A 123,908-nucleotide genomic window follows, 5' to 3' on the forward strand; every position below is an offset into this window, starting at 1 on the left:
TTTCCTTTGCCTGATGGCAGTTTTCACAAAACAAAGACCACGCGAGGTGAAGGAGGCTGAACGAAGCCTTTCCTGTTGGGGGGCCTCCAGGGGTGACACCCAGGTGAATGGAGGGGAGGGGCTCAGGGGCCCAGGAATCTCAGCCCCCAAAACACCCCCAGAAGGAACATGGTAGGGGTATCATACACTTCTATCGGGATCTGCCTGCCATACTGCAGGCCTGCACCCTCCCCAGCAGAACCCCTGGCAGCCACAAACACAGGCCCCCATGAGGGGTGGGGGAAGCTGTCAGGTGGTGGGCTTCCTGGAGGAGGCGAGCCTCCTGATGATCCGGCACCAGCAGGCTGAAGCCTCCTGGGAACAAGCCTGGGAGGGACGATCAGGGAGGGGCCAGAAAGCCTGCCCAGGGGCTCAGGCCTGGGGGTCCCACTGTCCCCCTTTCAGGCCAGGAGCAGCAGGAAGGAGAAAACTCAGAGACCCTACCTAGTCTCTGGGCCAGTGATGGCTCTCCAGGCGGAGGGGCTGGGGTCCTGGGAAAGAGCCCTGGGAGGGCTGGTGGGGTTGCAAGTGGGGTCTCAAAGGACCACAGAAGGGTTTAAAACCGGTCCATAATGGGAACTAGCCTATAGCTTCTTTGATCCTTTTTGAGTTTGTTTTTTTTTTTCTGTTTATAAAAGTAATTTATACTTGATTTGGAAAACATTACACAACGTCTGAGAGTGAAAATCAGTTGCAACTGGGTCCCCAGCAGAAGTCACAGCCAAGTTCACTGACCCAGTAAGGGCATACCCGTGTTTGTCAGAGTTACAGGAGCGTGTTGGGCATGACGGCATCTGCGGTGGGCTCCTCCCCCACCACCTCGGTCCTGGGGGCAGACTGCCCTGCCAACTTTCCATCTTCTTTTCCATCTGGAAGAGAAGGGAGTGGGTCAGTCTGGTGTCCAAGGAAAAGGGCAGCGGGGGTGGGGGGCAACCCAGGGCCTGAAGCTCTCAGCTCAGCTGGGGGATGTTGTGGGATGCTACCGGCTGACTTTCAGAAATCAGAGCTGATTTCAGAGACATGCTCCCCATGGCCACCAGCCCAGGGACAAAGAGGCTGTTAAAGTCATTTCCAGGGAACTTTGGGCCAGATCTGGGCTGAGAACAAGAAAGCCACTGCTACCCCCACCACCCGGCCTGGAATGGTGTAAGAGGTGGGAAGTCTGGGGACCAGGCCTGGAGGTAGACGCAAGGCGACAGGCTGACAGGGCTGTTCACTGCCCAAGAGCACCTGCCTAGGGGAGTCAGTGGGGCTGAAACATAGTCCTAGCTCTGCCCTCCAGCCCTCTAGCTGCGGACGGGTGGTAATTCCTGCCAAGGGGCCATGGCGGGTGGGTGGGGCCCACGTGGTCCAAGAGCCCAGGCAGGTCTGAGACGGGGTGGAAGGGACCAGGGTATGGCCCACCCCCCAGCTCCGGGAGGAGAAGAACAGACTCTGGCCTGACGTTCCCTGCTCCACCCTCTGCGGTGACCAGCTGGTGGCCTCAGAGAGGTGACTTAGCTCCGTGAGCCCCGCCTCCCCACAGATCATGGGTCCCGCTCCCTCCACCCCTAGGACTGGTGGGAGGCAGCAGGCGGACTCGAGGGCGCACTGGGAGCAGGACTGGCCAGCAGGAACACTGAAGGGTGAGCTGGATGGGCTGTGGCGGGGCCTCCAGCTCTGGGGGGATGGGGTCCCCCGACTCCTTGAGCGTGGCTCCCGTCTAGCAGTTGAGGGAAGCTGAGGGCTCCCTTGGGTCCCCCGAAACTCCAGGGGAAGCCATGGTGCTCCCTCCCCTAGGACTTCAGACCACTCACTCCTACCCTTCCATCAGCGCGTGGGGCCCCCTGCACTGCCCCGGCTGAGTGCCCTGGCTGGCTCCAAGGGGGCCACCTGTTCACAGGCAGCAAATGGTGGTTTTATGATCCCCGTCTCCTCAGGGCCCAGCAGACCCCACTTCCAGCTGGGAAGAAACCCAGCTCATCTCTTCCCCAGCCACTGGGCATCCCCTCCCTTGAGCACCCCTCAGGACCCCACGCTCAAAGAATGAATCCATGTTCCAGGGTCACCTGCAGCAAGCCGCGTGGGGCGTGGGGGGCCCGCCTGGGGCCTCAGAGACACAAAAACACATAGACACATAAGAGCAGAATGGACAGAAATAGGCCAAGGACCTACACAGACACACCTGGAGGGACACACAAGCTCACCCTCCCAGGCCAATCCACACACAGACACACGTGTGTGGAGGCCTACAGACACACAGACCAGAGCCTACAGACACGCAGGCCAGAGCCAGCCCAGCCTCCAGATCCCAGGCTCCCAGGTGTCAGGGGACTTCCGGCCCCAGAAAGGTCTTCCTCACACCGTGCACGCTATGACCTCCCGGGGCCTCACCTATGTCCGGCTTGCTGCGTTTCTGCTCAGGCTCCTGGGGGGGCGCCTCGATGGCCCTCTGAGCCTCAGGATGGATCTTGAGGAGGGCTCTGGCGAGGGTGGCAGGGGCAGGCACCCCCAGGGACATGACGCAGTGCACTCCTTTGCGCTTGGCCCCTGCCACCTTGGCACTGTCCTTAGAGGCTGTCAGCAGGACCAGTTTGGAGAACTTTCTGGGCTTCCTGGGTGCAGCAGGGACGACATCTGTGCTTGGCTGAGAGGACTCTGGGGACGTCTCCTGGCCAGACTTCACACTCTCGCCCTCCTGCTCGCTGGGCTCTGGCAGGGGCATTCTGGGATGATGGGTTGTCCCTGCGACCACGCTCAGGACCCAGCAAGTGGAGTTCTCGTCCTCCTCCTCCTCCTCCCTGCTCGGGAAGCTGGCAGTCCAGGGGCTCCGTCCTAAGGAAGGAGGCAAAATCCATGAAGTGCAGAGCCAGGAGTTGGGTCGAGGGGGTTCCAGAGCCCAACCCCACACAGGACCTGGTGTGCCTCATCCAGGATGACAGTAACTGGCCTTCCTGAGCACCAAGCTTCATAGACCAGCACGCGGGTCATGGGCTCAGGTCCCACCCACACCCTCCCAGGATACCCGATGACCCTCCTCCTGACACTGTGTCACAGGGAGACCGAGCTGGGCACCCGCGGGCACTCTGCAGACCACAAAGGGGACGCCTGGCTCTGAGAGGCAGGACTGTCTGGACTCACAACCTGATCTGTCCCCCAGCCTGGGCTGGAGGCCCCAGACCACACAGCACTCGAGAGATGCCGGGACGCCCAGAGGGCAGTGACCTTGTACCTGAGCCGGGGCTGGCACTGCCTCAGCTGGGAGGAGACGGGACGGTAGAGGTGTGCAGAGAATCCACAGTCACTCCAGGATCCCTGACTTCTGGGCTGGAGAAGCAGAAAGGATGTATTACAGGGGCCCCTGGCAGGGCAGTGTGGAGTGGACTTCTGTCTGGTGGGGGCACCTGAGTGGTGGGCAGATGGCAGGGTCTTTCTCAGCGTACAGTGTTAGCCCAGAAACAAGACCTCATCCTTAGCAGGCATCTCCCCTGCCCTTCTTGGCACCCTGGCAACGGCAAGGCTCACAGATACCTACCTACCCCCGACCCAGTTTATCAACCCGGTTTACGGTCCTCACTGTTTCCTGGAACCCTTCCCAACACACATGGCCTGAGGGGGCCATGCCCTGATTTCCAAAGTTTTCCAAGACCCCATCCGTGAGAGGAGTCAGGGGTGTGATTAGGGTGCCTTGTCCCCTGCAAGCGCTCATCTCCAGTCCCTTGGCCACTAGACATAAAAGCAGAGATCTCTTGGGCTGTGACAGATATGGAGACCCACCCCAGGAAGTGGGTGAGCCCTCAAGGAAATCCACCTGGTAACGGGTCACCTGACCAAGGTACCCCTGGGATCAGTGTCTCTGTATCCCTCTTGTCCCCAGCCCCCGAGTTCAACCCTGGGACAAGCCAACCTCTGCTTCCCCAGCATAGTCCTTCCCTGCCCTGCCCATCCTGTCCCCCAGTGTGACATAGCAGTCCTGGAGGAACGTGGGGACCAGCCGCAGAAAAGACACAGCCAAAGCCTCCCCTGCTAGAGCCGCTCTGGGCAGAAAAGTTGATGGCAGAAGCCCCAGCCCAGGCTGTCCGACCCAACCCACACACAGATCGGCTTCAGTGCACATCTTCTGGAGCCAGCCCACTCTTCCGGCTTGCAGGCTCCCCCTGGACCTGGGGATGCAAGCCCGTAGTGTTGGACCCCTTCTTCACACCGTATACAAACATTAACTTTAAAATACTCTTAAGGAAAAAAAGGAGAGAGAGGAGTAAATCTTCATTACATTAAAGCAGGCAAAGCTTTCTCCAACATGACATGAAAAGTACATGCCAAAGAAAAAGAGATAAACCGCACCCTACCAAACTTTAACACTTTTGTGGGAGGACACCAGAGGACACCATCCAGAGGCTCAAGACAGCCCACAGAGTGGGAAAGAATTTTTGCAACTCCTATTTCTGATGAGGGAATTGTATGTGGAATTTATGAAGAACTCTTACAACTCAGTAACAAAAAGATCAATAACCCAATTTAAAAATGGGCAAAAGCTCTGAATAAGCCTTTCTCTGAAGAAGAAATACAAAGGGCCAGTAAGCATATGCAATGCTCAATGTCGTTAGTCATGAGAGGAACACCGGGTAAAACCACTATGACATACAGCTTCACACCACCAGGATGAACATAATAAAACGAACACACACACACACCCGACAAAACAAGTGTTGGTTTGGATGAGGAGAAACTAGAAGCCTCTTACACTAATGATAGGGATGTCAGCGGCTTCTCGAAACACTGAGCACAAAGTTAGCATGTGACCCAGCAATTCCATTCCAAGTACGTGAGTAAGGGAACCAGAATCAAGTGTCCACATAAGCGGCGCCTGGGTGGCTCAGTGGGTTAAAGCCTCTGCCTTCGGCTCAGGTCATGATCCCAGGGTCCTGGGATCGAGCCCCGCATCGGGCTTTCTGTTCAGCAGAGAGCCTGCTTCCCTTCCTCTCTCTCTGCCTGCCTCTCTGCCTACTTGTGATCTCTGTGTGTCAAATAAATAAATAAAATCTTAAAAAAAAAAAAGTGTCCACATAAACACCTGTCCACGAGGGACCCCTGGGTGGTGCAGTCATTTAAGCATCTGACTCCTGGTTTGGGCTGCAGTTATGATCTCGGGATCGTGAGATTGAGCCCCATTTTGGGCTCTGTGCTCAGAGCAGAGTCTGCTTGGAATTCCCTCTCATTCTCCTTCTGCCCCTCTCCCCTGCACTCCCCCCCCCCGAAATAAATAAAATCTTAAAAAAAAGTTTGTTAGGGGTACCTGGGTGGCTCAGTCAGTTAAGTGTCTACCTTTGGCTCAGGTCATGATCCCAGGACTCTGGGATCAAGTCCCGCATTAAGTCCCTGCTGAGCAGGGAGCCCTTCTTCCTCTCCCACTCCCCCTGCTTGTGCTCTCTCTCTCTCTCTCTCTCTAATAAATAAATAAATAATCTTTTAAAAAGTTGTACATGAATGTTCACAGCAGTATTAGTCACTGTCACCAGAAAGTGGAAACAATTCAATTACCCATCAACACCTGAGTGGATAAAAGATGGTCTATCCATACAATCGAATATTGTTTGGCAATTAAAAAAAAGTATGCTACAACATGGGTGAACCTTTAAAAGATTACGCTGAGTCAAAGAGGACAGTCATTAAAGACCATGTAGCATAGGATTCCATGTACATAAAATGACCTAGAGACCAGACAATCCGTAGAGTGGAACTATCCGTCCTTGGAGACAGTAGCTGTGTGGTGGGCTGGGGGCGGGGGGATGGGGGAGCAGGAGAATGAGGAGTGGCTGCCAGCAGGGAGAGCTTCTTCTCAAACTGACCGTGGCGATGGTTGCGCAATTTTATGAATACATCAAAAGCGGCTGAATTGTACCTGGTGAGAGAGGGAGCTCCACGGGATGGGAATTAGCTCCATAAAACTGTTAGATATTAGGAAAAAGGGAAATGAAGTCTACAACCAGTGGTCTCCCAACTTCACCATACCTAAGGATCACTGGGGTTCTTGGGACAAATGCACACTCTGGAACCACTCCCCCTACCACCCCAACTCGAGGTGTCTGGAGATGGGCTTGAGAACCCATTTTTTTTTTTTTAAACCAATACCCCATTTGGCTCTGATACTTCGAGAACCATAGGCCCTTCCCGTGGGAAGTCTGTAATTGCTAGTTCATGGGTTGAACTTTTGTCCATCTCTCCATGAACAGGAGTAGACATGTTCTTCTGGCTGGATCAGCCTCTTTTCTGGAGTCATCCTTCTAGCAATTTTCTAGGTGTGGAGGGAAGACCTGAAAGGTATCTATTTTAAACCTAATATATGTATTTTTGAAAGCTAAATTTCACTCAGTGAAAGCTCCCTGAAGGAACAGAATTTTTATTCTTTAGTAAGAAAATAAAATAAAAATAAAACCCAGGGGTCACAACCCTGAGATCATGACCTGAGCTGAGATCCAGAGTTGGACACTTAACCAACTGAGCCACCCAGGCACCCCGAATTAACAGAGTTTTTTTTAAAAGCGATGTAGAAATGAATTAAAAAGAGCAAAGGTATTAATAGTACACTCCCCTCACTTGACACCCTCCAACTGTGAAATTCCATGGTTTGAAATCACCATTGACCTCCAGTCACCCACTCATCCTAACCTGATGTCATGACATGGGTCTGCACAAAGCCGACCCAGAAGTGTCAAGATGGCTCAGTGTGAACATCAAATCATACAACGTTAGGAACTGGCAGGAGGCCCTGAGACACTGTGAAGCAGAATCATGGCTTAATGGTCCTAATCCCTGGAACCTACAGGGCAAAGTCTTCAGATGGCGTGAAAGTTACTGAAGCAGGAGAGCAGCTTGGATGACCCTGGTGGGTCCAATTGCAAGGGTCCTAAAAAATACAAGAGGAAGGCAGAAGACGGAAGGAGAAAGCAGGATGGAAGCAGGGTCAGAGAGCCTGGATGGTGCAGTCTTTGAAGGAGGAGGGAGGGGGGAGTGGCAGGCTTCCTCCTGAGGCATCCAGGAGGAAGAAGACTAAGGAGCACATTGTCTCTCCTGGAGCTTCCGGGAAGGAACACAGCTCAATGGGTACCTGGTTTTGACCCCATGAGACTCACGTCAGACTTCAGACTTCCAGAACTATAAGACTGTTACAAAGCTGTGTCACTTAAGGCCACTATATCTGAGATTATTTGTTACAGCAGCAATAGGTAACTAATACAAAGTCCGATCCCTTGTTCCTGAGGCTCTGGAAGGCGTGAACCCTGCCTGGCCACTGACGAGGGCTCAAGAGAAGTACCTCCACACATATGGGAGGAAAATGCCACCTACATCCACCAGCATCTGTGTCCTCACCACGACCACAAACCTCTTACCCTCTCCTGGCTGGTTCCCCATGTATCATGGGAACAGTGGCGAATTTGGCAAGGGTTCTGAATAGCAGGTAGGCAAGGGGATGCTGTTAGCCAACTCCTGGGGGTGCCGGCAGCTGTGCCCCAGATCATCGCTGTCCCACGCGGCTCCAGAGGACTGTCTGTGACTGGGCTGCTGGTGGGATGATGGGACCACTCAGGTGCTTCAGTACACATCCTTACAGGGAGAGTCTCAAGGCAGCAGTGATCCAAAAAAGGTCAAGGGCTGCTAGTCTGTGGTACACAGGGGAGACCCTGCCCACCGTGGGAATTTCAGGTAATGCCCCCTCCTTCCCCTCAGCGCCCTGGCCCTTGGGCAGCTGTACTCCTCACACATTGTAATTTGTCATCAGACCTGTCCATGCGGCACCCAAATGGCCCCTCCCCCACGGTTAGTACCACCACCTCGTCAGCAAGCCTCGGGGGGGTCCCCCCCGCCCCAATATCTCACAACTCCAACTGCCAGAGTGGGACGAAGCTGAGGGTGGCTGCTGGGAGGGGGGCAGTACTGGGTGTGGTCAAGGAAAGGCAGACCAGTGCTGGCACCCTTGACTGGGGGCGTCAGGGCTCAGTCCCGAGTGGGGTGGGATGGGGGAAGGAAGAGCCAGGAAGAAGGAGGAGGCCTGAGCTCCCGGACGCAGAGCCGGGTGACCCCCCTCCCAGCATCAGCAGCCCTCGGGACCCCCGGGAGGGCCGGGCAGGCCGTGGGACCCGGGACCCTCCCTGGCCCGCTGGGGCCCGTCTCACCGGGCACGGCTGGGCGGCGGCGGCAGCAAAGCCCTCCCTCTCCGGCGACCGAACCGCAGCAGGTCCCGCAGCCTCCGGCTTGGGGACACGCCTCGGTTCGGGCCGTCACCTCAAGCTGGGGTCACCGAGCGAGCATGCGCAGCAGGGCTGGGCGGGGGCATTCCTTGGGCGAATTTCGATGCTCCGGGTCTTCGCCGCGAGGAGCCGAACTGGCGCCCGGACCAATCCGCGTGCGGGGGCGGGGTCACAGCTCGCATAGGGGGCGGGAGCAACCCGGGATTGGACGGCAGCGCCCGGGGGCGGAGCGCCAGCGAGCTGCCGGCCAGGAATCCAGCGCTGGGCGGGGCTCTCCCAGCATCAGAGGGTGGCTTTGACTGAGACCCCGGGATTCTCCCGGGGTTTGACGCCTGCTAGCGGCGAAGGAAATCAGAGCTTTCTTTCTTTTTTTTTTTTTTTAAAGATTTTTTATTTATTTATTTGACAGAGAGAGATCACAAGCAGGCAGAGAGGCAGGCAGAGAGAGAGGAGGAAGCAGGTTCTCTGCTGAGCAGAGAGCCCGATGCGGGGCTCGATCCCAGGACCCTGAGATCATGACCTGAGCCGAAGGCAGCGGCTTAACCCACTGAGCCACCCAGGCGCCCCAGAGCTTTCGTTTAAAGGCCTCGATCGCGCCTGTCACTTGACTGAGCGAGCGCAGGCGGTCATGCTCAGTGAAACTACTGGCTCCTCTCAGTCCAACATCCTTGACTCAGCATCCTCACCACCGGTCCCTCCCTCGCCCACCAGCCCCTCCCTTGCCCTTCGGTCCAGCCCCTCCTCCCTGGCCTACCCGTCCCTCCTCCCTGGCCCACTGTTCCCTCCCTCGCCCACCAGCCCCTCCTCCCTGGTCCACCGGTCCCTCCCTCGCCCACCGGTCCAGCCCCACCCACAGCTCCCAGGCGCCGGACGCTTGTCGTTCTCCGACCACCTAGTGCGGTGGGGACCCAGACTACAGCGCGGAGCTGTTTTCCTGGACGCTCGGCGGGAGGCGGCCTGAGCGGCCCCAGCATCAGCTCAACTACCGCCAGGTGGCTCCTGGCCGGCCCCAGGTGCGGGGACGGCCCCGCCTCCATTCCGCACGGCTCCCGGCCCCTCCGCTCACCGCGACCCTCCCCAGCCCCGCGGGGACCCCTCGATCCGTCCGCTCCCCTTCGCCGGGCCGGAGCCCGCCGCCTTCCGGCTGCGCGACCTCAGCCTTTGCGGAGCGAAGACGCTGCCCCTCTCCAGAAACCCCGCTGCCCTGACACCCCGGTCCCTGCGCCTCCCTGCTGTTGCCCTACAGCTGCTACTGGAAGGACCCCAGCCCCCGGCTCCGGGCAGGTGCAGGTGCGGGTCCCGTGGGGCCGGCCGGTCCTCCGACTCCTGGCCCCTCTCTGTTCTCCACCAGCTCCAGATACACAGGGACGTCTCAGGGACCCAAATTCACAGAGACCCCTGATCGGGTGCGCTAGAGCTTCTGTCGGGGGAGCGGGCGAGCAGCAGTGGGAACTAACAGTGACGGGAGGGCTGTTGCGTGGGTGGAGCGTGCGACGGGGAGATGCGACCCGGGGGAGGGGGCGCTGCAGGTGGTTACGCTGGAACCCTCGCGGCTCGAGCGCCTACGCCCAGGAGGCTGGGGGACAGCGGCCTGCGGGCCGTGCGCGCCCCCTGCCGGCCTCGGGCCTCCGTGGCAGGGGTGTCTTAGGTCGCGTGCACAGGGGCCCGGGGCTATTCTGTTCGTCCGGTCGTCACCGGAATAATTGAATAATTAAAGGGCCTCCTGTTTATTTTTTCTTTTTAAAAGATTTTATTTATTTATTTGACAAACAGAGATCACAAGGAGACAGAGAGGTAGAGGAGGAAGCAGGCTCCCCAGCGAGCAGAGAGCCGGATGCGGGGCTCGACCCCAAGACTCTGGGATCATGACCTGAGCCGGAGGCAGAGGCTTTAACCCACTGAACCACCCAGGCGCCCCAAAGGGCCTCCTGTTTAGACGTCCAACTTCGTTTCATCGCAGTGTCGCTCCTTCACCTACTCCGAAGTGACACGGATTTAGCCACCAGGCTTTTTTGAATTATTTATAAATAACAGTGAAGCAAATGTGAAGTGAGTCGAGTGTTCATCGAGTGATGAATGATAAACAGATGTCTGTGCCCACAGTGCAGTGTCATTCAGCCAAAGGGCAAATCTTGCCTGATTCCACTGACATGAAATGTCCACAATCGGTAACTCCATCTAGGCACGAAGTGTATTAGTGGTTGCCTGGGGCTGGGGCCGGTTGAAGGGACTCAGGGACTATTAATGGATGTGGACTTCCATTCGTGTGATGAAAATGTTTTGGAATTAAATAATGGTGACGGCCGCACAGCCTTGAGAATACACGGAAAATCACTGAATTGGGGGTACCTGGCTGGCTAAGTGGAGGGACCTGTGACTGCATTTCAGTGTCCTGAGAGCTGCGTGGTTGGGGGTAGAGATTACTTATATAAGTAAACTTTAAAAACCAAACAAAACAAAATTTTGGAGGGGTACCTGGGTGGCCCAGTAAGTTGGGGACTACCTTGGGCCCAGGTCATGATCCCGGAGTCTCAGGATCAGTCTGCACTGGCCGGGGGGGGGGGGGGGGGGGGGGGGGCTCCCTGCTCAGTGGGGGGTCGGCTTCTCCTTCTGACCTTCCCCCATCTCGTGCTTTCTCTCCCTTTCTCAAATAAATAAATAAAATCCCTTTTAAAAAGACTTTATTTATTTGACAGAGAGAGACACAGCGAGAGAGGGAACACAAGCAGGGGAAGTGGGAGAGGAAGAAGCAGGCTCCCCAGTGAGCAGGGAGCCCCGCAAGGGGCTTGATCCCAGGAACCTGAGACCTTGACCCAAGCGAAAGGCAGATGCCAACCAACTGAGCCGCCCAGGCGCCCCTAAATAAATAAAATATTTTTTAAAAGGGACGCCTGGGTGGCTCAGTCAGTTAAGTTTCTTTGGTTCAAGTCATGATCCCAGCGTCCTGGGATCAAGCGCCCTGTGGGGCTCCCGGCTCACTGGGGAGCCTGCTTCTCCCTCTCCCTCTGCCTGCCACACCTCCTGCTTATGCTCTCTCTGTGTGTCAAATACATAAAATCTTTAAAAGAAAAAAACCCCGGGGCGCCTGGGTGGCCCAGTGGGTTAAAGCCTCTGCCTTCAGCTCAGGTCATGATCCCAGGATCCTGGATTAAGCTGCGCATCGTCTCTCTGCTCAGCGGGGAGCCTGCTTCCTCCCTTCTCTTATCTGCCTGCCTCTCTGCCTACTTGTGATCTGTCTGTCAAATAAATAAATAAAATCTTTAAAAAATAAATAAATAAAAGAAAAAAAAACCCCACTGAATTGTATACTCTAAAATGGTGAATTTATGGGACGCCTGGGTGGCTCAGTTGGTTAAGCAGCTGCCTTCGGCTCAGGTCATGATCCCAGTGTCCTGGGATCGAGTCCCACATCGGGCTCCTTGCTCAGCAGGGAGCCTGCTTCTCCCTCTGCCTCTGCCTGCCATTCTTGCTCTGTCTGCCTGTGCTTGCTCTCTCTCCCCCTCTCTCTCTCTCTCTGACAAATAAATAAATAAAATCTTTAAAAAAAATAAATAAATAAAATAAAATAAAATGGTGAATTTAAAGCATGTGATTTAAATCTCTATTTTTTATCTAAATTCAATTTATTAACATATATTATTAGTTTCAGAGGTAGAGTTTAGTAACTCATCAGCTGCATATAACACCCAGGGCTCCTTCCATCACCCAGTTACCCCATCCCCCCACGCCCCTCCCCTCCAGCAACCCTCAGGTTGTTTCCCAGACTTTCCTAGTCTTTCACAGCTTGTCTCCCTCTCTGATTTCATCTTCTTTTTCCCTCTCTCCCCCTATAATCCTGTTTTGTTTCTAAAATTCCACATGAGTGAAATCACTGGTATTTGTCTTTGACTGACTAATCTCACTTAGCATAATACCCTCTAGATCCATCCAGAGCATTGGAAATGGCAAGATTTTTTTGATGGCTGAGTAATATTCCATTGTATACATACACCACACCTTCTTTATCCATTCATCTATCGATGGACATCTGGGCTCTTTCCATATTTTGGCTACTGTGGACATTGCTGCTATAAACATTGGGGTGCAGGTGCCCCTTTGGATCCCTACATTTGCATCTTTGGAATAAATACCTAAGACTGCAATTGCTTGGTCATAGGGTAGCACCATTTTCAACTTTTCAAAGTTAAATCTCAGTTTAAACAGAAGAAATGGGGGCGCCTGGGTGGCTCAGTGGATTAAGCCGCTGCCTTCGGCTCAGGTCATGATCTCAGTGTCCTAGGATCAAGCCCAGCATCGGGCTCTCTGCTCAGCAGGGAGCCTGCTTCCCCTTCTCTCTCTGCCTGACTCTCTGCCTACTTGTGATCTCTCTCTCTCTGTCAAATAAATAAATAAAATCTTAAAAAAAATAAACAGAAGAAATGAACAATCAAAATGGCACCTTCATTAAAACTGCTCCCTCAAAAATGGGTTTTTACTGGGTAGGTGGATGGGAGAACGGATGAAGGAAATAAAAGATCAGAGGCACAAACTTGTGTTTGTAAGTGCTGAGCACGAGAAACACAGTCAATAATGTCATAAGAATGTTGCTTTTTGCTTGTTGGGGCACCTGGGTGGCTCAGTCAGTTGGGCGTCTGCCTTCAGCTCAGGTTGTGATCCCGAGGTCGTGGGATCGAGTCCCCTCCCTGCTAGAGCAGGGAGGCTGCTTCTCCCTCTCTCTCCCTGCTTGTGCTCATGTTCTCTGTTGAATGGGTAAATAAAATCTTTTTAAAAATAAATAATAAAAAAAAAAAGAAAGAAAGCTGCTTGGTGACACAGAGCATAGGTATCCTGGTGAACACTAATGGATGGAATTGTTGAACCAATACAGTGGACATGTAAACTAATATAACATTGTGTGTTAATTATATTTCAATTTAAAAAAAAGAACACAGGATGTAGAGTAAATAAGTTGGACTTGGGATGCCAACCACAACACTTAGTTGTATGACCTTGGGCAACAACTAATCTTTATGAGCCTTAATTTCTTTAAAAGAAACTGGAATTTTTACTTTAAGAGAGGATGTCATGAGGATTCAGTAAGATTCGTACAAATCGTTTAGCACATGTCTGGCACAAAACAGGGCTCAATAAGCGTTAACATCTAATATGCCATATGTAAATACATCTCTTTTTTAATCTTGAGTATCCTGTGAGGTTGTTATTATTAGCCCATTTTATGTGTGAGCAGATGGAGTCTAAGAGAATTTGAATTAAGCTGATCATGGTAAGAGAGCTAATGATAGGCAGAGTCAGAAAATAAACCTAGGGGGAAAACCTAGGTTTATCTAGCTAAAAAAATGTTTTGCACATCCACAATTTCATTTATATATTATTTTTTAAAGATTTTTTTTTAAGATTTGGGGCGCCTGGGTGGCTCAGTGGTTAAAGCCTCTGCCTTCGGCTCAGGTCATGATCTCAGGGTCCTGGGATCGAGTCCCGCATCGGGCTCTCTGCTCAGCAGGGAGCCTGCCTCCTCCTGTCTCTCTCTGCCTGCCTCTCTGCCTACTTGTGATCTGCCTGTCAAATAAATTAAAAAAAAAAAATCTTAAAAAAAAAAAAGATTTTTTTTTAAAGATTTTTATTTTCCAGGGCGCCTGGTTGGCTCAGTAGGTTGGCCTCTGCCTTAGGCTCAGGTCATGATCTCAGGGTCCTGGGATGGAGCCCCGCACTGGGCTCTCTGTTCAGCAGGGAGCCTGCTTACCCTCCCCCCTCTCTGCCTGCCTCTCTGCCTACTTGTGATCTCTCTCTCTCTCTGTCAAATAAATAAATAAAGTCTTCAAAAAAAAAATTTATTTTTCAGGGGCACCTGGGTGGCTCAGTCCTTAAGCATCTGCCTTTCGCTCAGGTCATGATCCCAGGGTTCTAGGATCAAGCCACAGGTTGGGCTCCCTGCCTGGCAGGAAGCCTGCTTCTCCTTTTCCTACTCCCCCTGCTTGTGTTCCCTCTCTCGCTGTATCTCTCTCAGTCAAATAAATAAAATCTTTAAAAAAAAAAGATTTTATTTTTCAGTTATCTGTATACCCAACATGGGGCTTGAACCCACAACCTGGAGATGAAGAGTTGTCTGCTCTACAGACTGAGCCACCCAGGCACCCATCAATTATTTTACATAATTACATTTTTTTAAAAGACTTTATTTATTTATTTGACACAGAGAGAGAGAGATCACAAGTAGGCCGAGAGGCAGGCAGAGAGATGGGGGGGAAGCAGGCTCCCCACTGAGCAGAGAGCCCGATGTGGGGCTTGATCCCAGGACCCTGAGATCATGACCTGAGCTGAAGGCAGAGACTCAACCCACTGAGCCACCCAGGCACCCGTATAATTGCATTTTAAATACTGGACAGTGAAATTAAATATCTTTTGTTCTTTGATTTTAGATGTGCATTTTCTGCATATTTTCATTATCCATTCACACTGAAATCACTAATTGTTTAAACAAAACTTAAAACGGTCACTGATTTATTTTGTGTTGATCCTGACCTTATTGGACTCAGTGGCCACTGGCTGCGCTGTGTGCAGTTTTCAGTCAGATGTTACATGTGTTGAAAAAGTCATCCTCAGGGTGCCTGGGTGGCTCAGTGGGTCATGATCTCAGGGTCCTGGAATCGAGCCCCACATCCAGCTCTCTGCTCAGCAGAGAGCCTGCTTCCTCCACTCTCTCTGCCTGCCTCTCTGCCTACTTGTGATCTCTGTCTGTCAAATAAATAAATAAAATCTTAAAAAAAAAAAGGAAAGAAAAGTCATCCTCTTTCCATAGACAAAGAAGAAATGTGAACTCCAGCTGGTGGGCTGACGGAATCAAATTACCAATGTGCCTTAAGTTCAGGCACTCGTATCCACATGAGACGGTTCTCATTCCTAATGCATTTAGTTTCAATCTGGGGATAAATATAGCTTGAATGTTTTTTGTTGTTGTTGTTTTAATAGCTTGAAATTTAAGCCAAGCTATTGTTGATGTGCAAGCTAGCAGATGAAGCCGCACACCATTCAATTTCCTGGTTGATATTTTTCAAATCATGCAGGACGGATGAAAATTTGGGGTCATGTGATTTAATGCATATATGATTTAAATTGCTAATGTTTGTAAACATATTCTCATTGCTGTGATTGATTAGTGGAGGCTAAGGAGACCGGACATGTAAATGCCTTGTAAACACAGGTTAGATCCTGGACCAGAGAAGGACGTTAGTGGAAAACCTGGCAAAATTTCAGTGAAGTTTAGTTAAAGAGTGGTGCCTGGGTGGCTCAGTGGGTTAAAGCCTCTGCCTTCGGCTCAGGTCACGATCCCAGAGTCCTGGGATCAAGCCCCCCTGCTCTGCGGGGAGCCTGCTTCCTCCTCTCTCTCTGCCTGCCTCTCTGCGTACTTGTGATCTCTGTCTGTCAAATAAATAAATAAAATCTTAAAAAAAAAAAAAAAAGAGTGGCTCAGTAATTAAGCATCTGCCTTGGGCTTGGGCGATGATCTTGGGGTCCTGGGATCAAGCCCCCCGTTGGGCTCCCCACTCCGCAGGGAGTCTGCTTCTCTGTCGCCCTCTGCCCCTCCCCCACTCACATGCACACTCGCCCTCTCTCTCTCTCTCAATAAGTAAACCTTTAAAAAAGTTTAGTTAAAGGGACTGTATCACTGTTCATTCCTGTGGTTAATTACACTGCTCTGTTAGACTGTAACGTTAGGAAAAACGGGGTGAAGGATGGAAGTCACGTGCACCCCACCCTACCCCAGCCAGCTGCGGGCCACTCCCGAGCTACTCCCAGGCCTGCTCTGACCTACTGCAGGAGCCCGTGGTCTCTGCAGCAGTGGGGCCCACGCCAGGAAACACACAGAGGGCTGCAGTGCAGACCCTGCGGCGGGGGCGGGGGGGGGGGGGCACAGTGACGCCAGGGTGACCACACGATGGAGACGGGGAGGGGGCTGTGGGGCTGAGTCCCAGGCTGATGGCGGTAGGAAGCAGAGAAAAGACAGGGACCCTTGAGAGAGCCTGTCCCTCCAGCTCAGCAGGAAGAACGGGCTCTAAGGCAGATGCCGGAACTGCTGCACCCTCCTCGGTGACCAGCTGGTGGCCTCAGGGTGGGGATTGGCTGCTTCAAACCCAACTTTCCGCAGGTCCTGGGGACCGCAGCTCCACCCCAAGGCTGGTGGCCCGCAACAGGTGGCCCGCCTGGTGGAAAGACTCACAAGGTAAGCGGGGCTGCTGCAGAGGGGACACCAGGCTCTGTCACAGGGTCCCTCAGGCTCCCCTAGCATGGCTCTGGCCAGGCCTGGGCCCCCCCCCCAGCAGGGCTTGGGAGCCAAGGGGTCCCTTGGGTCACCCAAGAGCGCCTGGCCTGTCGCTGTGAATGCCCCATCCTGGGGGTCCCGGGGTCTCAGCCCAGGGGGACGTGATGCCCCTCCCCACAGGCCCCCGGGGCCTTCGGTCATCCCAGGTGCACCTGGGCAACAGGGGAAATGACCAGGGCTCTGGTCATCCCCCGAGCTAGGCACTGGGCGTGGCCAGGCCTGACTTAGCGTGGGGGCCTCTTGGGTCACACCATGGTGACAGCCACCTTGGGGACTCCTCCTGCCTCCATCATCCCAACATGTCAGAGCTCAGCCCTGTGGGAGGACACCCCACACTGTCTTCCTTCCTACATACTCCGATCTCCTAGACCCTGGATGTTCCCCAAAGGCCAAGGCCAGGTGTCAGCCTTTTAGCCTTCATGAAGGGCGCACCTGGACAAGAGATCAGGGTGCTGGCAGTCCTGGAGCCTGGGCTGCTGCCCCAGGCCCATTCTGGAGTGTGGGGGGGATGTGCTGTAGAGGTCCCATGACCTGCTGGGCCTCTGATTGCAGGCCTGGGGGTACTCAGATGTCCCTCAGGACTCTTTGCTGGGGGACCCACTGCCTCATAGCCCTCAGGCCCAAGTACACAGGAGCTCTCTACCCACCCCACATCCTGTTCTGGGGCCCCAGGAGAGGGGTAGGGGAGCAGTGGTGGCAGAAGGCAGGAGCCTGAGAGAAGGGAGGTCTGCCTGTCCTGCCTAGGGATGGTGACCACTTCTCTTGGGGTCAGCTCCCTGTCCCCTGACCTATCTGGGGAAACTGGCCTCTGGGAAATTCCAGTGGTTGCCAGCTTGTTCCCCTCCCTTCTACAGCCCCCCACTGCCCCCCACAGTGTGTAGCCTGAGGCTTGGCCCGTGGGCCCCTCTCCTCTGCTCCCTGGGTCATCTGGGGACATCCGCCAGTGGCGGTGTGTCCCTGCTCACTAGGCAGTTTCATCTAGCTGCTTGTAACCCTGAATCCTCCCAACTCACCCCTCCCAGCAGGTATGGGGGGAGGCAGCCTCAAGGGGATGGTCTTGATGAGGAAGCAGAAGGCCAGCGGAGCACAAAGTGGGAGCTGATACCCTGCAAACCCGCCCCCCCACCTCCCAGGTTGGATACTTGTGACATCCCTCAGGTGCTGCCCTAAGCCGCCCTATAGCTAAGAGAAAGAGAAACCAACAGTTACGTTGTAGACATTACAGTCCAACCAAGACCGGAGTCTCCCTCAATTTCCAAATGTCTTAGTGATTTACAAGAAAAAAGCTTTCTTATCAGTAACCTGACTTCCAGAAGGAAAACTCCCAACTGTTTCAATGTTCTTATTGCCATGCTAGAGGGAAAAAACCACTTTTAACTTTGACAATGGCCAGGCCTCCAGTATCTTGTGGGTCCTCTTTAGCAGAAAAGTTCTTTCTTTTTTTTTTTTTAAAGATTTTATTTATCTATTTGTCAGAGAGCGAGAGAGCGTGCACAAGCAGGCAGAGTCGGAGACAGAAGCAGGCTCCCCGCCGAGCAAGGAGCCCGACGTGGGACTCAATCCCAAAACCCTGGGATCATGATCTGTGCTGAAGGCAGCGGCCCAACCAACCGAGCCACTCAGGCATCCCAGGAAAGTTCTTTTTGAGAACCTCCCTTTTCCTTACATCCCCCAACTCCCAAGTACATAACAGTCACCCCTCGCAACCCCGCAGCTCTTTCTGACCACGAGTCCTGTCCCTTACTTTAATAAAACGAGCTTTTTGCACCAAAGTCGTCTCAAGAACTCTTTCTTGGCTGTAGGCTCCGGACCTCACCCCACCAGCCTCACCTACCTCAGTGGGTGAGTAGGTGAGGTGGGTGGCGTGGGGGGCTGGGCACAGAAAGGACCACCTCAGGCCCTCCCCTCTGCTGACACTCACTGCCCAACTCAGCCCCCCACCAGCCAATTCCAAGGCACACAATCCAAGGCCAGGATGTCCCAGCTGACCACGGTCTTCACCCTGGTGTCCCCTCACCCCTTCTCTCTTCCACCTAGGCCTCCCTTGGCTGAACACCCCCTCCAGACTCCACCTCCCTCCCCGCACAGACCCTGCTCATTCCCTGCCTGACAACAGGCCCCCCGTGGGACCCCCCCTCCCCATCTTGATGGAGCAGCTCTCCTGCCCTGGTGCCCTGCCAGGCCGCCTGCGTCACCTTGAGAAGGGTGCCGAGCTCCCTCCCCACAAGTTCCCTCAGACTCTGGCTGGGCCAGACCCAGAAAGGGACTTGTGAGTGGCATTTCCTGGCTCCTCCCTCCCGGAGCTCAAAGCAGGGGTTTTGCTGAACCCATGTCACTGTTTTCTGGGGTCCGGGCAGTCCCGGTTTCATTTCGTGTCCTTTCTCGTGCTCTGAAATGAAAGCAGCTGGAATGTCCCCAGTGTGTCAGACAACCAAGAACTCCATGTGTGAGTGAGGGAGAGAGTGACAGCTGGCTCCTGGGCGGGCTCACCAGCACGGCTGCAAGCGGAGCCCAGGTGAAGGCACAGGCAGCGGGGCAGGTGCTGGAGATGGTGTAATACTGGCCATCTCAAAAGTTCTCTGAGCTCGTTGTGCAAACCCGGCTTCAGGTCCGGCCCGTGTGTCTAATCCCTGTCTCAGTCTACAGCCCCGGCCCAGTATTCAGTATAATCCTTGGAGCCAAAGTTTTTAACTAAAGACCCTTTCCTTGGGAGTTTGCGACCTAGAGCCTTCAGTCCTGGGAGACTTCCTGGAGGAGGTGACCTTGGGCCTGGGAGGGCAATGACTGACATGCCCTTTAGCAATGACCATCAGGAAATTTTAAGGAAGAAAAAGTGTCCTTACTTTCTGGACCTGGAGGTTCCTTAGCACACCTGGGGGCCACGGAGTGAGGTAGCTGGGAAGGAGGCAGAGGGAGGAGGGACAGGAGAGAAAGAGTATGAGAGTGAGAGAGACAGCGCGAGAGAGGGTGCTCATAGACAGGCCTGGGGTTCTGGTTTTATTGGGATGGGGAGTAAGGGCCAAGGATTTTGCAGACTCCCTCTATTGCTGAATTTATAACATAAGGGCAAGAATTTAAAGTCAAGGGACGCCTGGGTGGCTCAGTTGGTTAAGCAGCTGCCTTCGGCTCAGGTCATGATCCCAGCGTCCTGGGATCGAGTCCCACATCGGGCTCCTTGCTCAGCAGGGAGCCTGCTTCTCCCTCTGCCTCTGCCTGCCATTCTGTCTGCCTGTGCTCGCTCTCTCTCCCTCTCTCTCTCTCTCTCTGACAAATAAATAAAATCTTAAAAAAAAAAAAAAAGAATTTAAAGTCAAGTGAGGGGTGAACAGGTGGCCCAAATGGTGGGCTACTGAAGCCAAACTCTGAAACAGAAGCCCAAATGGGGGGCCGAGCGGGGGCCTTTTCTAAGGTGGCCTGCAACATGTGTATTTGAGATGGTCTTTGAGGTCGCGCCTCTTTGAAAGCAATCAAAGTTTCAGTCAGGCACTTGCATCACAACAGAGGAAAAAGGCCATCAGGGCTCATCACACTCTATCGCCCCCAACTCGGTGGGACGCTACCGGGGTGGCTGGCTAGCTGGGAGCAGGGTCGGGCACGCTGCCACGCAGAAAGTGCATTTCCACATAGGTTTATGGTAGCAAATCCTATAAAAATTATAGGGGCAGTAGTCCGGAATGTAGTCTGTAGCCATTGTCCCAAACTTGGGAGGGCCTGGGGCTAGAAAACAGGTCGGTCAGGTCGTCCTGGGTGGGGGGGGTCGTCCTCAGGGGATCTGTTCAGGGATTTGGATAACACTACGAGATATTTTATTTTAAAGATTTTATTTATTTATTTGACAGAGATCACAAGTAGGCAGAGAGGCAGGCAGAGAGAGAGGGAGAGAGAGAGAGAGAGAGAGAGGAGGAAGCAGGCTCCCTGCTGAGCAGATAGCCCAACATGGGCATGGGGCTCAATCCCAGGACCCTGGGATCATGACCTGAGCCAAAGGCAGAGGCTTAACCCACTGAGCCACCCAGGTGCTCCCATTGCTCTTTTAAGTCAGCCTTGCTGGAACCTTTCATATGAAATCTCAGATTGAACTTGGAAAAACCTTTCCAGGCTAAGAAGCCAAGCCAAGAACTTTCTGTCCGACTTCACCTGGAATGCCTACAGATCTGAGTGAGTTCCTTTCCTCTTGAGGTTCCTGGGCCTGTCAGGAGGCCGCCTTCCTTACTCACATGATACGGCTACTGGGAATTCCCTTAGCAAGGTTATCAGGCTGATTTTCCCAAGGGGCTTTATTGGTTCCATAAAATCAACCTTAAGTTCCTAAAGCTATCTGTTCATATCTGAGTCTACGCACATCTTTCTCAAATATGACATTCCAGTCAAAGCCTTAGTGATATGACCAGTGTTTCCAGTAGTGTCCTATAACAGGGGGAACAGATTATTATTGGACTTACACAAATGAATAGGTTGTTATGAAAATATAGGAATACTTGGAGTTTCCAAATTCTGGAGGGATCAGGTAGGGAGAAAAAGTAATTGTTTCATCTTTGTTTACAAAGGTAGACTTTATAAATTGCTGTAGGTCATAGCTAGTTTTTTTTTTTTAACCTTTGTTTTTTTAAGATTTTATTTATTTATTTGACAGAGAGAGAGATCACAAGTAGGCAGAGAGGCAGGCAGAGAGAGAGAGAGAGAAGGAAACAGGCTCCCTGCTGAGCAGAGAGCCCCATGCAGGGCTCGATCCCAGGACCCCGAGATCATGACCTGAGCCGAAGGCAGAGGCTTTAACCCACTGAGCCACCCAGGCGCCCGGTCATAGCTAGTTTAAGAGAAAGTTTCCTTAAATCTGGAAAACAAAAGATTAAAGAACCAGCAATGTTTCAAACAAAAGCATAAAAATTTATAATCATCCCCATCAGTCCCGTCAGTCCCCTGAAATTAATTCCTGTTGATCTTGATCGTTTGCTGATGGTGTTAGGAACCTAGGTTTCCTTTCGAGTTGTGTTAATTCTTTCACAGGTGAGTGATGTGATCTGAATTATCAGAAACCTGTATTCTAGAGAGCTGGTCAGTCCTTTCCAGGAATTTCTCTGAAGATGAAACAGTTTTGCAAAAGCATCCGAGGACAACAATAACTTTCTGTTTATGACAAAAGACTTAAAAACTGCATGTTTGAAGATCTGATGAGAGTTTGTTACAAGGCAATTGACAAGGAAATTTGGTTATTTTTGTGACATACAACATTTTAAGATGATAACTGGAATAAAGACTGATAATATACATCAGATTTTTAGGAGTTTCATATAATTTCTGGAAAACTTATATTAATAACATATCCATATAAGGATATTAGTAAAGAACTTATAGCACAATTTCTTATAAAATCTTTATAAGCCACCCAGGCATTCCTAAAGCCTATTTTTAAAGATTAAAAAAATTGGGGGGGGGGTGCCTGGGTGGTTCAGTTGGTTAAGCATCTGCCTTTGGCTCAGGTCATGATCTCAGGGTCCTGGGAGGGAGCCCCATACCGGGCTGTCTGCTCAGCAGGGAGCCTGCTTCTCTTTCTCTCTGCTCATGCTTTCTCAAATAAATAAATAAAATCTTAATTTTTAAAAAATTAATCTTTACACCCAACCTGGAGATCAAGAGTGGTAGTCTCCAGAGACTGAGCCAGTCAGGCGCCCCAAGCCTATTTTTAAAACCCTTATAATAGCCATTCCATTTTTAGCCAACTGGACCATACAAGATCTCCTGCCCCCCAATTTCTCTTTCTCTTCTCAACTTTCTTTTTTTTTTTTTCTAAAGATTTTATTTATTTATTTGTCAGAGAGAGAGAGGGAGAGAGAGCGAGCACAGGCAGACAGAATGGCAGGCAGAGGCAGAGGGAGAAGCAGGCTCCCTGCAGAGCAAGGAGCCCGATGTGGGACTCGATCCCAGGACGCTGGGATCATGACCTGAGCCGAAGGCAGCTGCTTAACCAACTGAGCCACCCAGGCGTCCCTCTCTTCTCAACTTTCTATGTGCATAGTTTGTTCTTTATTTTCCCCTTTCTCATTCTGAAATAATCAGCTTTACTTTAGGACAAAATTACTCTTGGGACACCTGGCTGGCTAAGTCGGTGAAGATTGTGACTCTTGATCTTTGGCTCAGGTCATGATCGTGGGGTCCTATCTCACTGTCAAGTAAATAAATTTTAAAAATTAAATTAAAAAAATTAATTAAATAAATTTTTAAAAAGTCAAAATTACTTTCTTTTTCCTTATTATTTCCAGTAGTTTAAATGGCATACAGTAATTAAGTTCTTAATCCTTAGAAAACTTAATTTCTACTGCAAACTAAGAAGTATGCAATTGTGAACTGCTACACAGTATCTCTTTTTTTTTTTTTTTTAAAATTTTTTTTTTTTTTTTTTAAAAGAGAGAGATCAAAAGTAGAGAGGCAGGCAGAGAGAGAGAGAGAGAGAGAGGGAAGCAGGCTCCCTGCTGAGCAGAGAGCCCGATGCGGGACTCGATCCCAGGACCCTGAGATCATGACCTGAGCCGAAGGCAGCGGCTTAACCCACTGAGCCACCCAGGCGCCCCACAGTATCTCTTATTTATTTATTTATATGTATTTTAAAAGATTTTATTTATATAACACAGAGAGAGATCACAAGTAGGCAGAGAGGCAGGCAGAGAGACAGGGCAAGCAGGCTCCCCACTGAGCAGAAAGCCTGATGCGGGGCTCGATCCCAGGACCCTGAGATCATGACCTGAGCTGAAGGCAGAGGCTTAACCCACTGAGCCCCCCAGGCACCCCATACACAGTATCTTTTAGATTGTCAAATTTATGAATACATCTCTTAATTCCTAGAAACTTAACATTTCCTCATAGTGCATTTTTTCCTAATTAAAATGTAGCCGTGTCACCCTATAATTAAGAGGAATGCCCTGTAAAGAATAATTCTCTGGACTCAGGGTCAAATGGGGCCTCTTGAGGGTTGGAAATAGAGGATCACTTGGGCCACTCACTGGGGTCACAGGTATGAGCAGCCCATCGGACCACACCAAATTCGCACAGGAGATGGGCCTCGTCTTAACGTTTGCTGTTCCCCGTGAGCCCTGGCAGCGATCACAGTGTGGGCACGGAACCAGGCAATAAATATCCAAGTGGAGAGAGGGAATGAGTATTTGTGGCGCTGGGGGGCCTTTGCCTTCCCATTTCCCTTGGCCCTCTCACTAGAGACTTTGGTAACCCTGTCAGTTTTCCCCTTGGTAGCAGGGACGCCGGAAAAATCTGGATGATGTCCCTGTGGGCACTCTCTGTAGGTGGCCGGTTTCTTTTCCAGGGTGTTCCAAGCAACCAACCTGGAGTGAGGGTAGGCCTCCACTGGCGTGCTACATGCCGGGCCTTGGGAAAAGCCCCGGGCCTCTGGAATGGTGTACGAGTCTTAGCATGTTGGTATGCAGGGCACTGAGCAATAGCCCAGAAGCTTCTATGGGGTTTGCATTGCTCAAGGAGCGGGTACACCTCCTCAGTCTTCTTAGGAAGGGCTGGCACCAGCTTCTAAGGACATTTATAGTTGTCCGTTCATATTTTTGCAGTGTCACACCAGGAATAGGACCCATATCAGGAGCTGAAGAACAGCGCCGAGTGAGGTGGTGGCCCAGAGACCATGGCTTATGTCATGTTTTCCCTTTGGTGCGGCCACTGGTTTCCAGGTGCAAGGCTGCACGACTCTTCCGGTTAAGGACACGTAGTCCGGGCGTGGCCCACAGACTCGTCTCCTGTCCTGCTCACAGAGGGGAATCTCTTCCTTGCTCCTTCAGCCCTAGCCTCCCCTTGGGCAGGGCCCCAGCCTTGTGATCCCGCCCACCCTCCTGAGCTCTCCTCGGCCTTGAGATGTGGAGCACCGTCACGCACATTAAGTCAATTAAGGCCTTTATAATTAGTGGTCTCATCATCTCGGCAGACCACAGGGCCTTGATCACGATCATTGGATAATTATGGCAGCTGTGACCTTTTGGGGTTGGATCCCGCAGGCAAAACATGACAGAGGCAATTTGCAAACACGCAAAACAGCACGAGCAACTGCCTGCACGTGGTGAGTTTTCCAGATGGTGCTCCCCACCTGAGCGAGCGAGGAGGCCAGGCGGCTGCAGGTGAAGACATTCCCCTCAGCTGAGTGCAAAGGCCATCACGCAGTCTGCCAGCTTCCGCCCGGTGTTCCGGTTGCTCTGTGTGTGTGGGTCGGAGCTTATCAATGCCCAGTGTTGTGGCTGGACCAGCCCTTCAGGTTCTTACTGTGATTGCAAGATAGTCTCCAGCAATCACCGTCAGGAACCTGCGAGGGTTGGGGGAGGTTTATTACCTCAGGACCAGGAAATCATATAACACCCCTGGGGCCATGCAGCGTGGTCTCTAGGCTCACAGGCCCGGGGTTCTGCTTTAGTTGGGTCCATGGTGCAGGGGTACAGGCCTCAGGGCTTTGAGCTCTCTTTATTGCTAAATCTAAAACACAGCCGCAGGAATTTAAAGCCAGGGGGCGGGAGGCATGGAGAAGTGGTCGAAGGGTCAGTTATCGAGATCAACCAAACTCTAGGATAAAAGAAGCCTCAGCTGGGGGAGGTGGCCTGGCTCATTAATACGGCTGGAACCGTGTTTGAGATAACGGGCTTTTTTTTATTTTCCCAAGTGATGCCACTTTGAAATGGATGCTTTGGCTATCAAAGCTTAAGTCAGGCACCTGCATTACCAAACCAAACCAAACCAAAGCAGGCTATCCCCGCTGACACTACAGAAGCATGTAGGTTTTCCCCATCTTTTTGTATTAGAAATTGTGCCGACAGTGTACTTGGAAGCTCTCCTCAGCTGGACCTTTAGCTGCAGGCAACTCTGCGGCCCCTCCAGCAAGTGGTTCCCTAGTGGCTCTGGGGGGGCTCTGCAGGGCGGGGCTGACGTGTTGCCAGGTGGTGGGAGGCCACTTTGTATTTTCTAATTTTATAAGTGATGGGATTTGGCTGATCTTTCACCTTTCAGTGTTTTTTTGTTTTTGTTTTTTTTTAAAGATTTTATTTATTTATGAGAAGGAACACAAGCATGGCGGGGGGCAGCCGGAGAGGGAGAAGCAGGCTCCTCGCTGAGCTTGATATGGGGCTGGATTCCAGGACACAGGAATCAGGACCTGAGCCACCCACTCGCCCTCCCAGTATTTTTAAATACAAAAGTGCCATGCCTGATAGTCATAATTCACCTGAATTTTCATAAAATAATCCTAAGAAAATAAAGTTATTGCTTTTATTTCATTTTTTTAAAAGATTTTATTTAGTTGACAGAGAAATCACAAGTAGGCAGAGAGGCAGGCAGAGAGAGAGGGGGAAGCAGGCCTTCCTGATGCAGGGCTCGATCCCACAACCGTGAGATCATGACCTGAGCCGAAGGCAGAGACTTAACCCATTGAGCCGCCCAGGCGCCCCTTCATTTTATTTTTTAAGTTTATTTTATTTTAGTGATCTCTCTACCCAACATGGGACTCAAACTCACCACCTGGAAATCAAGAGGTGCCTATGCTTCCAACCGAGCCAGCCAGGCACTCTTAAAGTTATTGCTTTGATTTGATTTATGTATTTTTAATTTTTTTAAAGGATTTGAGAGAGAGCAAGCACACAGTCACACTTGAGCAGGGGGAGGGGAAGAGAGAGAATAATCCTCTAGCAGACTCCCCAGGTAAGCGTGGACACCCATGCAGGGCTCGACCCCAGGACCCTGAGATCACAACCTGAACAGAAACCAAAAGCCAGACGATCAACCTACAGAGCCACCCAGGTGTCTGAAGTTATTGCTTTTATTTCTTTATTTTTTTAAAGTTTTTATTTATTTATTTGACAGAGAGAGAGGATCACAAGTAGGCAGAGCAGCAGGCAGAGAGAGGGGGGGAAGCAGGCTCCCTGCCGAGCAGAGTCCGATGTGGGGCTCGATCCCAGGACCCTGAAATCATGACCTGAGCCGAAGGCAGAGGCTTAACCCACTCAGCCACCCAGGCACCCCTGAAGTTATTGCTTTTAAAGCTGTAGAAACTCTCAAAGTTTAGACAGTGTCCATTTGAAGGAGTGGTGGGGGGACAGTACTGACCCGGGCCAGGGTATGCTGCACAAAGGCTGCCACGTGCAGCAAAGGAGGCAATGCCCCAGATGCTGCAGACTGGGACTGTCCCTGTGGCCTGTGCTGGGACTTCCCCGTTCGGGCTCCATTAAAATTAAAAACCTTTGTGCATGAAAGGATACTATCAAAACAGGAGAAACAACCCACAGAATGGGAGGAAACAGTCACAAATCAGAAATCTGATGAGGAATTAATAGCCATGAAATATAAAGGACTCTTCTAACTCAATAGTAAAAACAAAAACAAGCCTCCCCGCAAAAACAAAAAACCCATTTAAAAAAATGGATGAAGGACGAACAGACATTTCTCCAAGGGAGATATTCAAATGAACAAAAAGCACAGGCAAAATGGCCCTGAGTCCACAGAGAAATGCAAATCAAAGCCACAAGGACACCCACTGGCATGGCTGGAGGGATAGCAAGTGTCACGAGGGTGTGCAGCCTGGAACCCTCGTCTGCTACTGGCGGGGGTGTGAAATGGTGCAGCCCCAGGGGAAACCAGTGTGGTAGTCTCTCAGCAAGTTCAATGTAGAGTTCTGTATTGCTGGGTCACCTAATCCTAGGTGTGCGCCCGAAAAGTAAAAACACGTGTCCACACAAAAAGTTGTACGCCGACATGCATAGAATTATTCACGATAGCCACGGTGTGGACACCCAAATGCCCATCAGTGAATGAACGGACGAACAGTGTGGTCGGCCCGTGCAACGGGACGTGTCGGGCCGTGAGAAAGAATGAGATTCCTGACACCCGCCGCAGCGTGGACGACCCTTGAGAACATGATGCTAAATGCAATACGCCGGACACAAAAGGAGAAACACGGTGTGCTTCCATCCATGGGGTACCTAGACAGGCACACTTATAGGACAGAAAATAGAAGAGAGGTTATGGGGGTTGGGGGAAGGAGGAAGAAAGGAGTTATTGTTAACACGGTCAGAGTTTCAGTTTGGATGTTGAAAAAATTCTGGAAACAGATGGTGATGGCTGCAAAACACTGTGACTGGCTTAAAGGCACTGAACTGGATACTAATGGTTAAAATGGTATATTTCATTTTATGTACATTTTACCAATATACTGAACTACGGTTTCTCACATCACGGTAGCAGAATTTGGAAAGTACAGCAACCTATTTTGCTGGCGAGGCTGTGGGCGAGCAGGCCTTCTCATATTTTGCTACTGGAAGGAAGCTGTCATTACCAAAAAAACACAAGTGTCCTTACCTTTTCTTTTTTTTCTCCCCCCCCCCTTTTTTTTAAGATTTTATTTATTTATTTGACAGAGAGAGATCACAAGTAGGCAGAGGCAGGCAGATGTGGGGGCGGAGCAGGCTCCCCGCTGAGCAGAGAGCCCGACATGGGGACTGGATCCCAGGACCCTGAGATCATGACCTGAGCCGAAGGCAGAGGCTTTAACCCATTGAACCACCCAGGCGCCCCAACCTTTTCTTTTTTTTTTTAAGATTTATTTATTCTACCACCCAGGTCTACTCACCCACTGTTCCTTTCACTGGCTGAGTGACACAGAGAGAGAGGTTGTGTGCGTGGATAGTTGGCGGACAGAGGAACAGGGAGAGAAGCAGACCTGCCACTGGTGGGGGTGGGGAGGAGCCTGCCTGGGGCATAACCCTGAGATCAGGAATCAAGCCAAAATCATGAGTTGAATGCCCAACCCACTGAGCCACCTAGACACCCCCTGTGTCTTTACCATTAGCCTTAGCAATGCTAATTCCAGGAATTTACCTTGAAAGGTACATCCTCAACAATATGAAAATACCTCTGACCTGGTTACTCACGGCAGCTTGTAATCACAATATCCTGGAAACAATTTAGATGTTTGTAGAGAGAACTGCAGTTGAATGACAAATCCATCCACACAGCTCTGTGAACTGATGTGGAATGATTTCCAGGCTCTGTTGCTAAGCGAGGAAAGGGACGTGTGAAGGAGTATCTATAACGTGCTACCTTTGTGTACAAAAGAAGGGGAATTAAGAAAATAAACATTTGCCTCCTCACTGCAGTATAGAGAAACTTAGGAAAGAAAACCCAAAGAGGACAGAGATTGATTTCAGAAGGCAGTTGGCAGGACTTGAATGGAGAGAGAGAATTCGGGAGAAGCCATTTCTCTGAATAGACCTTTTTGTCCAGACCTGACTTTCGGAACTATGTTATCATTTTATGTATTTGAAAAAATAAAATAAAATCTTCAAGGATGGGAGAAAAATAAATCCCCAAATTTAATACAAACAGAAACAAATAAACCAAAGCATTCTTTCAAATGAATAACATAAACATACTCAAGGCTGAGAAAGAACAAAACCAGTAACTCAAGTAACTTTTGAACATAGTAGCGTAGGCCACGGGGCTAAAGAAAAAAAGAATCTAAACAAATATTTAGTTCTAATTGGAACTGGTAGGCTTCTCCCCCACCCCCCAAATACAGATGAAAAATTTTGAAGCTACTTTTTGGAATTCTGGCAAACTGAACCCACAGATAAAGGAAACCAAGTCCCTCCGGACTGGAGAATGGGGTTACAAATACTGAGTGGGAGAACAAAGAATGAACCAGCAGGACTGGGTCGGGATTAAAGATGGTGTAAACTGGTGCATGTGCGCATCCCATCTGTTTCCCAGCTCCGCTCTGCAGGAGGTAACGATGCCACAGCTACTGAGTGCACAGCGGAGAAACCACACCGACCACCCTTCCTAAACACCTGAACACCGGAAGGCGGGTACCTTTTCACGCTATGCAGAGAACAGAGCATCACTTCCGTGGTCCCTCCTGCCCAAAGCGTGGAACCTGACATCAGGCTAAACATCAGACAGATCCACCTTGAGGGACAACAGTTAAATAAGGTCTGCGGGTTACTGCACTGTTTCAGTCTTATTTTCCTTATACTGGAAACTGGGCTGCGGACGTGTTAGGGAATTCACCGCTCTCGCCATAAAAAAGGTTGACCGCTTATCCAAGGGGGTGGTCCGGAGCAGCCAATCAAACGCGCTGATGGACCCAATTCAGGACAGAACAACGCTTGAATACTGGCAAGGGTCATCCTTGAGAAGAGATCTCACTGGACAGGGTGGGTTCTAAGAAACCGCCAGCTCGGGTGCAGAACTAGGCTCTGCCAGGGTCCCCTGGGTCACTGGGAGGGGTTCCGCTCATGCCGGCGGGATCCGCAGGTGCCCAGGTTGCAGGAGGGCGGGTTCTAACAAGGCCCGGCGCTCCCACACGGACCGGCGGGGCTTCCTGTTCCAGCTCCCGAGATCGGGCAGGTTAAAAAAGGAAATTTGCTAACAGCCAACACAGAGCCCCAAACCCAAAGGGACTGCTGCCCACCGGGTCCCCGAGAGGGTGCCAGACCCCGCCACCATGACCGGCACCGCCAGGGGCGAGCCCAAGGTCGGCAGGCAGGCGGCGGGGTCTCAGCCCGGCTGGTTTCGGCTCTGCTTTGAGACAGCACAGCTGGTTCTCAGGCTAAAAAAACCCAGTCTCTAAAAAGGTCACGGGGGACATACCGCATGGGGTGAAAAATTAAGGTGTTTGTGATGTTTCTGCCCTGACATGTTGAGCCCAATGCGGGTTCTGTAGGAGAACATGGCGTCGCGGCCCGGCCGCCTTACCCCGAGGTACTAGTACGAAAATCAAGGGCAGCCAGCGCGGTCCGGCACCGTCTGCAGCGTGGAAGCTGCCGACACCTCGGCCAGCTGCTGTGGCCTTCGCCTCAGGCCCTGGCCCTGAACCTGGGCTCTGAAGTTAGGTGTCGGCCCAATGCTTGGGGTCTGCGGGGGCTTCTCCCGGGTGCGGAAGGCCGGGTGCGACGCGGCCGCGGGGGTGCGGTGCTCACACCTAAACAGCTCTGTTTCTGGCCTCAGACCATCAACTCCAAACATGGGGAAACAAAATGGCGGCCGTGCCCCGGGCCGAAGCCACATACGGGTTCCGCGGCACGCAGGACCTACAACTCCCAGAGTGCTCTGGGTCGAAAGTGAGGGGGCTGGGAGCGCGCTAGCGTCCCTCGATGTGGCGCGAGGTTCTGTGCCCCGCCCCCTCCCGGCGGAAACCCTCTGGAATACGTGGCCTGCTCGGCCGCTCACCCGCCCTTCTTCGCACTGGCCGAAGGGATTCGTAGTTCATTGGCAGCGGCGTTGACCCTCCCTCGGGTCTTAAGAAACTACAGTTCCCGATGTGACTTCGGCGCTTGCGCACAACGCCGCAGGGCGTACTATGGTTCCCGGCGGGCCCTGCGACGCGCGCGGGTGCGTGCTGACGCGCTTAGCTGGTCGTGCTGACGTGCAGCGTGGCCCAGGCGGGGTGCGAGTGGCGCAGTCGGAGCCCGCTGCGGCCCTTGAGGAAGCGAGGAGGCGTCGGTGTCGGCTGAGGCGGGCGGACCGGCGAGGCGGCAGCTCCAGGCCCTGAGGGACTCGAGAGCTTGAGCAGCGGCAGCACCTCTCCCCCTCAGAGGCGGCGGGCGGAGGCGGCGGCGGCGGCGGGTGAGAGGGTGAGGGAGCGCGCGGCTGAGCCGGGTGGGGGAGGGGCGGCGGCCCCCGGCGCGAGGCCAAAGCGCGCGGAGAACGGTCCAGGCCGCTGCGCGCACGCGCGCTCGCCGCCCCTGGTTCACGCGGACGCCCTCGCCTGCCTGCCTCCCCTCCCCCTCTCGCCTTCCTTCGGTTCCTGTCGCGCGCGGGCTTTTACTGCTCTGCCCCTCCCCCATGGCAACGGCTCGCGCCGCCGACTGCTCTCGGGTTCGCGCGCGCTCGCGACGAGGAGGGGGGAGCGCGCGCCTCGGCTTCTCGCCTCCCCCACGCGTGCGGCCGAGGAGGCTCTCCCGCGGCTGCCCCTTCCGACATTTTCTCGGCGGGGAGGCGGCGGCGGGGGGAGGGACTCTGTTCCTGGATCTCTTCCCCCAAGTCTCGCCGGCCTCTGGCTTCCCCGTCCCTCCCGCGGGCTTGCGGTCCGGCGCGGAGCCTCCCAGACTCCTGGGCGCCACGCAGCCCCCTCCCCCATGCCTGAAGGCCGAAAATAGGCCTTGGCGGCCCCGCCGCTGCAAGGAGGCCTCGACTCGGTGCCCCGCGTATGCGAGCCCTTCAGACTCGTTACTGTTTGTCTCGAACCGGTAGGGCGAGGGGAGCTCCAAACCTTGGTTTGGTTTGGTTTGGTTTTCTTTTTTTTTTGAAACACGTTCGGCTCAGGTACGTAAAGGCAGACTATGTGCTTTTCTTCTTAATTTTTAAAAAAATTTTCCACTTTTTATCGTCGTCTTGGAAGTTGTGCTAAAGCCGGGGAGGCCGTTGGAGCCCTTCTTTGGGGAAGAAAGCGCTGGGCGCCGGGGTAGGCATTACTTGGCACCCAGCTCTCCGGAGCCTTCGTCCGCACTCGCGGCTATCTAAGATGTCGTCTGTGCCAGAGATCGGGAAGAGCGGCTCGTTGCCTTTTCAGTGTGTGGTTTTAGGTCTCGTCTTGAGCTACTATTTCAGATTTGTGGGGTTCCCCCAGCGTCTGCCCAGCTACCGAAATGCCCTCTTAGGAGCTTCCGTATTAGGTCCATTTTCCCGCACACCCACGTCCTTGTTTCTGGTGCGTTTCTGGAGGGTCTATTGAATTTCCAGGTTGCCGTCTATCTCTTTGTTAGTTTGGCGTCGTGATTTTAACTTCCCAACAAAAGAAATCCTGTTGTCTTGCTTTGCAGCTTCTTTTTATTTTCTGACTTCAGCCTGGGTGACTTGGATGCTCACAGTGAGGCACCCGGTTAGGAATGCCTGTTTTATAAACTTAATTGGTTTGGGTGATTTCTGCGTGTGGGGGTGTTCCCCTTTGGTCTTTTAGTGTTTTGAGGACTGCATCGCAAGCTCTGGGCTGTTTTGGGGGGGGTTCCCTAAAAGTTCTCTAGTTCCTTGTGTTTTAATACCCTTTTAGCAGCTACTGGTTTTCCCTTCTAAGGGAGTGGGAGGATTTTTGTGTGAGGTATGGAAGTGTGGGTGAATGGTTAGGCTGTCAGAGCATTCTGTAAGGGAGGCAGAAATTAGGTGGGCTTTAGAGAGGCAAAGAAGGACCTAGGTTTAGGGTAGGGAGGATTGGTAGTTGAGAAAGCAAAAGGGAAAGTTGGAAGGTACAGAAACTGATTTTTTTTGTGTTGTAAAGAGATTTTTCTTATTTTGTGCATTTCCATTTTCTTTTCCTAGATTAAGCCTTATTTGTGACTCCTTTACCTTAGTGTAGTTTTCTCTTTGTTTTCAGCCCTCTTGAGTGCTACTGGGGTTGGGCAAGGACCCAGCCTTTAGCGTTTGGGGATAGAGGTACAAGTAGTTCTGGAATTGGGCAATTTTCCTTCCATTCAGTGTCTCCCCGTACTTAAATTTTTGTTGTTGTTTGTTTTAGTATGTTTTTCCAGGTATTTGTATGGTGTTTATTCTGGGATTTTCAAAACATACCGTGTCTTTTTTATCCAATTTTATTTCTTTTAATCTTTCCACTTGTTCCTTGGGCTAGTTTCCCCTCATATTTATGCTTCGTGAAGCTGTCTACAACAGGATGAGATTGGAGAAGAAACAAAGTGTATACAGTAGGGAAAAGGAATAGAGTATGTGTGAGTAAGAAATGTAACCAGAAGAATGGGGGCTTGAGGCCTCATTCTGAGCCATGCTGGAGGTTGGGACAGGTTGAGAGGAGAGAACGTGGTAGAAGGTGTGGAGATGAGTTGAGACGGATAAGGCAGGGCTGGAAGAGAAACTCTAGGAAGTGAGTGAGATACAGGGGTTGATAGGGAAAGCTAACATTTGTTAGTGAAGGGGGAGTATAAAGAGTGGGGAGCGGCTTCTGAGTAAGTTTAGGGCAAGGAATGTAGACAGTATGGGAACAGTTGGAGCAGAGAAGGCTGATTTGATGTATTCAGAGCATTGAGTTAAAAACAGGTGATGTTTAAGAGGAGCTAATGAGACTTGGGTGAGCTGCAAATCATGTAAGAAATCCTGTTGGGAATTAAATCAAAGGAATAAGATACAGGTGGGTTAGTTGATAGGCGCTTGTAAATAGTTGGAATCCAAGAAATGGCCCCTTCCTTCTGGGATGTAAAGTACAAGAGGATTATGTATCCAAGGTTCATGTGTTTCTGATACGCATACTGGCCTTTATTCTTCAGTGTGAGGCCGTACAGGACACTTGGCTTATATGAGGAGCCAGTCGGTCCCCCTGGTCAGGTACATAGAGGTCGTTCAGTCTGTTTTGTTTTCATAACGGGGTAGTCTGAAATTCTCAGGTCTGCTCTTAGAAGAATCTTTGAACTTGGACCATGGGCCTTAGTTGCCACAGATCTGTGGTGGTGGTGGTTCCCTGTTTGGAGGCCTCAGTCAGACACCAGATGTTAGGGATTAGATTAGTTGGTGGAGACATCTCTTGTGTTTATTGGGGCTGGAAAATAAAGAGGCAATGTGGAGAAATTTGAGAGAAACAAGTTTCTTGTTTCCTTAGTGTGGAAAAGAAGAACATTTAGGTGCAAATAGAAATGGAAATATAGCTCTTGCCCTTTGGGGGAAAAGGCTATAAGAGCTGGGCTGTGATTTTAATGCAGAGTATGGGAAGGGTGAGGAAGCGTTTTTGTTAGACCAGGAGGATTATGCAGCTAAAGGAGGTTTAGCGTGGAGATTCATGCTGAAATAGGGATGAAGGAGAACAAGGATTTGGGTGGTGGTAAGTGGTTAGTTTGGGGTCAGGGGCCTGACCCGTGTTTCCCCGCTCCCCCTCAGGAGCGGTGGTGCCCCCCCGGGCACGGGGCCATGTACAACGGGATCGGGCTGCCGACGCCCCGGGGCAGCGGCACCAACGGCTACGTCCAGCGCAACCTGTCCCTGGTGCGGGGCCGCCGGGGTGAGCGGCCTGACTACAAGGGAGAGGAGGAACTGCGGCGCCTGGAGGCTGCCCTGGTGAAGCGGCCTAATCCTGACATCCTGGACCACGAGCGCAAGCGGCGCGTGGAGCTGCGATGCCTCGAGCTGGAGGAGATGATGGAAGAGCAGGGGTGAGGGGAGGGCTGGGGGAGAGCCAAGCACTGAGTGAGTGCAGAGCTGGGGTAAATTAGGTGGGATGTAGGGCGTTTAGGGCTGATTGAAAAGAGGCCTGGAGAGGAGTTGAAGGGAGGGGAGGAGATAGAGGAGCTAGTGAATGGGAAGGAGTTAAGGGACAGCTCAAGGTGGGAGATGAGGAAACTGACAAGAGGAAGCCTCAGGGAGTTTGAATTATTTAGGTGGAGGCACATGGGGAAAGAGGGGAATTGGAGAGAAACATAAATGTGCTTTAAGGGGAGAGGTGGGGAAGCAGGTACCAGGGAGAAGAGTTGAGGTATAAGCTGACAGGTGTTGTCATTGGTAGAGAAGAGGAAGGTAAAGGTAAATGGACTTAAGGATTGAGGCCTTGGAACGTACTGAAGGCAGGAAAACAGGAACTGGAATAATACCTGGATAAGAGGAGATCATGGGTTGAGTAGGGAAGTGAAATTTTGGAAAGGGGGTGCAGTCAGGCAGAAGACCTTTTAGAGCAGTGGTTTTCAAACTTGAGCAGTGGCACCCTTTTTACACAATGTACTTTTGGAATCTCAGGAAATACCTGTTGTTGAAGTTGGGGAGGAGCACCTAGAACTTGCTTAACTTTCCTCTTTTGGCCCCTGGAGTGTGGCATGTTTAAAATCCACTGTTCTAGAGGCTACAGTCAGTGGACAGAAGAAAGATACCAGGAAAAGATCAGAAAGATTTAAGAGAAAGGCCCTTTGGGTGACAGTGAGTGAAAAGTTTTATGTGTGCATGGAAAGGGAAGGGACCCTCCTGGGAATGTGGAAGCTGTAAACCTGGGACTGGGGAAAGTGCTTAGTCTAGCTTTAACCCTGAAGGGATTTGTTCTTTAGGTACGAGGAACAGCAAATTCAGGAAAAAGTGGCTACTTTTCGACTCATGTTGCTGGAGAAGGATGTGAACCCTGGGGGCAAGGAAGAGACCCCAGGACAGAGGCCAGCGTGAGTGTTTTCACTGTCACTTATTTCCTCTGGACGCCAAGTAGTTGTTTATATTCTCCTCCTTATCTTGTACTTTTTCCCTGCCCTCATCTTCTTTTCCCAGTCTCATTGGACTGCCTACAGTTGTGTGAATATCACTCTGCTCTTGCTGACTCGTTCTGACCTTGGCCTTATTTTTCCCACAGGGTAACTGAGACTCACCAGTTGGCAGAACTGAATGAGAAGAAAAACGAGCGACTCCGCGCTGCCTTTGGCATCAGCGATTCCTATGTGGACGGCAGCTCTTTTGATCCTCAGCGCCGTGCTCGAGAAGCTAAACAACCAGCTCCAGAGCCCCCTAAACCTTACAGGTACTTAAGGCCAAGACAGCCATGCCAGCTCCTTTTCTTGATTCTGAGTACTCTGGTTTTGGTTTTTTTAGGGTTTTTTGGACTGTTTATTATCAAACTGTTGAGATTCTGTCATTTTGAAGTTGAAATGTTTAAAATTTGTCGTAGCACTTAACCCTGCTTCATTTCATCTTTCCCCAAGTCTTGTCCGGGAGTCCAGCAGTTCCCGCTCACCAACCCCAAAGCAAAAGAAGAAAAAAAAGAAGAAAGATAGAGGACGGTGAGTTAGTTGGGAAGTTACTCTAATAGCGAGAGAACCAATCCTGTCGTTTTCTTTCTCTTTCTGGAAATGGAGAGTTCTTGGAAGCAGGTGAGAGTTGTCACATAAATCAGGGAAGATGGGGGGCGCCCGGGTGGCTCAGTGGGTTAAGCCTCTGCCTTTGGCTCAGGTCATGATCTCAGGGTCCTGGGATCAAGCCCCGCATTAGGCTCTCTGTTCAATGGGTAGCCTGTTTCTCCCTCTCTCTCTGCCTGCCTCTCTGCCTACTTGTGATCTCTCTCTCTCTGTCAAATAATATCTTTAAAAAGAATCGGGGAAGATGGAGTTTCCATTCTGATTTCAGTTGGGGAATGAATATGTATGTTTCTTCAGTGCGGAAAGGTTGATTCTGCATTTTTGTCAACTAAGAGTTAACCAGCAATATCTTAAATTGTATTTTCTTTCTCATTTTGAGATTTGTTGCTTTATGCTAGAGATATGCTTCTTGGAGAGTAAATAAGTCTGAGAAACTGGTGTGCTTTTTTTTTTAAAGATTTTATTTATTTATTAGACAGTGAGAGAGAGCATGAGCAAGGAGAAGGTCAGAGGGAGAAGCAGACTCCCCATGGAGCTGGGAGCCTGATGCAGGACTCGATCCCGGGACTCCGGGATCATGACCCGAGCCAAAGGCAGTCGTCCAACCAACTGAGCCACCCAGGCTCCCTTTTTTTTTTTTTTTTTTTTTTTTTTTTTAAAGAAGCCTCCTGGCTTCTTTTGGGGGTAATTGTAAGTGGGAGGGTGAGGGAAGGAGCTGAGCAGAATGACTTTGTTTTTAAACCCATCTTTAGCAGGTCAGAGAGCAGCTCTCCTCGACGGGAGAGGAAGAAGAGCTCTAAGAAGAAGAAGCACAGGTAGGAGGTGGGAGTATGTGGAGTGATTGGAGAGGCTTGATGAGTCCAGACAGAGGTATTGGTTCATTTTTTTTTTTTTTTTCCCTCTTTTCTTCCCCTTCTAACAGGTCAGAGTCTGAATCCAAAAAACGGAAGCATAGGTAAGAGTTTTTTGGGGCATATGGGGCATAGTGGCGTATGGAATGGTGAGCCCCATTGGCCTTGCCTGTTCTCCAGGGGGTTTCTTGGAATTTAGCTCAATTTTTTGATCTTGCACTGTTAAAAATTTCCCTGATTCTTCCCATTTCGATTTTGGTTTTATTTTTAAATGATTATTTTTAATAATCTCACTTATATTGTCAGGTCTCCCACTCCAAAGAGCAAACGTAAATCTAAGGACAAGAAGAGGAAGCGGTGAGTGAATTTGTGTGGATTGGAGGGTAATTAATTGGCCTGTCAAATAGGTAAAGGCTACCTGGTGGGGGATAGAGAAGAATTAATTATGTCCTTGACTGATGGTGGAGGGTTGAGAGATGGATGAGGAGGATCCAGTACAAGTGTGACAGTGCGTTGTGGTGACCTTCCTTCAGGTCTCGAAGTACAACACCAGCCCCCAAGAGCCGCCGGGCCCACCGTTCAACATCTGCTGACTCTGCTTCCTCTTCTGATACTTCCCGTAGTCGGTAAGGGGTGGTCCAGGAGGAAGGGAGGGAGAGGGACTTGTGGGTTAATCAATTTAATATTTATTGAGCGCCCACGGTGTGCTAGGCGCTGCACAGACCATTCGGAAGACACGGTCCCTGCCCTCTAGGAGCTGACAGGCTAAAGCAACAGGATGGACAGACATATACATTTCCCCTTCTCTTTTTTTTTTTTGTTTTTGTTTTTGTTTATTTTGTTATTTTTTGTTTTGTTCTGATGTATATGGACTGCCAGAATAGGGGGGGGGTGGTCTGTTCGTGGTGTCTGGGGGAGGAAGGAATCCTTACCCTGGCTTCCTTAATCGGGGAAGGCTTCCTGAAGGAGGTGGGCTCAGAGGTGAGTTGTGAATGAAGTGGGTAGGGAATGGGCAGGGTGGAGGGCTTGGGGAGGTTGGGGGAGGTGAATGAAGGGGTAGAGGGAGAATGTTTTTTTGGGGACTGTTTTGGGAAGAAAAAGACCAAAGTGAATTGGACTTGAATTTCCATATGAGTGATTTGAGTGATGTGTGTAAGAGAAGGCTTTTTGGAAGAGGGTTTGTACAGTCAGGAAAGGTGGGTGGGAGCTGGGGAGGGGGTATTTTGTTCTTCCCTGAGCTGATTTCCTTCCTCTTCCCTGCCCTCAATTACCTTCCTCAGGTCTCGAAGTGCAGCAGCAAAAACCCATACAACTGCCTTGACTGGGCGAAGTCCTTCCCCCGTTTCAGGGCGGCGAGGGGAGGGAGATGCACCTTCTAAGGAACCAGGTACCACCAACACAGGGCAGCCTAGCAGCCCGGAGCCCTCTACAAAGCAGCCTAGCAGTCCGCATGAAGACAAAGACAAGGATACGGTATGTTAGTGAGTTGATGGAGGTTTATTGGTTTGCGGGTTTAGGATGGGTGTGTGAAGTGAAGTTTTTGAAAATGAATTTAGTTCTCTCTTTTTTTTTTTTTTTTTAAGATTTTATTTATTTATTTGACAGAGAGAGAGAGATCACAAGCAGGCAGGGAGGCAGGCAGAGAGAGGAGGAAGCAGGCTCTCCGCAGAGCAGAGAGCCCGATGCGGGGCTCGATCCCAGGACGCTGGGATCATGACCTGAGCCGAAGGCAGAGGCTTTAACCCACTGAGCCACCCAGGCGCCCCGAATTTAGTTCTCTTTTGTGCATTTCTCATCAAGTTCTTTTTTGCATCTGCACATTCTTTAAAATTATGTCTTTCAAACCTGAGTAGTTATTAATAGGTTTTACGTCAGCATTCTTTTATAATTTATGTACAGTTTGGGCAAATTTATTTTATTTTTTTTTTAATTTAGCTTTACTCCTTGAGATCTCTCCAGTTTTTTATTTTGCTAAATGCTGGTTGTAGCTAATTAAGAGTTTTCAACCTACTGGGTTGCTGCCTGCAGTTTGAAAACACTACTACATTTGTCTTTTCAGTACCTGTCATTCTGTGGTTATTCTCATTGAGCCTTAGTCATGATGTTTTTTTGCTATTACATAAATTGCTCTTTGCTAAATTCTTTTTTGTCCATTTTCCATGTCATCCACATTTAGGTTTCTAAACAAGGTGGATCACTAGAAAAATTTGTTTTATATTTAAAAGTTTTCTGTTTTCTGTAGTTCACCGTCGTCTTATTTACATAAATCTTGTTCTCAAATCTTTGCCTTTGTTCTTTATTTTAGCATTCTTTTTCAAGGGTGAAATCAGGTGCCTCCCACTTTGGGAAACCGCTTTGTTTCTCCATTTTAAAAAAGTGCCCTTTTTTTTTTCTTTTAAGTGTTTCCATAGCATTTTGTTATGGTTGTTACACAGTGTCATGCATTAGTTGTTTGTGTTGCGTTTTTTCGTAGATAATAAGACTTAAAGTGACAGCTTGTCCATATTTTTGTGTTATCTCCACTGTCTTTTTTTATGATCTTCTGTTAATGAATGATGGCCTGTGATGAGGAAAGGGACCAGTTGGTGTAATAAGGATGTGTAGAGAAAAATTTCAGTGGGAAGGACATGCGCTTTTACAGGTGATAAGAAGTTTTGGTGCTTACATTCCTATCCGTACTTTTTTTCCCACTCTTAGAAATCTGCAGGTCGACTTAGCCCCTCTCCGGAAAGGAGCAGCACAGGCCCAGAACCACCTGCTCCCACTCTGCTCCTTGCTGAGCAACATGGCGGCTCCCCACAACCCCTTGAAACAACCACCTTAAGTCAGGAGCCAGTGAACCCCCCATCTGAGGCTTCCCCACCCAGGGGCCGTTCACTACCTAAGTCTCCTGAGAAACCAGCCCAGTCTTCTTCAGAGAGCTGTCCACCATCCCCTCAACCCACCAAAGTTTCTCGACATGCGAGCTCTTCCCCTGAAAGTCCTAAACCTGCACCAGCTCCTGGGTCCCGCCGAGAGATTTCTTCTTCTCCCGCATCCAAGAGTCGTTCACATGGCCGGGCAAAGCGGGATAAGTCACATTCTCATACCCCTTCTCGAAGGGTAGGAAGGTCCCGTAGCCCTACCACTACTAAGAGGGGACGCTCTCGGTCTCGAACCCCTACCAAGAGAGGTCATTCTCGGTCCCGGTCCCCTCAGTGGCGTAGGTCCCGGTCTGCACAGAGGTGGGGACGATCCAGAAGCCCCCAGCGACGTGGGCGCTCTAGGTCTCCTCAGCGACTAGGCTGGTCTAGAAGCAGAAATACCCAGAGAAGAGGCAGGTCTAGATCTGCGAGGCGAGGCAGGTCACACTCTAGATCCCCAGCCACTAGGGGCAGATCTCGTTCTAGAACACCAGCCCGTCGGGCCAGGTCTCGCTCTAGAACACCCGCCAGGCGGAGATCACGATCCAGAACACCCGTCAGGCGTAGGTCTCGCTCTAGAACACCAGCCCGGCGGGGCAGATCTCGCTCTAGAACACCTGCTAGGCGCAGATCTAGGACCCGATCACCAGTACGACGGAGGTCTCGTAGCAGATCACCAGCCAGGAGAAGTGGCAGGTCACGTTCTAGAACCCCAGCAAGACGTGGTCGGTCACGCTCTAGAACCCCAGCCAGAAGAGGGAGATCTCGGTCTAGAACACCTGCAAGACGGGGACGGTCTCGGTCTAGGACACCTGCAAGACGAGGACGGTCTCGGTCTAGGACACCTGCAAGACGAAGATCTCATAGTAGAAGTGTAGTTAGACGGGGAAGATCTCACTCTAGAACGCCACAAAGAAGAGGCAGATCTGGTTCATCTTCAGAGCGGAAGAACAAATCCAGAACGTCACAGAGAAGGAGCAGGTCTAACTCAAGCCCAGAAATGAAAAAATCTCGCATTTCTTCAAGGCGGAGTAGGTCTCTCTCTTCACCACGGTCCAAAGCAAAATCTCGCTTGTCTTTGAGGCGAAGCCTTTCAGGGTCCTCTCCGTGTCCTAAACAGAAGTCTCGGACACCACCAAGGCGCAGTCGCTCTGGATCATCCCAACCAAAAGCTAAATCTAGAACGCCACCAAGGCGAAGTCGTTCTGGTTCTTCTCCTCCTAATCAGAAATCTAAAACACCATCAAGACAAAGTTGTTCCAGTTCATCTCCTCAACCTAAAGTGAAGTCTGGAACACCACCAAGGCAAGGGTCTGTAACAAGTTCCCAGGCAAATGAACAATCTGTAACACCACAGATACAGAGCCGTTCAGAATCATCACCTGACCCTGAGGTGAAATCTGCAACCCCTTCGAGACATAGCTGCTCTGGGTCCTCTCCTCCTAGAGTGAAATCTAGCACATCTCCGAGACGGAGCCGATCTGGGTCATCATCTCCACAACCCAAAGTGAAGGCAGTCATGTCACCTGTCCAAAGCCATTCTGGCTCCTCTTCTCCAAGTCCTAGCAGGGTGACATCTAAAACACCTCCAAGGCAAAGCAGATCAGAGTCTCCTTGCTCCAAGGTGGAAGCTAGATTGTTGCAAAGACACAGCCGTTCTAGGTCCTCCTCACCAGATACCAAAGTGAAACCTGGAACACCATCAAGACAAAGTCACTCAGGGTCTACTTCGCCATACCCTAAGGCCAAGCCCCAAACTCCATCGGGGCACAATATTTGTGGATCAAAGTCACCATGTTCCCAAGAGAAATTGAAAGACTTAACAGCACAAAGTTCTGGATCCTTCTCTCTGTGTCCAGGAGTAAAGGCTAACACATCACCAGGAGAGCTGTATTTTGCTGCCGCCTCTTTGCAACAGAAAGGACAATCTCAAACTTCACCAGACCCTAGGTCTGATACTTCAAGTCCCGAAATGAAACAGAGTCACTCTGAGTCTCCATCTGTGCAGAACAAATCTCAGACACCTCTTAAAGGTGGCCAGTCCAGGTCCTCATCTCCAATCACTGAGTCGGCCCCCAGATCTCTGGCAAAACAAGAAAGTGAATTGTCAAGTCCTAGGCTAAAATCTGGAATGTCTCCTGAGCAGAGCAAGTCTCAGTCTGACTCTTCCCCATATCCTACAGTGGACTCTAAATCTCTTATGGGGCAGAGTAGATTGGAGCCTTCTGAATTGAAAGAGAAAACAGTCTTACTCCTTCAGGAGGAGATGACTGTGTCCTCTCCTAGACCAAGAGACAAATCGAGTCCTCTTCCAGTGCAGGACAAGCCTGATTCCTCACCAGTACTCAGAGAGATGCCTAAAACCCCATCAAGGGAAAGAGGTGGTGGTGTTGGATCATCTCCAGATCCAAAAGACCAAAGTGTGTTAGCTAAGCCAAGCCAAGATGAAGAATTAATGGAGGTGGTAGAGAAATCAGAAGAATCCTCAAAGCAGGTCCTCTCCCATTTGTCTCCAGAACTTAAAGAAGTGGCTGGGAGTAACTTTGAATCATCTCCTGAAATAGAAGAAAGACCCACTGTGTCTCTGACTCTTGACCAAAGCCAGTCGCAGACTTCCTTGGAAGTAGAAGGCCCTGCAGTGCCGTCAACTTGGAGTGGGCCACATTTTTCTCCAGAACATAAAGAACTCTCTGACTCTCCCCCAAGGGAGAATAGTTTTGGATCACCTTTAGAATTTAGAAACTCAAGTGCTGTTGCAGAAATGAGTACTGGGTTTTCTCCTGAAGTCAAAGAAGATTTGAATGGATCTTTTCCTAATCAGCTGGAGACAGATCCATTTGTAGATCTTAAAGAACAATCTACAAGGTCTTCTAGACGCAGCAGTTCTGAGTTATCCCCAGATGCAGTGGAAAAAGCGGGAATGTCTTCGAATCAGAGTGTTTCCTCACCAGTACTTGATGCAGTACCCAGAACACCGTCACGGGAAAGAAGTAGCTCTGCCTCTCCTGAGCTGAAAGATGGCTTACCCAGAACCCCTTCACGGAGAAGCAGGTCTGGGTCTTCTCCAGGACTTAGAGATGGGTCTGGGACTCCCTCAAGACACAGTTTGTCTGGGTCCTCTCCTGGAATGAAAGATATACCTAGAACACCATCCAGGGGGAGAAGCGAATGTGATTCTTCTCCAGAACCAAAAGCTTTGCCTCAGACTCCTAGACCAAGAAGTCGTTCACCATCGTCCCCGGAGCTCAACAACAAGTGTCTCACCCCCCAGAGAGAGAGAAGTGGATCAGAATCCTCAGTTGAACAGAAGACTGTAGCTAGGACTCCGCTTGGTCAGAGAAGTCGATCTGGATCTTCTCAAGAACTTGATGGGAAACCAAGTGCATCCCCTCAAGAAAGAAGCGAGTCAGACTCCTCTCCAGATTCTAAAGCTAAGATACGAGTGCCGCTCAGAGAGAGGAGTCGCTCTGGATCATCTCCAGAGGTCGAGAGCAAATCGCGCCCTTCTCCTCGGCGCAGTAGATCTGGCTCATCTCCTGAAGTTAAAGATAAGCCAAGAGCAGCACCCAGGGCACAGAGTGGTTCTGATTCCTCTCCTGAACCCAAGACTCCTGCCCTTCGGGCTCTTCCCAGACGAAGCAGATCAGGTTCATCAAGCAAAGGCAGAGGCCCTTCTCCTGAAGGAAGCAGCAGTTCAGAGTCATCTCCAGAACACCCACCCAAATCCAGAACTGCTAGGAGAAGCTCTAGGTCCTCACCAGAGCCCAAGACCAAGTCCCGTACTCCACCTCGCCGTCGCAGCTCTCGATCGTCTCCTGAGCTGACCAGGAAGGCCAGACTTTCTCGTAGAAGCCGCTCTGCGTCGTCCTCACCAGAGACCCGTTCTAGAACTCCCCCAAGACGCCGAAGAAGTCCTTCAGTGTCTTCCCCAGAGCCAGCTGAAAAGTCGAGATCCTCACGCCGCCGGCGCTCAGCTTCATCCCCACGTGCTAAGACAACCTCAAGGAGAGGCCGTTCTCCTTCGCCAAAGCCTCGTGGCCTCCAGAGGTCCCGTTCCCGCTCAAGGAGGGAGAAAACCAGAACGACTCGACGTCGAGATAGATCTGGATCTTCTCAGTCAACCTCTCGGAGAAGACAGAGGAGCCGGTCAAGGTCTCGGGTCACTCGTCGGAGGAGGGGAGGCTCTGGTTACCACTCAAGGTCTCCTGCCCGGCAGGAGAGTTCCCGAACTTCTTCCCGGCGCCGAAGAGGCCGTTCTCGGACACCCCCAACCAGTCGGAAGCGGTCCCGCTCACGCACTTCACCAGCCCCGTGGAAACGTTCAAGGTCTCGGGCCTCTCCTGCCACTCACCGGCGATCCCGCTCCAGAACACCTCTGGTCAGCCGCCGTCGGTCCAGGTCTCGGACCTCACCAGTCAGTCGGAGACGATCAAGGTCCAGGACATCAGTGACTCGACGAAGATCTCGATCCAGAGCATCCCCAGTGAGTCGAAGGCGATCCAGGTCTAGAACGCCACCAGTAACCCGCCGTCGTTCGAGGTCCAGAACACCAACACGCCGGCGCTCCCGTTCTAGAACTCCACCAGTGACCCGAAGAAGGTCTAGATCTAGGACTCCACCAGTAACCAGGAGGCGATCACGAAGCAGAACATCTATTACTCGCAGAAGATCGAGATCCAGAACATCCCCAGTTACTCGTAGGAGATCTAGATCCCGCACGTCTCCAGTAAATCGCAGGAGGTCCCGCTCTCGAACCTCTCCAGTGACACGCCGCCGATCTCGATCCCGAACACCTCCAGCTATTCGGCGCCGCTCTAGGTCTCGGACCCCACTGTTGCCACGCAAACGTTCTCGAAGTCGCTCTCCACTTGCCATCCGTCGCCGTTCTAGGTCCCGTACTCCGCGAACAACTCGGGGCAAACGGTCCTTAACAAGATCTCCTCCTGCCATCCGAAGGCGTTCTGCATCTGGAAGTAGTTCTGACCGTTCACGTTCTGCTAGTCCTCCAGCAACAAGGAATCATTCTGGTTCTCGGACACCTCCAGTAGCACTCAATAGCTCCAGAATGAGCTGCTTTAGTCGTCCTAGCATGTCACCAACACCTCTGGACCGCTGTCGATCACCTGGAATGCTCGAACCCCTTGGTAGCTCTAGAACACCCATGTCTGTCCTGCAGCAGGCTGGTGGCTCTATGATGGATGGTCCAGGTCCTCGAATTCCTGATCACCCAAGAACATCTGTGCCAGAAAATCATGCACAGTCAAGAATTGCACTTGCCCTGACAGCCATCAGTCTTGGCACTGCTCGGCCGCCTCCATCCATGTCTGCCGCTGGCCTTGCTGCAAGAATGTCCCAGGTTCCAGCTCCAGTGCCTCTTATGAGTCTCAGAACGGCCCCAGCTGCTAGCCTTGCCAGTAGGATTCCTGCAGCCTCTGCAGCAGCCATGAACCTGGCCAGCGCCAGGACACCTGCCATACCAGCAGCAGTGAATCTGGCTGACTCGAGAACACCAGCTGCAGCAGCAGCCATGAACTTGGCCAGTCCCAGAACAGCTGTGGCACCTTCTGCTGTGAACCTTGCTGACCCTCGCACCCCTACAGCCCCAGCTGTGAATCTAGCAGGAGCCAGAACCCCAGCTGCCTTGGCGGCTTTGAGTCTCACCAGTTCTGGCACATCCCCAGCTGCTGCAAACTATCCCTCCAGCTCCAGAACACCCCAGGCCGCAGCCCCTGCAAACCTGGTGGGTCCTAGATCTGCACATGCCACAGCTCCTGTGAATATTGCCAGCTCAAGAACCCCTCCTGCCTTGGCACCTGCAAGCCTCACCAGTGCTAGAATGGCTCCAGCCTTGTCTGGTGCAAACCTTACCAGCCCCAGGGTGCCCCTGTCTGCCTACGAGCGTGTTAGTGGCAGAACCTCACCACCGCTTCTCGACAGAGCGAGATCCAGAACCCCGCCGGGAGGCCCAGGCTCCAGAACCCCACCATCTGCCCTGAGCCAGTCTAGAATGACCTCTGAGCGGGCTCCCTCTCCTGCCTCTAGAATGGTCCAGGCTCCCTCACAGTGTGTTCTTCCTCCAGCTCAGGATAGACCTAGGTCCCCTGTGCCATCTGCTTTTTCTGACCAGTCCCGAGCTATGCTTGCCCAGACCACCCCTGTAGCAGGGTCTCAGTCCCTTTCCTCTGGGACAGTGGCCAAGACCACGTCCTCTGCTGGTGACCACAACGGCATGCTCTCTGGCCCTGTCCCTGGGATGTCCCATCCTGAGGGTGGGGAACCACCTGCTTCCACTGGGGCCCAGCAGCCTTCTGCACTGGCCGCCCTGCAGCCGGCAAAGGAGCGGCGGAGTTCCTCCTCCTCCTCCTCCTCCAGTTCCTCTTCGTCGTCGTCGTCTTCATCGTCCTCTTCCTCCTCCTCCTCTTCTGGTTCCAGTTCCAGCGATTCAGAGGGCTCTAGCCTTCCTGCTCAACCTGAGGTAGCACTGAAGAGGTGAGGGGCTGGGCTCTCAGAACGGTTTCTACGGGACAGGTTTTGGGGGTGCTTGGTTGGGGGGAGGGAGAAGCCCCATCCAGAGATTCTGCTCTTTGAAGGAGGTGTGGGGACCTTGACCCTTAAGCCGGGGGTAGAAGAGAATGCTGGGGTGGGGGCAGTGGGAGGGGGAGGAGGAGCGGGTCTCCAAAGGTTCATTCTCTAGAGGATAATGATGAGTTTTCCGTCTCTACAGAGGACAGAACTAGAGGAAATGGACTTAATTTTACAGCAGGAGGGATGGCAGTTAGACCTCAAGAGGAACTCCCTGGGCTGGAAGGATCTTCAGAGGTCATCCCGTCCCTCTCCCTGCCTCCAGGCAGGACGGCCCCTCCCCAGCCAACCCGCGCACACGCAGGGGCCTCCCCAGACTGTGGCTCTCCATGGAAGGAGACCACCCTGCTCGCCTTCCACACCTGAGCCCAGGGGCCTTATTCCTCCATCAGGGACATTCTTGAGGTTTAGCCTTGATCCCTTGTGCTGCGGGCCCCAGCCTGTTGCTTGTGTTAGCAGAGGTTGGGTCAGCTCGGGGCCACTGCTCTCCAGAGAACGCACTCACTGGCTCTCAGCTTGGACAGCGCGCAGGGCCTCTCTGCGGCACCCCTCCCCCACTGCCGTTCCTCCAGGCCAAGGAAGGTAGGGTTGGGGCTGGGGCAGCTTGTCTCCTTGTGACACTCTGCTTCTCCCGCAGGGTGCCCAGCCCCGCCCCAGCCCCAAAGGAGGCTGCTCGAGAGGGACGTCCTCAGGAGCCGACCCCAGCCAAGCGGAAGAGGCGCTCTAGTAGCTCCAGTTCCAGCTCCTCCTCCTCTTCGTCCTCCTCCTCCTCCTCTTCGTCCTCCTCCTCCTCCTCTTCATCGTCCTCCTCCTCCTCTTCCTCCTCTTCCTCTTCTACTTCCTCCCCCTCCCCTGCTAAGCCTGGCCCTCAGGTCTTGCCCAAACCTGCAAGCCCCAAGAAGCCGCCCCCTGGCGAGCGGAGGTGAGTGCTGCCCGGCTTGAGATGGAAGGGGTGGGGTGAGACCCTGGGTGTGCAGTCCCTGCCGGGAGTCTCAGGCGGACTGTGGTGTCTGGTTCTGTGGGAGGAGTTGGGCTCTCCTCTCCCTGCCACCTTCGTGGTGCCCTGCTGTGGCGAAAGGCTGCACCATCCGAGTGGGTGCTCTGGTCCAAATCGTGGAGTCCTAGGTTCCGTCCTCTCCCTGCCCCTGACATGCCGCCTGCTCCCTGCTCCGAGGTCCCAGGGATACTAGCTTTTAAATCTCCCCGTTGCTACTGCCAGGGCTCCGGTCTGGCCACCGTCATCTTCTCCCGACTCTGTCCACAGCCTCTTCCCTGTCTCCCTGCCTCCACGCCATTCTCTTCCACACGTAGCCAGAGGGATCTTTCTAAAACGCACATCTGGTTACTTCCCTCCACTCCACAAATCCTTCCGGGACGCCCTGTGGCCTGCAGGATAAAGCCCCACCTCTGCGGGAATGGCGTGTGAGGCTCTTCACCAACTGGCCTTGCCTGCCCTGTGTTCTCCTCTCCTGCCCGCCCCCACACATGCCCTGTGCTCCAGCCACACCCAGCGCCTTGCAGTCTAAGGAGAACCCCATGCCTTTGGACATGCTGTTCCTTCTGCCTGGAATTCCCTTGTCCGCCTGGTGAACTCCTCGTTCTGCAAGACTCCGCTCAAACAGCACCTTCGAGAAGACTACCCTGCCCCACATCCCCTTCCCCCGGGTCCCCAGCCCCATGTACATCGGTCCTTGTGGGGCTGCTTCCCATACACCGGGCCAAGTGGGCCTCCCTTGGCCTTCCTCCACCACCAGACCGAGCCCCTCCAAGGGCAGGGACTCTCTTTATCTGTGCCTCCCCCGCTGCACCCCCGTGCCCTGCCCACTGGGGCACTCGGTGGATGGTGTGCGGGCGGATGGGTGAGTGAGCAGACAAAGGTGGGTCTGAGGCTGGCCCTGTGTGGTATGAGGTTTGGTGGTCAGGACCTGGGGGGTGGTCCTGAGTGCCGGCTGGTGGCTTTGGAAGACTGTGGTGCTATGGGGACTTACTCTGCTCCCCAGGTCCCGTAGCCCCCGGAAGCCAATAGACTCCCTCCGAGACTCTCGGTCCCTCAGCTACTCACCTGCGGAGCGCCGCCGCCCCTCACCCCAGCCCTCGCCACGGGACCAGCAGAGGTAAGGCCTCCCGTTGGACCAGCGTGGCCCCATGAAGAGTTTCGAGGCCCAAAGGTGCCAGAGGTTGGTGTTGCCTCGCGCATGATCTGATGTCATTCCTGTGTTGCAGCAGCAGCGAACGGGGTTCCCGCAGAGGCCAGCGTGGGGACAGCCGCTCCCCGGGCCACAAGCGCAGGAGGGAGACACCCAGCCCCCGTCCCGTGCGGCACCGCTCCTCCAGGTGGGTCCTCCTGGCGCTCCAGCGCCAGGTCCCCTTCTGTGTGCCCCCGCGCTGGCTGGTCTCGGCACTGACTGTCCTTTTTTCTGTTGCAGGTCTCCTTGAATCTTTCTGGGGGGGATTCCACCACACCCTAAGTTCTGGAGCTGCAGGGAGTGTCCCCTTTCCCCAGCAGAGCCATGGGGAGGGGTCCTTGTCTGCCCCCCTTTGAACCCTGGCAGCATCTTGGGGGAGGGTGCTCTCTTCCCTCCCCTCTTTTTTCTTTGTTCCTGTGAAATGTTAATCTCTGTGAGTTTTTCCTGGTTCACGTTTTGGGGGGTTTGGGGGTGGGTGGGAATGAGAATGGGAGTTGTGGGAGGGGAGGATACAGTTGGGGACACCCTGGTCTTGAGTTAGAAAGGGCCTGGGAGGCAGTGATGCCCCCTTTTAACCCTAAATTCCTGGGGGGCAGTGCTTTGGAATTTGGGAACTTGCGTGAGGTATTCCTGGAAGGAAGGGGCAGGAGTGGAAATGAGTTGGCCCCTGCTGCCCCCCCAGTGACGTCGTGGCCCCTCCCCCAACTTTTCTTCACGTTTCTTAAAGGCATTTTGGTTTTTTAAAATCTGTACAGCAAGAGCAACTTTTTCTGTCAAATAAAAATGAGAAATGCAGGAATTGGGTCTATAGATGGTTTATTAGGGGTGAGAGCTGTTCTACTGACCCCCCCCCCAATGCTTTCTTACGGCCTCCGAGGACCTGTGTTGGGCAGCTCTAGGCTTTGGGTCCTCTGTGGAGCCCAGTCTAAAGCCAGCGCACTGGCTCCAGCTTCCTTTGGCTCCTGGCTTGTCCTTACCTCTCAGAAGCTGCCGTGAGCCTGCCTACTGGCGGGAACTCACGAAAGGAACAAGGCCTCAAAGCTTGGGTCTCCAGGCTGAGCAGAAGGCTGGCCTGCGGGCTCTGGGTTCCTCCCGGGCCCCTGTGGTGGCCTCAGAGGGGCAGGCTGGGGTGGGGGCGGATGGCTGGGACCACAGAGCTTGTGGTCTCTGAAGGTGGCCTTAGCAGCGAGGGGCTGAGGTTGGGTCTCGCAGGGGTGCGGACCCATCCCAGGGAAGGCGATGCCTGCAGCGGGAGAAGGTGCGCAGAAAAAGGCAGCAACCAGGCAGACACCCGAATCTCTTTTTTATTGGGGGGGGCACTGGGGCGGGCCCGGGGCCCTCTCACTGCACCGCTTGTTCATTGGCGCTGCTTCCTGAGTCCTGTGGCTTCATCACATCGGGCAGCTCAGGTGGGCTGGAGAAGGGCTCGATGCGCAGAGCCTCAAAAGCTTCATCTGGTGGACAGGGGGGTTGAGAGAGCTGGAGGGAGCGGTTAGCACCAGCTTCTGGGGTCCTCTGACTTCCCCACCTCTGCAAAGTGCGTCCCCCCCTACATGCCCAGCCCGGACTGCCCACCCGCCATCCCCATGGTCAAGTCCTCTGCCTCACCCTTTATACCCACTAGGGACGCTGTGGGGACCCCTGCCCATTTGTCTCCCCCACCCAGAAGCTCCACCATCTCCTTGCCCCTTTCACGCCTCTCTACCAAGTACGGATTTTTAGGTTCAAACCAGACTGTTCTTGTGTAAAGCCTTGCAGTGGCTTCCCATCACGCTCTGAATAAAATATCTCAAGTCCATTGCCCTCTGTCCACCTGTCTCCTGTGTTCCCTGTGTTCCCACATCAAGCTCTCTCCTGCCTCGGGGACTTTGTATTTGCTGGGCCCAAGCCTGTCACTCTGGCTGGTTGGGGGGATTCAAAGGGACAACCCAAACGTCACTGTAAGAGAAGCCCTCCCCAGCCTCTCTACGTAGATCGTCACTGCATCCCAACACGTGTGTCGCTTCAGCAGCACTTACCTACCGCTTCGCCAAAATGGCCTTGACCGACCAAGCTGCTTCCCCCACTGGAACAGTAGCTCCAGAAAGCCCCCTCTGGTTTCTGTCACCTCAGCAGAGCAGATAAGCCCCACTTCCAACCCCTCCTGCACTTTCTTCCAACAGGGAGACTTCTCTCCCCCTGGCTCAGGGTTCTCAACCAGTTAGGCTGCCCAGGACAGCTGCCCACGTCTGGCAGTTCTGGTTGCGACACCTTGGCCGAGTGGGCAGAAGGCCATCTCTCCTAGTGGCCATCGGAGATGCACACCCAATGGCCTGACCCTCAGAGGTCAGCAGTGCCTAAATGGACCCTGGCTCAGCTTAACTAGTTCATCTTCCAAGCCGCAAATCTGCAGTGACCATTCTCGCCTTCGTTCACACTTCCATTTTTGATTAGCTAAAACTAGAAACCGCCCTTTAACACTTGGTTTGAGCAGCCATTTGCGCAGGAAAGTTCTGTCTTGCCCTTCCAAAAACCCTAAGGAAAACAGTTAACCCCGCAAAGGGCATTTTTGCAACAAAAGTAGCCCAAAGGAGGAACGAAGAACATCTAGTCCAGTCCACACTGTGTCCTCTATCAAGACAACAATCACCTGTCCCAGTGGTGACAATGCCTAGGGGCTAGTCACCCCCATATACAATGCCTTAACTGGGGTCATGGGAAAAACAAATGCCCTCCCTCTGTTCTGAGCTCTTGGCGGACAAAACAGACCCACGACATCTCCCCAAGAGTCCCCACAAGCCTGCAGGAGATGCCTGCCCTCGAGAGGCTGGGGAACCCCGGGGGGGGATGCAGCCGAGCCCACGCTTAGGAAGCAGAACGGGAGATGCGCCGTCCCCTCACCTCACCCCCTCCCAAGCGCACCCCTGTACCAAGTCTGCACCAGCTGTGCGCCTGCCTTCACGTCACCGAGAGGGTCAGAGGGGACCCACGGGAGAGGCCCCTTGGATACGCATCTGCTGAGCACCCTCAGGCCAAGGCCCGGGGTGTGTGGGGGCTCGCACCACCCGCGAGGCTGGCCTGAGTGCCGCACGCCGCTCTGGAGTCGGGAACTCCGGCTAGGAGGGCGGCAGGCATGAAGCAAGCGCCCAAGGACGGAGCTGCTGAGGCCCGGCAGTGACCGTCATGAAATCCGACAGTGGCTAAGGTGGTACGCGCCTTCCTCAGGCCTCACTACAGAAGCCAGAAAAATCACTACTTATCTTGAGTCTACGCAGCCATGCACACAAGGCCAAGTCCACGGCTGTGAGAACAACCCCCGTTCAAGTTTCTAGAGACACAAAAATTCAAACCTCTCTTTCTTCGGAGAAGACGGTGTACTGGAGGGCAGTGACCCACCCCCACCCTTGAGTTTCTAAACACTGGGCAAGGGGCATGTGGGGTTCATGAGAACACAGTCCCTGGGGCAGGCAGAGACATGAATTCCAGAGGTGACCTCACTTCCTCAGGCTCAGTTACTCCTCCTTAAAATGGGCACAACACAAGCGTGCGGGCGGAGGTGCTGGAGGGCTGTGATGGCTGCAAACATGCCTGGCGTGGTGCTCGGCTCAGGCCAGGTCCCCGCGGTCTGCATCTGGACCGCAGCGCCCCAGGGGACTGCCTCCGTTTCCAGTCTCCAAAGTGGGGACTGAGTATTAAACGGAAAAATGGAAACAGAACGCAGAGCACGGGACCCGGTACTCGCTAAGACCTCTGCACACACAGGCTGGCGGCGCGGCTCGGGCTGTGGGAATCCCTCATGAGATAAGCTTCCACTTCCACAAACGTCTCCTCTGCCTTTTTTTTTTTTTTTTTTTTTTTTTAAATAATCTTGCCAAGAAACAAATACTCGGTCACAAGATACTGACTGCGCTTTGTGGCCTAGGAAGACACTGCCCTTGAGGCTGGGAGGAGCGACAGCGGGCTCCCCGGTGACCCCTTCCTTTGGCTGTCCTCGCCCGGCCTGGCGGCCCCGCTCACCTGCTCGGAAGGCCAGCCCTACAGTGGCCGGGGCCTGCGGCCGGGCCGTCTGACTGGTGAAGCCGCACTCTCCCAGCGTCTTGCCGTCATCCAGAAGCTGGTCATCCTGAGGAGAGAGGCAGGGTGTTGGGAGAGGCCCCAGGAGGGATGGGTCCCAAAGACTTCCCTGGTCAGCAAATACCCTGAAAGTCAGAAGAGGGAAGATAAATGGCCCCAAGTGGGGCCCAGGACCACCCCCAGAACATAGCAAACACAATTCACAGGGCCACACACAACACCTTCCAATCAGAACCTTCCAGGCTACCACTAGGGAATCTCTTTTTCCCTCCCGAGTCTCCAGGTGATTCTAATCCAAGGCTCCAGGTGATCCTAATTTCAAGAGTCCGCGACCCAGACTGTCCATGCGCAGACCTCATTCGAATCCCAGCTCTGCGACCGTGGACAAAGCGGTCGAGCTTTTTGATGTTCAGTTTCTTTATTGGTAAGGTGGGAATTCCCGGAATTCCCAACTTGTCGGGCACCCCCGGGGTTCCAGCGAGTGAGGCACCCCCAAAAAACACGGAAGGCAGCACAGGCGGCAGGGAAGCGTCCCTGGACGCCCGGCAAAAGGGGCTTTCAGAGACGAACCCAGGCTCGGTCTGGAATCAAAGGCCAGTTTCCCACTTCCCACGCTCCAGCGAGAGTCAGACCAGGGCCCCCAGGTGAGGGGCGCCATGCTGCTGGACGCCCAAATCGGGCCAAGAGGACGGACTGCCCCATGCAAACCCGAAGCCCCAAGCCATCTTCGCTACTTAACTGCAGTGGGTTTGAGGGGGGAAGGACGGGCTTTCAGAGCACCGGCAGGAGCGTGGGGACAATGCGCTCGTTGGCGGAAGCCTGCTGGGCCGCTACTCACTCCGACCCCCTGTGCTTGTCAGCAGTCAGGAGTGGAGCTGAAGGGATGCGCTTCCGACGGGCCCATGGGGCCCTAAAGCCAACGGGGTTCAAACACAGGCTCTGCCGCTGACCTTGGGCTGAGCGGCCGCCTCGCGCAGCCTCAGTTTCCCCAGCCCTCCGCCGCCGGGATGAGACGCGCCGCCGGGCCCCCGCGCGACCCCCGGGGCCGCCCCTCCACCGAGCGCCGGCGCCGCCTCGCCTCCACGCGGGGGAGTTCCGGCCACTGTTTACACCAACGACGCGGCAGCCCCGCAGCGTCCGCCCCCGCCTGCCCGGGGCTGCACCTTGTACAGCCGCTGCTCGTCGGGCGGCCGCTTGAGGATGCCCTCGACGATGCGCTTCAGCTCGAACACGGTACTCGACTCCTTGGCGTCCGTGAAGATGGTGGTCTTGTGGCGCCGGATCATGAGGAACACGTCCTGGGGGCGGCGGGCCGGCGTGAGCGCTGAGCCCGGCCCCCCCGCTCCCCCGCCGCTGGCCGTCCCCACCCCCACCCCGCGCGGCCCACCGCCCCCCGTCGACCCCCGCCGGCCCCGGCCCGCCGCCCCTCCCCCCGCACCCGCTCACCATCGCGGCGGCTGCCTGTACCCCCTCGACGCGCCGGCGCGGCCGCGCTCCGCCCCGTTCCCGGCAGCCCGCGCGGCTCGCCCCAGCGTGCCTCGCGCCCTGCGGCCCCGCCGCCTCCGCCGCCGCCGCCGCCGTCGCCACCGCCGCCATTTTAAGTGATGCGAGCCAGCCGCTCGATCCGACTGCATGTCGGGCCGCCATCTCGGCGCCGTGGCCTGGTGGGCGTGCGGCCGGGGTCCCGCGCGGCCGGTGGCGGCGCCATCTTGGGAGTGGCAAAGCTGAGCCCCACCCCCACCCCTCCGTAGCAGTGAGGGGGTGGTCTGGACGCAGCATCGGCCGGATGGCGGGGAACGTTGGGGACTGACGTGGCGAGTGTATAGTAGCCCCACATCCCAGGGAGGGTCAGTGAATGCTGTGCATCTTGGTCATCGGGGCGCAGGACTTTCGCGTCTCAACGACGCCTGGGCTGGTGTGTGTGGGGAGGGAAGTCTCATAATTGAGGGGCTCCCTGGCCGCCATTTTGAGGGGGTGATAATTCCGGCTCTTCCGGCAGCCCTCATGGGTGGGCTGTCCCCATTTCCACCGCCAGCCTTGCCTGGGCTTTGTGGCCGGGAAGGACCCTAGGAAGCTGCCCGTGGGCTGGGGGAACTCCCAGGGAAAATGTCCTAAGGCTCCGGGGGACTGCGTGGCTCAGTAAGTTAAGGTCTGTTTTCTGCTCGGGTCATGATCCCAGGGTCCTGGGATCCAGACCCCCCACTGGGCTCTTTGCTCAGCGGGGAGTCTGCTGCCTCCGCAGTCTCCCCCTGCTTGTGATCTCTCGCTTGCTCGCTCGCTCTTTGACAAATAAAATCTTTTTTTAAAAAATGCCCTAAGCCTTTGCCAAAGTTGGTGCTCGCTCCCCAGGGGAGGAGGAAGGAGGAGCCCCCCAGCCCAGGGGCCTTGGCTGGCTCCGTGCACTGGGGTTCTGGAAGGACCCCTCCCGTAGACTTGGTTTCCCTGGCTGGCTGTCCTTGCAGGGGGCTTCCCTACCAACAGCGCAGGCCTTGTCCTTGGGTCACTGTCCTGCCTTGCCCCAGGTAGCACTTACACTAGAGCAAGGGCAAGAGGTGTTGTCTCTCCCGTAGCCAGTACTGGGAGGGACAGAGCCTCAGCTGGGTCGCTCACGGCTCGTGTCCCCCATGCCGGGGCACCCAGGGAGCCGGTGGGTGGCCCTGCATGCCAAACAGCGCTGCCGATGTTGGGGGCTGCGATGTGATGATTCTCAAGAGTGGTTAGAAGCCGAAGCTGCTGCTGCCTTGGCCGGGAATCAAGCTGGTGACTAACAACCATTACCCTGAAGAAAATAAAGCTGCCGGTTATTTTACCAGTGAAACTGGGCTTACCTGGGGAAAGCGGAGAATTACAAGCCAGGACGAGCAAGCTGCAGCAAAGCCGTAGGCAGGTCGGCAGAGCGAGGGAGAGAAACTCTGGTAACAGGAAAGGCGAAACCGGGAGGGCTGTTGCAAACGAAAAAGTTTACTGGAATAAAGTGAGTTCTAGTAGTGGCTTCTCATTGGCTGGGCTGTTGCCTTCCTCCAGCTGGGGTAGTCAGGTAGCGTGCACCTGCCCGGGGGTGCGACTCTCCCCGTGGGGGCCTGGGGGCCGCAGTTGATGAGCGAGAAAGCTGACAGCGCCCCCTGCTGGCCTCCCGACTGCGTTCTAAACGAGGTTTCCTTTGACTAATTTTCCCCGGGCTGGGCTTGGTGTTCAGACCACCGGGGGATTCAAATCCTCCGTCCCGGTGCAGCCTGTGCCGCTTTGGACAGTTAAGGTCATGAAAGCCCAGTTTCCTCGTCTTTAAGAGGAGAGAACAGTTGTTTATAAAGTTCATGGATTTTCATCAAGAATCGGTAACTGGGGGTACCTGGGAGGCTCGGTTGAGCGCCTGCCTTTGGCTGGGGTGGTGATCCCCGGGGTCCTGGGACGGAGCCCCACACTGGGCTCCCTGCTCATTGGGCTCTCTGCTCAGCGGGCAGCCTGCTTCTCCTTCTGCCCCTCCCCCCTGCTCATATTCTCTAATAAAATCTTTTTTAAAATAAAGAATTGGTACTCAGTAGGTGTTTCTAAAACTATAACCAAAATGGTTATTTTTTACTTCTAGCCTCCGCCTCCTCCAGAGCCCCCTGAAGTCCTTTCCCCTCCTGTGACTCTTCCCTCCCTGATCCAGTGGCCGTGGCTCCCCGCTAACTCCCCCATCCCTGGGTGACCTCAGGAGGCTGTGGCGCGTCCTTGGCTGAGGCCAAAGATTTCCATCTTCATCTCAGCCTCTCTGTGTATAGAGATTTGGGGGCTTTAAATCCTGTACTGCTGAGGAAGGAGAGCGTGCGGCAGGGGAGGCGTGGGGACTGTGGGGACCGTGGGGGCCAAGGAGGTTCTCAGATGGGAGCTCAGGGGTGTGGGGAAAGGAGGGGCCTCCTCTCCGCCCACCATGTTCTGTCCCAGCTGCACCCTGGCCCATTGTCCCTAACGTGTGCACTCCTGCCACCTAGACACCTGCCTTATTAGGTTTGTCCTGGCCGGTGTCACAGCTCAGGATGCCTACCAGGAGTCACCCTGAGTGGGCCCACGCTCCATCCCTCCAAAGATCATGTCTGTCTCCGCCCACCCTCCAGCAGCCCGTCTGGGGTCAAACGTCAGCTTGGTAACTGTGATCTCCAGCAAGGCCCTGAGCCTTAACCTGCTTTCCCATCCACGAAGGGGATACACAGTTGGACTCTGCAGGGCACGTAGGGGTGTTACGGAACTAACACACAGCCCAGTGCCGGGGTTTGGGTGATGACTGGTGTCTGATTACAGCGGTCCCCGCTGGGAGAGGTCACCCAGCCTAGGGGAGGTGGCAAGGAGGGTGGGGGACCTGCCCAACATGCCCCTTAACCTCTCTGGGCCTGTCCCCACGTTGGCGAAAGTGAACAGGAGGAGGCCCCGTGGGTGTTCTTAGCGCAGCCAGGACATGCCTCGCAGGTGAGGGCCTTAGCCATCTTCTCCGCCCTCCCGGCCGCCACGAGAGGGCGAGCAGTGTCAAGTCAGAAGACAGAGGGAAACCGAGGCCACGTCAGCGGTCTTGGGAGGGCCTCAGGAGGCCATCTGGCTGCAGCGTCACCGGCTGGAGCAGCAGGGCAGCTGCGAAATGCCTGCCTTACAGGGGAGCCCAGCGTCCCCCTTGCCCGGGACTCCCCAGGACCACCCTGGGCGACCTGGTGCTCCCCTCCCCGGGGGCACAGCCCCCCGGCCTGTCACCTAGCAGATCACATCACTCCCCACGCCCCCCAGCACCCCCACTGACCTTGCGGACCGACGCACAGCAGGAAGGAGCAGAGAGAAAGGGGGCCCGGAGCCCCTGCGCTGTGGGGAAGCAAGCGGAGAGAGTAAAGGGGACCGGAACCTCCGCCCTCCCACCCCCAGCTGCCCACAGAGTCAGACCGCCTGGGCCAATCCCAGCCTACCATCTACCCGTTGCATGGCGTGGGGCCTCAGTTTCCTCGTCTGACTGATGGGTATCAGGTGATTTCCCACGCGGCGGTGCAGCAAAGCCCTCCGCGTGGCATCTGGTAAGGGCTTCATGAGAAGCAGCTGATGTGTTGGCATGTGCGGACCCCTCCCCTCCAGCCCAGCTCCCGCCCCTCCAACTCCGGACTCTCCGGTTGAGCTCCTAGGTTACCCTTCCGAAACACGGGGCCCTCTGAATGCGGACCCACTCCTCCAATCGCAGCAGGCCCGCGGCTGAGGCAGGCCCGCTCCCAGCCCCTGGCTTGTGCCCATCTCGGCGCTTCGGGAGGCATCCTGGGGAAGGTCCCTTAGCTGGCTACAGGCTGAGGGAGGGAGCGAGGATGGCCAGCATCACCCAGTAGGGGCCACCGGGTTCCCCTTGCGGACGTGCCCATAGCCATGCCCCATTCTGGACACCCTGCTCCCCAATAACCATCCCCCAAGGACAGTGGAGCGCTTCCCTGGACGGAAGGCCCTCGGCCGCGGGGAGAATGCAGTCTGGAGCCCTCTTGTGGCCCAAGTCTGTGGGCCCACCCTGCCCGCCCGGCCTGGTGCACCTACCTTCCTTCTCTCCTCGGAGGGAAAGGAGGAGGCAAGAATCAGGCCTGCACCCCCACCCCGCCCCCGCCACCCCTGGGGCCGCATCTTTGATGATGGCCTCCTCCAGGTCTCCTGGCCCCACTGACCCTGTTAGCCCCAAAGATTAGGCTTTGGGGTTCCCAGGTTTTGCTCAGTTTCTTGATCTTTCTGCAAACACGGAGCTGTATCTACTGGGATGGTCGGTCTTCCACCTGCCAATGAGCAGACGGCAGGGAGGGCACAGGAACCAGGTCCCAGTCACACAAGGGCGGGCGGGGAGCTGCAAGGGGCCTCACCTGGTTTCCAGATGCAGGTGGCAGGGGGTGGTCCTGGGCGTGGGGGTCTTCGCCACAGCCGGGACACAGCCCCAGACTCTCCCCAGCAAGGGGCCCCGCCACAGAAACTAGCACGGCCGAAGCTCTGGCCAGGCCTGTCTAGGGGCTCCCAGCTCTCCCTGGATAGAGGGCATGGGGCTAGGTATCCCAGGCTCCTGAGCCTTTTAGAGCCTAGGGCTGGCCCACCCAGACCTCGGGGGCACCTCTCCTGCAGGGGGGCGAGGTCTCTACTCGTTTTCTATTGCTCTGTCGGAAATGACCACCACTCACGGAGCAGCCTGCAACACCCACATTTATTAAGTCACAGCTCTGGGGGCCACGAGTCTGGGAGGGCTCCACTGGGTTCAAGGGCTTGGCCTGTGGGGTGGCCTGATGGGCTCTCAGCTGGAGGCCTAGGGGGAGTGGGGGGGCACTGCGTCCCAGGTTCATTCAGCTCCTTGTGGTTGTGGCAGGGAGGAGCTTCCCTGCCGGCTGTCAACTGGGGCTCCCCCGCAGCCATGGAGAAGCATCTCCTGGGCCTGAATCCCTCTCATACTTTGACTGTCCCCAACTTCCTCCAGACAAACAGACAAATGGGGCCCAGAAGCCAGACGGCGCACCAGCTGACTTGCCTGTCTCTGGGCACCCAGGGGCTGCAGCTGAGAAGGGTAATATGAGCGGGAAGGGGAGGGAAAGGGAGGGATTGTGACACAGCCCCCCTCCCCCCCCCCGCCCCACGGGAGGCTCCTGGAGGAGGGCTGGTGGCTAGGGCTTGGTGGGCCCTACAGAGGAGACAGGGATGGACAGGTGGATGATACCACCCGTGAGCCTCAAGTCGGAGGTGCAAGGCGGGGGGACTGCGCAGGTCCTCAGAGGGACCCCAGCCTCTGGCTCCAGGTCAGTGTGACTGCATTAGAGGCTAAGGCGAGCCTGAATCCAGGGGCTGTAAGTGGCCACATTGGTGTAGACCCCTGGACGGTTGGGCAGGGCACAGCCCTTGCCCCAGCTCACCACGCCCACCAGAACCCAGCGCCCAGATCTCATGCAGGTCAGGGGTCCCCCAGAGTCACCCTGCAGGAGAAAGGCAAGCTTAGGTCTCAGCCCTTTGAAGATGTGGGAGGGCAGTCCCAGGGCTCCAGTCCCCGAGGTGCTGCCTCCGGGTTAGGGGCCAGGATGGATGGCCCCTCGGTCTTGGGTTCCAGGGAAGGAGGGAGGGTGCTAGGCACAGGACCTAGACTCCAGGGCTCCAGGCAGCTTTGCGCACCTGACAGGCGTCTTTGTGGCCCTGGACGTAGCCTGCACACAGGTTTCCTGGCAGCACGATGTGCTCAGTGCCGGGCACGTCGGTGCCCACGTGGTACAGATGGTCACAGGTGCGCCTGTCCAGCAGTGGTACCCTCACTCCCTGCAGAGGTCGCCAGTCTGGAAGTGGCACTGGGGTCGGGGCAGGGGGTGGGAGGAGGACTTCTGAGAGCTGGGAGAGACCAGGGCTGACGAGCCTGACCCGGCGGGCCAGGCACGACTCGCCGTCTGACTGGGAGGAGGACAAACAGGGAGCACCTCCCCAGAGGTCGCGCCAAGTCCCAGACAGGGACAGCGCGGGGCTGGGGTTCCCGGTCAGAGGGTGATGGAGAGGAGTCCCCGCCCCCGGCCTCACCTCCCGGGTGCAGGCTGCCCCAGCCGGTGACCCAGCACGGTGTGCCGGTGGGCGGGCGGGCCCCGGGCTCGGGCAGGCACACGGGCTGGACGCGGGCGCTCAGGGGCACCGGGCGGCGTAGCTGCAGCAGCGCCAGGTCGCCGCGGGCGCCGTCCTCGGAGAAGTCGGGGGGCAGGAGCACCCTGCGCACGGGCGCCGAGAGCGCGCGGGGCGAGGCAGGGACCAGGCGCAGCGCCCCCAGAAGCACGCGGTACTCGGACAGCAGCGTAGGCCTGCACGACCCGGCCAAGCTGGCGAGGGAGCCCCGGGCCCCGCCCCCCCGCCCAAGGCCCCGCCCCCCGGGGCCCCGCTGCCCGCCCCTACCCGGGGCCCAGCAGCCCGCCGCCCGCCGACCTGGGCAAGCAGTGCGCCGCGGTCAGCACCCACTGCGGGGCGATGAGCGAACCCCCGCACACGTGCGCCCCGCGGTGCTGGATGCTCGCCTGCCACGGCCACTGTCCGACCCGGGCGTCCCGGCCTCCCACGATCCGACTCGACACCTGGGGCTGCCCGCAGTCTGCCGGGGACAAGGGGGACTCGAGGGAGGGCAGAAGACGGGGGTGGGGGGTAGGCTGCGAGGTGGGTGGGGTCGGGGAGACGCCGGGCCGAGAGCGCAGGGACCCTGAGGCGTCCTCACCTGCGGACTCCCGCGTCGCTGTCCCAGCAGCTCCTGGAGGAGGAAGCAGCAAAGGGAAAGGCCTGGATTAGGAATTTGGTGTCAGATAACGGGGCTCGGGGGAGGGATGTCGGAGATTAGGAAGGAGGGTGGAACATACTTGTCACACGGATCAGGTGCCAGGCTTTTGTGCAATCACCACACTGGCCTGGTTACCTGATTTAACCCTCCCAGGGCAGCCTGATGGGCGGGGGTGGGGGGTGTCTCACACCCCTACACACATGAGCACATAGGAGCTTGGAGAGCCCACGGTCAACAACAGGGAGAATGGAACCAGTGAAGCCAAGATTAGGGTGTCCCCGAGTGCTCTAGGGGAACCAGGCCAGACAGGGGTGTGATGGGACATCAGGGACCCCCCCCCCCAGCCCTTGACCCCCACTCACCCAGCAGCAGTAGGACCAAGACCCCGAGGCAGGAAGTCCCACTCATGGTGTCTTCAGGGCTGGGCCTGGTAAGGGTGGCACAGCTTAGGGTGGGGGACTCTGGTCAGAGCCTGCAAAGAGATGGAAGGAGGGTCCTAGCCCAGGCCCCAGAGGCCCTCTGTCTTCCCTCAGCCCCTGGTTGGTCCTGGATCTATCCTGGCTCCTGGGGCTGGGGGACGGGGGCAGGTCCTATGCACGGCCCTCTGCCCACGCCCCAGAGACCACACCTGTCCCCCCAGCTCCCACAAGATTTGAACCCCCTTGGCCTCCCCAGGCCCCCACCCCACCACCTTAGCCCCTCTGCCTGCCGGCCGCCGTCACCTGCCCCAGCAGTCCCCGAAGCCTGCTCTCACCCTCTGGCCGGTGCCCTCCCTGCTGACTGCGCAGGGGAGGACCTGGGGGCTTAAAGGGCCAGAGGGGGTGGGGGCCTGGCCAGGGGGTGATTAAGGAGCCAGGGCGGGGCTGTGGCTTCACCAGTGGAGCCTCAAACAAAGATGCTTTGAGCAGCACTTTCGAGGTGGCAGGAAAGGGACTCCTGGGTTTGTCAAAGGACACCTGGCTTGGGCTACGGTCCTGGGAGCTGGGGGTAGGGGCCTGGGCTCAGGCGACCAAGGATAGGGGTGGAGGGCTGCGGTCAGGCCAGGAAGCGCTAGAGAATCCCTGGCAGCTCATCTCTGAACCTGATCCCAGCTCCTGGCTGCTGTTCGTGCCGGTCACGGAGCCTGTGAACACTACCATTCTGTCCAGAAATCCCGGCGCGGCCGCCCGCACCGAGCTCTACCCAGCTCCCCGCCCTGCACTAATTCAACGCGAGGGACGGCTGGTTCAAAGCCGCCAGCACTCCTTGCTTGACCAGAAGCAGACTTGACCCTGAGGAACAGTCCATTCTTGAATTTGGTGTGGCCGGAACAGCGAGGCTGCTGGCCTCCGTGAACCTGGTCGATGCTGGGAACCAGGGTCGGGGGGTCGGGCCTGGACTGTGTCTACCACCCAGAAGTCTCTGGAGCTCTTTTCTGCCGGCTCACCTCCTCCTCATCCCGCAGCTGTCCACTCCGCCCCGGCCTCTTGGGGTGCCTTCCTGCCCAGCCCTAACGCTGTCCCAGGCACGTCACTGTGTGCGTTGACATGTGATGGAGGAGGCCTGATTCACGGCTGTTCATCTCCTCCCTGGGAGGTGAGGTCTGGGTGTCTGTCTCCGCTCCGCAGAAAGGCACAGTGAGCCCTGAAACAAGTGTGTCTCACCGTCTGGGAGGCTGCCAAGCCCAAGGACGTGGTGCCGGCAAGGGGGGGTCCCATCCTGACACCTCTGTTCCTGGCGCCTAGGCCACGGCTGTCTCTCAGCGCCCGCCCGCCGGCTCTTCCTGCCTCCGGGAGGAGAGGTGTTGGGACGCGGCGGGCGCTCTCGGACGTCTCTTATAAGAAGGAGCCTAGGGGACCAGAGCCCCGCTCTCAGGACCCAGCTTAACCCTGGCTACTTCCATAAAGGGCCGGTCTCTAAATACAGTCATGCGGGACGGTGGGCTTCAAAACGTGAATTTTGGAGGGGACAGAGACGTTCCGTCCACAGCGGTCCTCGAGGGCCAGAGCAATGTCCCGCGTGGAGCACAGCCGATGAGCCGGTGAGCACGGTGAGCGGGGCTGCGGGCCGGCAGTGAGCGCGGGGGCCACGGGAGAGGGAACCCGGTGCCCGCCTTGGATGTGGACGGACGGAGGGAGGGCAGCCGCAGGACTGACCCCGGCAGCCCGTGCTCCAGCCCGAGGTGTCCGACACTGGGCTGTGGCCCGCTCTCCCTGCAGTCCCCCAGCGTCGCAATCTCCTCTCCTGTGAGAGGCCGTTGTGAAGAGCGGGGTCAGCCCAGGCGCCACCAGGGAGCCTGGCTCACTCAAACGCAGTAAAAGGGCGAGGAGAATAAAAGCAGCTCCCTCCTGTCCTCCCCGGGCTCCTGACCTTTTATGACCTGGGGTTCAGTGGCCTCCCGAGGGCTTGGCGGCAGTGGGGCCGGAGGTGGTCCCTGTGGGGCAGCTGGAGAGCCCAGTGGGAGAGTGACAAGGGACCCTGGGGACACAGCCGCCTCTGAGGGCGTGGAGTGAACTCGAGGTGGGAGCTGGCCGGCTCTAGTGTCCTCCCGGCAATTACCTTTCTGACTGATCTAACCAGAGGCGGTCCTATGATTTGCCCCCCAAACTTTTCAGATAGCACGGAGGAGGCTGAGAGGCAAAGGGACGACCTATTCCGAGCGGCAAAAGAACAGAACCATCAACCGACAATTCTGTGTTGGGCAAAACTACCCTTCAGGAAGCGAGGGAGAGTTTAAGAGATTCTCCGATAACCAGATGCCAAGGGGGGCGTCGCGGGCAGACCCACCGTGACACGGAGCGCGAAAGGGATCTGTTCTCTGCAACGGACACTGCATCCTTTCACGGGAGGAGAGATGGCACGGGAAGTGTTCTTACAGTCTGGGTTTGTCACTTCTCTTTTCTCCTTGCATAATTGAAGACACATGCATAAAGCAATCGGACGTCTCTGCTCACGGTTGCACGACATGGAAACGGGACACTAACAGCTTAACAGGGAGGAACAGAGCTGTACAGGGGCAGAATTTCTCTATACTACTGAAGCTGAACCAGTATTGATTCAAAATAAATTGCTATAAGGGCGCTCGGCAGGCTCAGTCAGTGGAGAATATGGCTCTTGACCTCAGGGTTATGAGTTCAAGGCCCACATCAGGTGTAGAGAGTACTTAAAAATTAAAAAAAAAGAAAATCTTGAATAAAACAAAATGAAGTAAGTTTAAGTTGTTGATTGTCACCCCCGGGACAACCTCTACAAAAACAGAACAGGAAATGGGAAGGGAATCAACACAGGACAGTAATAAAACTCAGTGAAACAGGAATGCCTGGGTGGCTCAGTGAGTTAAGCCTCTGCCTTCGGCTCAGGTCATGATCCCAGGGTCCTGGGATGGAGCCCCATGACGGGCTCTCTGCTCAGCGGGGAGCCTGCTTCCCCCTCTCCCTGCCTCTCTGCCTGCTTGTAATCTCTCTGTCAAATAAATAAATAAAATATTTTTTAAAAAAATCAATGAAACGCAAAGGGAGGAAATAAAAAATATCCAGGACATAGACGTAGCTATTAGACACGACAAGATACAGGAAGCAAACAGAACAGCGGGAGAGGTCCCCCTTACTCATCAGTAGTTAATTTTAATGTAAATGGACTAACTACTCCGGAGGAGCCCCGTGGCAGGATGGATCGCAAACACAGGACCCCACCACATGCTGCGTGCAAGACATTTTAGAGTCGCAGCACACGGAGCTGGAGATGGAAGGTGGGGGAAGACAGGCCATGCGAACAACAGCCAGAAAGGAGCAGAGGTTGTGTCTGAACGTCAGACAAACAGACTTTCAGTTAAAACTTGTGAGAATCAAACAAGGACATTCTAGACTGATAACTGTCAAAATCATTAAGAAGACAAAATAATGACTAACATCTACACTCATACCCAGACCCAAAATACATGGAGCAAAATTGACAGAATGAGTGGGAGAAACGGTTCTGACCACCATGGGAGGCTCCATACCCCACTTTTAATAACGAGCAGAACCGCCAAAGAGGAGGTCAGCCGGAAGAGGACCGGAGGATGCCGGACAGTAACGAGATTTAACACACACTGACAGAACCTGCCTGGACAACCGGCAGAACACATGTCCCTCTCAGGCACGAGGGACACCCTTCAGGACAGACAGTAGGTCTGGCCACAAGATAAGCTGCAAGAAATTAGAAAAGATTGAAATTATATAAAACGTTTCCCCGGGGCGCCTGGGTGGCTCAGTCGTTAAGCGTCTGCCTTCTGCTTAGGTCATGATCCCAGGGTCCTGGGATTGAATCCCACATAGGGCTCCCTGCTCAGCGAGAAGCCTGCTTCTCCCTCTCCGCTTCCTGCTGCTTGTGTTCTCTCTCTTGCTGTGTCTCTCTCTGTCAAATAAATAAATAAACTCTTAAAAAAAAAAAAAAGAAAAGAAAAGTTTCACCAAGCACAGGGGACTAAGGCTGGAAGCTGCTAACAGAAGACTGAAAAATTCATGCATGTGCGGACCGAAACAGCATATTCCTCAATGGATTGAATTAAAAAAAAAAAAAATTCACAAGGAAAATGAGAAAACGCTTTGAAATGAATGCAGATGGAAATAAGACGCAGCAAAACTAACGGACGCAGCACGGGCAGCCCTCAGAAGGAAACTTACAGCTGGGAACGGCGACGTTAACACAGGAGAAAAATCCAATGTACTTGGATTGACAGCTTCAGGAATAGAAAAAGCAGAGTGCACTGACCTCAATGGTAGAAGAAAGAAGGAGATCGTAAAGAGAGGAACAGACAAAATCAAGCTGGGGGTAGAAGAAGAGAGGAAATCAACGAAACCAGAATTTGGTTCTTTGAAAGACGGACAAAATTGACAATGAAAGTAAGGACGTTACTACTGACCTTACAGAAATAATGATGTCTGTAAGGGACTATGACCAGTTGTACCCCCAACAAATTAGATGACAGCAATGAGAGGTACAAAATCCTAGACCCACAAAAACTACCAAAACAGAATCAGAAAGAAACAGAACATCTGAACAGAGCAATTAAAAGACTGAATGTGGGGGCGCCTGGGTGGCTCAGTGGGTTGAGCCGCTGCCTTCGGCTCAGGTCATGATCCCAGGTCCTGGGTTCAAGCCCCGCATCGGGCTCTCTGCTCAGCAGGGAGCCTGCTTCCTCCTCTCTCTCTGCCTGCCTCTCTGCCTGCTTGTGATTTCTCTCTGTCAAATAAATAAATAAAATCTTTAAAAAAAAAAAAAAAGACTGAATGTGTGCTGGGAACTTCCCAGCAAAGACAAGCCTGGACCAGATGCCTTCAACGGTGAATTCCACCAGACATCTGCAGAAATGAACACCCATCCTCCTTGAACTCCTCCAAAACATAAAAGAGGAAGGAGCACTTCCTAACTCATTCCCGGGACTAGCATTATGGTGATGCCGTCTCCCAGACAAGGCATCCCGAGAGACAGAAACAATAGATCCATAACACTTACGGATGCTTGTGCGCAAGTCCTCACCAAATCGTAGCAGACTGAACCCAGCACAACTCAGAACAACCATACGTCATGGCCAAGTGAGATCTGGCCCATGAATGAAAGCGTGGTTCCACAGGTTTGAAAATCGATCAGCACGATGGACTTTATACATGAACAAAACGAAGGGAAGAAACCACAGGGTCAACGGATGCGGGCAAAGCACTTGGCAAAATCCCAAAACTCCTTTATTACAAAAGCCCTCTATAAACGGAATGGAAGGGGCTCCCTCAGCATGATAAACGGCATCTGTAAAAAACCCACAGCTAACATCATACCGAATGTCCAAGACTGAAAGCTATCCCCCTGGGATCAGGAAGGCGACAATGAGGCCAGTTTTTGCCATTTCTATTTGACATTTTACTGAAAGTTCTAGTCAGGGCAGTTAGCCCAGAAGAAGAAATAAAACACATCCAAACTGGAAAGGAAGAGGTGACAGTATCTCTACTCACAGACGATGCGGTTTCATATACAGAAAATCATAAAGGACACACAAAAGAGGACTACGTTAATAAGTGAAGTCAGTGAAATCGTAGAGTCCAAGATGGAGACATGAGTCTGTTATACCACCAGTGAATAATTCTAAAAGGAAATTTAATAAGAAATTTCATTTACAAAGCATCGGAAGTAATAAAAAGGGAATAAATTTAACAGGAGATGAAAGACTTATGCACAAAAAAGCTACGAAACATTGCTGAAAGAACTTGGAGACCTAGAAGCACCTGGGGGGCGTCTGACTCTTGATTTCAGCTCCGGTCATGAACTCAGGGTCGTGAGATCTAGCCCTGCACCAGGCTTTGTGCTCAGCATGGAGTCTCCTTGAGGTTCTCTCTCTCCTTCTCCCTCTGCTCCCCGCCTCCAGTTTGCATGTTCTCTTGCTCTCTCTCTTTAAAAAAAAAAAAAAGAAAAGAAAGAAAAAAAGAAATTTTTAAAAAGGATTTCATTTATTTGAGAGAGATAGTGAGAGAGAGCACAAGCAGGGGGAGGGAAAGAGGGAGAGCAGGCTCCCAGCTGAGCAGGGAGCCCCAAGTCGAGCTCCATCGCAGGACCCTGGGATCATGACCTGAGCCGAAGGCAGATACTTAATGGACCAAGCCACCCAGGGTCCCAAGGAAAAGGAATTAAAGACCTAAACAAGTGGAACTATATCCCCCGTCCATGGATTGGACACATAATGAAGATGGCAGCACGCCCCAAAGCAATGCACAGATTCAGCGCGACGCCTCTCCAAATCCCAATGCTCCTTTTAGCAGAAATTGGCAAGTTGACTCAAAGAGTCAGCTGGGCGGAGCTCAGTTCTCCCAGCAGGGACCTGCCCCCCGGGGACACTCCTGTGAGTGAGTCCAGGGGTCTGGAGGTTTTACTGTCCGGCTTCCACCCCATGAGCACAGAGCCCCTGTGGCGACATCAGCGCCTCCAGAGGTCCCGAGGGCGCAGGGTGGCCCTAGACCCTGCCGGCGGCCACACTATGAGCGTTAACTATCTGGAGGGGCACAAGGCTCATGTCTACAGAGATGCTCTTGTGAAGCAAGACATTCCAGAGGCTCAGAGGTGATTTCCTAGGAGCTGGTCGAGGGCCCCTGCTTTCTTTGGCCAGTGCCTGGGGGGAGCGTCGGCGGCCTGGCACTAGTCTGTGACCACTGCACAACCACCAAGGACAAAGCAATGTTCGCGGAAAGCCCATGCGCACACCAGGAACATCTGTTTGAATCAACGGCACCGCCTTCCAGGAGAACTGAGAGATGACAGGGAACAGGAGAGGAGTTGGAGGATCCTAGCTGCTGTCCCCAGGAAGCTCCTCCTCCGTGCTGGCAAACACGACACAAGAATTACCCAGGGAAAGAGTGAGCAGAGAACAAGAAAGGGCAGACCTTGAAGGTGCTGTTGGGAGAGATCGTTTGGGGCAAGGGCTGAATGAGAAAATGGATGTAGCTAAAGGGTGAACCGGCAAATTTGAAGAAAAGGTAGAGAAATCTGTTCAGACCTCAGAGCAAAAATACATGAAGATGGCAGGACAGAAAATAGTGCCGACAAGGAGGGACACACGAGGTCGGTCCCACAGCGGACAGTCGTCTACGCTGGGTGACGACTTGGTGCTTCCTGTTCTCCTCTAATCTGTGTATATTTAAATTTTTCTGTAGCAAAAAGTGTTTTAAGTAGAATAAAATCAAGGGTTGAGAGCAAAGACAAGGCAGGGCTCTAGATGTCTGGGAAGGTCAGCAGACCGTCAGCCCCGCCATGTCCCCGGCCGTGTGCCTGGCCTCGCTTGGAAGGCTGCGGTGGGAAGGTGTCTCTCCACCACCCTGCTCTGTACATTCCTAACACAAGGTCAGGAGACACAAGGGATGGCGTGAGCCCACACTGAGGAAGAGGACTGTGACATCACTTCTGAATCAAAGGGTTTGCTGGGTGACCTCATCCACTTGGGCTGCTGTGACAAAATACCATAAAGTGGCCGGGAGGTCACAGATAACAAACATTTCCTTCTCATGGTTCTTTGTGGGCTGGAAGTCTGAGGTCAAGGTGTCTGGTGAGCCGAGTGGGAGGGGTGGAGGGAGAGGGAGAGAGAGGATCTCAAGCAGGCTCCGTGCTCAGCCTGAAGCCTGACCTGGGGCACAATCCCACAATCCTGAGATCGTGACCTGAGCCAAAATCAAGAGTTGGGGACCCCACTGACTGACCCCCCCCCAGGTGCCCCAGGGCTAGGAATCTTAAGAATGAAATATACGGATATTTTACATTGACGCAAGTTACAAGTCGCTGACGAGATTATGCCTCCAACAACAGAGCTTTGAAATACGTAAAGGAAAAAAAAAAAAAGTTCCAAATACTCAAGATACAAATAAATCCACATTTTTCTCAGAAATCAAGAGATCTGGGAGATGGAAAAAGCAACAACACCAGAGTACTCACTGAACATGCTTTGGACCTAAATCAAGTATTTGGGGCTGCTCGGAAGCCCACCATGCCCCCCAGAGGGAGTGAGCCCCTTGGAGAAGGAGCTGCCTGGAGGCTGGGCTGACCGGGGGCATCAGGAAGGATGGGTATTTCTTGAGAAATGGATAAAGCTTAGCAATCAGGGAAAGTGTCCTGCACCCCTCCTCCCCCCAGGGGCCAGGCTGCCTGGCTCTGGTTTCGGGGCCCCGCAGCTCTAGAGAGGTAAGGCCAGCGCAGGGCAGGGGCCATCCAGGAGCTCGCTACGGGGTGGGGGGCGGGGAGGACAGGACTGTGCTCTCCAGCTGCTCCTGGAGGAATGTCTCCTCTCACTCTTCGTGCATCTGGGCCCCGCCTTAGGCCCCTAAGAGCCCCAGGGTGAAAACCAGCAGCTGAGAGAGCAGAGCGGAGTGTGTCCGAGGTTGGCAGTCCCCTCTCCGTCCCCCCGCACTGCGGCGCAGAGCACGAAGTTGAAATATCTGGCTTTTCCCCTCTAGGGCCTTGGTCAGGTCATTCGACCGCGGGAGTCTCACTGACTCTGCTGTAAAATGGGGCTCGTGACCGCTCCCGGGGAGTCGGGAGGCAGAGGCGCGGTTGACATAGGGCCGGCACACGCTGGGCGCCCCAGATGTGGTGGGGGTGGGTGGGTGCTCTGATGCCCGGGCCAGGGCAGGAAGGGGAGGGCGGGTCCTGAGGGTTTGGCCAAAGACGTGGGGGTGGCCAAGGACCCTGTGCCCAGGAGCAGTCTGGTGGCCTCGAGGACGAGGCGGGGAGGTGGCAGCCCCACCCCGGGGCAAGCCCAGCACTCGGGCTAGACTGCCGTCGTCTTGGGCTCCTCAAGTGCGTGGACTCTGCTCCCGGAAGTGGGGGCTGGAGCGCACCATGGAGCTGGCCCTTACTGCCACCCTGCTCGCCCTCCTCCCCACGGCCCTCCAGCAGAGCACTCCCCTCCCAGCCAACCTCTCTGTGACCCGTGCCTGGGCGAGAAGCCTGGATTCAGGTAGGACAGATCCTGGGGTGGGGGAGACGGCCACTGCAGGACAGAGAGCCTGGGGGCCAGGTTGACAGGGGCATCAGAAAGGATGGGTCCTTCTGGAGAAATGGATAAAACGTAGGAATCGGGAAAGTGTCCTGCATTCAGGGGGCAGATCAAGAGGAGTGTGTAATTCCTTCCCTGCCCCTTCTACCCTGTGCTGGGGCATGTTCTCTAAGGAACCCTGATGTTGGGAGACCCTGCCAGACCTCAGCCCCTTCACCGTCCCCGCCGGCCAGGTGCACAGTGGCAGGCACCGGGCCACAGACAGGAGCCCTGAGCCAGCGGCTCCCAACTCCCCTCTCCCCTCTGAGCCTGAAAAAACCACCCAGCCCCCCAGCTCCCACTTCCCCCGACTCAGACTCAGCGACTCAGCGGCTGCGCGCCCCGCCCTCCCAGGGCCACCAAGTCCTTCCCTCCAGCAGAGGGTCCTGCATCACAAGGAAGTCCACCTTGGGGAGGCTGGGAGGGACCAGGTGCCAACCCGTGAGTGGCAGGGATTGGCGAGGGCAGGTCTGGGGGGCCAGGGGATCCCAGGCGGGACCACGCCTAGCCGGCCCATGGCTCCCCTTGCAGAGTGTGGACGCCCACACGTGTCAGGCCGCATCCTGTCGGGGCAGGACGCCACGCTGGGCGAGTGGCCGTGGCAGGTCAGCCTGAGGGAGGAAGGACAGCATGTGTGCGGGGGCACCCTGATCGCTGAGGCCTGGGTGCTGACTGCGGCCCACTGCTTCGACCAGTGAGTACCTCCAGGGGGCACCGCTCTGAGCTGGGGGTCGCGCTCCCCGACACCCTCCCTTCCCCATTTGAACCACAGCCTTCCACGCATCTGGAGCTGTGTGAGGGAACATCCTTCTGGAGCATCACTTACCCGCCAGGATGGCCCCTGTCCTGGGCCCCGCCCTGGGGAGAGTGGGGGAGGGACAGACCCGGCCTGGCTCTCCATCACTGGTGAGAGGATTCATTTCCCAGAGACCAAAGGCTCCCATATGGGGATCTCTCGAGAAGCTGAGGCCTCCAGTCCACTGCCCAGCATCTGGACGGCACGTGGACAGGTGACCGCCTCTCAAGCTGATTCACACTCACCGGATGGACGGGGTGCTGGGGTCTGTGCAGGGATGTCTTGAGGAGTAAATGGGGTCCTTTTCGTTTCTGGCATGTGCTCCGCTTGCAAAGCTGTCTATAATGTCAGGACCCTCAAATCAAGACGGTCACTTCCCCCAACCCGTGAAACCTGGCACAGCTTTCCTGACCCCACCCCCCACCCCCCGGACTCTCTCACCTCCAGGAAGCAGCTGCTGTCTGCCTACTCCGTGCTGCTGGGCTCCATCTCCTCCTACCCCCAGGCCGAGGAGCCCCAGGAGCTCCGAGAGGTGGCTGAAGTCATCATCCACCCAGAGTACTTGCCGGAAACCAGCAGCGCGGACATCGCCCTGGTGCAGCTGGCCTCCCCTGTCACCTACAGTGACCTCATCCTTCCGGTCTGTCTTCCCAAACCCGGAGACCCCCTGGATCATGGCACCTGGTGCTGGGTCACCGGCTGGGGGAACATCGACTTGAGTATACGTAAGGACGCCCGGGTGGGGAGGAGCCCCATAAAGGGTGGCCATGGAGTCCGCACACACTGTTGTGCGCGCGGCAGAGGGGAGCCCTGGAAATACGGCCCCGAGCGTGGACAAGCGGCCTGCCACCCCAGACCCTCCCTCAGGCTCCCCAGGCTGCCCTCCCAGCACACGACACCCCAAGGATGAATGCTGGCCCAGACTGGGGCCCAGGCCCTTCTGACGCGCCCCATACTGGTTGGAGAATGCGACGCACTTCCCTCCCCACCACCGTCATCCTGGAGGCACAGGAACTGGGGCCAGACTCCCTGGCCTTTGTCCTGGCTGGGTGACCTCACCAGCCTCGCTGGGCTGTGGCTGCCCCCTCAGAGAAGCAGAGCCTTCAGGGGATGATACATTTCAGGCGTGTCCCACAGGGCAGGGCAGGAGCAAGGTCCACGGTGTGGCGGGGCCATCGTGGTCACTGTCAGCGCGATCACCGCTCATCGGTGTCCTGGGCCGCCACGACAAACCAGCACAGCCTGGGGTGGGCGTTCAAACCACTGAAATGTAAGCTCTCACGGTTCAGGATGGCACGAGGCTGAATTCAGGGTATTGGCAGGGCTGGGCTCCCTCTGGAAGCTCCAAGGGAGGACCCTTCCTGCTCCTTCTGGCTTCTGGTGGCTCCTGGTGATGCTTTGTGTCCCTCGGCTGGTGGCTGCATGCCCCCACCTATCCCCATCTTCACAGGGCCTCTCTTCTGTGTGCCCCTACGTGTCCCCTCCTTTTCTGTCCTGCTGGATCCCATATGACTTCATCTTAACGAATTAATCTGCAAAGCCCCCATTTCCACAAAGCTCCCATTCTGTGGTGCGGGGTGGGCTTGAGTTTTTGAGGGGCGCGCTTCAACCCGTTTTTGGCCAGAGCCTTGGAGAGCCACGAACAGTCGGGTCATCTGGTGGAAGTGACTTGACCACACTCTGTGGCCAGGGCCAGGCCCTGACACCGGGTCTTAGCTCTTGGCCAGCACCCCAGTGTGTCCCCAGCCCGCACCCCCCATCCTGCCCTGGCCTGGGCACTGGGAGGGCAGCCAAGCCAGCGGGGAGCTCCGCACCTCTGTGCACGCCCCGCCAGAGGAGGAAGGGAACGGTTCTTCCTTGTGCTTTGAATATTCAACGCGGGCTCACCTGAGCACCCAGGCTCGTGGGTCAGGGACTCCCAAACACCAGTGCAGGCCCAGGGTCCTCGAGAGGCAGAGCAGGGGAATACTGAAGTAACAAGAACAGGCTTCTTGTCATCAGTCCCGCTGTGCATGGGGGAGCGGGGATGGGCCTGCGAGAGCCCGTGGACAGTCACCTCCCGTCTGAGCGCTGCTCTGCTCCCCACCCCAGCGCTGCCCCCACCCTTCACCCTGAAGGAGCTGTCCCTGCCCCTCATCGATGCCCCAACCTGTGACGGCTACTACCACGAGAACTCGGACACCCCCATCCAGGAGCCCATCATCCTCGAGGACATGCTCTGTGCTGGCTTTGAGAGTGGCCAGAAAGACGCCTGCGGGGTGAGCAAGCACCCTCCGGGAGGGGGGCGGGCAGCAGGATCTCCCACTCCCCAGCACCCCCGGGAGCCCCCCCAGGGTGGAGGAGGGCAACGTTGCTTTAAATACCTGAGTCAATTCCAATAGAAATCACGTTCTCTCCCCAGTCTCCCTTTAAATGTATCGTATCGGTATTATCAGAAATGAAATACTTGAAAAGCGTTCAAGCAAACGGTGACCCTATCCTTATTCCTATAGCTCTTCTTTGTGGCCCAGAACGGTCTTTTTTTCTTTCCCAAAAAGAACTTCAAGGCCTCTGAGCTGATTGCCCCCAGGACCAGGTCACTTCTGGGCTGGGTTGGTGTCCTCTTTCCTCGTCTGCTTTCACAGGCAAAATGCACATTCTCTCACACGCCCTCTTAGCATTGCTTTATCACAGATTTTTTTCATCCCAAACGAAGCAAACAGCATTCTTAGCAACACCAAAGTGCCCCCCCCAGCCCCTACCCTGACACGCACAGTTGTATCTGGAGAACGCGGCATTCCCGTGCCACTGCTTCTCCCACCTGCCAGACAGTTTGCCTAGAATTCCCAGACCTCTGTTGCCTTCCAGAAACATCCAGCCTGCCGATCCTCCGTCCACCAGACCTAGCTAGCCGAGCTGAAGGGAGGTTGGTGGGCCCAGGGAGATCCCTGGGAACTTCCTTCCCCCTCGCAGTCCCTACACTTCTGGACGCCTCCTTTGTCCCTAGGGTGACTCCGGGGGACCCCTGGTCTGTGACGTTGGTGGAGTCTGGGTCCAGGCAGGCGTGGTAAGCTGGGGCTCTGCCTGCGGACTTCCTAAAAGGCCGGGAGTCTACATCAACGTCAGCACGTACGCCACGTGGATTGCCAGCACCATCCCGGGCTTGGACCTACACACCGAAAACTCTTCTCCACGTCTTGCCGGGCTCTTCTTCCCGCCCGTGCTGCTGGTTCTGGGGCTGCTGGGGGACACGTTTGCCCCCCTGAGGCTGGCCTAACCAGGCAGCCAGCCCTGCAGACTCAGCCTCTGCTGTGGAAACTCAGGCCCTTTCTCTGGGGTCTGCGGCATCTGTCTGGAAACCCCTCCTGGAGCCCTCCCAGGAAGGCCCCCTTCCACCACTGTCCATCCAGGTCTGAGTCCCAGGGCGCACACACACTCTGGGATTCCTCTGGCCGCTTGGGGGACTTGTGGAACTGGGGTTTCCAGCCCCCAGCACAGGGCAGGTGCCTTTGCAGGCCTGTCTCGTCTGAGCGGCAATAAAGAGAAGCCTGCAGGCAGAAGGCCCTTCCTCCCTGCGCCTCCGGGCCCCAGAGAGTGTCTGGGAAGGCAGCTCCCACTTGCGGGAGCTCTCACACCAGGGTGCCGCTGGGTGCAGCCCCGGGAGGTACATGTTACTCCTATTTCCAGTTCTTCAGACATGGAAACTGAGGCTGAGGGGAGTTGGGTTTATATCTGGGCAGGAGCTGGGAGGAGATGAGGGCAACCTGAGCCTGTTCTGGTAGGAGTTTCAACCCCCGTCCTGGGACAGCCGCCACCCCGGCCTATGCCTGGCTCTCCCATGCACAGGTGAGCCGAGTCGTCCCATCCTTCAGTGGCCCCCTCTGCCCCGAGCAGCAAGCTGAGACCCCTTCACCCTCTGGAGCCCCTAATTACCCCTCCAGCCCTTTCTCCACAGCGTCCCCAGTCCCTGCTGCTGAGCCCACCGGAACCCCATGCTCCCCTCTCTGGAGCCTTCTCTGCACGCACAGGGCCTGTGGGTCCCCATCAGGGCTGTCTCCCGATGGCCACATAGCCAGGGAGCTGCCCCCATCCCCAGCGCTGGGCCTCTCCGGGAGGGGGAGCAGCCATGCAGGTAGGATGAGGGGCTGCGGTGAGGGACGGCCTGAGCGCTGAGCCACAGGTGTCAGAGCAGGCCCCCTGCACGGCCCGCCCTGGGGGAGAGGGAGCCCGTGTTAGATCTCCAGGATCATCTGGGGCCCAGACCACAGCTATGGGCTGACCACCAGGGTCACAGCTGCAGTGACTACACCCCCGAGGCCCCACACGCGTTTCCAACACGTGTCAGCCAGGCACCCGAGGGACGAATGTGAGTCCCTTGTGCATATGAACAACAGACACGAACTCTGGCTGCTGCTGCTCGTCTACTCCAGGCACTTCCCCTGGGGGCACCTCCTGGGGTGGCAGCCGAATGTGACAGTGTGCATGAGGGAGCGAGAGGAGGACAGGCTATCGCCTCGCCTACCAAGGGGGTCTCAGTGACCTGAGCCTTGCACACCCTGCCTCTCCATCCCCAGGAGCTGACAGCCCCCAAGGAGCTCCAAGGGGACACCTGATGAAGCCCATGGTCAGGGCCACTCCTGGGCCACTGATGTCTCCCCTGTGCTCCTCCACACCACTCCTCCCAGGCCAGGAGACCTGGAGGCCCTCAGGGAGGCAACAACAGGGACCTCGAGAGCCAGGGCCCCTCCAACCCGGGAGATGCTCTGCCAATCCGCATCCTTCCTTTTCTACCTTTTCTCCTTCCAACCCTCCCTCCCTTGGCTCTCCGTCAACCCTTCAAGTCCACATACATCAAGCCTGTCACACAGAGGTCCTGGAGGCTGACAGCCAGACGCACACGTGACCAAACAAGATCCTTTTGGATATCGCTAACTTCTAGGAAGAACATACAGGGGGGCAGTGAGACAGTTGGGGAGCAGGAGGGGGGCACGGAGCTTGCTGTGGCATCAAGATCTGAAGTCTGCAGGGAGAGGTCGTCCCAGGCTGGAGCAAGCTCGGGGTGCACTAGGAAAAGACAACTGGGGAGGGGAGGGATTCAGGGGTAGGAGGGCCCTGGGCGAGCCTGGACCTGCGGCGGAAGCGATCTTCTGGGCTGCAGCAGAGAAGGGACGGCCTGGGCTCTCTGTGCAGCTCCAGCAGGTGGGCGCAGCATGCCACACGGGCCCCTGCCGCGGGGAACTCGCAGGAGACTGGCCAGTTATGGTGCTGTGGTGCCAAGGGCCACAGAGGGGGACTGTCGTAGGGAAAATCTTGCCCCCTTGCCATGCCTGGGGCCCCAGTCCCACCTAGCAACGGCTTCCCACAGGGACCTGTTCAGTCCCTGAGTCCACCTGGCTGAGCCCGTGCCCACCACCCCTCACTCTGCAGGTGATTTGGTGGGGGGCACACCAGGGTGCAAAGTCAAGGGGGTCTGGTGACAGGCCAGCTTCAATATCTGGAGAAGGTTCCAGGGTCACCAAGCATCCAGTGTCTCTCACCGGTGTCCCCCTCAGTGTGCCCGCATTGAGGGCACTGCGCGGAACTCTCCTGCTCATGCAGGTAGGGGAGCCGGCCTCCAGGTAGGGGCGCTGGCTCTGCAGGCTCCTGCCTCCAGCACCTGATCCCTTGGCCACTCATTGCCCAGGCCCAGCTGAGTGTGTTGTGGGGCTTGGCCCACCCGCAAGGCTCCCACAGAGCGGACACCTCTGGACACCCCTGCCAGTGCAGACTGGCTCCCCTGCCTGGAAGGACCCCAGAAGCTGATGCTGGGAAACTCACAACTTTGCCTATACCACCACATGCCCAATAGCGCTCAGGACACAGACAAGGACACTAAGAAGTCACAGCCCTCCCGGAAGCCCCACTGGGAGAGTCACTGGTCACAGGGACGCCGAGATGGATAACCTCCCGGTGTCTCTCTCATTTAGGCCATTTCACTCCCCCAGGGTCCCCATGCAAGAAAGTAAGTTTGTTAAAGGTGGTTTCAACGTCCAAAATGTAAACTGAAGGAGGATGACGAGGGCTGCGGCCTGCCTTGCCAGCTACTGGCCTGGAGTGGGCTCAGGGCTCGACAAGACCCGAGACTACCATTTCCCCCAAGAAAGGAAGAAAGGGATCTTCTCTTCTTGGCTCAGCCCCTTACTGCCAGGCCCCCGACGGGCGCTCAGGGAGCATGTGTCAACGTGTTCTCACGGGAGTCCTGGCCCTGGGCCCGCCAGGGCCCTTCCCAGAGGAGGGGGTGGCTGGAGGAACGGGGGAAACTGGGGGGGCGGCCAGGACCCCAGGGTCGCCGACAAGCAGAACTGCGCGGGTGCAAATTGGACCCAGCCCAATTTGGGGTTCCGAGCCCTGCGCCAGGGGGCCCGAGGTTACCGGACCACGGGCCCCTCCCTCCTGGAGAGGTCCGAGGGGGCGGGGGCCGGGAGGTGGGGGCCGGGGTGGCGGGCGCTCCCTCTCCCCCAGGGGGCGCCTGGGCCAGGCCCCCAAGCGGGCGGAAGCAGAGGGGGCGCCACGCGGCGGGAGAGGAGGCCATGGACGCGCGCGTCGGGGCGCTGCTGCTGGCGCAGCTGCTGGTGCGAGTGGAGCTCGGGGCGCAGGGTGAGCTCAGGCAGGGGTGCCGGCAGCCCAAGGGCTGGGGGCGGGGATGGGGTGGGGCGTGTACAGACCGGGCGGAGCTCACCCGTCCCCCCGCCACCGCCCCCCAGAGTTGAAGGACGAGGACCAGCTGTTTGCAGGTAAGGCGCCCAGGACGCGCGCTTCCCCGCGCGGGCCGCAGAGCCAGAGCGCAGACGGCGCCTCATCTTCTCCTCTCCCCCCGCCCAGGTTTCGAGAACTCATCGTTGCTCACGTGTAACTGCCGGGCCCCTGGGGGGAGGGGCGGGCGCCTGCGGACCTCGTGGGGAGGGTCCCGGGGTCCCCCGGTCCCCCTGCGGCGGGACCCCCCGACGTGCGCCCTTCCTTGTTGCCCGGGAGCCCCTTCCCTTCGCGCGGGCGGGCGGGGTCCTGCAGCTCAGCCGGGTGTCCCTCCGTCCGTCCCAGGGCCCTGCGGCCAACGAACCGTTTCGACGCGCATCGTGGGCGGAAAGGACTCAGAGCTGGGGCGCTGGCCGTGGCAGGGCAGCCTGCGCCTGTGGGGCTCCCACCGCTGCGGAGCGAGTCTGCTCAACCGCCGCTGGGTGCTCACAGCCGCGCACTGCTTTGAAGAGTGAGTCTGGGTCAGGCGGGTCGGGTCATGCGCGCCCTTTGGGTGCGGATATGGCCTGCCTGTTCTCCTGAGCTCCAGGCCTGGCTGCAGGCACGTGAGGCAAACCCTGTTCCCCTTCTTCTAGAATGTTCTTCAGAGCATTCACAAGCACTTTTGTGTTGTGTTTTTTTCTGTCTTCTTTTCTTCCCAAATGACAGCACCAGGCGTCCCCTTCCTCATCCCAGGTCCAGGTGGAGGTGTACTGGGGGTGGGAGGAGGTGGGTAAGTGCTGGGCCTGTCCTGTGGCGAGGGTGGTGGTCGAGTTCTCCACCTGCCCTGGTCCTGTGCATCTGTTCACTGTTTTAGGACGGCTGCGGGAGGTGACAGGCTGGCTGAGTGGCCAGACCAGGCCCCGGGGGGAGACATCCTGCTTCCCCACCCCTGTCCCCACCCAAGACATCAGGTGTGCTCAGGGGCCGGGCCTCCTCTGAAGACCCTGCCTGCTCGCTCTCTCGTCCCTGCCAGCCACAGTGATCCGTTCGAGTGGTCCGTCCAGTTCGGCGAGCTGTCTTCCTCACCGTCTATCTGGAATCTGCAGGCCTACTACAACCGGTACAGTGTGGAAGAGATCATTCTGAGCCCTCTGTATCTGGGGGCTTCGTCCTATGACATCGCCCTGCTGAAGCTGTCCTCCTCCGTCACCTACAATAAGTACATCCAGCCCATCTGTGTTCTGACCTCCTCCTCTGAGTTCCAGAACCGGACCGACTGCTGGGTGACTGGCTGGGGGGACATCGAAGAAGAACAGGGTAGGGCTGCGGGCAGGGGCCTGGGGCGGGGGGAGCCTCACGCCCCACCATCTGTTCCGTCCGCACCTAGGTCTGGGTGCAGCTGGGTCCCTCCTGGGGCCGCTCGGCACTCGTCTCATCACCTGCTGTCCCTCCTGCTTCCCCTGAAAGGACAGACTTCCTGTCCTCACACCAGCTTCCTTCTCCCTTCCAGAGACTGTGAGCCAGAAGCTGCAGTGAGAGGGAGGGCAGCTGGGTCGGGCCTGCATCCCCCAGACGACAGGGGTGTTGGGGTTGTGGGAGGGCCTCAGGCGGCCTCGGGCATCGACTGATTTAGCCAAGCACTCTTTCCATGTCGGCATGGATGCTCAGCCAGCACCCAGCCATCCCCACCCTGGCTCTCCCACACCTTCTCCATCTCCCTGCCTTGCTTCCTTGCCTGGAGCACTGAGCCCGTGAGTCTCCTCCTTCAGTTTCAAGCCATCCACAATCCTCGGCTTCCCACCCAACTCTCCGGGGGTCCTCGAGCCGGCATGAAGTGCCACCTGCATACCTCTCACCATGAGTTCCCCAAAACTGCTGGGCACAGTCTCCCCAGAGGGGCCCTGGGCCCGGACTGCCCCATACACAGCTCCCCAGCCCGGCCTGTTCCTGCAGCACCCTTCCCACAGCAGCAGCAACACACAGAGCTCCTGGCGTCTGTGCTGTGCACCGGGCCCTGTTCTAGGCTCTCGAGACTGAGGAATGAGCAGGGAGAGGTCTCTCTCCCTTCTGGACCTTACCTATGAGTGAGGCTGGAACATTTTTATACCTGCTTTACAGATGAGGAAAGTGAAAGAGATAGGGAAATGGCCCTAAGGCCCCAGAAAGAGTCAGTGGAGAAGCTGGGGTTCACTGGCCGAGAGGTCATGTGTCCATAAGGTCACACATCTGGAATTGGCAGGGGGGTGGAGGGGCTTAGAGTACCCACCACCGGCCCCACCTTCCTCGAGAGCTGGGGTCCTGGATGAGTGTCCCTGCAGACCTCCCCTGGCCCAAAGCGCCGAACGGGTGTGAGCCGAGCGGCCCAGTCCCCAGACTGCCCGACCCGGGGCAGACAGGTAGTCCCGACCAGGCCCAGGCTCCCCCTTCCTTCCGGCAGGTAGGAGGGGCTTCTGGGCCCCCCATCTTGCAGGTGTCAAGCCCAGCTCAGCCACGTGCCAGGTGGGAGACCTCGGCCGCCTCATGTGGAACGGGGTCATCGTAGCTCCCGCCTGCTGAGGTGGCTCAGAGCTTTGAAACTGTTCATACAGAAGGGCGCAGGCGGGGGCGTGGCCGACAGGAGGCCGCCCCGACTCGGCTGCTCTCGCGTCAGCCCTGTGGCTGTCCGCTGGCTCGGCTGCTGGCCTGGGCCTAGACTGCGGAACTGCACCGGCTTGGGTTCACAGCCGGCTCAGGCTCCCCTCGGCGCTCTGCGGGGGGCGGCGGGGTGGTGGGGTGTGGGGTGGGGGTGGGCAGTCTTCCCTCACCTGCACGAGGGTCATGGTGGTGCTGTGTCCCATGAGGGCGTCAGGAGGCCAGAGAGCTCCTCCCGCCGCTCTGGAAGCCTGGGGCTGTGTGAGGAGGGGAGGCCACGAGGGGAGGCCACGGGCTGGCCCACCTGCTCGCGGGGCCTGACCGCCCCCTGCCGAGGCTCAGCTGCGTCGGCCCCGCCCCCTGGGCTGCTGGCCGCCTCCGCCTCCGCCTCCGGAGGCGCCGCTCTCTGCCTGCTGCGGAGGGGAGGCTGCATGTCGGGAAGGGGCTCTGGCCGCCTGCTGTCGCCCACAGTGGGCTGCGTGCTGGCCCCAGGGACCCTCTCCCCTAGCCTGTAGCCTGGGCCAGTCCTCCTGCCCAGATGGCAGAGGAGAGGCTCAGGGTGCCGTCTTTGTCTCCCCCCGCCCCCCAGAGCTGCCGTCCCCCTACGTCCTGCAGGAAGTGCAGGTCGGCATCATAAACAGTGCCATCTGTAACTACCTCTACACGCAGCCCGTTTTCCGCTATGACATCTGGGGAGACATGATCTGTGCCGGCACTATCCAAGGTGGCAAGGACGCCTGCTTTGTGAGTGTCCCTTCGCAGCCCGACCAGGGGCGTCCGGGGCCTGGCAGGCCACCGCCCCAGCCCCAGGCTTGAGAGCCACCTGAAGCCCTGTACCTCATCTGGTTCTTGTGTCCCCCTCAGAGGGTAGAGACCATGGCCCCACTTTGCAGATACAGAAACTGAGGCTTGTTCACTTCCGGGGTGGGGCATGGGGTTTGCACCCAGTCTGCCCAGCTCCACAGCCCCTCCTTCCGTCCCCGCCTCCCCACTGGCCCCCCGCCCCCCCCCCAACGCCTGGCTCTCCCACGCTGCTCCCCAGGGTGACTCAGGCGGACCCTTGGCCTGCGAAAAGAAAGGGCTATGGATTCAGGTTGGAATTGTGAGCTGGGGGTCGGGCTGCGGGAGGCCCAACCGGCCTGGAGTCTACACCAACGTCAGTAGGCACTTCAAATGGATGCAGAAGCTGTTGGCTGGCAGCGGTGTTCCCAGGCCAGCCCCGCCCCTGCAGCTGCTGCTCCTGGCTCTGCTCATGCTGGCCTCCCCCCTGCAGGTGGCCTGAGCACACCTGAGCACACCAGAGCGCCTGGGAGTTGGGGCCCTCTGCTATGCCAGGCCCCATCCCCCACTGTCCCTCTGCTAATAAACACGTTTGCATGATGGAGTCTATGCCTTGCAGAGCCCTCTGTGGCCCGGGGGGCTCCCCGGACACTGTCCCAGTCACCCCAGCAGCACGCCCCACTCCTGAATCTCGCTGCAGGTGTCTGCACTCTTTGGGTTTGGGAGGCAAATCATAGGACCCCTCTGGTTAGATCAGTCAAAAAGGTAATTACTGGGAGGACATTAGTAGCCCTTGGGGAGACGAAGGGGGTTGCTGGGAGGAAACGTCCTGAACCCCCCGGTGCTCAGGCCCCCCACCACACACGACAGACACTCCTGGTCTGACCTCTTTCCCTGAGGCTGACCTGGGACCAGGACTGGAGTGCAGGAAGCTGATTTGGGAGATAATCCCAGGAAGCCCCAGTGGGGAGGGTCCCGCTGTGGACAACTGAGGCACAGTCCCCCTGGGGCCTGTGAGAAATCACGGCGGCACGTCTCGGTGTCGGCAAAGCCAACGTCCCTGCTCACCTATGATCCTGGGAGACGGGAAGGGGGTTCGCTTCCCCAAATGGGGAGTGGTCGAACGCCACAAACAAGACCAAAGTCCTCCCCACTGGGCAGGAGGCCCCCAGCCCGCTCCCTGTCTCACCAGCTCCCTCAGAGGCGGCTACTGTGTCATGTGCAGGCCCCGGTTTCTGTTTCCTTCCTGCCCTCCCCCTGCAGCGGGAGGAGCTCCCCTCCACAAGCAGCAGGGCCTGTGGCTTCCCTGGGCTCCTGGCCGGCGGGGCACCCCACCCCTGCAGGGACCCTGCCACCTCCTGTCGCCCCTCACCCCTCTCGAGACTCCCCACCGTGCTGTTACATGGCACCTGTGTGACGGGCTCTGACCTGACTTGGGGTCCTTGCAGGTACCCTTCCTTTGGTCTAGAATGTTCCCCCTTTCCCTGGTTGAGCCCTGTTGTTCTCCAGGCCTCAGCCAAAACCTTGTTCCTTCCACTCTATCATCCTGCTCATCACAGTCCTTACAGTCCTTCCTGCCAGCTCTCCATTTGTCACTAAGTGGCCTTGACCATACCTTCCCACGTGGGCGGTCCCGGAGCCCGCGTGGCCCAGCCATGACCATGCAACCCTATGCCCTTCACGGTGGAGATGCCCCACCACCCCACCCGCAATCAGTGATGGGCTCCGGGAGGTCTAGCCACAGCCCCCTGCCACCCCTTTATGTGGCTCAGGCCACACTGGATGTTTCCGGGCCCAGGGTGGAAGGGAGCTCCAGGGGACCGTCGACACTGCACCCCGGGGGTCATCGTGGGGCAGCGTTGGGTCCCTGGTTTACTCACCCCGTAGTGTCCCCTGCCTTTGCTCTCCTGAGATAGGCCGGAGATGGTGAGAGGTCTCAGCCATCCTGGGAAGGGAATCAGCAGCTTCAGGTGGGCAACATCACTCCACGCACCCGTTCCTACCCCCTGCGGCATTCCCGTTCCCAGCTGTCTTCCAGGGAAGACACGACCCTGCCGCAGAGAGAGGCCTTGTGCGCCTGGGCATGCGTGGTCCAGCAACCTCCAAGCTGATGTTGGGACCCTGTCACTGACCAGTGGGCCTGACGCGGTGGCCATTGGAATTGCTTGTCCCCCCACAGGTGGTTCGGCATGCCACTCCGCTGTGGACACCTCAAGTCACTCTGACTGCTGGGGAGGACATGCGTAGTGGGGACATGGGAGTCCTGCCTGGTGAAGAAGTTGGAGGCTAGGTGAGGGGGATCGCCCAGACCATAAGTGACCACTGTCCTATCGTGTGCTTTACCACCAGCCAGTGTCAACTGAGAGGGGGCCTTCCCTTGTGGTCAGTTCATGGAGACAATTAAACCTGCAACTTTCACCTTTAAGGACATTTTCAGCTTGGAGTCAAAGTTTTTTTCTTGTATCGTTTTATTCTTTTCGCTTTCTTTTCTTTTTCTTCTTTCTGTAGGCTCCACGACCAGTGTGGAGTCCAGTGTGGGGCTTGAACTCACAACTCTGAGATCAGGAGTCAGACGCTTAACTGGTTGCCTGAGTCCCCCAGGAGCCCCTGGAGTCCAGACTTTCTGAACATAGTTTTCATGGAGCAGGTGTTAGCTTACGACACTCATTAGGATTTTTCACTCCTATTATGGGTGATACCACCAACATATTTTTTCTTTTCCTTTTTCTTATTCTCTAAAAAGTTGTAGAAGCCAGAGCAGATATTTTAGGTAGCCACTAAGATTTACTACTTCCCTTATGCAAACAAGAATAATTACAGAGTTGGGCTGCCTGGGTGGCTCAGTGGGTTAAGCCTCTGCTTTGACTCAGGTCATGATCTCAGGGTCCTGGGATCGAGCCCCGCATCAGGCTCTCTGCTCAGCGGGGAGTCTACTTCCCCCTCTGTCTCCCCCTGCCTCTCTGCCTACTTGTTCTCTCTCTCTCTAATAAATAAATAAAATTAAAAAAGAATAACTATGGAGAAATGGAAGTATTTTGGATGGGTTCTATGCATAACCACAGTCCAGAGCTTCGTGCATTTCATAGCATGTGGAGAGTCGGGTGCAACTAGGGACACACCGGAGTGTCCACACTTGTCACCCCTGGGTGATAGCCGTCTAGGCGCTTACCGTCCTTTTAAGCCTTTTCCAGATTTCCTTCGCTACCCCTTTCCTATCGTGTTGTAATCAGAAAACAAAGCCAGTAAGTGCATTTAAAGACCAAACAAGAATCCAGTTGGTTGGTGTGTGGACAGGTGACATTTTCTCAGGCTTATGGAGGAGGGTCTGCTGATGCATTTTCAAGCCACCTGCCTGCCACTTCCAAGGACAAACACCAGGACCGCCGCTATCAGCAACAATAGAATAGCTACCAAGATTCTGGAACAAGAGCGAGAAGCTGGTGCTACAGGGTCTTCAGAGATTGGAGACAAAGTTACGTGGGTTTTGAATTCTAGATCCGCTAACAACCAGTCAAGGGGGAGGGCAACGTGATGTCATTCTCAGGCGGGACGGCTGATGAAGGGGACCTCCCGCCTGCCCTTCCCCAGGGAGGCCCCTGCGGCAGGGAACAGAACGGAGCCCAAGGATGTCAACGTCCTAATCTCCGGAGACTGAGTGTGTCACTCTAGGTGGCAAAAGACACTCTGCAGACATGGCTGAGCCAGCGGTGTGACATGGGGAGATTGTCTTGGATTGCCCCGGTGGGACCGGTGTCATCACTGGGGGCCTGAAACCTGAAATTCCTGGGAGGAATCGGAAGAAGCAGTTCCTAGAAGTGGCGCCCGAGGACGAGGCCGGATGAGGCAGCGGACGCAAGAAAGAATAAATAAGAGATGCCAAAACGGCAGAAATACGGTGTTGATGTCCCATTTCTACTGGAAAGAAGAGGGGGGAAAAGGCAGTCAGGGGCATTAGGGGTGAGGGCAGCAAACCCAAGAGCCAAAATTAGCCAGCATTCCCCAAACTGACCTGATCATGAAACCCTCGTCTTGGGGGGAATTTCACAAGAGACCTGTAAGACGCTGCCCCCCGTCTCCAGGGCCAAGCTGGGTCCTGGCAGTCCCCTGGGTCCCTCCCTCTCCTAGGAGCCCCTGATCGGATACCCTCCATCTCCTGGGGTGGATTTTCCTTCCGTAAACTCTCGGGGCTTCCAGCACCTGTCTCTGCCATGTGCGCCCTCTGACACAAGGGGGCACTGCTGAGCTGGAGCTGCACAGGGGCTCTTCTAGAAGGCAGGCCAGGGCTCTGGGGCTTGGTCCCCCGCGGCCTGTTTGCTAAATAAGCAGGTAGCTGAACATGCAGGTGACTTGGGGGCCTGAAGCAATGTTTCTGTCCCCATACTTATTTGTATGGGATGAGGACCCCGCCCCCGCCCCATGCGTCCCCATTGCCATTAGCCCCGTTCTGTGTCTGCGGGATCCCTTCCCTCCACCCTCAGGAGGTGTCTCCCTTCCAGAGTCCGAGGCCAGGTACAGAGCCAGGCACCCACGGAGCAGGCTGCGCTCCTTCACATGTGAGAAGCGGACGGTCACCTGGAGACTCTGCACGTACCCTGCGTGGGGGACAGACCTGCTTGCAATGTCCAAATACCCTCAAGATGGTGATTCTAAAATCAACGCATCCTCCTTAGGACATACAAGTCCACAAAAGGAGCATAGAGAAGAAACCCTTCAAGATCACCAGAACCGAGGGGTGCCTGGGGGGCTCAGTGGGTTAAGCCTCTGCCTTCGGCTCAGGTCAGGATCTCAGGGTCCTGGGATCGAGCCCCGTGTTGGGCTCTCTGCTCAGCGGGGAGCCTGCATCCCCTCCTCTCTCTCTGCCTGCCTCTCTGCCTCCTTGTGATCTCTCTCTGTCAAATAAATAAATAAAATCTTTAAAAAAAAAAAAAAAAGATCACCAGAACCGAACTTTGAACTAATCTCTTCATGTTGGACATCTGGGTTGTTGACCAACGTCTGAGGCACCTGCGCGGCTCCATCAGCTAAGCGTCTGGCTGGATCTCAGCTCAGGTCTTGATCTCAGGGTCGTGGGTTCCAGCTTCGAGCTTGCTCCACACTGGGCGTACAGCCTACTAAAAAACAACAAAACACGACATCTTCGGGGAAATTTTTATAAATCTCAGCACCTGCTCCTAAGCATTCCTTTGGCTAACGTGTCTACAGGCGCGGTGCTTCCGTCAAATGGACTTCGTGTCTTCAAAGGACTTTAAACAAGGAGGAGGACGCCATGGCTCTCCTCCAACAAAGGAAGAGGGTCCCACCTCCCAGCCTGTTTTGACCCTGAGGGCATCCACTTTCATATCCTTTGTAAACTTATAGGTTAAAAAAACACTTCTCAGGGGCATGGGTGGCTCAGCAGGTTAAGCCTCTGCCTCCGGCTTGGGCCATGATCCCAGGGTTCTGGGATCGAGCCACGCACTGATGTTTCTGGTTCAGCCGGGAGCCTGCTTCTCCCTCTCCCTCTGCCTGCAACTCCCCCTGCTTGTGCTCTCTTGCTGTCAAATTAATAAAATCTTAAAAAAAAAAAAAAGAGCTTCTCAGCTTGTAAAAGTGGTAATCTAACCATAACAACAAAAAAGTCAAAGCAGTAAAAAACAAAAACAAAAACAAACAAAAAAGGACAGGGAAGGGAGAGATATCCTAAATGCCCTCATGTGGAAGTAAGCATAGTTGCTTGGACATTGCTGTCCATTGCTTGGACATTGGAGTCTGTTTGGGCAGGCAGGTTCAAGGGCAGACAGGTGGAAGGATGGGGTACAGTGTGCGTCAGGGTGGGGTCCCGGACCCCAAGACCTCTGAACTCAAGGAAACGAGGAGACGTTTACAAAGGGAATCCTACTCTAAGTGTTGGACCCCTGCTACGGGGCAGGCCTCTCAAAGCAGAGAGGCAGATGGGTTTGAGACGATGAGGGTGGGGGCCGCAGTGGGCCTGGGGGAGGGGTTCTGGCCATCTGGAGGTGGGATGCACTGGCTCTGGAGTTCGGGAGAGGCTCCCAGCCAAGCCTCAGGCTGGCTGGGTAGTGTCCTGTGATGGGTTAGATCGTGGTCCCCCCAAAAGGATATGTCCACCCAGTAGAACCTCTGATGGGACCTTATTTGGAAAAGGGGTCTTCACAGATGTAATTAAGGTAGGGATCCCGAGACACTCCTGGATAGAATGGGCCATGAATGCAACACCAGCCGTCCTTACGGAAGATGGGAAAAGAAGCCACAGACACGGGGAGCAGCGCAGGTGAGGGAGGAGGAGAGACTGCAGGGGTGTAGCTATGAGCAGAGAAGCACCCAGGCCAGCAGGCAGCCAGCAGAGATTAGAAGAAGCAAGGGATGTTGTCCTTCAGAGATTTTGGGCTGAATAAGGATTTACTGAGAGAGTGAGCACGAGCAGAGAGCAGAGCAGAGGGAGAGGGAGAAGCAGGCTCCCCGCTGAGCGCAGAGTTCGCCCTGGGGCCCTGCGCAGGGCTAGACCCCAGGACCCCAAGATCATGACCTGGGCCTAAGTCAGACGCTCAACCGGCTGTGCCACCCAGGCGCCCCATGGAATTTGAACCGCGTAAAAGATTAGACAAAATGTGTGGTTTTCCAAAATAGGAGTTGCATTTCTCTGGGGAGAAGCAGAAAAAATGCTTAGCTTAGAGCGGGGCATCGGTGAGAACCGGAGGCTTTCTTGTCTGCTGTGCTGCAGGCTGCAGGGCACAGAGGGGCCTCCCCAGTCCCCACATCCAGACGGGAGGGTGACCGGGTCCAGCCCCTCTCCTCTGCTGGGAGAAGGCCGCATTGTTTCGCTCCTGGCAGCGAGGTCTGAGCGAGTGCTTGGTGGGGATTATGGCCTCGCAAATCCCCTCGTGGGGAGCTCTTGCCCTGAGGGCCAAAGGGTCTGTGTTGAGCCTCCCCAGGGCCAGTGCTGCGCCACGGGGGATGAGGGGCCCCTCAGCCGGTGTGCATGTGTGCGTACGTGCAGGTCCTGTGCAAGGCCCTGTGTGTGGACAAAGCCGGGCAGGCGTGTGAGCTTGAGGGTGTGTCCGAGTGTGACCGCATGTGTGTGCATGTGAGTCCTGCCCTCTGAAAATGTCCCTTGTGTGTGCTTTTTGGCACGTCCTGGCACCCCTGTCATCTAGGCAGCGACTGGCTCTTCTAGTCAACCCCCTAGGCAGTGCTCCCCTGAGTTCTACTCCCCAGTAGGATCCCCAGAGTTCTACCTCCCAGGCAGCGCTCCCCGGGGTTCTACCGCCCCAGTCAGTGATCCCGGGGTTCTACCCCCCAGGTACTGCTCCCCAGGGCCTTCCCCCGCCCCCCAGGCAGTGCTCCCTGGGGTTCCGGTTCTCACAGATTCTCCTGGGCACAAGCCCAGCCAGCCTGGCACTAGGAAGAAGGCACCTGAGTTGGCAGCGACAACCACAAAAGCACCCAGTGATTGAGTGGGGTGAGAAACAGAGCCCCCTTTGTGCAACCCCCATCCCCTCCTCCCAAGCCACGTCTGCCAAGGTCCTGGGCCTCCGCCACCTCCACTGCCTACGCCCCACAGGAGGCTCTGGGGCCTCAGGAGGGGATTGGCTGCCCCTGCCCCTTCCCTCAGTGGGCCCGAGGGCCTCTGGGAGGGGGCGAGGAGCATGGGGGCCAGGTGGGGAGCCCCTGGCTTTCAACGTGAGTCAGCGGGGGATGGCTGAGCCATAAGGGGCCTCTGCAGAGAGACCAGCGCAGGCCCAGAAGGAAGGGTCCTGTCCAAAGCAGCCCTCGCTCTCCCCACGGGGGGCTGGCTGGGAGATGCTGTGGACGGGACCGCCTCTCTTCCAGACTGGGGACCAGCGAGGCAGCAGGATCACTGACTTTGTGGGTAAAGGGCCAGAGGACACACGTGGCAGGTTTTCTGGGTCACAGAGTGTCACAGTGGCCCAGCTCTGTGGGGAGACAGCAGCCCCAGACGACAAGCCCGTGAATGGGCTTGGCTGTGTGCCTGGAAAACTTTCTTTGGACCGTGCCAGTGGAGTTTCACTGGCCTTTCATGTGTCACAAAGTGCTATTCTTTTGAATTGTCTCTAACCTTCGAAAACTAAGAAGTGTTCTTAGCTCTTGGGCTGTGCAGATGCGGGTGGGAAGTGGGATGTGGCCGTGGGCCGTGGTTTGCTAACCCCTGGCTGGGTACCTCGGAGGCACATAGGGAGTGGAGGTCCCATAAGACAGGGCCTCCACGCCGGCCCCAGTCCCCCAACACGGGCATCCGGGTGAGAGCAGGAGGGGGCCGCGCTTCCAGACTGGGTCTGTGCACCCACTTCTTGTGACCTGATGGGACCTTCCCGAACACCCAGTCTGTGCTGAGCCTGGCTCCCGGCCCAGGCCACGCAGCTCTCCTTCCTTGAGCCCACGGAGTGCTCCCCTGCACTGCCAACACCATCATTTATGTGTCCGGTCACCAAACGGACAAGCGTGTTGTTTCTGATCTTTAGCGATTTCGGAGGACATGGCCCAGGCGACCTTGCCCACCTGGCAGCACAGATGAGTCCAGGATGGCCGGGCCCTTGCAGGAGAAGGCCCCCCGAATTCTCATAATGCCCACGAGGAGGCTGTACCGCAGCCCACAGACAGCAGATGACCTGATCGTGTTGGGGTGGTGGGAGCTCCCGGCAGCAACCCCACACGCAGGGAAGCCAAGATCTGGATCCAGTCTGGCTCCAGCGGCGGCGCTGGCAGGAGCCTCAGACCCGCAGCCCTCGACAAGTGGCCCGTTACCTCCCAGATATGTCTGACCCTTAAGCCTGACCTCAGGAGCGCCCAGGGGCACTGGCCTAGAGAATTGCCCTCTCCCCAATCCTCTGCACCTGGGTCATCCCAAGGCCTGTTGTGGCCAGCCTGTCCCGGAGCCATCTGCTCCGGGCACAAAGGAAAGACCGTCACTGTCTTCCAAGTGACACACCATGGTGGGACCAGCCTCTGGGGTCTCTTTTACCTGGAACTGGGCACAAGGTCCAGCTCTCTCTGACGGTCCAGGGGCAGCTGGGCCTGAGCTCCTGGAAGCCCACGAGACCCCAAGCTCCACAAAGGCCTGAACGAGGTCCTGGGGCCGATTCTGCACAAGGCAGGAGTCCCAGTGGGCACCCAACTGCAGCTCCCCACGGGGTGCAGACCTGTCCGGCCAAGCTGGTGGGGGGGGTCTCAGCAACCCCCCACTTAAAGTGCCGTTCTAGTCCAGGTGCTGAGGAGGGAGGCCCGGAGGTGGCAGAGAAACGCTCGTCACTGTCCCATTTTGTTTGTGTAGACCATGAAGCCAAGATAATAAACACAGCGTGTCCGGGAGCCTCCCCCAGGACGGCTCTGGGATTTCCCCAGGAAGAGCCCTCACCGCCATTCCTTCCTGCTCCCCCCGTGGCCCTCACTCCTTCCTTCTGGATGGGGGCCCACGGGGATGGGGTGGGTATAAAGGGCCGGGTGGAGAGTGCCCAGACACAAGGCATTGTGCCACCAGGACTGGGCGACAAGACTCACGGTCAGGTATGATGGCCCTCCCCTCCCACGATGGAGCCTGGCGAGGTCCGACGGGGGCCCCCCTCAGAGGCAGGGGCCTGTCCTCTTCCCTCCAGGAGCCTTGGGACTCACCATCCAGAGGCCATGCTGTTGGGGCTGACTCTCGGCCTCCTGTGGAGCGCCACCTGCTGGGCAGAGCGTAAGTCTCACTGGGTCTGACCCCCCAGCTTGCCGTCCCCCACCCCCCTGGGGGGCATCCTCACCCCTGCCCCAGCCCGCTCCCGGGGGCCCATGCTCACCCTTTGCCACAAACCAGTGACTCCAGTCCCAGGGCCTCGCGGCTGTCTGGAGGGCTGTGTCCAGCTCGGGGCAGGGACATGCTCCCGGTCAGCCTGTGGTGCCCTTCTCTTCCCCTGCTGGTCACCTCGTCCATCTAGAGATGTATGGGGTCGGAGGAGGCACATATTTCAGCACCTCCAGTGACTGTGATATCACCGGAGTCCGGGTGGCCGTGGATCTCATTGGCCTAGTGAAGAGGTGAGTAGGGCGGAGCCCCATCGCCACGGCCTTAGCAGCCGGCGGAGGAGGCTTCGCACCTCGTCCCTGTGTGCCTACAGGGGGCTCGGGATGACCCTGGGAGTTGCGGAGCAGACAGCCACCAGCTCCCTGCTTGTCCCTGTTAGGCGCCCCCTCCCCCGCAAGTCAGCCCCTCCCGTAGTCTGCAATGCAAGTCCCTCGGGCTTCCTGGGCTGATCTAAAAAGAGGGGGAGATGATGCTCCTCCCTCCTTTCTCCCTTCAACCCCAAACAGCCTCTCAGTCCGAGAGGCTCAAGATACTCTGCTCCAGATGCCCAATGGGGAGCCCGAGGGCGGTCTGTCCAGGGGAGGGTGGGAGGAAAGGCAGGGACGTCAGAAAGGACACTGGCGGAACACAAGTCAGCAGAAATGTGTGAAGGCCCAGAGCTGGTCTCTGCCCTAACCTTGCTCCAGGCCCGGGCGGATCCGTGGTCTGCACACCCAGGGTCCTGGCAAGAGCAGCGGGCGTCAGAGTGGGGCCATCGGGAGGAGGCGTGTGGAGGGAACGGGGAGGCCCGAGGGGCAGAGCTAGTGGGACTCCCCCAGGTGACTACGGGCGTCGCCTGCTTCTCAGGCCGGGGACCTGGTCTAGTCAGTAACTGGGGCTCAAAGTCCAAGCTGGGTCTGGGGACAGCTCCCCACTGTGTGCAGTGACAGCAGCTGGCACCGCCCGAGGGGTCCCTGATGAATGATCTCGCTGACTGCCCCCCAAACCACTTTCAGATAAGGAAACCGAGGCCCAGAGAGGCTGGGTGACCAGCCCAAGCCCACAGGGCCCAAAAGCATCAGAGCAGGGGTGTGAGGGCGACAGCTCTGTCCGCGGGCTGGGGATGTTTACCAGCAGTGAGGGACTGCTGTCCTCGCAAGGGGACGGAGTGCCCGGGGAGTGGGGGGCCGGCCCGGCTCTGGCCTCCAGCTCCCCCCCGCCCCCCGCCCCCTCTCCCAGCATCCAGGTGCGATGTGGCGACTCCTGGGGCCGGGTGTTTGGCGCCTCAGGTGGGACGACCCAGGAGTTCCTCCTGCAGCGGGGAGAACACATCAATACCATCTTCGGCTCCCACAGGGTGTTTATCCGGTCCCTGCTCATATCCACAGACTGGGGGCGCTACGCCACGTTTGGGCGGGAAAGTGGCAACACCTTCTTGGCTGGTGGTGGTGGGAAGGTGCTCACAGGAATCTGTGGTCAGCATAAGATTTTAGGCCTTTCAGGCCTCTGCTTTCGCTGGGACTACCCTCCCGAGGAGGAGGAGGAGGAGACCACTGCACCACCCCCTACCTCGACTGAATGCAAGTAGGGCTCGGGGTTAGCCAAGGGGGCTGAGGGGAGCTGAGTCGACCTCAGCTGGAATCCGGCAATAAATAATGCTTCTGCAAGAACAGCGGCTCCACGTGTGGTCCTTGGGTCCGGGGTGTGACCGAAGCTTTCCCGGCTGGCAGGGGACGAGGCTTCTGGAGCGGGGGTGCAGGGTGCGGAAGGAGCGGGTCTGACGCCCCAGGCCTTGGGGATTCTGCCTGTGCAGAACTTGGGCCTCCGAGATCTCCCATCTTTCGGGAGTCTGGGCTCCAAGGACGCCCCGTACCCCATCCTGACCCCAAGCGCATCCAGCGGGCCTCTGACGGCCCAGGCTCAGTCCTGGTCTTCACCGAGTAGGTGACAGGCCTCAGGGAAGCCAGCCATTCACGTCCCCGCTCTCTGAGCGCACCTCTGCCGGGGCCTGGGCTCCCCCAGCCCCTCACGGTTAAGAGAAGAGGCCAGGGGTCCGGCTGAAGGGTGCCCCTGTGGGGGGTGGAGGCAGAAGCAGGTGGTGGCAGCTGCATCCACGGGGACACAGGCAGGGCACTGAGTCCGGCACCCGCGTAGAGGCAGAGGAAGAGGGGCGTGCTGCAGGGACCCTGCCTCCAGGGATCCTCCCTCCTTCAGGGGGGGACCCTACCTCCCGGTGGCCCCCCCACCCCTTCTGAAAGGAGGCAGCATCTGGGCCTGCAGGTGGAGGGACGCCTGGCCCGGTGGAGACAGGGCCGAGGGCATTCCAGGCGGAGCGACCAGTAGGGCGAAGGCAGCTGAAGACAGGCTCCTGGAGGTGTGATTGTGAGAGCAGCCTGGGAGCTCGTGCAGACCCCGGGCACGCCCGTTCTTTGTGTGCCCCATCCCGAGCCCGGGATCCCACACGAGAGCTTGCCTCGAGTCCCAGCGACCTCCAGCAACAGGGCTTCCAAACTGGGGGACGGTGACCACAGGAAGGCAGGTTCTGCACCGCGCCACCGAGCACACGCACAGCCAAGGCTGGCTGCTGGTGCCGGCTGTCGGGTCCAGCTGCACCTGAGCGACCCCGTGGGCACAGGCCTCCAGCGGCTCCTGCCTGGAAAACGAGCAAACTGAGGCACAGAGAGCCCAGAAGCCTGGCCTGCGTCACACAGCGGCAAGCAGCAAGGCCGGGGTTCACTTGGGCCGGGAACCCCAGACCCTTGCTGACATTTTTCTCTGTTCTGCTTCTTACCCTTTTGAAAGGCTGCTTGGGACCCACTTTGTGGTTCTCATCTGGGGTCCGTGGGCAAATTTCAGAGAATCCATGAATGTGGCTGGGGGTGGAGGGAAAGATACCTGTTTATTTTGGGTGTTTTCTACTGGAAATTTGGTGTTTCCTTCACATGTGCGTGTGACCACACCAAGCTCATCAGCAGTGCCCGTGACCTTGACAATGACATTTATCCGGACTTCAAAGTTACAGGCATTTTCAGACGTGCCCTGGGATCTGTCAGTAGTAAAGGGGATTTGGAGAATACGTGTGAGCACACATTTTGACGAGCTCATCTGACTGTTTTCCTCTGGTGTTGTAGAAAAGCCCCTGGGCTGGGGCTCCCCACCCTCCCTCGATAGCGGCTCCCTGGTGCCCGAGGTCAAGCGTCATTTCTTGCCCCTGGATTGCTCAAAGAAAAATCTGTTTTCAGTAGGAGACTCCTGACCGTTTCCACAGGGGACTTTCTCGGGGCTGGCAGCTTCAAGGGGGGACCCTACCTCCCAGTGGCCCCCCCACCCCTGTATGGCAACAAGGATGGTCAGAAATGGGACAGTGTTGAAGAGGGAGAGCAGTCGCTGCCTTGTGACCACATCAGACGGGAAGGGAGGAGGACGGGCGAGAAGGGCAGGGGCTGTAGGAGGAGAAGGAGACGCAGACAAAGGGGCAGGCTCGGGGCAGTCAGACCCACTGACTGCAAAGCACAGGCTGAGAGATGGCCGATGGCTGTCCTACCAAGCTCCAGACTGCTCCCGGCCCCGGCTCCTTCCCATTCTGATATTCCCAGACGCCTCTCAAGGAGGGTTGCCAGATACACAAATTTCAGCATTTCAGATAAATAAATAATGTTTTACCAAAGTAAGTATCAACCACTGCATTTTTAAAAGTGTAACTACAGGGGTGCCTGGGTGGCTCAGTGGGTTAAAGCCTCTGCCTTCAGCTCGGGTCATGATCCCAGGGTCCTGGGATCAAGCCCCACATTGGGCTCTCTGCTCAGCAGGGAGCCTGCTTCCCCCTCTCCCTCTGCCTGCCTTTCTGCCTGCTTATGATCTCTGTCTGTCCAATAAATAAATAAAATCTTTAAAGAAAAATAAAATCTTAAAAAAAAGTGTAACTACATCCTATATATATATATATATATATATATATATATATACACACACATATGTTTTTTTTTAAATATAAGTATATCCCAGACACTGAGTGGAATATACGTATACTAAAGATTTTTCTGTGTTTATCTGGAATTCATTTAACTGGCGGTTCTGTATTTTTATTTGCTGGATCTGGCAACCCTAACCCAAGACACGTCATGTGCTGTCAGAGGAGGGGTCCTGAGACAAGCCAGTGGGAGCGGTCAGGAGTGGAACCGTCGGGAACGTGGGCCCTTCTAGGACAGAGCAAGGGACCCGTGGAGGGGACGGAGTTGAGTGTGACGTGAGCAGAGACCCAGGGAGGTCCCGGGACTGAGCGCTCTCCTGAGGGGGCGCCTGCTGCTGACTTCTAAGGCCCCGAGACCCCAGAAAGAGGGGATCCTTCACTCGCTCCCATCCCGATGCCCCATGCTTATGATCCTTCCTGAGCTTTTAGTGCTTTTATCAGCAGCCTGCCCCGAAGTCTGTATCCTTCTCCCCTCCCTCCTGCACCCCAGGCCTTGGCGGGGCAGGGGGCTCAGGTCAGGCCTGCTCTGGGGGCTTCAGCTTGGGGAAACACTGCAGAGTCAGCACATCTGGGGACCCTCTGGAGCCCCAAGTTTTGCTCAGCCCTTGCCTAGGTCTGGATCCGGGGCTCTCCCCTACTCTCCTCTGCCCCACGTATGCGTGGGAGCTCCCTCAGCACCTCTCAAGGGCAGGTGTGTATCGAAGGAGGGCGGCGGGGGGAGGGGGGTGGTGGTGTGGGGGGTGAGGGGGGACAGAAAGGAGAAAGGGCGGGTCCAGCTCTGTCACCTCTGTCACCGGGCAGGTGTGCCGGGCTGCACACTGGACAGCCAGGGGAGGGGCAGGGAGGGGCCACATCTTGGGGGAGGGGCTGCAGGCAGGACCAGAGAGGCCAGGAACAACAGCCCGGCTTCCAGGAGGCACGTGGGACTTAGGCCTCAAGGTCAGGAGCAACAGGATGCGGACAGAGCTCCCAGGAGGCTCTGCAGAGGCAAGGTTGGGAGGGAGGGGTCCTGGAGGCTGGGCACAAGGACGTGAGGGGAACCCGCGTTTCCTACAGGCTTCAGGGACTTAATGAGAAGATGGCACCCAGGACAGTGTCATGGGGTGTCACCCACACAGCCGCACAGAAGGGCCCCCGCCTGGCTGGGTGCTCTGACATCATCATCCTGAAATTCTTGACAAGTGTGAATCAAGGAGCCCTGTGTTTTCACTGTACGCTGGGCATTCGAAGTCCGCAGCGGGTCCAAGGAGAGGCTGTTTCCTGAGGCCCTTCTCCGCCCTGTTCCCTGAGCCAGTCCCCAAATCATGCCTCCTCTTCCGCTCTGGCCTCGCCTCCCAACGCCACGCGGGTCCCGCCAGCTGCACGTGGGCTGAGCCCCTAGCCCCGGCGCTGCCCAACCACCCCCGCCATGAGGGGCGCTGGAGATGGCGCCTCTGGCACGGACACTTGCTGCTTTCCGGCCCCCAGCCCCCAGAAAGTGAGCCCTGTAGCCCAGCCAAGCCCACAGGACATGGGGAGAGCAAAGGAGGGGTGGGGAGGGATGGTCACCCACGGTGACATTAACCGAGGCGAGGGATGGCCCAGAGCTGAGGGCCTCGTGTTGGCTCTGAGCGCCCAAGCTGCGCCGGCCGAGCCCTGGGCAGGGGCGAGGAAGAAAGCCGACAGGTCCTGCCTGAGACGGGCCCCTCGAGGGGCAGAGACGTCGAAGCATCTGCCTTGAGCAGGAGAACACTTTCCGCCCCAGCCTTTCCGCGAGCGGGTGGATTTGCTTGCCTAAGCTCTTCTGCGGTCCCCTCCCCGCTGCAGCTTCTGGTGACTCATAGGTGGCCTGCTATCCCAGCACTCCCTCGGGCCAGGCCTGACAACGTCACATCCCTGCTTCATTCCCATCTCATAGCTGAAGAATCAGCTGGGGACACATTTAGCTCCTTCCCTGAGGTCACTCAGGGAGTCAGCGGCCGAGGCCAGACTCAGTCCCAGGGACAAGTCGTGAGCAGGACCTTCACTGCTGCCCGTCCCATCCCCACAGACATGCCAGAGGACAGACACTTGACACCGGGCTCCGGGCGCCCCTGGGCTCCTTGTTTCTCCCAGCCAGCTCCTGCCCCTTCCCTGGCCCTGCTTCTCCCGAAGGTCTCCCAGCGCGTGGCCACATGCCCCTGGCTCCATCCAACGTGCCAGCGCAGGGGCACCACCCACTCGTCCCTGTAGGATATGCCTGGGAGCGCCCTGCCCCTGGCACTCCTGGCTGACAGGAAGGGCAGCCAACCCTGGGGAGGGGGCCGGGGTGGCAATGGGCAGCCTCTCCCCAAGGCCTGGGAGAGTCTCCCTGTAGGGCTGCTGGGATGACAGGAGTGGAGGCCGAGGGCCCAGAGGGACCAGCTGAGCCCTCCAGCGAGCTGCTCTCTGGGAAAGGGCATCCGGAGGCCGCTGACAAAGGGCTCGTGGTTCCACAGCCGAGCCCCAGGCTGGGAACCCCTTTGCGGGTTTGGCTGCCCTTTCAGGTTCCTCCTTTCCACCTCCCGGAGGCACCTTCTGGGAAGGAGGGAGGGAGGGTGGGCCGGGATCTAGTCTGGCTGATTCCCGGGACTGCCCCAGGGACCAGGCAGCCAGAGCTTTCTTTAGCGTCACCATTGCCCCATCACCCAGACGAGCACTGGGCTATCGTCTCATCTGATCCTACAGTGAGTGAGCGACATTTGCCCGGTTTTACAGATAAGCCAACGGGGAGTCCAGAGGGGAAGTAACGGGTGAGCCTTCCACACGCGAGAGCTGGGGTCCCCGCAGGCAAACACGTGCCCGAACAGAGCCCCAGACCCAAGCTCGTGGGTGAGGAGGCCAGAAGCCCACAGCCAGCGGCTCCCTACCGGCAAGACGTCGGGGTCCTCAGTGACGGGCCTGCTCGCTGTTTCCAGGGCCTTGTGTCCATCAGGAGGCTGCAGGGACCTGTCCAAGAGGACCAGCTGGTCACAGGGACTTCTCTGGTGACAGAGGGTGATTCGGTATGAAGCTCTGTTTTACAGACGGGGCGCTCCTCCAGGGAGGGCTGGGACGGGGCAGGGCGGGCCCCTGACCCTGGGGAGACTCTCCGTCCGGGAACTCAGCTTCATGGAGAGAGCCACAGACTGTCCCACGGCTAGGACCAACCCCCTCAGCTTAGGGCCATGGTTCCCACGGTGGGGTGGTGGTGGTGGTGGTGCCCCCAGGGGACTTCCGGCCATGTCGGGAGACACTTTGGATTGTCACAACCGGGTAGGTGTCACAGACCTCGTGGAGACAGAGGCCAGGGACTTCAGCACCTACCCTACAACACACAGGATGGCCCCCACAAACACAGAGGCAAAAAAGAACTCTCTGCCCCCAAACTGCAGGAGGCCAAGGCTGAGAACCACGGGCTAGGTGCTTCGGTCTGTCCCACAGCCCGCTCCCTTCCACCCCTCGTGAGTCTGATGGCGTCCAAAGTGGCGTCCATCTCCCTGGAGCTCCAAACCTCACAGCCGGAGGTCTGAGCCCCCATCCCAGCGTGCCTTTGGGCCCAGACTATCTTCTCTGGGGTCCCACTCCCCGACCCCGGTCCCCATCGCTCTGGGCTTTCTGGCGAAGGGGGTGATCGGTGACGCTTTCTCCATCAATTCACAGCTGCACGAGGCTGGCAGATACTTTTATTGTGGTGAAAGACGCATGAGATTTGCCACGGAAGCCACTTTAAAGCACATGCCATGGCGACACTTAGGGCCTGTGTTGCCGTGTGGCATCGCCGCCGTCCCCCAGCCCCAGAAGCTCCTCAGCGCTCTGACGGGGGCCCCAGACCCCAAACCCAGTAAGCGCTCACTCCGGGTACTTCCCAGCTGTCTGATGGAGCTCAGACCGGCTGCACAGAGAAGCCGCCTCCCTGCCGTGGTGTCTGCGGACAGTTCTGTCGAGTTAGGTCTCGGGCCCGCCACGGTGCTGAGGGTCAGCCGCGTTCCCTTTGAGTTTTCCTGTTCTGGTTTCCCACTCAAAGTGCACACGGTGAAGCGCATCTACGTTCACAGTGAAGTTTGATAAAAATTTGACAGACGCACCCAACGGCGTCACTATCACTCACTCAAAACGGAGAAAGCGTCTGTCACCGCGGCAGGGCCCCTGGAGCCCGTCTTCTCCCAAATCCAGGTCCAGAGAACCACCCCTCGGGTTTGTTTTGTCCCTCTAAACTGTGTTGTCTTCTCTAAAATTTCAAATCAGCAAGGTCACATAGTACGTGCTCCTGTATGTCCGGCCTCCTCTGCCCAGCGCTCTGGCTCGGAGGTTTGTCCCTGTGACTCGGACCTCACTGGTCCCCTCCCCGTCGAGCGCTGCACCGTGTGCATCTGTCCGTGGACCAGCCGACGACCAACAGTGGGGCGGGCTGCCTGGGCCCTTACGAATAAAGCTTCTGTGGATGTGCGTGCACGAGTCTTTAGGACACACCGTTTCCATGGCTCCCGGGGGAACGTCCAGCAGTGGGATCGATGGCTCATGCGGTCAGCGCAAGTTTAAGTTAAGAAGAAATGGCAAGACAGCTTTCCAGGGTGGTGGGGCCGTTCTGCGTTCCCGAGGGCAGCGCCTGCGCCCTCCAGGTGCGCCGCACCCGTGCCAGCACTTGGCGTTGTCAAGCTCCCACATTTAGGCCACTCGGGCACTGCCCCCACAGAACGTCTTTCTGCACCTCTGTTGCCCGCTCCTTGGTCTTCCTCGCTGATGTCTCACAATGAACCTTTGCCCAGTTGTTTGGTATTTTATACGGAGCTCCCTTTTCCTCTGGCTGTCATCCGGTGTACGAGGTGAAGGGAACAGCGGGTGACTTGCTGACGACTCAGTAAGGAGAGCTCCGGCCCGTTCCCGGCTTCACCTGCTGCGGCCTGGGCGCACCCTCGGGCCCCCCGGGGACACGCGCCAGGTGTGTGTGTTCCATGGAAGCATTTTCTCCGAGGCCTTAACTTTGTCACTGGAAGTTTGAAATGTCCCTGCCGCCGTGACACCAAGGTCCCTCGATGAAGAGGCTAAAGACATTTCAGATGTTCCCAAATTGGCAAAACACTGGCAGCTGGGGGAGAGGGAGCAGAAGCTGCCCCCAACTCTTCCATGAAATGCAGTTCTGGAATGTTTTTTCTCGTTACGAAAGTCCTACGCGTACACTGCAGGAATTACACTGAAAAGAAGTCCCACTACCCAGAGGGACCCACTGCTGACATTCTGGTGTATCTACTTCCAGTGTTTTATTTTTAAGATTTTTTTCTTTATTCATTGGAGAGAGAAACAGAAAGGCAGAGCACAAGCACAGGGAGAGGGAGAAGCAGACTCATCGCTGAGCAGGGAGCCTGAAATGGGGCTCGATCCCCGGACCTGGAGATCATGACCTGAGCTGAAGGCACATGCTTAACCCACTGAGCCACCCAGGCAGACCAACTTCTAGGGTTTTAAAATGCATTTAGGCAGGGGTACCTGGCCGGCTCAGTCGGAGGAGCGTGCAACCCTTGATCTCGGGCTTATGGGTTCAAGCCCTACGCTGGGTATAAAGAATACTAAAAAATAGGGGGGCATGGGTGGCTCAGTGGGTTAAAGCCTCTGCCTTCAGCTCAGGTCATGATCTCAGGGTCCTGGGATCGAGCCCTGCACTGGGCTCTCTGCTGAGAAGGGAGCCTGCTTCCCTCTCTCTCTGTCTGCCTCTCTGCCTACTTGTGATCTTTGTCTGTCAAATATTAAAATTAAATATTAAAAAATACTAAAAAATAAACTTAAAAAAATAGGATGGATTCAGGTGTATAAAGGGTTAAGTATGATGAACAGGGCACCGGGCTATAGAAGCTGGCATTAGGGAAGAAAGAATCTGAGGCCGAAGAGGTCCAGGAAAAAAGCTATCGGGGGCGACCTGGGCCTCGACGGGAGACGAGAGAAGCAGCCCCAGGTGTTTGCAGAGGGTCGTGTGGGAGCTGAGGCTCGGGAGCGCCAGGCAGGGGCGCCGGGCAGAGTCATTCTGAGCAGGAGGCCACCGGCCCCCGAGTGCACACATGTCCGTATGGATCTTTCTTCTGGAACCAGGGAACAGACGGACGGACGCACAGAGGAACGCTAACATCCGTCATGCACCTGCTCGGGGCCAGGCCCGATGCTTGGTGGCTTCCCAAGCACTCCCGCACGAACTCAGGCACACACCTGCGGGGCGGGAACTACACTCCCGTCTTCCTGGGGGTTCCTGCGCCCCAAGGGCCCAGGGCTTCAGCACGCCACAGCACGGGGTTCTCGCAGGCTGGTTCCCCCCATCTGTGAATTCCTTCTCGGTGACTCATGACAAGCTCAGAGATGAGGTCCCCGCCAGACCTGAGCCCGGGGTCCAGGCTGAAGAAGGGGCTGTTTATCCTGTGCCGGGGTCCTCTTCCTCACAGCTGGCTTTCATGCCAAAGTCAGCCTTCAGGAACATTCGAGTAAATGTAACTACTTCCTTATCCACGTACTGGCTCCACCCCCACATGAACAGTTTCTTTTTCTTTTTTTTTTTTTTTAAGATTTTTATTTATTTATTTGACAGACAGAGATCACAGGTAGGCAGAGAGGCAGGCAGAGAGAGAGGAAGCAGGCTCCCTGCTGAGCAGAGAGCAGCTGAAGGCAGAGGCTTTAACCCACTGAGACACCCAGGCGCCCCTGAACAGTTTCTTCTTATACAACACTGAGCTGTGCAGCTCCTGGCCCTAACGTGTCTCTGGGAGGTGCCTAGACTCGGCCCAGGGCCTGCCAGGCCCCCCAGGGTCCATCAACTCATCAGTCATGGCTGGGGAGTGCCCCGGGAGATATTCCGTTGTGGCCGGATGCACAGCAACAAGGGGCAAGGCGCTGAGAGCCCCTCCATGCTGGCCTCCCACCCCGCCTCCTCAGGGCCAGGACCTACCCACTCCCCTCACTAGGCTCCAGGAGCCCCTGTGCTCCTCACTGGGCACAGGACAGCCTACACCCCACCCTGCCAGGCACCAGGACCCCCTACCCCCCCACCAGGCACCAGGACCGCTTACCCCCCCACCCCGCCAGGCACCAGGACCCCCTACCCCCCCACCATGGCACCAGGACCCCCTACCCCCACCAGGCACAAGAGAACCTCCTTTGTCTGCTGCAGTCGGTGGGGGTCACGGGTGGGGTGTTACAATCAGAAAGGTCAGTCTTCTAAATCCTCCCCACACACCACCTCTGGGGGGGCCCGAGGGACAGAGACAAAGGGGCTTGTGTCTGGGCTGCAGTGGTAAACAGCTGGGAAAATCTTCCCGTGGGTTTGGCGGCTGGTTTGGGCTCCTTCCCTCACTGGTCTTGGGAGAGGTGGGAGGCTGGGGGGTGGGAGGCGTTGGCAGGAGTCACCTGTCGGGGGCAGGAGCTGAGTAGTCTCACTGCCTACCGCCCTACTGAACGTTTGGGCTCCCAGGAGCATGCACAGACCTGCGCACACGTGCACACACATGCATGCCCATGATGGACACGCACAGGACACGGCACGAGGCCCCGGGGATAGGGCTGCGTGGCACCACGGCCCTGGGCAGTCAGCGGTCATCTGGGAGATGGGGCCTCGGCCCTGGACAGTGAACTGCAGCTCCTGGGTGGTGGGGATGACGCTGGGACGCGGCCATTATCAAATGCAGCAAAGAGGCCGAGGAAGTGAGGGACGTTACCTGTGATCCTCCCTGTCCTCTCCTCACTGCTTTCTGGAAGGGCCTCGTGCAGAGCAAAGAGCTGGAGGTTTAACAAAAGAGCACAGAGAAGTGATGAGCGAGAGGAAGTCACCAGGAGGGACGGACTCTGCAGGGCCGGAAGCCCCATCCAGGAGGCAGAGGGGGGCAGGGAGGGGAGGGACAGCAGAGGAGAGGCTCTGAGGGGCACTCGGCAGGGCCAGGGAACATTCCAGAACATGCCCGGTGTGTGGCTGAGGCAGCAAGCCTTCTGGGCAGCTTCCCCGAGGCTGCTGGGGCTGGTCTGGGCCCCAAAGGGCCGATGCCCTAGGACCATCCCGCGTGCCTGCCCCACACTGTCCTCCCCGCCAACCAGGGCTCGGGACTCCAGCCAGCCCTGAGCTCCTGACACTGAGCTCTTCCAGGGAACATTTCAGACACACCCACAGGGAGGGGAGGGGCAAGGGGACACCGTGGCTGCCCTCTCCCAGCCCTTGGTGGACTAACTGGACTGAAAGCAGGTCCCCCTTGCCTCACAGAGGCCGAGGAAGCTTATCGGGATGGAGGGTGTGCAAATGCCCAAACACTGAGCCGGTCCCATAGGTCTGGCTTTGTCCCTGCTTCGGACACACATTGCCAAGCTGGCAATGGTTGCCAGGGCCCTGGGGACAGCCCCTGGGTCACTGGCAGGGAGGGTAGGAGGTGGTGGTTGTGCCACTGGCCAGAGCGAGGAGATTCAGTCCTAAATGCCCAGCTGGCAGCCATGGTGACAGGCCAGGGGTGCAGAGACTGAAAATCGGGGGGCTCTGAGAGGCCGGGAGCCCCTGCTTTAGCCGAGTCACTGCTGGGTGGACTACAGAATTTCTCCAGCTCTAAGGACACTTCTGGGAACACGGATCATGTTAAGAAACAAAATCCAGAGGAGGAAATGTGAAGACTGGCTTGCGTTATCAGCGATGTGCGGGCCTGGCAGTGGGGAGCTCTGGGCTGTATGAAATGGAGAATGTTTACAAGAAGTGGGGGCAGGGAGTGAGCAGCAGAAGGAAAGGAAGGATGGCTCCAGAGAAGGCTGCTTTCCCTCCGGGGCAGGACAGGGGTCTTAGGTGGCTTTCCACACCTTCTTTGGGGGATGGCCAGGCTTGGGAGGGCAGATGACCTCACTAGTGCCTGCCAAAAAGCTCCCACCCACCGCTTAAGACCATGTTTCTGGGGGTGCCTGGGTGGCTCAGTTGGTGAAGCATCTGCCTTTGGCTCAGGTCATGTTCCTGGGCTTGGGATCAAGTCCCGAGTCGGGCTCCCTGCTCAGCGGCGAGCCTGCTGCTCCCCCTGCTTGTGTTCTCTCTCTCTGACACATAAATAAAATCTTTAAAAAAAAACAAAAAAAGACTGTTTCTGGGGGAGCCACGCACGTCAGGTGTTAAACTCCAGGTGGGAGACTTGGCCCAAGTGATACCATTTGGGGCCTGGGATTTATTTTTTAAAGATTTTTTTTTTTTTTTAATTTATTTGACAGAGATCACAAGTAGGCAGAGAGGCAGGCAGAGAGTGGGGTCGGGGGAGGGGGGAAGGCGGCTCCCTGCTGAGCAGAGAGCAGGATGTGGGGCTTGATCCCAGGACCCTGAGATCATGACCAGAGCTGAAGGCAAAGGCTTTAACCCACTGGGCCACCCAGGTGCCCCTTGGATTTCTTTTTAACAATAATCCCAGCAGGACAGGTGTCACCCTAGACTGCCCCAAGTGAGCCTAGGCTGTCCTCCGCACAAGTGGGAGAAATTCCTCTCAAACTCCCTGGGGTAAAGGACTACCTCTTCACAGTCTACCACGGTCAGACGCTGTCCTGACCCGCTCGGGCTGCGACTGCACAGACCGGGGGGAGGGGGGTGCAGACAACCAGTTGTGTCCCCTCCATTCTGGCTGCTGGGAGTCGGAGAGCAGGCATCACAGGGATGGGCTGCTCTCTCCCAGGCCCTCAGGCAGCCTCTGCTTCCGTGTGCTCACATGGTCCAACCCATCAATGCGCTGGGAAGCGTGCGTGTTTCCCTGAGCTCTGTGAGCTGCTCTAGTCCACTGTGAGGGCTGGGGAGGAGGGACGCTCCACTCTGCAGGCTGTGATAGGAAGCACAGGACTGGGGACTGGCGTCTGGGGAGGGGCTGGGGCTGAGTCCCTCACCTGTGGGGCTGCTGCTGTCCCTGGGTGGACCGTGTCACGACTGTGCTGAATTCCGGGCACCCCCTGGTATCTGAGGAGCCCGGAGCCCGCCACGCTGGAACTGGCTCTGGGAACCTTAAAAAAATCGTGGCATGTGCTTTTGTAAAATACAATAATATAATTGTAAACTACAATAAGAATGAGTAACTAACAAACAGGAAGCGGGGAGAAGACATAAAACACATACCTACATTTTCTATAAAAATAAAAATAGGGGGTGCCTGGGTGGCTCAGTGGGTTAAAGCTCTGCCTTTGGCTCAGGTCATGATCTCAGGGTCCTGGGATTGAGCCCCATATCGGGCTCCCGGCTCAGCGGGGAGTCTGCTTCTCCCTCTCCGTTGCCTCTCCCTGTTTCCTGCTTTGTCTCTCTCTAATAAAGAAATAAAATCTTAAAAAAAATTAAATATACACACAGTTTATGACCCAGCCATTCCACTTCCGGGTGTTGGCTCGGCGGAAATGAAAACACGTCCACATGTGAACACTTCCAAGTGTTCACAGCTTTAGGGGGAAATAGCCAAACCCAGAAACAACCCAAGGGCCCATCAACACGAGAATGGGTGAGGTCTCTCAGCGCTGTGGCCTCTCGGGAACACCCGGGCACACCACCGCCGCCGGGGGAGCCCCCATAGACATCCCGCTGAAGCCGAAGAAGCCAGGCCCAAGACAGGACTTGCTGGGTGACTCTGTTTACCTCAAATACCAGGAAGGACAGAATGCAGATCAGTGGTCACTTGGGGACTGGGAGGTGGGACAGGGGAACTGACCAGGAAGGGGCACAAGGAGGATTTTGGGGTGACTGAAACGCCCTGCAACATAGTATGTTAAACAGTAATACATGTCCCGGGGAAGGAAAGAGCGCAAAGGAAGAAGCAAGAGGGGAGGGAGGGAAGGCTGCTCTTGTAAACAGGATGGTGACATGGTGGCATCTGAGCGCAGATCTGCAGGAAGCGGAGACTGCAGGTGCAAAGGCCCTGAGGCAGGAGCATGCCTGTGGTGTTCCAGTGCACACCTGGAAGCCCTGCAGCTGCAGCTCCCTGAGTGAGGGGGGGGGGGCGGGGAGGCCAGAAGGATGACGTCATTTCCTCTGAGGGAGGCGAGGAGCCCGCAGAGGGTTCTGAAGGGTGGCGTGAGACTCAGGCTTGGAGACAGCCAGTCTCAGAGCTGTGCAGCTGTGCGGAGACGAGGCTGCTGGAGCCAGAGCAGAAGCAGGGAGCCCGGTGAGGAGGCCACTGTTGAAACGCAGGACCTGATGGAGAGCAACCAGGCCAGTGGAGGAACGAGTGGCCACATCTGGACATATTTCCCGGATGGAGGAAAACCAACAGGATTGGCTGATGGCCTGAATGTAGACCATGAGGGCAAGAGAGGAGGCAGGGGGGCCCACGGCAGCCACTCACCTGCTCTCCGCCCCTGTGGCCCTGGGGCCTGGCCGGTCCCCTCAGCTTGCTCACAGGGCGTCTGCAGGCCTCGCGGGGCATCTGCTCCTCTCAGTCACTGAGCAAATTCTCCCGATTGATCGGGCGCCGTACAGTGTGTTTTCCCTGACTGCCAGCTGGAGGGCATTTCGGGGGGCTGCACTCGACATGGACACTGGTGAGTTCGCCAGGACCCCATCAGCTGGGGCAGTGGTGAGACTCCTTCAGGTGCCTTGGGGGCCGGCAGCACTGACAGAGACTTGAATCAGGAAAGAGAGACAAGGAAAGGCTTGTTCTTGGATAAATTCTTTACATCCTGGGGATCCCTGAAACAACACTGGGGGGCCTCTGCAGGTCCAGGATTCTTGTGGGCAGGTATGAGCTCAAAGGCTTCATAATTTGGATAAAATTCGTATGTGCAGGACGCCTAGCCAGCTCAGTTGGTGGAGCAACTCCTGATCTCAGGGTTGTGAGTTCGAGCCCCACGCTAAATGCAGGGGTTACTTAAAGATAAAATCTTAGGGCACCTGGGTGGCTCAGTCAGTTAAGCATCTGCTTTCAGCTCAGGTCATGATCCCAGAATTCCAGGATCGAGTCTCGCATCAGGTTCCCTGCTTAGTAGGGGGTCTGCTTCTCCCTCTGCCCTTCACAGTGATTGTTCTCTCTCTCGCTCTCTGTCAAATATAAATTTAAAAAATCTTAAAAAAAATAAAATTTAAAAATTAAAAAATTAAAATCTTTAAAAGAAAACCTAAATGTGACGTGATTGACGAAATCTAACATAACCGTTTTCATGAAAAAAAAAAAAAAGAGTTTTCTGTAAAAAAACAAGAAGTTTTCTACGAATCTAAAACTACTGTAAAACAGAGGGTTTGAAGCAGGTATAACAGCTAGGCATGCAATTAGTGACAAGTAAAAGAAGATGGACCAACAGCGGCTTACAAGCGCAGGGACGCATAGATGGAGGCAGCTGTCGAAGACCGGATAGTGGGCCCACCATGTCCTCACACCCACAGCTCCTGAACCTTTGCTGTCATTTGGTGTAGTAGCTTGTCACCTCATGGTGATAAGATGGCTGCTGATGTTTAAGCATCACATCAACATCCAAGACTAGAAGAAGGAAGTGGATGGGAAAGGATGCTGGCTGAGTATGTCCCTTTTACCAGGAAAAAGCCATCTACCCAAGAAACCACCCACCGGACATCTGCTTCCCTCTCCTGGACCAACACTCCGGTGACCTTGCAGGAGACTGTGGAATTGAGCTTTTCGCTTTTCCAGTACCTTCAGAGGAGGAAGCAAGGGAGGGGCATGGGCTTACCTGGCACGGAGGCTGCCACCACACAAGAGCTGGACTCAGTGCCTGTGTGCTCACTTGCTCTGGACGTGCGGGCAGAACCATGGAGTCCCGGGCGCGGGGGTGGACGTCTCATCAAGGGTTAAAGACCTGAGGTGAGAGCATGTGGAGGGACAGACTGAGTAGCCCGCAGCTAAGGCAGATCCTGCTGGAATGACATTTGTCACCTTGGGGAGGTCAGGGGAGCTCTGGGAAGGGCTGTTCTATGTGGGAGGCTGTGGCAGGTGGAGACAGCTGCCCTCTGGGCCCCAGGGACTTCTCCTGAGGAGACTGCAGGCTGGCCCAGGGACTCTGTGGTCCCCAGAGGCAGGTGGGGTCCATGGAGCCAAAACAGCCAGTCCTCCCCACCCAGAATGGTCCAGATTAGGGGGGTGTTCCTAGCCCAGCTCCAATTTAGGAGCAAAAGGGCTTCTCTGCTGGCACTGGGCAGACTCGGCTTCCACCTCCTGGACGCCCCAGCCCTGAGCAAAGAGGGGTCAATGCATACGGTGCTGCGGTGGGGACCCAGGTGCTGGTTCCCCACTTGGCGCCCAGCCTGCGCTCCCAGCCCGCCATCCAGCTCCTCCAGGAGGGTGCGCTGGGGGCTCCCTGGAGGCTGAGAGCCCAACTCAGAGAGAACCCACCCCCACTGGAGTGTCCTGGCAATACCCCTACCCGTTCCCTCCCTCAGGGGCTTCTGTGGGGGATCCTCTGTTACCGGGGACCAGGGAGAACATGAGGAACAGAAGACGGAGAAGGGAAGAATGAGGAGAAGCAGCAGGGGCAGAAGAAGGGGCGAGGGGTGCTGGGAGAGCTCGGAGGACAGAGGGAGGAGGAGGCACAGCAAGAGGGGGAGCGCGGGCTGAAGGCGGGGAGAGGGGGCAGGGCGAGTGGCAGGTAAGGAGGGGACTGGGTCACAAAGGGAGGGCTGGGATTTGGATGTGGCACTGACCTGAGTCACCACTCCCTCCCCAGGCTGGTTCCCAGGTGAGCAGGAAGCCAGGGCCCTGTTTGTTTTTTGATAAAACCAACCCCAAGGCATCTACTGTGATCTGGTAACAACACAAAGGTCATCAAAACAACACGAACCAATGCTTGAGAAGTTGCTCCTTAGGAAGGGGGCCAAAAAGCAAGCCAGCCAGAACCCCATGCTGCCTTCTCAAAAACTCACTTCATGGGCAATTTCTAGCTGGAGACACTTTGTAAGCAGTCCGCCGGCATGACCGCACCTAGCTGCTTCCTTGACTTTTAGAATGAATCTCTTTGTGTGAACCACCATCGGGTTCACACAACCATAGAACCCTCAGTTGGCACATCCATGGGCTGCAGGGAACCCCAGGTGGGTGAGGATGAGGTTCTGGGGGGGGGGGTGCTCTGGAGGGCAGGCCCAGGAGGCCAGGGCCCCCGCTGCAGAGGAGAGGGCGGGAGAGGGGCACTCCCCGGGGAAGGGGGTTAGCTGACAGACCCTCTGTGGCCCAGGACTTGCTCCCCAACCCGCCATGGGCTCAGGCCAGGTGACTCTAGCCCACCGTGTCACCAGGCTTAGCGACCTCCCATCTCATTGTTTTGCTCCGTCCTTGTAGGACTACTCACAGAATCAGCAGTGAGTCACTCCTGAGTCAGCTCCTGGGGGTGCAGAGGCCCTGGTTGCCTCAGCCCAAATCCGGGAGACCTGGTTCTCAGGGGAGGGAGGGGACACCCCACTCTCATATGGGCGGGTTTTTCCTCGCTAGCCCAGTTTTGGAAACCCAACAGGCAGGCTGGGGGCCTGGACTGGCCCTGCAGCCCGCTGGGCCTCCCGCCTCCTCTCTTTGTGGCCTTCCGGTGGGAGGGGGGCATAGGAAAGAAGTGCAAAGGCCGGGGGTCGGAATAGTGAAACACAGGTGCACAGGACACCTGGTCCCTGGTGGGGCCACCACAGAGTCACACCCATCTGCCCCATTTTAATCCCAATGTCCTGCTTCCCAATGTCCCCACACCTGGAAAAACAGGAACAGGGGAATAAATAATTTATTGAAATTAGAATAAATAAGATATGCGGGCAGGGCTACAAACAACTGTAAAAATCGTTAACATATATACACATAAAAAGGTGCTCCCGCGGGCGGGGCGGGGCGGGGCCTCGCTGCAGAGGCGGCGGTGCCGGCACGCGGGCGCCCCCCGGAGGCAGGTGGCTCACTTACAATGGTGGCCGCCCATCTCTCTGGATCCTAAGGCGCCCGGCCCGCAGAGGGCCCGCGGCCCGGGGAGGGCCCGCTCCCCTGCGAATGCCCGCGGAGCTGCACCCCCTGCACGATCCGCATCACCCAGGAGCGGTGGGCGGCCAGGCTGATGTAGACGCCGGGCCGATCGCGCTCTGCGCAGCCCTCACCCCAGCTGATGATGCCTGCCAGCAGCCACGTGCCCTCCACCTGGCACATGAGGGGGCCTCCGGAGTCACCCTGTGGAGAGGAGGTGAGGTCAGGGACCCACGTGGGTCAGGGCTGGGCAGAGCCCAGGACCGACACCGCAGGTGGCAAGGGGTTCCCTTGTAGGGTGGGCTTCTCCGACCTGGAGGACAGGCCCTTGGGCTCACTGCTGGTGAGGGGCGCTTTGTGCCAGACCTCGGCACTCACAGCCCGAGCCACACCGGCACCCCGGGTAGCAGGGAGGAGGCACAAGCAGGATCTAGTGTCTGAGCCGCCCACTGTATGGAGCTGGAGCTGGTTCTGGGGGCCAGGACGGAGGAACCCCCTCAGAAGAAGGCAAGCTCCCAGAGAGTGGGGTCCGGCACCCCAAGATGCTCAGGAGAGCTTTGGTGTACGGCCTGGCGGACGGGTGCCTGGGTCAAGCAGAGGCCCAGTTCTGTAGGCATCTTGGGAACTCGCGGGTCCCAGCTGATGTGGGGGGGCGGGCAGTGGGCAGTGCGGGAAGAAGGTGGGTGCTCACCAGACAGGCATCTCGCTGCCCCTCCAGGTAGCCCGCACACAGCATGTCCTCGGTGATGGCCCCCTGCCCTGCCCCACTCCAGTACAAGCGGCCGCAGATTTCTGAGTCGATGATGGGAACCTCCAGTTTCTGCAGGGTCTGGGGATGGGGTAGGGGCACTGGGAGCAGGGAACAGGGCATCAGGCGTGGGAAATCCTCTCTTTACTGTCCCCACGGCCCCTCAGTCCCCCTTGGAGGCCGTTCTCAAAGGCTAACGATCAACTGTCAGATTCTCCCAAACGCCTATGGAAAACCCCAATTCCCAGACTCCACCTCCGGATCTACTGAACACAAACAGGAGTGTGCATCCTGAGACCCTGAATTTTTGGAGACTGGAGATGCCCACAAATGGAGAGAACCACGGTTCCCAGCTTGTCCTGCCTCAGGCACCGCCTTGTCCAGCGTGGGGACGGGACAAGGGAAGTGGTCAACACACCATTGCCCTATGCTGGAAGCTATTAGGCCATGAGAGTCCCCCAAGCCCTGGGGAACTGGAGGCCTTGGGGACGGTCTGCAGACCATAACTGGAGTTCCTGGAAAAGCCCCGCAGGATGACTATGGGGAGGCTGCCCACAACCTCAGACTCGGGGACCCCCAGGAACCTGGTGTCATTTCTTGTACTTCTTTTGGAATCTGGTTGAGGTCCCATTTTTCCTACACTTTTTCCTCTTAGCCCCCCCTCCCCATTATCTACCTACCTACCTTCCTTCTCTCCCTCCCTTCTTCTGCTTCTCTGTCTCTTACTTTATCTGCCTTAGGATGTTTTCCAGACTTGGTCTGACAACTCTGTTTTCTGGTTATGGAGACTGTCCTTCTGGAAATTTTGCCTGCAATTATGGCATGCTGCCACCAGGAGGAGCCTGTTTCCCGCTTGGGCGTTGATCCACAGTCAGCCTGGCCCCACACGTTTCTTCCAGCCCTTCCTCCATCACTTAATAGCCTCGCTGATCTGCCTGCTGCGGCCTCAGGACATCACCACAGATCCCTTTTACGGAGAGAGGCCCTAAGCTGTCCACGTAACACTCCATGACTCCCCACCTCCGGACTGCAGCTCACTTTTTGTCTCTGTCATCAGAAGAGAGTCTTTTTCCTTCTGCTATGCCTCTGGCCTCTGCCCTCTGCTCCCCACCGTCCCTGTGTTCCCGGCTACCCCCCGCCACCTGGGAGGGGAGAAGCCGCACCTCCGTCATGGATGCTCCCCCAGCCTGCGATCCAGCAGCGCGTGTTCGGAGAGAGGCGGACAGAGGAATCAGGCAGGCAGATGGGCAGGACTCGCTCAGAGAAGCGGATGGAGTGCTCCAGGCGCACCAGGGCGATGTCCGCACGGGAGCCCTCTCTCCAGGAGTACACGGGGTGGGACCGAACCCAGGCGATACCCACCTCCTGGGACCTCGGGCCAGGGTTCCCCAGCCGCCAGGCCCCCAGCAGCACAGAGAACTGGGATGGGTTGTTCAGATTGCTGGCAGGAGAGGAAAGGAGGTAGGGTCACTAAGGAACCTGGGGTGTAGGGTGCCAGGAAGGGTCTGGGGGACGACATGCTCAGGAAGGCCCCTGAAGAAGGGTCTCTCTTCTGAGAGGCTCTGAGACTGGACCGAGACCTGGAGGCTGGGGCTGAGTGGGGAGCTCTGGGTCTAGGGCAGAAAGCCTGGGCGTCAAGTACAGGACAGGCCATGCATACCCCTTGAAGCAGTGGGCGGCGGTGACCACCCAGCGGCTGGTGAGCAGCGAGCCCGCACAGTGGTGGGTCCCGTTCTTCTGGATGCTCACAACCCAGGGCCACTCGGCATCAGTGCTGTCCTCGCCACCCACAATCCGGTTCAGCCGCTGGGGCTTCCCACAGGTCGGGGGAGCTGGTGGAGAAGAGTCACGTTTTGTCACCCCCGGGGCCCAAACCTCCGGCCCTGCCTATGCCCCGTGCTGTTTCTCGTGTGTGCGGGGGGGGGGGGGGGGGCGCCCCTGCCCTTCCTCTGCCCTCCCCTCAGGCTGGCCTTCCTCTGCGCTCCTCTCATCCGCTGATGCTGCCCTGCTCTGGGCCCCCTCTCGGCTCTGCTTTCCAGGCCCCCTTTGCAGCCTGCCTTCCTCTCCTGCTCCCCAAAGACAGACAGCCTCCCCCGCCTCCGCCACTCGGTGCAGGCCCCACTCACCAGGTATCCTGGCAGCACGGAGGGAAGCTGCAGGAGAGAGAAGGAAGAGTCAGTCGAGCGGAGAGGAGGCCCCCCGCCCCCAGTGCCCAGGGCAGCTCCCCAGACCTCTAGGGTGGGGCATTTCCTGGAGCCTGGGTAGGGCTGACAGAAACCTCAGGCGCCCTCTCTCAGTTGCAGCCTTATCCTCCCACCGGACTCCTGGCCCACCTGTGCCCGCGCTCCATCCCACCTGCCTGGCAGAGGACGGCCGACTCCTGGGCACCTCTCAAGGAGGCTAAGAGTCGGGGGGCACACGCCCACCCCTCTTAGGTTTCCCCCAGACCTGAGGGTGGGGCCCAAGACCCTCTCTATCCCCAGCCTGAGAACTGCAACAGAAATGCGTGGACTGGAGAGAGGGAAGGAGGACGAGGACGAGAGGGACGATGGATAGCTCGGGGAGGGCTGAGGTGTGGTGAGGTCCAGGCAGGGGCGCAGCCTGCCTCGGTGTATCCTGCGGTCCTGCTGGCAGCCACAGGACACAGCAGAGAGGAGCAAGCAGCAGAGAAGGCGGGAGGGGGGTAAAGGAACGGAGACCAGGTGCAGGCAGGGCCAGGAGGGACGGCAGGTGGGCAGGTGCTGAGTTGGGAGCAGGAAGGGGGTGGCTGTGGGGGGTGCAGAGGAGGGAGGGGGGGCAGGGCCTCAGAACTCACCTGCAGAAGCCAGAAGCAGCAGTGGGGTTAAGATCCTGAGACCGCCCCCACCCAGGGCTGGGGGAGCTCTGGAAACTACCATGGCCAGCAGGGGCACAGGCACGGCTGGGAGAGCAGTCCTGCCTGTGACGGGGTGTGTGGAGTTCCCTACAGGTCACCCGAGGTTTTATCCTGGGAGGTGGAATGCCGTTGGACCAGTCCCCCAACTGAGTGAGTGGCTCAGTCCCTGCCACCCCAGGCTATAGGTCACAGGAGGGGTGGGACTGCTGGGAGGAAATGAGCCGCTAAGGGGACTGGGGGCTCTAGCTGAGACCCCTCCCTCTGCCCTGGAACAGTGGACTCAGGGATCTGGTTTGGGAGCTCAGGACCCTGGCTCCAGCTGTGGGCCCCGGATCTACCCTCTGGAGGAGCAGAACCTGGACCCAGAGGTCTAGGCCAGTGGCGCTGACATTGCGCAAGTCCCCCAGTTTGGGTGCTGAAGGGAAGGCCTGGGGCCTGAGCCTGCAGCAGCTGAAGGCTAGGATAAGGGGTCTTGGTGAGGTCCTAGGGCCTTGGGGAGAAGGGGGCTGCCCAGAGAGGCTCAGTAACGGCTCCTTCCTCCAGGGGCCACCGTGACTCAGCCAGGAGACCTCATCAAGCCCTGGGCTCTGGGATCCCGTTAACCACTTCCTGGAAAGCTGTGAATCAGGCCCCCAGTGACTGCTTGTCATGTGGGTCCTGCCACTTGGTGGCGAACGACTCACCCCTCACCTGCACTGCGGGGAAGACCAGGCAGGGCCGGCCAGGTGCCCAGGTGGCTGACTGACGCGGCTGCCTGGGCAGGGCTGGGTGCCATCCCCCACACTCGGGTCAGAGAGCAGCGGGGCTCCGCTGGCGCAGGGGGTGCCCTAGATGAGACCTGGTGACCTGGGGTCCCCACCAGTTCCTCCCTGACTCAGTGCCCCAATCCCATGATGCCCCCACCCCAAGCAGGAGGGGCAGGCCGATTCCTCTTCTGAGACCCACCGTGTATCTCTGTCCATTTGTTCATTTGATCAATAAGCCCCGTGCTGGGAAGGAGCGCAACATAGTGGGAGCTTACGGTGGGCCCCGCCCTGCTGCATCTCAGCGGAGGAAACAGGGCCTGGTGGGGGGGGGGGGGGGGGTGGGGGGGGGGGGAGCCTAGATTTGAACCTCAATCTGGAAGCAGGTGACTGGATGGGACTCAGCAGATCCTGAGGGATCTCGGTCCAGGGGCTGGATGGTTTTTACCCAAGGGCCTAGGTGCGGGGATGCTGGGAGTCTCAGGGCCCCAAGGAGGCGCCCGACTCTGGCGGTGGCCAGTGAAGGCTGCCCAGAAAAGGAGGGCCTCGAAACAGAGGCCCGGAGGGCAAGTGGGAGTGGGCCGTGCAGAGACTCAGGCAGGAGGGTCCTCGCAGGAGAGAGGGAGTCTGGGCTGGGAGGAGCTGGGGGCCCTCCAGGCCGCCCCTCAGTGCACCCCACTGGGCACACCACCTCAGCCTCTCTGGCGCTCCCCAGCTTGGCCAACATGCTCCGCTCCCACAGCCTGTGTGGGGGGCGGACTCCAGCACTGCCTCCCCACCGAGGATCTGCCGGTGGCAGGTGTCGGCAACTGGCCGCCTCCACTGGAGACTGGGAGTGTCAGTACCAAAGGACCATCGGTGTGTGTTACTGGCCCCCCTCCCCAACTCCCGCTTCGGTGGGAAGGGCAGGAGAAAACTGGGGGTTAAACTGCAGCCAGAATCACCCCTCCACGTCAGGGCGAGCCCTCCCTCCGCTGCACCCCACCCACCCCGAACAGCCCCCACCTGATGCGCTCTTCCCAGGACTGGAAGGAGGGGGCTGCCCGAGAGCACCCTCGCCCAGCCGCCAAGGTGAGGGGCTGGTTCTGCAGGTGCTCTCTCTCTACACCTGCCTCCAACCCTGGGTCACCCCTGTACTCCATGGCTAGCCTCAGGCTCCTGCAACCCACTCTCTTCCTGCACTAAGGCGGCCGGCCTCCAGGCTCATTTGATAAGCATTTACTGGGCAACTGCCGTAGGCCAGGCCCTGTGCTGGGCACTGGGACACAGGGGTGGGTAAGACACAGGTCCTGTCTTCAAGCAGCCTGCATCTTCCCCGCGCCGGGAGGTGGACCACACAACGATGGTGAGTCAGGGACGAGGGCAGAGGGGATTCTGGAGGCTTCTGCTGGGCTGAACCACTCCAGACTGCTGCCTCCCCAGCGTCCTCTGTATAACAGCCTTTCCTGACACCTGGGTGACTTCCCAGGTGACTCAAGGGGCAGGCATGTGTCCTGAGAGGTCACTGTCCCCAAGACAGGGTAGCCAGGCCGAGGGCTTCAAGCGGAGGGACCCAGCAGGTGCCACAGAAGTCCTGGAAAGCCAGCGAACTCCAGCACGGGTCCTAAGTAAGGCCCCGGTTCCCAGGCGGGGACCCTGGCGTGATTCAACGGTCAACCAAAGACCTGTGGTGTGCCTACTGTGTGCTGGAGGGACGCCAGGCGTGCTGGCTGGGCCCCTCATCACCTGGGCACCCACCCTGCCGCCTACCTGTAGCCGTCTATCTGGGGTGCCCTCTCAGGGCCAAGGATGAGCCCAGAGGTATGCAGGACGCAGGGGGCTGCGGTGCTAGGCCCACCACGCTCCAGGCAGAGGAGCGCCCACTAACACCATCCCCAGCAGGGCAGACACCCTCACGGGGCCGCGCACTCACCCCCAACCCACAACCACCAGGGACCGCTGGGCGCCACTGCACCAGCCCAGGACACAGCAGGGAGTGAACTGAAACCAACCCCAGAGGAAAGACAAAAACGATAGGAACAAATCATTTAGTCTGAGGGATGATGAAGTCCTGGGGAAACCCAACCTGGAAGGAGATGCGGCCGGGGAGAGGGTGGCCCTTGTGTCGGGACACAGGACAGTGCTCCCTCTCCGTGGAGTCTCGTGGGTGCAGTCGGAGGTCATCCCAGTCCCCCGAACCGCACCAGCAAAGGCTCCACTGGCTGGGACTGGTGGATTTGAGCTGTGGCAGAGGAGAGGCATGTGGGGTGGGGGGCGGTGGCGTGTAGGTGACACTGACCTGGGCTCCAGGGAACCCAGACAGCGACAGAAGTGGGGAGGCTGTTCCACGGGGAGGGGACAGGGTGCTTGGGGGTGCGGGGAGCGGCTCTCAGCAGAGGGTGAGAGGACCCACGTGGCCCCTGTGCCTGAGCGCCCGCCCCACGTCCACAGCAGCAGGACCCACAGAGCCCCCGAGTGGAAGCAACCCCGTGTGCATCCATGGACGAATGGACAGTGTGACCTGTCCACCCACCCAACGGAATATCATCGATAGTATCCAGCCATAACAAGGAAAGAAGCGCCGGAAACCTGCCACAGGGGTGGGGGGCGTGGGGCAGAGGACACTGGGTTCAGTGACAAGAGCCAGACGCAAAAGGACAAATACGGCAGGATTCCACTTCCAGGAGGTCCCGGAGGTTGCAGAGTCACAGTCCCAGGACGTGGAAGGGGTGTGCCGGGGGCCAGGGAGGGGCCCGCAGTTAGGGTTTGGCGGGGGCAGTCCTTCGGGAAGCCGGGAAAGGTCCGCGGACAGTGGGACATGTGCGCGTGTTTAATGCCACTGAGCCGCGCACTGGGCAGTGGGGAAAACACTCAATCCTGTCGCTCTTACTACAACTAAAAGAACAGGGAAGAAAGTCTGAATGTCCCCCCCGTGAACACTGGGCCGCAGCGGGGGAGTGGCCCTGGCCAGCACCCGGTTGCCCAGGCAATCACACAGGCCCCTGGCACAAGCCGGCGGAGCACTCACAGGAGCAGGGAAACGGGAGCTCCTCCCTCCACCTGGGCCTCAGTTTAACCATCTGTGAGGAGGACCGGCCACACCTTGCCTGTCCAGGTGCAGGAGGCAGGGCACTCAGGTGTAGGGCCTGGCAGCCCGCAGGGCTCCGCTCCAGTGAGCAACACGGGCCACATGTCTGCAGGCAAGGGTTTCTGGGGCACTAGTGGCTTTCAGGAACCATTTGTCCCTGGCTGGCAGGCCCCGGGGACACCCGAGGACATGGCTCACTGGCTGGTGTTCCGTCATTAGGGATGTCCTTCCTCTGGTCTAACCGCACTCTTGAGCTCTCCTAGGAACCCACAGGTCCCCAACCCTGTCCCAGGTCCCACTCAGAGTCCCACCTCCACCCCAGCCCAGCCCCCATAGCCAGAGCCTCCCATTTTCCTCTTCTCTGCCCAGGCCCCTCATGGTCTCCCTGGTTCTGCCCATCCCCGTCCTGGCCACACAGCTCTGCTGCTCCCTTCCACCCCTGGCATCTTGGGATACTCGGTGGCTTGACCGGGGCCTCAAGCGGCAAGCACAGGGAATCCTCTCCCCATCTTCCAGCTCTCCGGCCTGGCCTGTGTGGTCTGAGCACATCCCCAGACCACCACCTACCTAAAACTCAGGGGAAAAAAGCTTTCTCCACCTTATAACAGCACTGCCTTGCCACATCTCCATAAAGTAGAGGCTGAGCAGCCCCCTGTTGCCCAGCCTTCCTTTCTCTGGTCTTAGGGGTCCCCCTGCCCCACTCCCTTCCTCACTCCCACACTTCCTAAATGCAGAGCCCAGCTGCCTGACTCTGAATGCTGGACTGCTACGGCCCACTTGTTAATTATAGGACTCAGGTATCTCTGTGCTGGCTGGCTAATGTCTTCCTGGAATAGAAAGCATTATTAGTTCTTGTGGTCCACTAGGACCTTCAGGCATCTTCCAAGCTGCACTTAGAGCTGCTCCACTATCCCTTACTGATTTACTATCTTCTGCTATGGCACCTCTCTAAGTCAGCTTGCTCTAGAGTTTTCCTTTCATGCCTTAGAGCACTCTCCTAAGTTTTGTTCACAACCATTTTCTCCTTCAGAAAAGCTGGCTGTACACTGGGTTTCTTAGGGCTAACCACGTTTTCTCAGGGACTCTCACTGTTCTCATGGAAGAATAACTCATCAGTTTGGCTGCGAATCTGTGAGGAGGAAAGCAGTCCGTCCTACAGAAATGGCACTGGGCTTGTCCACTCTGGGGGCCAGAACCCCTTACAGCTCCACTCTCTCACCTACACACCACCTCTCTGGTTGGTGGAGCGTCCTTTCTTTTGCCCACACCACCATCACAAGAATTGTCTCCTTGTGTCTGGGCAGGCTGACGGATCACAGGTAAACGCGGCCCCCTTTGCTCTGTTCACCTTTCAAACTGCACGTTTACTAGAGGGATGTGTTCCCACGGGCTCTGACTGGCTAGCAAGAGCTGGTCGTTAAGTTTGCAGGAAGTCTTCAAGTGGCTGACATCATGTTAGTATTCTGAAATCAGGTGAGCACAGCGGGACAACTTACACCACCAAAATCAGCAAAGGCCACAAAAACAGGCCTTTCCCCCCGAGATGGCGCACCGCAAAGTTCTGACCAGCATGCCCCCGAGTCTCTTCCACGTGACCAGCCTGGGCTAGAGCCAGACTCCCAGCACTGGGGCAGGTCTCCTTCCACCTGGACTGACTGGAACCCGCTCTCACAACAACACTGACATAGGTCCGAAGGGCTGTGCTTCTCCGCGACCAGGAAGCAGAGGGGAGCTCTAGGTTGGGAAGGCCCAGGGCTGGGCCCAGAGGAGCCTGCTGGGAAGAAGGGCAGATGGCAACAGGCAAGCTGGCTGTGTACCCGTCACCAGGCTGGGCAGCTGCCAGCACTCTTGGTGACATATAAGTGACTCACAGACGAAGGAGAGGGGGCAGGACCTCAGAGTCTTGAGGTCAGAAGTCATGGCCAAGGGCTCATGGAAAGGAAGTGAATGCTGCACGGGTCAGCCACGTCTGGGGGCAGGTGCAGAACGAGGGGCCCTCGTCCAGTTCCCGAGGGAGCTGGTATCAGAGCCGGGAGCGGCAGCACCCCAGCCTTCCTTCAGAGCTTCCCACAGAGACGTGACCTAGCCCCCCGGGTGACCTAGAGAGCCGAGTCATGCCTGCAGAAAGGAAGCATGGAAAACCAGCTCCAGCCTCCCCCACAGGGTGGAGAGCCACCTCCAACCACGTTCCTCCTCCCCCTCACCCCTCCAGGGCAATGGGTGACTTCTGGTTTCTGCTAATGAATGGCTTCTGGGTTTAGTTAGTGTGGTTTCTCCAGCCTGGAGGACAGACAGCTCTGGGGCATAGGTCAATGGCTGGGATGGGGACCCCTGTCTGTGCTGGGAGTTGGTGGAGGGGGAGGCCCAGTGCACTTAGTGAGGTATGAGGCACCCACTTCCACGTATCACTGCCTGTCCTTCAAGCCCGTCTGGGTGCCCCCAATGGGCACCCCTAGACCTCAGATCCACTTGGAGGGTCAAGCCCTAAGGCGAGCCATCCCATACTCAGCCTTTGCCTCTCTACCTGTATCCAAATGAAAAGGAAAAACTACTCTGTACATGCAGAATACTCTTCTGACACCAGATGCGTGGGATTTTGCTCACCAAGCTGGGGACACCAACTGGACTTGGCACAGACCCCACAGGGTAAGGGCTCAGCCTCACAAGATCCCCCCGACTCCAGGTACCATCCGACATGACTACAAGTCCAGGGTTCCGAGGACCCCCCTCCTCAGGTTCTGTAATTTGCTAGGATGGCTCACAGAACTCAAGGGAACACTTATGTTTTCTAATTTATTGTATGATAAAGGATGGAGGGAACAGCCAGATGAAACGGTACACAGGGAAAAGTCAGGAAGAGTCTTGAACACAGGAGCTACCGTGTCGTGGAGCTGGGGTGTGCCGTGCTCCCGGCACGTGGACGTGCTCACCAACCCGGAGGCTCCCTGAACCCCACAGTTCAGGGATTTTCATGGAGGCTCACCCCATGGGCGTGAATGACGATTCACTCCATCTCCAGCACCTTCCCGTTCCCTGCAGACTTGGGCTTTCTGGTGATGGGCCTATCCTAGAGCTATCCGGAGCCCCCCCAGAGTCGCCTCCTCAAACAAAAGACACCCCTGCCACCCAGGAAATTCCAAGGGATTTAGAAGCTGTGGGTCAGCCGCTGGTCCCAGTGTGTATACCTGCAGCAGGAGGCCTGACAAGAAGCTTTGGATCACAGATCACAGGGCATCCGTTTCAAAGACAGCCATCTGGAATAAACAGGTCACCAGCTGCGCGACAAAGCTAGCAGTTACAACCAGACAAGGAGCCAGGCTGACCCCCCTGTGGAAAGCCCCGGGTGAGGTAGGTAACTGGCCCCTAGAATGACCGCACTCCTCCCTTCCTGTGCCCTAATTCCTGCTCTTTGTTTAAATTCACCAGTAAACAGAGAGATCAAGAGACCCCAGCCCTCTCCGGCTTGGACCCTAGGAAAGGCAGAGCCCTGGTGGGTGCCCTTCCCCACCTCCTGGCGACCTCATTGGGTGGCCCGAGGGTGAACGGTGGCTTCTCCAGGACTTGTGAGTAACAAATCTGGGTTTATTTTGTTTCTAGTTTCCTGATGGTCCTTGCTGAGGTGCATCTTGCAATCAACCACAGGAACCACAAGGGCCTAAACAGTCACATGGTGTTTGGGGTCCCACCACCGTAGTGCAGGCAGACAAGTGCCCTGAGCAGCCCCGCCTAGAGAGAGCAGCACCGTCAACGGGACCCGCAGCAGGCCACGGGGGTCCAGCCGTGAGTGGGGCGTCCAGGCCCCTCTCCCCTGCCACACAGCTCATGAGCTCTGCCCCGGAGTCGGCAACAGCCTCCTCACAACCAGAGCTGCTTAACAAAACTCACGTTAGATCAGGACTCTTCCAGGGCGCCTGGGTGGTTCAGTGGGTTAAAGCCTCTGCCTTCGGCTTGGGTCATGATCTCAGGGTCCTGGGATAGAGCCCCGCATCGGGCTCTCTGCTCCACGGGGAGCCTGCTTCCCTCTCCCCCTCTCTCTCTGCCTGCCGCTCTGCCTAGTTGTGATCTCTGTCTGTCAAATAAATAAATAATAATAAAAAAAAAAAAGATCAGGACTCTTCCTCCTTTACAACTGTGCTGGTGCCCCCTGCCCTTGGGAGGAGCTCCAGACTCCTCCCTCAGGCTCTGCATTACCTGCCCCCTGCCGCCCTCTCCCTCACATTCCCTCCTCCTGGCTCATTCCTGCCCAGTCACATGACACAGGGGCCCTCCCTGTCCTCGAAGCCCTCTGCCCTCAGAGAGCCATGTACAGGCCGTTTGATGTGGAAGGTTCTAATCCCGACCTTGACCTCGTTAGAATCCGCACCTTCTCCCACAGCTTAGTTTAAGTGACACTCTCTCCCCGATTTTCCTACTTGCCCGCAGGGCACAGCGCGGGAGATCTGCCCTGGGCCAACGAGGTAATGTGAGCGGCCAATTGGCTGCTCAAGACGAGCTGATCCTACCGGGTGTGTGCCCTACTCGGTCTCTGATGAGGCTATTTACAACCCTGTAGGGACAGAACTTAATTGGCAGAAAACAGACAGTAATGCCAGTAACTCGGATCTCTAGAAAAGCAAGTCACACCCCCAATGCAACTGCGCTGTTTCCTCTGTGTCCTGACAACTTGTCAGTTGGCGAGTTCATTTCAGCTCCTTCCAGGACTACAAATGTGTGGTGGTTTGAGCCCTCTCCTGAACCAGTTAGTATCTTACTGGTTCCCTCCTTAACTGATGAAAAAATCTCTGTGATGATCTTAGGAAAGTCATTTTATCTTTCGATGAAAAAATCTGCTGTCAGCCTGTACATTTCTCTTATTAAAGTCACCGCATGTTTGTTTAGAAACTATCATGGTGAACGGTCAGTTCCATGAGGACAGGAACTTCTTTTGCTTCTCGGGAAAAACCTTGATACTCTGAAACGTGTGAAGAAGGAACCTGGCTGGGGTGCCTGGGTGGCTCAGTGGGTTAAAGCCTCTGCCTTCGGCTCGGGTCGTGGTCCCGGGGTCCTGGGATCAGACCCCGAGTCGGGCTCTCTGCTCGGCGGGGAGCCTGCTTCCTCCTCTCTCTGCCTGCTTCTGATCTCTGTCAAATAAATAAATAAAATCTTAAAAAAAAAAAAAAAAAAAAGAAGGAACCTGGTTGTGCTCCCCGCGGGGGCTGAGCACGGAGGGCAGGTCCTCCCGAGCTACCTGACTCTACAGGGTCTCTGGTCTGACATCTTCCATCAGGTTACTTCACCACTACATCTCCCTGCTCCAGCCTGTGGAAAAGAGGATTCTCAGCACCTTTTCTTGCTCTGTAGGATACCGACCAGTTCTGCATCCAATTAGCAAAATGATTTCAGCACTCCTGATTTCCTATATATGTCCTCTTCAGAGTCCCTTTTGTTTTTTTCTCATTTATTTATCTATTTGACAGTGAGAAGGAACACAAGCAGGGGGAGTGGGAGAGGGAGAAACAGGCTTCCCACCGAGCAGGGAGCCAGATGCGGAGCTTGATCCAAGAACACTGGGATCATGACTTGAGTTGAAGGCAGACACTTAACGACTGAGCCACCCAGGCGCCCTTTCAGATTCTCTTTTAAACTAGTTTTGACAACCTCTTGGTTTCCTCATTAATGAGTTAAAATTTTTGACACATGCCCATTTTTTATTTATTTGAAAATCATGCCTTTACATTTCTGAAAATTACATTAAAAAAAAAAAAAGATTTTAGGGATGCCTCAGTGGCTCAGTTGGTTAACTGTCTACCTTCAGCTCAGGTCATGATCCCAGGGTCCTGGGACCGAGTCCCACACTGGGCTCCTTGATCAACAGAGAGCCTGCTTCTCCATCTGCCTGTGGCTCCCCCTGCTTGTGCTCTCTCTGACAAATAAATAAATAAAATCTTAAAAAAATTTTTTATTTTTAAATAATCTCTATGCCCAATGTGGGGCTCAAACCCACAACCCTGACATCAACAGTTGCACGCTCCACCAACTGAGGGAGCCAGGTGCCCCTTGAAAATTACATTTTTTTTTTTTAAAAGATTTTATTTATTTATTTGTCAGAGAGAGAGAGAGGGAGAGAGAGCAAGCACAGGCAGACAGAATGGCAGGCAGAGGCAGAGGGAGAAGCAGGCTCCCCGATGAGCAAGGAGCCCGATGCGGGACTTGATCCCAGCGTCCTGGGATCGAGTC

At 56.5% G+C, this 123,908-nt stretch overlaps 8 protein-coding genes across 21 annotated transcripts; 4 read left to right on the top strand and 4 right to left on the bottom strand.

The window, feature by feature from the left end:
- Positions 1-125: 125 nt before the first annotated feature.
- On the bottom strand, positions 126-7,447 carry LOC111156178 (FLYWCH family member 2). Its single transcript, XM_022516893.1, has 4 exons — positions 7,410-7,447; positions 3,251-3,345; positions 2,413-2,853; positions 126-908 (listed from the first exon to the last, which is right to left on the bottom strand). The coding sequence occupies exons 3-4, from the start codon at positions 2,741-2,743 to the stop codon at positions 805-807; spliced, it is 435 nt and encodes a 144-aa protein (XP_022372601.1). The 5' UTR covers positions 2,744-2,853; positions 3,251-3,345; positions 7,410-7,447; the 3' UTR covers positions 126-804.
- A 23,570-nt stretch (positions 7,448-31,017) lies between these two features.
- LOC111156111 (serine/arginine repetitive matrix 2) lies at positions 31,018-49,760 on the top strand. Of its 9 annotated transcripts, none has more exons than XM_022516729.1 (15): positions 31,029-31,197; positions 34,447-34,718; positions 35,598-35,705; positions 35,891-36,055; positions 36,237-36,314; positions 37,142-37,204; positions 37,312-37,344; positions 37,547-37,597; positions 37,774-37,866; positions 38,521-38,713; positions 39,938-46,632; positions 47,363-47,647; positions 48,726-48,839; positions 48,949-49,059; positions 49,152-49,760. In XM_022516729.1, the coding sequence occupies exons 2-15, from the start codon at positions 34,477-34,479 to the stop codon at positions 49,159-49,161; spliced, it is 8,241 nt and encodes a 2,746-aa protein (XP_022372437.1). In that variant the 5' UTR covers positions 31,029-31,197; positions 34,447-34,476; the 3' UTR covers positions 49,162-49,760. The 9 variants fall into 9 exon arrangements, 7 of the variants coding, with proteins under 7 accessions (XP_022372444.1, XP_022372437.1, XP_022372439.1 ...); XM_022516731.1 differs by having other exon boundaries at positions 48,952-49,059; XM_022516730.1 differs by having other exon boundaries at positions 31,029-31,205; positions 49,152-49,293.
- A 437-nt stretch (positions 49,761-50,197) lies between these two features.
- Positions 50,198-54,467, bottom strand: LOC111156112 (elongin B). Its single transcript, XM_022516738.1, has 4 exons — positions 54,411-54,467; positions 54,128-54,262; positions 52,908-53,013; positions 50,198-50,365 (listed from the first exon to the last, which is right to left on the bottom strand). The coding sequence occupies exons 1-4, from the start codon at positions 54,411-54,413 to the stop codon at positions 50,253-50,255; spliced, it is 357 nt and encodes a 118-aa protein (XP_022372446.1). The 5' UTR covers positions 54,414-54,467; the 3' UTR covers positions 50,198-50,252.
- A 4,656-nt stretch (positions 54,468-59,123) lies between these two features.
- On the bottom strand, positions 59,124-81,206 carry LOC111156058 (protease, serine 33). 2 transcript variants are annotated; one of them, XM_022516640.1, is made up of 7 exons: positions 81,041-81,206; positions 61,584-61,693; positions 61,162-61,194; positions 60,879-61,041; positions 60,486-60,757; positions 60,093-60,262; positions 59,124-59,899 (listed from the first exon to the last, which is right to left on the bottom strand). In XM_022516640.1, exons 2-7 carry the CDS (start codon positions 61,627-61,629, stop codon positions 59,741-59,743), a joined length of 843 nt encoding a protein of 280 aa, XP_022372348.1. In that variant the 5' UTR covers positions 61,630-61,693; positions 81,041-81,206; the 3' UTR covers positions 59,124-59,740. The 2 variants fall into 2 exon arrangements, with proteins under 2 accessions (XP_022372348.1, XP_022372349.1); XM_022516641.1 differs by lacking the exon at positions 81,041-81,206 and adding an exon at positions 63,988-64,021.
- Positions 70,552-74,799, top strand: LOC111156056 (serine protease 33-like). The gene is made up of 5 exons (XM_022516638.1): positions 70,552-70,669; positions 71,279-71,441; positions 71,991-72,268; positions 73,635-73,801; positions 74,530-74,799. The coding sequence occupies exons 1-5, from the start codon at positions 70,552-70,554 to the stop codon at positions 74,797-74,799; spliced, it is 996 nt and encodes a 331-aa protein (XP_022372346.1).
- On the top strand, positions 78,074-82,149 carry LOC111156057 (testisin-like). The gene is made up of 7 exons (XM_022516639.1): positions 78,074-78,158; positions 78,266-78,295; positions 78,384-78,410; positions 78,600-78,765; positions 79,270-79,553; positions 81,457-81,611; positions 81,910-82,149. Exons 1-7 carry the CDS (start codon positions 78,092-78,094, stop codon positions 82,147-82,149), a joined length of 969 nt encoding a protein of 322 aa, XP_022372347.1. The 5' UTR covers positions 78,074-78,091.
- Positions 82,150-91,084: 8,935 nt separating this feature from the next.
- On the top strand, positions 91,085-93,095 carry LOC111156242 (zymogen granule protein 16B). Of its 2 annotated transcripts, XM_022516999.1 has the most exons (4): positions 91,085-91,169; positions 91,259-91,341; positions 91,580-91,679; positions 92,665-93,095. In XM_022516999.1, exons 2-4 carry the CDS (start codon positions 91,287-91,289, stop codon positions 93,011-93,013), a joined length of 504 nt encoding a protein of 167 aa, XP_022372707.1. In that variant the 5' UTR covers positions 91,085-91,169; positions 91,259-91,286; the 3' UTR covers positions 93,014-93,095. The 2 variants fall into 2 exon arrangements, with proteins under 2 accessions (XP_022372707.1, XP_022372706.1); XM_022516998.1 differs by lacking the exon at positions 91,085-91,169 and having other exon boundaries at positions 91,190-91,341.
- A 56-nt stretch (positions 93,096-93,151) lies between these two features.
- On the bottom strand, positions 93,152-114,935 carry LOC111156241 (brain-specific serine protease 4-like). 4 transcript variants are annotated; one of them, XM_022516997.1, is made up of 8 exons: positions 113,823-114,935; positions 113,134-113,160; positions 112,668-112,839; positions 112,171-112,448; positions 110,951-111,108; positions 108,008-110,463; positions 106,672-106,948; positions 102,475-103,126 (listed from the first exon to the last, which is right to left on the bottom strand). In XM_022516997.1, the coding sequence occupies exons 1-6, from the start codon at positions 113,902-113,904 to the stop codon at positions 110,233-110,235; spliced, it is 948 nt and encodes a 315-aa protein (XP_022372705.1). In that variant the 5' UTR covers positions 113,905-114,935; the 3' UTR covers positions 102,475-103,126; positions 106,672-106,948; positions 108,008-110,232. The 4 variants fall into 4 exon arrangements, with proteins under 4 accessions (XP_022372702.1, XP_022372703.1, XP_022372701.1 ...); XM_022516994.1 differs by lacking the exons at positions 106,672-106,948; positions 110,951-111,108; positions 112,171-112,448; ... (1 more) ...; positions 113,134-113,160; positions 113,823-114,935 and adding exons at positions 93,152-94,078; positions 94,321-94,471; positions 98,263-98,341 and having other exon boundaries at positions 103,066-103,126; positions 108,008-108,133; positions 110,394-110,451; XM_022516995.1 differs by lacking the exons at positions 108,008-110,463; positions 110,951-111,108; positions 112,171-112,448; ... (1 more) ...; positions 113,134-113,160; positions 113,823-114,935 and adding exons at positions 93,152-94,078; positions 94,321-94,471; positions 98,263-98,341 and having other exon boundaries at positions 103,066-103,126; positions 106,672-107,152.
- Positions 114,936-123,908: the final 8,973 nt, after the last annotated feature.

This window comes from Enhydra lutris, unplaced genomic scaffold (genome assembly GCF_002288905.1).
Source record: "Enhydra lutris kenyoni isolate GAN:26980312 unplaced genomic scaffold, ASM228890v2 scaffoldscaffold45, whole genome shotgun sequence".
Taxonomy (NCBI): domain Eukaryota; kingdom Metazoa; phylum Chordata; class Mammalia; order Carnivora; family Mustelidae; genus Enhydra; species Enhydra lutris.

Excerpts from the sequence above, each read along its gene's own strand:
- LOC111156057 (XM_022516639.1), top strand. The coding sequence starts at position 78,092 with ATGGACGCGCGCGTCGGGGCGCTGCTGCTGGCGCAGCTGCTGGTGCGA. Across the intron at positions 78,159-78,265 it reads AGTGGAGCTCGGGGCGCAGG|AGTTGAAGGACGAGGACCAG; the intron begins GTGAGCTCAGGC and ends ACCGCCCCCCAG. Across the intron at positions 81,612-81,909 it reads GTGGCAAGGACGCCTGCTTT|GGTGACTCAGGCGGACCCTT; the intron begins GTGAGTGTCCCT and ends GCTGCTCCCCAG.
- LOC111156112 (XM_022516738.1), bottom strand. Across the intron at positions 53,014-54,127 it reads ACGAGCAGCGGCTGTACAAG|GATGACCAGCTTCTGGATGA; the intron begins GTGCAGCCCCGG and ends CTCTCTCCTCAG. Across the intron at positions 50,366-52,907 it reads AGGGCTGGCCTTCCGAGCAG|ATGAAGCTTTTGAGGCTCTG; the intron begins GTGAGCGGGGCC and ends CCTGTCCACCAG.
- LOC111156241 (XM_022516993.1), bottom strand. The coding sequence starts at position 103,399 with ATGGTCCTAGGGCATCGGCCCTTTGGGGCCCAGACCAGCCCCAGCAGC. Across the intron at positions 98,342-103,065 it reads GAGGACAGGGAGGATCACAG|GTCCCTGCAGCCTCCTGATG; the intron begins GTAACGTCCCTC and ends CCTCTTGGACAG. Across the intron at positions 94,472-98,262 it reads AGGACCCCGACGTCTTGCCG|ATCCCAGGGCACGTCTGAAA; the intron begins GTAGGGAGCCGC and ends TACTACTGACAG.
- LOC111156178 (XM_022516893.1), bottom strand. The coding sequence starts at position 2,743 with ATGCCCCTGCCAGAGCCCAGCGAGCAGGAGGGCGAGAGTGTGAAGTCT. Across the intron at positions 909-2,412 it reads ACGCAGCAAGCCGGACATAG|ATGGAAAAGAAGATGGAAAG; the intron begins GTGAGGCCCCGG and ends CTTCTCTTCCAG.
- LOC111156056 (XM_022516638.1), top strand. The coding sequence starts at position 70,552 with ATGGAGCTGGCCCTTACTGCCACCCTGCTCGCCCTCCTCCCCACGGCC. Across the intron at positions 71,442-71,990 it reads GCGGCCCACTGCTTCGACCA|GAAGCAGCTGCTGTCTGCCT; the intron begins GTGAGTACCTCC and ends TCTCACCTCCAG. Across the intron at positions 72,269-73,634 it reads GAACATCGACTTGAGTATAC|CGCTGCCCCCACCCTTCACC; the intron begins GTAAGGACGCCC and ends TCCCCACCCCAG.
- LOC111156242 (XM_022516998.1), top strand. The coding sequence starts at position 91,194 with ATGGAGCCTGGCGAGGTCCGACGGGGGCCCCCCTCAGAGGCAGGGGCC. Across the intron at positions 91,342-91,579 it reads CGCCACCTGCTGGGCAGAGC|AGATGTATGGGGTCGGAGGA; the intron begins GTAAGTCTCACT and ends TCGTCCATCTAG. Across the intron at positions 91,680-92,664 it reads CTCATTGGCCTAGTGAAGAG|CATCCAGGTGCGATGTGGCG; the intron begins GTGAGTAGGGCG and ends CCCCTCTCCCAG.
- LOC111156058 (XM_022516640.1), bottom strand. The coding sequence starts at position 61,629 with ATGAGTGGGACTTCCTGCCTCGGGGTCTTGGTCCTACTGCTGCTGG. Across the intron at positions 61,195-61,583 it reads CTTGGTCCTACTGCTGCTGG|GAGCTGCTGGGACAGCGACG; the intron begins GTGAGTGGGGGT and ends TTCCTCCTCCAG. Across the intron at positions 60,263-60,485 it reads GGGCAGCCTGCACCCGGGAG|TGCCACTTCCAGACTGGCGA; the intron begins GTGAGGCCGGGG and ends CCCCGACCCCAG.
- LOC111156111 (XM_022516729.1), top strand. The coding sequence starts at position 34,477 with ATGTACAACGGGATCGGGCTGCCGACGCCCCGGGGCAGCGGCACCAAC. Across the intron at positions 35,706-35,890 it reads ACCCCAGGACAGAGGCCAGC|GGTAACTGAGACTCACCAGT; the intron begins GTGAGTGTTTTC and ends TTTTTCCCACAG. Across the intron at positions 37,205-37,311 it reads TCTAAGAAGAAGAAGCACAG|GTCAGAGTCTGAATCCAAAA; the intron begins GTAGGAGGTGGG and ends CCCTTCTAACAG.